General features: G+C 36.0%; 11 protein-coding genes and 1 pseudogene across 13 annotated transcripts in view; 7 read left to right on the forward strand and 5 right to left on the reverse strand.

The window, feature by feature from the left end:
- slc9a7 (solute carrier family 9 member 7) overlaps window positions 1-1747 on the reverse strand; it is a 42605-nt gene extending 40858 nt beyond the window's left edge. The window contains 2 exon segments of the mRNA XM_048199245.1: window positions 1445-1675; window positions 1678-1747. Of these exon segments, the coding sequence (XP_048055202.1) occupies window positions 1445-1675; window positions 1678-1732 (286 nt within the window). The 5' untranslated portion in view covers window positions 1733-1747.
- Window positions 1748-7699: 5952 nt separating this feature from the next.
- rp2 (RP2 activator of ARL3 GTPase) lies at window positions 7700-13755 on the forward strand. Its single transcript, XM_048199249.1, has 5 exons — window positions 7700-8025; window positions 9986-10654; window positions 11551-11665; window positions 11767-11852; window positions 12424-13755. Exons 1-5 carry the CDS (start codon window positions 7849-7851, stop codon window positions 12505-12507), a joined length of 1131 nt encoding a protein of 376 aa, XP_048055206.1. The 5' UTR covers window positions 7700-7848; the 3' UTR covers window positions 12508-13755.
- A 490-nt stretch (window positions 13756-14245) lies between these two features.
- jade3 (jade family PHD finger 3) lies at window positions 14246-33136 on the forward strand. The gene is made up of 12 exons (XM_048199248.1): window positions 14246-14473; window positions 21423-21482; window positions 22389-22448; window positions 22553-22632; window positions 22771-22928; window positions 25356-25546; window positions 25658-25869; window positions 27446-27613; window positions 27866-27982; window positions 28489-28947; window positions 29664-29781; window positions 31491-33136. Exons 3-12 carry the CDS (start codon window positions 22400-22402, stop codon window positions 32333-32335), a joined length of 2397 nt encoding a protein of 798 aa, XP_048055205.1. The 5' UTR covers window positions 14246-14473; window positions 21423-21482; window positions 22389-22399; the 3' UTR covers window positions 32336-33136.
- Window positions 33137-41898: 8762 nt separating this feature from the next.
- plcxd1 (phosphatidylinositol-specific phospholipase C, X domain containing 1) lies at window positions 41899-52138 on the forward strand. Its single transcript, XM_048199250.1, has 7 exons — window positions 41899-42442; window positions 42697-42817; window positions 43467-43609; window positions 48188-48316; window positions 48516-48671; window positions 50347-50527; window positions 50985-52138. Exons 2-7 carry the CDS (start codon window positions 42706-42708, stop codon window positions 51239-51241), a joined length of 978 nt encoding a protein of 325 aa, XP_048055207.1. The 5' UTR covers window positions 41899-42442; window positions 42697-42705; the 3' UTR covers window positions 51242-52138.
- Window positions 52139-53888: 1750 nt separating this feature from the next.
- On the forward strand, window positions 53889-57000 carry si:dkey-66a8.7 (PI-PLC X domain-containing protein 1). The gene is given in 7 exon segments (XM_048199254.1): window positions 53889-54661; window positions 55035-55171; window positions 55361-55489; window positions 55578-55733; window positions 56497-56605; window positions 56608-56679; window positions 56762-57000. Coding segments are annotated over 7 exon segments (954 nt in total). The 5' UTR covers window positions 53889-54543; the 3' UTR covers window positions 56995-57000.
- A 15-nt stretch (window positions 57001-57015) lies between these two features.
- gtpbp6 (GTP binding protein 6 (putative)) lies at window positions 57016-62069 on the reverse strand. 2 transcript variants are annotated; one of them, XM_048199252.1, is made up of 10 exons: window positions 61504-62068; window positions 61284-61421; window positions 61130-61200; window positions 60756-60886; window positions 60078-60148; window positions 59842-60000; window positions 59552-59760; window positions 58278-58426; window positions 57964-58116; window positions 57016-57883 (listed from the first exon to the last, which is right to left on the reverse strand). In XM_048199252.1, exons 1-10 carry the CDS (start codon window positions 61907-61909, stop codon window positions 57757-57759), a joined length of 1614 nt encoding a protein of 537 aa, XP_048055209.1. In that variant the 5' UTR covers window positions 61910-62068; the 3' UTR covers window positions 57016-57756. The 2 variants fall into 2 exon arrangements, with proteins under 2 accessions (XP_048055209.1, XP_048055210.1); XM_048199253.1 differs by lacking the exon at window positions 57016-57883 and having other exon boundaries at window positions 57976-58116; window positions 58307-58426; window positions 61504-62069.
- Window positions 62070-62259: 190 nt separating this feature from the next.
- Window positions 62260-66613, forward strand: nit2 (nitrilase family, member 2). Its single transcript, XM_048199255.1, has 10 exons — window positions 62260-62416; window positions 62851-62969; window positions 63094-63214; window positions 63294-63382; window positions 64290-64383; window positions 64915-64989; window positions 65083-65161; window positions 65243-65341; window positions 65426-65481; window positions 66286-66613. Exons 1-10 carry the CDS (start codon window positions 62389-62391, stop codon window positions 66378-66380), a joined length of 855 nt encoding a protein of 284 aa, XP_048055212.1. The 5' UTR covers window positions 62260-62388; the 3' UTR covers window positions 66381-66613.
- A 1686-nt stretch (window positions 66614-68299) lies between these two features.
- Window positions 68300-70758, reverse strand: LOC125273679 (annotated as a pseudogene).
- Window positions 70759-71066: 308 nt separating this feature from the next.
- On the forward strand, window positions 71067-78690 carry LOC125273677 (cystathionine gamma-lyase-like). Its single transcript, XM_048199256.1, has 12 exons — window positions 71067-71240; window positions 72223-72304; window positions 72390-72485; window positions 72589-72698; window positions 72931-73065; window positions 73259-73316; window positions 73395-73472; window positions 74654-74806; window positions 75503-75624; window positions 75733-75785; window positions 76362-76500; window positions 78063-78690. Exons 1-12 carry the CDS (start codon window positions 71067-71069, stop codon window positions 78075-78077), a joined length of 1215 nt encoding a protein of 404 aa, XP_048055213.1. The 3' UTR covers window positions 78078-78690.
- A 5218-nt stretch (window positions 78691-83908) lies between these two features.
- Window positions 83909-93221, forward strand: LOC125273678 (cystathionine gamma-lyase-like). The gene is made up of 12 exons (XM_048199257.1): window positions 83909-84215; window positions 86149-86230; window positions 86317-86412; window positions 86534-86643; window positions 86870-87004; window positions 87226-87283; window positions 87372-87449; window positions 88468-88620; window positions 89026-89147; window positions 89228-89280; window positions 89769-89907; window positions 92762-93221. Exons 1-12 carry the CDS (start codon window positions 84042-84044, stop codon window positions 92774-92776), a joined length of 1215 nt encoding a protein of 404 aa, XP_048055214.1. The 5' UTR covers window positions 83909-84041; the 3' UTR covers window positions 92777-93221.
- A 32225-nt stretch (window positions 93222-125446) lies between these two features.
- ptger3 (prostaglandin E receptor 3 (subtype EP3)) lies at window positions 125447-134640 on the reverse strand. Its single transcript, XM_048199258.1, has 2 exons — window positions 132902-134640; window positions 125447-131444 (listed from the first exon to the last, which is right to left on the reverse strand). Exons 1-2 carry the CDS (start codon window positions 133754-133756, stop codon window positions 131088-131090), a joined length of 1212 nt encoding a protein of 403 aa, XP_048055215.1. The 5' UTR covers window positions 133757-134640; the 3' UTR covers window positions 125447-131087.
- A 145-nt stretch (window positions 134641-134785) lies between these two features.
- zranb2 (zinc finger, RAN-binding domain containing 2) lies at window positions 134786-141215 on the reverse strand. Of its 2 annotated transcripts, XM_048199260.1 has the most exons (10): window positions 140925-141213; window positions 140323-140375; window positions 139550-139658; window positions 138148-138230; window positions 137955-138031; window positions 137662-137811; window positions 137275-137429; window positions 136664-136741; window positions 135973-136125; window positions 134786-135758 (listed from the first exon to the last, which is right to left on the reverse strand). In XM_048199260.1, exons 1-10 carry the CDS (start codon window positions 140978-140980, stop codon window positions 135704-135706), a joined length of 969 nt encoding a protein of 322 aa, XP_048055217.1. In that variant the 5' UTR covers window positions 140981-141213; the 3' UTR covers window positions 134786-135703. The 2 variants fall into 2 exon arrangements, with proteins under 2 accessions (XP_048055217.1, XP_048055216.1); XM_048199259.1 differs by having other exon boundaries at window positions 135666-136125; window positions 140925-141215.
- Between the last annotated feature and the right edge of the window lie 2964 nt (window positions 141216-144179).

Here is a 144179-nt window from a genome sequence, read left to right on the forward strand (position 1 = left end):
CATTCGGACTTCTGATAAATTCAGACTTTCCAATAAATGTGCAATAAATTAATGTTTGCGAATTTTAAGCAGCGACATGATATTGACAACCAACGATTGTCAACTTACAATATTTTTCACAGTCGATCAAAATAGGCAAGTATTGTTTTAATGGCATATTTACTTGTGAATGTCCACTGAATGTCCAATGTAGTGTGATTAACGAGGCTATTGAATACGGATGTCCGAATGTGCGAATATAAAACCAACTTTACCCAAGTTCTCTCATGCCCAAGCAACTCTTTTGTACTTCAGACTGATGAGAGATCTCATTTTCACTGAAGACAAGACACATTTGAAGACAGGCATTTGCCGACCTTGCTGAAGGCCTTTTATTTTTCACATTTGTCTTATTTGGATTAGTTCACCCCAAAAAAAAAAAAATAATAACATTGTGTCATCATTTAATCACCCTCGTATCATTCCAAACCCATATGATGTTCTTTCTTCTACAAACACAAAAGGAGATTTTGTCCATGCAATTACAATTAAAAAGGAAAGAGAAAGACATACAAGCTTCAAAAAGAATGTATAAGCAGCACCACAAAAATATCATACAAGTTTCACAAAAATTGTCTTGAGTGATAAATAGACTTTGTGCATTCCTAATCTTTCCCTATAACTAGCTTTTAAACACTGCAACTGGGTTTGTGTACTGGATAATCTCAAATTCTCATATGGCTTCAAAAGACCTAGAAGATAGTGAACGATTCGCATCGCTTTTTTACTGTCCTTTTTAAAGCTTCAGCTGCCATTTATTGCAAATTCATGGAAAAGCAACCATCACAATTCTTCAAAAATTCTCCTTGTGTGTTCCAGAAAAAAGGTTTAAAGCAACATGAAATAAATGCAATACAACCTGAAATACAATAGCTGTCACACCATTCAAAGCTAGTATGAGGAACTCAACAGGAGTTATGACAAACAAAATAAGAAACGAAACAGCGTCGTCAGAGACCATGAAAAGCGGGCTATACACATAAAATATTATGCAATATCAAAACTGTGGGTTGCATAAAGGCAAACACATGTGTCAGCTATTATGGTACATTCAACAACATTAACGAAACCAACAGGAGAACATGATACTTCAACACCACACTGAAATGACATGACATTAGATCCACACGGTTTGTTGTATTAGCACTCCCAGAGGCTAGCAGGCTACACGGGCTCATTCATTTGAGGCTTAGCTAAGGGGTTTACACGATGGCTGTGTTTCAAAACCTAGCGAGCTGCCTATCTTGACAAAAAATGCGCAAAAACACACGAACTAAAATGATTCAGCCATGATGACTCGGTACAATAACGGCCAAAAACGCTGTCGAGCTCGGCGGCTCATTCGGTTTTGAGACGCAGACGATGTCTAACGCCTTTCGCAATGTAAAAAAAGACTCATTCTCACCGTATATCATAGCCAGTCCGGTTTCGTGCAGGAAGCGCACTCTTCTGTGTTTGAAGAGCCATATTGTGAGGATAGTGAGTGTCAAAAGCAAAATAAATGTAAGTAAATTCACGCTGTCCTGCCTGTGACTTTCCTCTGCCTCTTTCTCCGTGGCAAGTTCCTCCATGCCGCCGTCATCTGCTCTTATCCGATAATAACATTGGCTTAAAATGAACATTAAAATAGGAAACGTGATCTGTGTCCTAAAGCATATAATGTCCATGGCTTTGGTGCTGTGACCGCCTCCATGGTGCAGGATGCTTGTGGCGGGTTCCCTCACTCACTGCCTCAGCTGCGTCAGGTAGAGTCAGAGGCAATAATGATGTATATCAGAGCAGACCGCAGCTCAAGCTCTTAAAGACACACGCACACAGCTACCCCACTCTTACTCTATTTCTGTACTTAGCACAAACATAATACAAAATTGGGCCTGAAAATGTTTTTCAACAGATGATCAGAAAAGGTTGTTCTTAATCTTCAGAAGATGTTGATTGTAATTTGTCAACCAAAGAGGTCAAATTAAGTATGATAGGCCTTATTTCAAGAGTTAGTTCACCCAAAAATAAAAATTCTGTCATTTATTACTCACCCTCATGTCGTTCCACACCCGTAAGACCTTCGTTCATTTTAAGAACACAAATTAAGATATTTTTGATGAAATCAGTGAGTTTTTGGCCTCCAATAGACTGCAAATTTATTACTACTTTCAAGGCCCAGAACGGTAGTAAAGACATTGACAACAGTGGTTCAACCTTAATGTTATGAAGCATCGAGAATACTTTTTGTGCGCAAAAAACAAACAAATATAACGACTTTATTACATATACGTTAACAGCGTAGGAGACTGACATGGAAGAGAAGAAATTGTTGAATAAAGTTGTTATTCACTTCATAACATTAAATGGTTAGTTCACCCAAAAATGAAAATTCTGTCATTTATTACTCAGCCTCATGCCGTTCCACACCCGTAAGACCTTCGTTAATCTTCGGAACACAAATTAAGATATTTTTGTTGAAATCCGATGGCTCAGTGAGGCCTGCATAGCCAGCAATGACATTTCCTCTCTCAAGATCCATTAATGCAGACATCCCAGTTGTTGTACCTCCCTGAAATGACTTTTTGCAGGTTGGGATGTCTGTTAATGTACTAAAAAAAACATATTTAAATCAGTTCATGTGAGTACAGTGGTGCAATATTAATATTATTAAGCGACGAGAATATTTTTGGTGTGCCAAAAAAACAAAATAACGACTTATTTAGTGATGGCCGATTTCAAAACACTGCTTCAGGAAGCTTCGGAGCGTTATGAATCAGCGTATCGAGTAATGATTCGGATCATGTGTCAAACCGCCAAACTGCTGAAATCACGTGACTTTGGTGCTCTGAACCGCTGATTCGACACGCTGATTCATTATGCGCTGAAGCTTCCTGAAGCAGTGTTTTGAAATTTTGTTTTCTTTGGCGCACCAAAAATATTCTCGTTGCTTTATAATATTAATATTGAACCACTGTACTCACATGAACTGATTTAAATATGATTTTAGTACATTAATGGATCTTGAGAGAGGAAATGTCATTGCTACCTATATGCAGACCTCACAGCGCCATCGGATTTCAACAAAAATATCTTAATTTGTGTTCTGAAGATGAACGAAGGTCTTACGGGTTAGGAACGACATGAGGGTAAGTAATAAATGACAGAATTTTCATTTTTGGGTGAACTAACCCTTTAAGGTTCACTGTAAGAAATGATTCTGTGGTCATGTAGATTTGAATTAATGTTTTTGGTTAAAATGTATTCAATATAATTGTGTTTATGATTTTGAGGCAAATATTTAATTAAATTTCAAATAAAAATGGTTGGAATAAAATCTACCCATTGTAGTTAAATAAAACATAAGCATTATATTTACCTAATCCCAAATGGAGAGAATATTGAGTGAATTCAAATTAATGTAATCAGGCAATTTTTAATTGAAAAGCACTTCCTGTCAAAGTGCGCCTTTTTTATGCAGCAGGCCTACAAGACATTTGAAGAGAGTAACATTAGGCTATAGACAGTGAATGTTCGTTTTCTTCTATATTGCTCATCTTGCAAAATTTAACTGGTTGACTTTAGGTAAGAAAACTTATTTTGTTATCACTGGGCTAGTAAGAAGAACGCATGCATTCTGTGTGCCACCAATCAAAATTCATCCATGGCTCCCATCATGCATTGCTGCATGAATAAATTATGAGCTGAATTGTCTTAGTAATTTCCTTTATTCTCATATTTTATTTTGTTCTGTTTATGCAACTTTTTAGTAGCTTGTTTTCTAATGTTCAGGGTTGATCTGTTGATCAGAATATGTTGCTTGTCACCGTCGTTGAGATTCACAGGCTGATTCTTGATGTCGCTTCAGTGTTCATGTAACACTCGTATTTTAATACTTTAACACTCTTGAGTATGGTCTCACATGTACTCCCAGGAGAGTTAATTTAACACTGCAGTTTTTGCTGTGTAAAGCACAAAAATGAATTGTTAATAAAATTCTTATTTGAGTAGAATGTAGAATTAAATTAATTTTTATTAGTACTATTTACACATTAGGGAGTTTATCTTTTTCAAATCAACTCAATATTTTTGTTTAGGTTCTAATTAATTCTGTACTGTTTTCTATTCAAATCTACTAATATTAAATGGATAACTATTAAGGGTCTCATTTAATTAATATTTACTCAATACCAAACCTTGTGAAATTTAATTAATAATATTGCTTGTAATCTGTTGCCTCATTTTTATTGAGTAGATATGGTGTATTTTTTCTTACAGTGTTGAACCTCCATGAACTACCATTTTAACAATATCTTTACTACATTTCTGGGCCTTGGAAGTGGTAATAATGTTTCAGTCTATTGGGACGCCAGAAAGCTCACGGATTTCATCAAAAATATCTTAATTTGTGTTCCAAAGATGAACGAAGGTCTTGCGGGTTTGGAACGACATGAGAGTGGGTAATTAATGACTGAATTTTCATTTTGGGGTGAACTAACCCTTTAATATGATAGGCTTAATAAGCTGTTTAGTTTCTATGTAGTTTATAAAAGCTTTGAATTGTTTGCAGTCCTGTCTAAATACCGTTTAAAACACAGATTTGTTCTGGTTTCACAGTTGTCTAGCAGTACACTTAAGCAAATAATGTGACATTATGTCACTTAGTATATGGGCTATAATCTGGTTTGTAGTTAATGATACGCTTCAATTAAATAAAAATATTTAATTTATAAATCTTTACAAAAACTTGGGTAACAGGGTTGAAGTTTGGGCTTGGTGATTGAGAACAGGCAATTTTAAGAGGTGATACAAATATTGTTTTAAGTTTCAGTGGAAGATACAAACATTTGAAGCAAAGTACTTTTTTCTAAATCACTAAAAATTGAGTGGTTTTGAAGAATGTAAAACTCTTAATATGACCTCCTGTCCTCTGAGGACTATAGCTGTCACAATGATTGAAACAACAGGAATTTTAGATTTCCTTTTTTCTCTTCTGTGTGCTATCACATTTCCTTTGCTATATGAAAAATGCAAAGTCATCATTTTCTTGTTCTGAGCACTCTGTTTAAAACTAACTTTGTAGTGTAGTGTAGTTTACACTTATGCAGAGTCCACAACTGACTTCACACCTATAGGTCAGCTCAGAAAAAGTTGCCAGAATTTGGTTACAATGCTGTAGACATCAACGTTTTGCTAGTCAGGTCTAAAAAACAAGTTCTTTCTGTGGTTCCTGAAAAATGTATTATTGGTAAAGACTAGTCTGTATTTTATTTTTATTAGTTGGTGTTTTTGATCACACAGATGAGTGCATGTAATTTACCAGAGAACATTTTATGGAAGTTGCTGAACAGCTGAACAGCCAAGTGCAATACTATTGTGTTTCCTGGATGTCATATATTTCATTCAAATGTGAGTGATGCGTCATATACAAAGAAAAAAAAATTACTTTGTGTTTAAAAATATACTTTCTTTTCTGATGCTATGTCCTGATTGGTGCACATTACTTAAAAAAACACATCATCACTTCCTCTACCGAGAAATCTTTTATTTTGAGCAGAGAGAGTTTTTGATTACATAGTGCAGAGTTTGTGTGTGTTAGGAGAGTTTCAATGTGTTAAGTATATTATAGACTGAGAGTATTTCATGTTTGTTTGAATTTGAATATTGTTTGTATCTGAGGAACTTTGTTGGTATATTTGACTCCTTTGCCTGTTTTCTGACGCTGATTTTGGATTGCCCTTTCAATTTTGTTTGCCTGGTTGTAAAAACTGTGCAACTGAGTGTTTGGGAAAGTAAGGAGTCTGACACCCCTTTTGTTTATTGTAAACTGTTTGATCTTTTTTTAATATATACAGTCCTGTGCAAAAGTCTTAGGCACGTCAGTATTTTCACCCCCCAAAAAAGGTTTTAAGCCAGTTATTTATATCTTTTGCTGTAGTGTGTCAATAGGAAATATCAGTTCAATCAATTTCCAAACATTCATTTTGCCATTAATTGTAATAATCCAGTGAGATTTTTGAATACACAAGGAGTCTAACAACAGCCGGTGCTCCACACGGAGATCTGATCTCACCATCATCGAATCCGTCTGTGATTACATGAAGAAACAGATGAAACTGAGACAAGCTAAATCCAGGAGAACTGTGGCCTTGATGCTTGAAGAAACCTGCCTGCAAAGATACAGTACTGTGAAGAGTTTTAGGCACTTGTGTAAAAATGCTGTAAAGTGAGGATGTTTTTAAAAAATACTGTTATAAATAGATTTTATTTATCAATGAACTTATATTAACTAAATCAAAACAATATTTTGTGTCACCACCCTTTGCATTTAAAACAGCTCTTGTCCAGGTACACTTGGGCATCATTTTTCAGGTAGCTTTGGAGGCAGGTTTCTTAAAATCTCTTAGAGACACGGCCACAGTTCTTCTGGATTTGGTTTGTCTCAGTTTCATATGTTTCTTCATGTAATCATAGACAGATTTGATGATGGTGAGCTCTGATCTCCATGTGGAGCACCGGCTGTTATCAGTCTTATTGTGTATTCAAAAATCTCACTGGATTATTACAATTAATGGCAAAATGAATGTTTGGAAATGTGAACGGATATTTCCTATTGACACACTACAGCAAAAGATATAAATAACCGGCTTAAAACCTTTTTTTTGGGGGGGGGGGGGTGAAAATACTGAAGTGCCTAAGACTTTCATGTTGCACTCTTTCCCCTAGATTGGGCGTGACACTTGCAAAAAAAGTATCAAAATAGCTTTCTTCAAGCATATGAAGTTCATGAAACCGAAACATTGTGCTGAAAAAAAGCTTCTCTTTTTTTTGCAAGTACTGATAGTGTGCGGGACTTTTTTTAAAAATTTTGATATTTTTTTTGGTCTTTTCTCCTACGCACCTATCTATTACCTGCGGGTATATGAGGGTAATTGTTAATTGACTGAAATCCTTATGAGTTCACATAAAAGTAAAAAACTGACATCTTTTTTGTTTTCTTGTTTCTTGAAATATTCTTCTAAAATTAGCATTTTTATCAAGCTCATGTTTAGGTTCAGTAATTTCACTAGAATGGCAATTAATAGGTCCTATTCATTGCCATTAAAGTGAAATAACTGAACCTAAACATAAGAGCTTGATAAAAAACAAAACAAAACAAAACAAAAAACACTAATTTTAGAAGAAAATTTCAGATGGCACTTGATGATACACGAGGCAACTTTTTGAGCAATGTTGCCGGGCAATTTTGCCGATTGATGTTGCTTGGGCACTTTCCCATTGAGAATAGGCAACAAATTTTGATCTAAAGTATCCAGATAGAAAATTGTTGCCTATTCTCAATGGGAAAGTGCAATGAAAATTGCCCGGCAACATTGCTTAAAAAGTTGCCCCGTGTATCATCACCTTTAAGTCTTCAAATATATATATAAAACCAGACAACCAAAAATGTAATCCATATGCACCAGTATGATTGACATTAATTATTGTGCAAAGATGAGTTTACACAACGCACGAACAAAAAGTTCCCTTTTGTACATAAATAAGGCCGTGGTCAAATATAGTTCATAACCCCCCACCCAACCCCTCCCCCCTTTCGCAGATACGGCTCAGCTTTGATTCGCTGTTACCTAGTAACGCGGTCCGCTGTAGTGATTGGCTCATTCGAGGGTCAAGGAAACGGGAAGCGCACAGGTTGCGTGTTCTTGACTACTTTCTGGGGAGGGAGAGTGAGACGGAGCGCTACTGCGACTGATCGAGAGTATTTCAGAAACGCGTGGCATTTACAACAGGAGGGGCGCACTGACATATCGCACGACTGATAGTCCATAAATGGGGTGCTTCTTCTCCAAAAAATCTAGGAGAAAATCTCCTAAAAAAGACTCTGCTTTGCCCACTGGAGACGAGAGCGCTACGGGCAATGACCTCCCCGAAACCAACAACACTGCGCTGGGCAGCAACAGCAACCAGGAGGCTCCAAAGCAATACAGCTGGGACAAACGAGAAAAGGTACGACGCTGCGTTATCATAATCTGTTTTTTGTTCACTAGAGTCTAGACTATACGCAGACAGGGTATATGTTGCATAATTTCTTTAGGAATCATACACAATGGAATTAAGGTCCGTCGGAAATGGCTATTATGATATGCGTTAGCTCAATTCTTCTTTTTAAAGCCCATTTTACGCCGTTCATTACATGCGTAATCACGCTAGCGACGGTTTGGCCCCTCTTGTTCAGTGTTTATGACTGCCACTGTTGCTTTCGATTGACCATCGATACGAGAGTCTCTCGGCGGTTATATGTTTTCACGTGCTATGGTAAATTATAGACAGAGCTTATTATCGGCTTAAAGTCGGGGCACGTAACTTGTTTGCCTGGCGCTTGCCCAGATAGCGTTGTGTTAGGGATTAGCACATAAGTGGTGTCGCCATCAACATGCATGACACTATATCAGAGGGAGGGTGGGAGTGTCCGTCTGACCTGGTCTGCCCCTTCCACCATAAAACCATACAAAGCTTTGAGAGCTTTTGAAGTATGATTCTGTTATGTTTTAATATTGCCCTGGTCGATGCACTCAAGTGTAGATTGAAAGGCAATAAATACAAGAGACGAGTCCAACAGTTTGTTAGTTTTCTCATATGGTCTGTCAATGGCAGTGTCTGATCTTATGGATTAGACCAGTAATTCACATATGGGGTCAAGGCCCACTAGAGGGCCTCAGCAAACTTCCAAGGGGCCCCACAAGATGTATTTATGTAAAGTATTTATATATAAGATAGCACTTTTCATTTTATAGTCCTAAATCTGGATGGGAACAATTTCAATCCTTTGGGATTTTCCTATGGATTTTTAGCTTGGCTATTTTAGAATTATGAGTAATGTCTGTGGTTAAAATCAGCATGAAATGAAAATTCACCCTATCTATTGTGTAAACGCATCTCATTGTGAATGATTCATGTACTATGTTCTTTCTTCTATTGTAATTTTTAATTAAAATGCTATACTCTAGTAGTGATGTTTGCAAGACTCATCAAATCAACTTAAACCCCACACCCACAATCAGCTGCAAGATCTCATTCATTTTTGAGTCCAACGACAACATCTCAAAATCCAACCAACAACCGATGCATAGAACTAAGCCCCGACTTTATATATTTTCTTTTTTTTATAATCTTTTACACTCGGATATATGTCACAGTATGGTAGAAAAGATCTTTTGCTCCATCATGACTTGAACATTACTTGGAGAGACTTTTGCAACATAAATTATTCACTGTCACAAGTTTTTTTTAAATACATAAACTGGTAGTATGTTGCTAATTAAGGATTAAATCTACAAAAAGATACAAGTTTACATACTCAATGAATCTGACCTGTAGTCCTCATATATCAATGGGTTAGCAACATGCTAAGTAGATGTTGTAAGTAAATATCTGGCCTAATAACACAAATATCTCAGGTTTGATCCCTGGTTGGCAGGGACAATCTATGAACTCAAGAGTACTATTTAGCAAGGGGTGTTGCTATGTGATTGTTAGGGTGTTCTGAGTGGTTGCTAGGTGGTTACTTACTGGACCAATTCAAAAGAGCTCTTAAAGTTTCTATGATGTTCTGGTCCCTAGATACGGCAAAGATTCTTCAGTTTAAATCTATGTTTTTTTCTCATTTTCTATTTTATCATCCACCAGACTAAAACTGGTTTGCACACTACCTCAAAAAGATGCATGATCTGAGGTGTCATTTGTGTCACAAACAATGCAGAATTAGTCAAATTTTAACCCTGTAAAGCCTGACGTATGAAAAATAACTTTAAAATAAAAAAACGTGTCTAACTTATAAACACACGTCCTGTTACATCCTGTTGTGAAGGGAACCAGAAAGCAAAGAGGAGATAATGGTTTTATCACCTTTTTTTTTTTTTTAAGTTCTCCTTCTATTGACCTTGACATGTTTGCACTTTTGTTTCAGGTTGATCCCAAAGACTTCATGCTGACAGGCCTCAAGAATGAGACTGTGGGTCGGTTGCCAGGCAAACTCAATGGCCAGCAGTTTGTCATTCAGGACTGTGAGAACTGTAACATCTACGTATTCGACCATTCAGCGACTATTACCATTGACGATTGTGTGAACTGCCGCATTATTTTAGGTCCGGTCAAAGGCAGTGTGTTCTTCAGAGACTGCAAAGATATCAAGTGTGTGGTGGCCTGCCAGCAGTTCCGCACCAGAGACTGCAAGAAAATGGACGTCTTTTTGTGCTGCGCCACCCAGCCAATCATCGAGTCTTCTACGGGCATGAAGTTTGGCTGCTACCAGTATTACTACCCTGAGCTGGCTTTCCACTTTAAAGATGCGGGCCTCAGCATCTTTAACAACAACTGGAGCAATATTCATGACTTCACACCTGTTTCTGGAGAGACCAATTGGAGTCTCCTACCGGAGGATACTGTTGTCCTGGAGCATGTGCCTCTACCAGATCCTGAGTCAGAATTCAAGTCTGTGAGAATCTCTTCTGAAGCAAGTCGGAGCATCGTGCCCCTGACCAAAGGAGGCCGGCGTACAGAAAGTGAAGAGTCCTGCCTGTTTGTCTTCTTTTCCGGGGACTACACAACTGCTAATGCCCGCAAGCTTATTGATGAGGTTAGAACTAGTTTGATGCTTTTGATTTTCATTTATGGTTGCGACAGTGGGCGGTCTACAAACTGACATCATGTGTAAATTCAAGCTGGAAGTTAATCAGAATGAATCAAAATTTCCTAATGTGGCATTTCTAAAGAAAAGCTTTGTGTTTATGCCCTCAGTTTAACGTCTAGTTGAAAAATAGTGAGTTCATAGCAAGTTTTTCATGTTAATTGGGAAATTAAATCATGCTATTCCTACTTCACTTATATTTGTAACTTTTATCCATCTTTGTCTGCTGGAGATGTTGCTTGCAAAAGTGTGTACAATTTAACAGGCTCCATATCAGTTCTAGTGTGCTTTTTAGTTTTATAATTGCATAAAGGAAATGACTGACTGTTTATTATTTATTATTAAAAGCATATTTATATACTAGTATTATCAAATATTTTTTTAAGAACAGAAAAACAGCACATTATAAAAAGTTAGTCATTCACATTAAGAATTAAATAGGGTTGATTTCATGCAGATATCAACTAGAGCGATATCGCAAATTCATGTAGTTTTCACTAAAAGTAACCTTGCACTCTGCATTAAAAGGATTTGTATTATTTAATCAAGCTGAAAAGAAATTCTCAGAATTAGCAGCAAACTTTTAGATATCATCTAGCTGTACTAAAGCGACTGTATGAGGAAGAGACAGAAATAGACTAAATATTTGCCATCATGTGACCTTTTTGTCACTGGCTTAATTTAGAAATCTACCACTTTATAGTAGTGATCATTTAGATTTATTTTTATGATTCTCAATACAAAAAAAACCAAATCCCAGCATGTCCACAAATGAATAATCAAGCTAATTTGCAAAAACCTTTAATTTTCTAACATAATTTTTCCCTGTATTCACATAAATGCAGGCGACCACCAAAGGCTTTGTCCTCATTCAGACCAAAGAGGTTTCCATGCGCCCTGAGGATGTGAACCGAGTGTTCCAGAATAATGCAGAGAGCCTCACTGAGTGGGTCACCAAAGGTGCCGTAACGTATTGTGTTATACCACAAAGGAACATGCACAGGAAAACATTGTCTTTTGCAAATATAAATGTTATAGCACAATCATCTGTGTTCCTGCAGGTCCAGTGGTAGCCCTTGAGCTGAACGGAGATGGCGTGGTGGAGGCGTGTCAATCCATTGCCAATGAAGTGTTTAACGGGACTAAGGTAAATAAGCTGTTACTTCTCATCAGTGTTGGGGGTAACGCATTACAAGTAACACTTAAGTTACGTAGTAAGTTAGTAATCAGATTACTTTTTTCAAGTAACTAGTAAAGTAACGCATTACATTTAAGCTTACAACAAAATATTTGAGCTACTATTTCAAATAGGAAATGCAAGTTACTTTGTTTACCGATTTACTGACTGACACCTCTCTTGTCCCCATAATTGGGAGTAAAGTGCAGAGGCATTGTGTGTACTGTATCGTCGAAGGATCATTTCACTTTTGGGGTGAAAAGGACCTTACATTTACCAAAAATAGAACTTTTATTTTGTTGCTGTTATTAAAAAAACAAGCAAGCCCAAGTGAGAAAAAGTAACGCAAAAGTAACCTAACACATTGCTTACCTTAAAAAGTAACTAAGTACCGCAATTAGTTACTTTTAGGGAGTAACACAAATATGTAACGCATTACTTTTAAAAGTAACTTTCCCCTAAACTACTTCTTATGTCCATTTATTGAGTATGTGCTCTGATCATCTAACATTTTTCATGCTATCTGCTACTTTTCTTGCAGGTGTTTGTTTCTGAGAGCAAACAAACATCCTCACGTGATGTCGACAACTTTTTCAACTTTGCTGACATGCAGATGGGACTGTGAAACTGGCACAGAGGGCCACCTTTCCTTAATGTGGGTTTATATTTGTTTGATTTTGTCATATTAGTGAATTGGAATTACTTATTGTGAAGCCACTGATATCTCAACATTTTGAGGGGTTTATAACCACTATTTATTCTTACTAGACCATTTTGCTCTGTGATCTGACAATTTTACATTTTCATGCCTATAAAACAGACAAATAGTCAGATTAGATAGTCAGGTTATTTGGATCCAATCAGGAAGGCAAGTGCCTTTAGATAGAGAAAAAAAATCAAAGAGAACTGGAACTTTAGTCTAATCAAACATTGCTGTGGACAATTATATCACGTATATGCTGAAAATAATGAATCTGATTATATAGATATTTATTTAACTTTTTTTCCATAAATGTATAGCTGGAAATTGTGTTTTATTCTCTTTTGCTTAGATACATATTTCCATTACATATTGTATAGTCATTTAATTTGTGTATACTGGATAGCTGTAAAAAAATTACTGTTAAAATATGTCGATTGCCAGAAAACATTAATTGTGTTGAATCAGGTTTTTTATACAACAGATATATACCATGTATTTTATTTCTTTTCCTATTAGCATGACTTTTGACTTGCCTCCAAATTATATTTTCTGGGGGTTCAGTATTTTTTTTTTTTTTTTATTATTATTATTATTATTGTAAACAAATGACATTCATCCTCCATGTAAGTTTTTAAGGTAACACTGTTCTGAAAAGAATGTAAAAATTCAAACTGATACTTTGAATGTACTACTAAAAGGAGTTTTTTCCTTCACACTGCTCTATTTTTATAGGAACGTTTTAGAGAGCACAACTTTCCTGTGACCAAAAAAAAAACAAAAACAATTGTACATGATAGAATCACAGTGTACCATTTTTTTTTTTTTTTAATTATTATTATTTTCAAAAGGTTCTTATTTGTATGAGACAGTTTTGTAGAACTGAATATAAGCTGTGATTTGTCAATACATTCATTTTGGTCTAAAGTTGTATCTCATCTCTTTTCATCAACAAATAGACACAAAGCTAAACTAGAATATATTAATACAAATATCAATTGGTGTAAATAGTTTTGTCAGGTTTACTCTAAAAATCTGATTCAGTATTGTTGCATAATGTCACAATAACAATTTGTAGGCCAACCTGGAAGGTTATGTGGACATTACTTGAAGAGAAATTAATGTTATGTTCTACAACATAATTAAGTTGCTAAATAAAAATTACAAAGGTTATCTGAATTGTCAAGCTCAAAACACACACACACATAAATACATATATAACACTACTGTTAAAATGTCTGGTGTCAGTAATATTTTTTGAAGAAACTTTTATTCAGCAAGGATGCATTATGTTGATCAAAAGTAACATTAAAGACATTTATACAAAAAAGTTGACCTATTCATCAAAAATTCAAGAAATAAATGTAACCACAAAAATGTTTTACACAAAAATATTAATTATATAAAATATTAGCAACTGTTTTCAACTGTGATAATACTATAGTAAGAAAGGTTATAAAGTTCAAGCAAACTGTTCATGCATGCAGACTACAGATATATACTATGATAACTGCTTATAAGTAGCTAAATTATTATTGCTACTTCATTTTGTTTTTCTAACTTTAACTACCTCACAGCCCTGCATTATGGCAACTATGGGACATTTAACTACCCCTGAAAAAGAATTTTGCATTTTGCACTGGCGCTCTCAGTCAGTAGGGCCATGAATTGGGCGGAGTTTAGGACCCAGCGGTCGGGTAGTACAATAGAGCTGTTGTGTCGTGGTGAGAGGGTGATTTCTGCTTTTGGGATATTGACAGTGGGACAAGAAAGAAAAAAATAAGGAAAATACGAGTATTTGCCGCACCTCTGGATTGCTGACTTGAATACAGCTTTGCGGAGTCTATCGCCGTGTGCGATCGTCCCGAAACACTGGATTTTTGGATGTGAGGTAAGGGTGCAGCATGAACAATACTGCTCGTGTCTTCACACAGGGTTCAGTGTGCCAGTTATCCAGGCAGCGGGGCCTGCTGCTTCCTACAAATCCTTCACGAGCATGGTTTTACGTCCACATTAGACAACTGGGACAGTGTTGATAGCAGCGATACCATTATGCTTCCGTTAAAGTTTGCGACCACGCGTTGAATGATGTTAAACACACACAGGAAGTGTTATTATGGCAGTAGAAGGGATTGTAGTGACTGGAGAGTGTTCGTCATGTAGGGCGGCTCGAGTTTGGCGCCAAGGCCGCCAGAAACCCTCGCGGGTACAGCAATGGTGGACGGCAGTACATAATGCTCCCACATAGACACTGTTTAGTGGGACTTTACAGTAAAGCATTTCTGTGTTTACCCTCCCATTGTTTATTTAGCTATGCGAACTTACATGGACATACTCCCAGCATGGACATAACTGAATATTAGTGACAAATAGTCATAACAACACAAGGGTTCGCTAAATATATTTCTCCTCGTTGCATCATGCTGGAGATTTACAAAGAGGTGTTTGAGTTGATTTAAGTCTCGTGCATTGTGTGAATGGACACTAGGTTTTTGCATAATTACTCTACTGTATTTTTCGCTGGAATTTTGTCGCCCACTTTTCATGTTCTGCATATAAATGGTGTAATCAGACAACTTTTGTTTTTATTTTGAAATGTAAGTTCTTTCTTTCTCGTTCGGTGCAGAACACTCTTGAAAATTCCAAATCATCAGCGCAATGAATTATTAAACCGATAAAACGAATAAATGTATAGAAATGACGTGCACCCTGTACATTTTAATTTAAAAAATGACATGAAATCAAAATTAAGTTTTAATTCTGAAGCGGTGCAACAAAGTTTGGAGCGGAAGTATCGTTGTTGGAATGCGGGAATACCCTCCTCGAGCTTCCGTTTCCCCCCACTGCTTCCCGCGAAATCCTATGCTTCTTGTCGAGTGTTAATTCAGCATTACATAATGAACTGTATGCATTTAAAATGCTTATTTACATTTTTGCTGAAAGTAAGTTAAGTGAGTAAGGTCAGTTTTATAGTACTTCTGATAGTCCGTAAACGAAGGTTTGTTGGTATACTAGTCTAGTGTGAGGTACGTGTTGAGGTGAAGTAGTCTGGGCACTAGGTGGAGGGAATTTGCTTTTAGTGAGTCGAATCTTCTGAATCATTTCACTAAAATATTTGTTCAATAGAGATTTGTTGTCATTTGTAGGGGGCATCTACAGCTGTCTTTATGCTGAAAGCCCCTACAAATGACAGCAAAGTTTTTTTCTCTCCATATTGCCAACTTTTGAGTTTGACTTTATCAAGTTATAGAAAAATGTAACAAAAATAAAAGCCTAAATAAATTGAGTTTAAGTAACATTCACTCTTAAAACTAAAGGTTCTATATTGACATCTGTGGTTCCATGAAGAAACTTTAACATCCATGGAACTTTTCCATTGCACAAAACGTTCTTTATACATTGTCTTTAGATTATTAAAATGTTCTCCAAACACTTAAAGGTGCAGTCACATTTACTGTTGTTCGGCCAGTTTTTGAAATCCAATCATTTCAATAGGAATCAACAATTTGTCGGAATGTGTTCTCTGGAATTTCGTGTGATGGTGGAAGAGCTCCCCACCATGGTTGCCAGGTTTTCACAACAAAACCCGCCCAATTGCTCCTCAAAACTAGCCTAAAGGCATTTCAGGGGAGTCCCACGGTAAAAATCGTGTTCAGGGGGTAAAATTTTTCTCATTTTTGGTGGGGCTCCCCTGGTAAAATTCGCATTCCAGCGACTATCACGTTATTTAGGGTCGATTCAACCCGCGGACATGGAAAAACAACCCGCAGCATCAGTGTAATTAAAAGTAGCCCAATTCCACGGGAAAACCGCAGACTTGGCAACACTGCTCCCCACACAGATTAAACAACAGATTCAATTTGGCCAACTGGATTTGCAGTGTTTTCTGTGTGCTTAATAAATCACTAATAGACAAAATTTCGCTTGTAACTAAACACCTTAAAAAAAAAAAAAAAAAGGTTCGCTAAAAGTTTTTTGGGGAACCCAAAATTCATGTATAAAGACCAAATTTATACGGTGAAAAATTAAATACATTTAAATATATGTAAAATAAATGTGAAAAGATTGTTTATATTGTTACAGCATTGAAAAATTCTACTCACTATAGCACTGTTTTTTTCTCCTTTATTTATTTATTTATTTATTTATTTTTACACATTTTCCTCTAAACTTTTCCACAGACACACTAGCACTCCCTTGTGGCCTCCTGTGGTTCCCCGGACCCCAGATTGAAAGCCCCTGTCCTTGTTAATTTCGTTAATTTTTCATTTAATGCTGCTTCCAGTGTCGTTCATACTCGTCGATTCGTTCAGTGAAGAGGTGTATGCTTTCAACAGGTCCACTAAATATTGCTCTGGCTGCACTTAAATACTTTTGGTCTACTATCTTTGAAAGCAGGAATTGGAGGAAAAATAGTGCATGGAAGTAAACAAGAACATTCTAAAGGATTTGTGCAAAACATTTTTACTAGCAAAACACCATTACTTAAATATAGTTCTTCTTAAGGGTCAGTTCAACACAAAAAATCAACAGCAAATTTAAAAAGATGCATAGGAGAGAGATTTAAATTTCAATTATCTTTTTTTAAAATGCATTTCTAAAAGAGCCAGTAAATGGGACAGTTTGTTGGCAGACTAGGTCAGTGTGAGGTTTCGTTTATTTTCTTTATTAAGCACTTTTTACACAACTGACCATTGACCCCAATCCTGTACAAATATGCAAACACAAAGACAATCACAACCATAAAACACAACAATAAAACCACAAATAAAATAACAGCGAAATAAATTCCTATACCCCATTAAATGCTAATGCGAGGAGGTATTCCTTAAGTTTGCGTTTAAAAACACTTAGTGTGGGGGTGAAGTAACTCAGTAGCCTCTGATCTGTTAGCGTTGGGGTGGTCTGTCTGGGCAGAGCATTGTGCTTTATCATGGTGCAGTAGGAGTGGGGGTTGGTTTTAGGACTGTGTCATTTTGTCTTGCCATTCTGAACTACAATGCAAGGCCACCCAGATTAGATAGCCTCCCCTTGCAACAAATTCGTGTTTGCCTTAAAACCTTGCAAATTTGAGAAATAATGTCAGTTTACCTTTCCTAATTGGTCTTGATTGACATTGACAACCCTCCTAATTGGTCTCGATTTGAATTGATCTTATTTACACAACTGCAGAAAACTGATAGAGCCGATAGATATGATCCAATTCCTAATTATCAATGTGGTGAGATAGTCACAGCCATTGTTTCTGCTTTTCATCATAGACTGTTTCAGTTTACCTCTCTCATTCCTTTTAAATGCAGAGCCACAGTTCTTCACCCATTCAGTCTCATTAGTGCTTCCTTTTTAAAACATTCGCACTGTGCAAATGGGGGAGTATGTGCGTCAGAAGCAGATGTTCTTCTCTGCGCTTGAAAACTGGTCTGTTACTGTCACAAATGTGGCTTTAGATCGACATCAAGTCCTTCATGGAGTAGTGAAGAGGTGCACAGAGTGCTTTTTCCATTTAATTAGTCTAGAGACATTGCAATATATGAGTGCAGTCTAAAATCTTATACATTTGTTCTAATTAATAAATGCTTGTTTAGTACAGTAGTAGCAACCCATACTAGCTTGATAATGATATTAATAAGGATCATGCTAGAATTTTGTTAAAGGGTTAGTTCACCAAAAAATGAAAATAATGTAATTTATTACTCGCCCTCATGCCTTTCCACACCCGTAAGATCTTCGTTAATCTCCGGAACGCAAATTAAGATATTTTTGTTGAAATCCGATGGCTCCGTGAGGCCTTTATAGCCAGCAATGACATTTCCTCTCTCAAGATCCATAAAGGTACTAAAAACATATTTAAATCAGTTCATGTGAGTACAGTGGTTCAATATGAATATTTTTGGTGTGCCAAAAAAACAAAATAACGACTTATATAGTGATGGCCGATTTCAAAACAATGCTTCATGAAGCTTCTGAGCGTTATGAATCAGCGTATCAAATCAGCGGTTCGGAACGCCAACGTCACGTGATTAATGATTTGACACGCTGATTCATAACGCTTCGCAACCTCTCCTCATGCAAGCCATTGGTTAAGTCAGAAGTTGTCTAGTAGTTGTCTCTTTATAGTAATTACACACATCAAGTTTATTGTTTGTTTATATAAGCAGCAAATATACTATTTTGCAAATGTTTGTGGTCGGCAAATTCAATGTATAATGAATATTCCATATATTGCAGAGTTTATTTGACCACACACTGACTTAAAGGTAGGTTAGGCAGTTTCGGAGAGGCTAGCAATAGCAAGCTGTTTTTTAAAGCATAATCTCATCCTCCCTTCAGAGCGTCTCCAAAGCCACGCCTCCTCCAAAACACATGAACGCACACAGCAAGATCAAAATCTGCAAAGCGTCACGAGAGATGCTGTTAAATTACCTCATGTCTTAAAGCACATAACATTCCAATAATATTGAACATTAACGATATAAAGAGCTCTGGCTTCCACAGAAGATATACATTTTTTTAATACTTTTAAACAACTTATATTATTGATTGCTATCAGGATGTGAAGAGAGTTTCAACAAAAAGTGTTTATGAAAAACATTTCCTAACCTACCTTTAACTGGGTGACAGTGAATGTTTTTCCTATAGACTACCATGTCAGAACAAACAGGACAACAGTAGTTTTGGTCACACACACCATAGTTACAACTTATTTTATATTTTATATTGTTCTATTATTGAGTATGTAAGTCATTGGGTGTACCTGTTCAAGCAGATCATTACACTCTGTTGCTCTATCTGAAGTTTCTAGACCAGTGGTTCTCAACCTTTTTTCCCAGTGGGCCGCACAATAGTCGAAGTGCAAGTCTCACAGGCCGCATAAAATTTACATATGACGTCACCAATGCAAACCAATCAGATTTAATGTTACGGAATTAGCAGATAATACTATTATTATACCTAGATGTTGCACACAATAAATAACAAATAAAAACTAACTTACTGACAGCTTTACAATAATTATCAGTAATGCTCAATGAACACACAAACTGTATTTACAATCACTTTAAGTTGCTATTTAATTCTGTATGACTTTATGACTCTCTTCAACAGCATCGCAATAGTCACCAAACAATCACATAAACGCCTTAATAAGCAAATGTTACTCAGCTCTTTTTACAAACAACACTGAGCGCACTGTTGGCTAAATACAATCTCTGACGATATCAAGCATTCTGTCATGTCTCAATCCCTCGCGCAGCAACGGATCCGCGAGCGCGCGGCCGAGTTGGGCTCATTCCAGCCGCGGGTGCGCGGATGCGGTTATTTTTACTGATTTAAAATACATCAAACAAACACATCGAATTCACAGTTCAGTAGGTTTTGCTTGTCAAGTACTTTACTACAGAGCAAACAGGAAGGCTGCCCATCTCGCTCATTAACAGCAAAATAACAATTCAATAACAAATTTGGCCATTTTGAGGCTTAAATTTACCAAATTAATGGCTACTGTTTGAATTCTTCCTAAGCGCGCACTTGTGTTTGTTTCGTTAGCTGAGTGATTGCGTCATTAGCCTACATTGCCTGATATCTGAAAATAATAAATGCTCACCAAAATTATTTTATTTGACAAATAAAGCATTATAGCTAATTTATATTTATTTAATTCACTTTAATTTAAAAAAAATAATTAAATTAAAAATTCAAAAATAAATTGTATGCTTGTACGCCTCAGGTTGAGAACCACTGCTCCACACCCATTCAAAAGTGTTGCGTCGCGCGACTCGCGCCCAATTATGTCAAAAGTATACACTCACTGGATGTCATGGCAACTGAATCACAGAGGAAAACTTTAAATATCTCGCCTTCGTTTTAATTTCGGACCATCTCCAAAAAAGACATAAAACACTAAACAAATTGTTTTGACATGCGTTTATCAAAGTAGGACATCCAGACTTTTAATCCCTTACACACAATTCCTGCGGACCGGAGTCCGGACTTTGAGAAGTGCTGTTCTAGACTGTAGGGGGTCTGGGCAGACAGCACTAGTACTCCATCCTGTATGCTAAAATGTTACATAACACAGTCACACAAATTCCCTCTCTTGTAGGTTTTCGGGTTGGTATGATGGTGAAATTACTTGAAATCTTGTAAATTCCTGTTGTTTTGTTTGTGCAGTGAATGATTTTATAGGATTGCCGAAATCGCACAGTCTGTAGCAGGCATCAGGGAGCACCATGGCTTTAATTCACAATATGCTGCTAAATATGCAGATTCCTTCTCGACTCTTCTCATCCTGTCTGTGGTATTTATAGTGTCCGCTCTGCCAGGCAACTGCCTCACCAACCACAGAAATAACCAACTCAAACGATAGCACAATGTTTTCAAAAATCGCTACACAATGGTCAGAGACGTCCGTCTACATTTTTATGACTATAGCAGTTTTTAAAATGCAACTTCTCCCAGAGGTTTACTATGCTAAGTGTCTGACAGCTAAAACTTTTTGAAAAATATCAAAACAATATGTCAGGAAAAAAAGTATATTAATCTAATCAAAAGAGTCAGTACTTTAAATAATTTGCCTTGCTTAATATAAGCTGTCCTTTCAAGGTGTGTCTGTACATAGTTTCAAACGTGTGGTTTGGCTGCAATTGCTCCTAGTGAACCAGGTTAATATTTATTTAAGGAGGCCCCTCAGTCAGGTATTGGAGACTAATAAATCACAGTACAGGCTGTGCTTTGCTGAGTGTCTATCAGTCCTGTTACCCTCCACTGCCTATTTTACCACTCCACATTTTCATTTAGACTGTAGTTTGTGTTCTCGCCTCATGTCTTATTCTCTTTTTCAGGCATGAGCGAGAGGCGGAAGCACAGCAGAGGAAAACAGTAGCATGCTCTTTGAATTTATGGTAAGTAAAAAAGCTCAAGGAAAGGAAAACCATTAAAGCTGCCCTCTATGGTTCTATCATTCGATGGGACAAATATATCATGGTACTGAATTATTACCATGTGCATGTGTCATTTATTTACATATATTTGGTACTTGGAATACCATGGTATTACCATCAGGGTTCTTACACAGTAATTCCCAGGTCTGGATCAGTATGGAAAAAAGAAAATGGAGTATGGAAAAATATTTGTGTTTTCAAACAATTACACCTATTCAGTTTTCTAAAATATAAAATTTGTAATTCTTATTTCTATTCTATTAATCAAAATTTAGTGATTGTCAAACACGATTGAATGAATTTAAGGCGCACATTTTCATTACGCAAAAATGCTGGTTATAAAGCAGTTTAGGTTTCTTGAATTCTTATCATGTAAGTGCATGTTATCACTTTGAGAAAATTAAAATATTTGCAGATGACTGTATTGTATATCAAATATAATGCTGAAAATAATGATGTATTAACCATTTGTTAAATATGGTCTAAAAAAGCCGAAGAGGTTTGGAAATTTGAGTCTGGAAAAGTGTGGAATTTTGAAATGGAAAATGTGTAGGAAACCTGTACCATGATAAATGTAAAAAATCCCCCCTCAAAATTAATAATCAAGTAATTAATTTCAACAACTATCAAAAAATAATAATAATCAGCATATTAGAATGATTTCTGAAGGATCATGTGACCCTAAAGATTGGAGTAATGGCTGCTGAAAATTCTACTTTGCCATCATAGAAATAAAAAATAATAAAAATACCAGTACTTGTAAAACATCTCTGTTGTCTCAGTGTAAGTGAAATCATTGTGCCTAAATGGTTAAGTGGAATGTGGTTGAACTGAAGATGTTTGAGCTGGACTTCTCTTTCATTGCAGGATACGTCAGGATGAAACGACTCAGGACTTCAAGCAGCAGTGACAGTTCAGACAATGAGAGTGAGTCAAAATGAGCTTTACAGAATTCGGAGTCTATGTGTAAGTTTTATAGAGAACAAAAATATATATTTATACTTGACTCACTCCGTTGTTGTATCGTAAAGGTCCCTCGACGTCCTTTTCCTCTAACAAGTATGGAAGCAAACCGGGCACCCCCGCCTCTGCTCAGAAGAAACCAGCAGAGGTAAAAACAGAAGAATAATATCTTAACCTGTTTTAAGAACCTTGATTTTTATCAGCAGACTTATGAATTAATTTTTTATAGTAAACCTGGGCATATCACTCATTCAGGTTGATATTTGGTCTTATTTCTCTCTTGTAGGTGTTCAGAAAAGACTTGATCAGTGCCATGAAGCTGCCGGACTCTCACCATATTTCTCCAGAGGATTATTACCTGTTGGCGGACACATGGAAGCAGGAATGGGAAAAAGGCGTCCAAGTACTGGCCAGTCCAGACACTATCCCTCAGCCCTCTGTGAGGTATGCCACTTTGAATAAAAGCCAGTAAAAACAGGTTTTTGGACATGTACCATCTTGCATGTGACTTAAAGGGATAGTTCACCCAAAAATGAAAATTCTGTCATCATTAACTAGCCCTGAAGTTGTTCCAAACCTTTATGAATTTCTTACTTCTGCTTAGGGATGTGCAACGATTAATCGCGATTAATCGCTTGCAAAATAAAAGTCTGTTTACGTAATATATGTGTATGTTCAGTGTATAATAATTTTGTATATATAAATACACACACATACATGTATACATTTAAGAAATATATGCATGTTTAAATAAATATATATTTTATATATATTTTATATTACATATAAATATAAATAATTTATATATAAATCTAACATTTTTCTTAAATATATACATGTATGTGTCTGTATTTATATATACATAATTATTATACACAGAACATGCACACATATTACGTAAACACAGACTTTTATTTTGCAAACGATTAATCGCGATTAATCGTTGCACATCCCTACTTCTGCTGAACCCAAAAAAAGAGATTTTGAAGAATGTCGGTAACCAAACAGTGTATGGACCTCAATAATATGGAAGTCAAAGGGGGCCCATCAATTGCTTGGTGACCCATATTCTTCAAAATGTCTTGTTTTGTGTTCAGCAGAAGAAAAAAATTTCCAGTAAAATTTTGCGGTTCTGGGTAGCAGAGCAAAAACGGTTAAATTAAGTACTCATCCCTGTCAGTTATCGCAGTTTCCTATTCAATCATGCATTTAGATATGGTTGTTCTTAGCAGCATGAAAAACTAAACTTGTATTCAGATTGTGAATGGATAATAAAAATTATTGTTACTTAATTTTTACTGTTATAATTAGGGGTGTGACGAGACGGGTATCTCACGAGACGAGACAAGATTTTTACACACTATTTTTAAGAAATCCTCAATGGTGAAATACATGACTAGAAAAAAATATTCTGCAGGTTTATTTGAAATGTTTTAACTAATCATCTTGTAATGAATGTCATTTCAGTTCTACTTTCTGAGTATGAATTATCATCTGCAGTAAAATACAACAATACTCAAGCACTGTAAAAGGTTTTGCCGATAACTCAACTGACTGACTTCTCTTCTGTATGATTTCAGTCTCTTCAGACCTCACTGTACATGATTTATGAGCTTCTACAACTTAACCAAAATCAACTAACAATGAGCAATATATTTGCTACAGTATTTATTAATCTTTATGTTAGTTAATAAAAAATAGTCATTCATTGTTAGTTCATGATAGTTCACAGTGCATTAACTAATGTTAACAAATGAAACCTTACTGTTTGTGCTTAATAAGATTAAGAGAAAACTGTTATTCATTTTTTATGGTAACACTTTACAATAAGTGCAACCGTAATCACACTCTCTTTATATTCAAAGTGCAAATAAGACCAAATTTTTCTTTGATACAGAGCTAAGAGATGGTTACAACTACACTGCCCAGCCTCAAATAGCTTTCATATTGAGAGATATTTGCATTCATCAGGGAGCCACTTTCAAAATGTGGGGTATTGAAATCACATTTGAATGGGCACTCGCGTTTACTTTCACTTTCACGATCGCGCTTAAAGGCCTTAGAGGACACAGGATGCGGTATGCGCTGTGCTATGAAACCCATTTGTTTCAATGGTTTGTGCCGCGCGAGGACTGTGTCGACCAAAGCGTACATACAGCTTGCGCACACACCACGGTCAAAGTTCAATAAAATACAAGTTCAAAATACAAAGCAAAACGATAGTGGAGGTGTAATGTAAACGAAGCGGTGACATATTCTTTCCTAATCATCCTAACCACTCTGTCATGGCAACATCACGAGACTACTTTTCGCCTCGACGAGAAATCTCGTCACATATTAGTCTCGTGAGATCTCGTGCCACGAGATCTCTTCACACCCCTAGTTATAATAATAATAATAAGGTGTCTTAACTATACAATGAATCTCTTATTTACATCATGTTTACACTTTGTTGGTTATAATGAAAGGATTCGTTGAACAAAACAAAACCTTGTGCATTTTCAACTTAATTAAGACTAGCACCTCTGATAGGCCATTGCATTCACAAGCTCAAGAGATATGATTGTGATTGGCTACAATGCTCGACAGCTGTAAAAACACACTGTAAATAGGAACCTATGACACTCAAACATGAACGAGAGCATTTGAAAGCAGCGTCTATCAGCGAGTACCGAATACACCCAGTACTCTGTACTACTGGTACTGCAGAAATGCTGGTACTGTCAACTTTTTTTGCTTTTTTTGTTTTACTACCGACTGGTACTGGTAGTACTGGTCATTTATAATAAGTAATTTATTATAAAAATGCAATATTCCATTTAAAAAAAAATTTCATGGTGGCTATGTTTTTGTGTGTGTGTGTATGTGTAGGATAATAGCAGAGAAGCCAAAGGAGGTCCTCTTCACAAAACCGAGGAAATATATTCAGTGCTGGAGTCAGGACTCTACGGAGACAGGTTATGTCAATATCAAGGAGCTGGCGGAGGCTATGTGCAGATATGACCTAGATGATATGGATCTATACTGGCTCCAGAAGCTTAATGCAGAGCTTGGGACGATGGGTAAGAGAGAGGATGCCTGTAAAAGCTAGGCCTGGTCTGGTGTCTTCCCTGTAAGATTTGGTGTCATGACTTTCTTCAAAGAATAAAGTACAATTTGCATGTTACATGTAGGTGACGGGCCGGTGGATGAGCTGACGATGGAGCGGGTGATGGAGGCACTGGAGAGGCAGTGCCACGACAACATGAACCACGCCATCGAGACGGAGGAAGGGTTGGGAATAGAGTACGATGAGGACGTCATCTGTGATGTATGTCGCTCACCTGACAGCGAGGAAGGGAATGACATGGTCTTTTGCGACAAGTGCAACATTTGTGTGCACCAGGTGAGACATTTGATATTATCAGTAAATTGCTAAGAATCTGCAGGATATTTTGTCAAGAAAGACAAAAAAAGTCTTTAAATTTTAACTTTACTGTTATTATTATTATTTTTTTCAAATGTATTTACATTTTTGTAATATTGCAGATATATAAACTACTTTCAAAAAGTTTGAGGTCAGAAAGATTTTTGCTGTTGTTGTTGAATGAAATTTGAATGGTTATAATGGTGTAAAAGGTTGATTTCAAATCAATCTTACTGTTGTTGTTGTTGTTGTTGTTGTTGTTGTTGTTTTTACTTTTTATTCATCAAAGAATCCTGAAAAAAAAAAAAACAGTTTTTAACATTATAATAAATGTTTCTTTAACACTAAATCAGCAAATTAGAATGATTTTTGAAAGATCATGTGACACTGAAGACTGGAGTAATGATGCTGAAAATTCAGCTTTACCAAAACAGGAATAAATTACATTTCAAAATATTTTAAAAAGGAATCAGAAAGCAGTAATAATATTTCAGAATATTATAGTTTTACTGTATAGCCTTAATAAGCAAAAAAAAATAAATCTGACTGACCCCAAACTTTTGAAGTAGTGTAGTTTTGGTTGTAATGTTGTAAAGTTTAATTGTATATTGTATTTTTTTTTGCTGTGAATATAGCCTTTGATGCTGATTAAAGGGATAGTTCACCCAAAAATGAAAATTTGATGTTTATCTGCTTACCCCCAGGGCATCCAAGATGTAGGTGACTTTGTTTCTTCAGTAGAACACAAATTATGATTTTTAACTACAACTGTTGCCGTCTGTCAGTCTTATAATGCGTGTCAATGGTAACACAAGTTATAAGAGTAAAAAAACATGCACAGACAAATCCAAATTAAACCCTGTGGCTCGTGACGACACATTGATGTCCTAAGACACGAAACGATCGGTTTGTGCAAGAAACCAAACAGTATTTATATCATTTTTTACCTCTAATACACCACTATGTCTAACTGTGTTCAGCATTCGCTTAGTGAGGTCTGATCGTGCTCTGACAGCGGCAGTGATGTCTAGCACTCATTGAAGTATAAGCTCGAGACATCACTGCCGTTGTCAGAGCGCGATCAGACCTCACTAAGCGAATGCTGAATGCAGTTGGACATAGTGGCGTATTAGAGGTAAAAAATTATATACATTCTGTTCGGTTTCTTGCACAAACCGATCGTTTCGTGTCTTAGGACATCATTGTGTCGTCACGAGCCACAGGGTTTAATTTGGATTTGTCTGTGCATGTTTTTTTACTCTTATAACTTGTGTTACCATTGACACGCATTATACAGCTGACAGATGGCAACGGTTGGAGTTAAAAATCATCATTTGTGTTCTACTGAAGAAACAAAGTCACCTACATCTTGGATGCCCTGGGGGTAAGCAGATAAACATCAAATTTTCATTTTTGGGTGAACTATCCCTTTTAATATAAGAAAAAAATAAATACATGTTTGTAATATTTCTATAGTATATGATTTTATTAAGTATTGTGAACTAGAAGAAGATAAGTTTATAGCAAAACTCATCATGCTTGTATTTTGTTGCAGGCCTGCTATGGCATTGTGAAAGTGCCAGATGGAAACTGGCTGTGCAGAACTTGTGTGCTTGGTATCAACCCTCAGTGCCTTCTGTGTCCCAAAAGAGGGGGTGCAATGAAGGCTACCAGGGCGGGCACTAAATGGGCTCATGTAAGCTGTGCCCTCTGGATACCGGAGGTAAGTTTTGTGTCACAAAAATGGAATTACACCTTCTTTATCATCATGCTTGTATGATCTTAATGTTGTTTCATAAATAATAATATTATGAAATTGAGCTTTCGCTCCTTGTCAGCATATTTGCTATTTGTTAGTTCACTTAAGTATATCGTATAGATAGTCTCGGAGTTAACAGACATAGGCAAAAAGCCACATAACTCCACTTTTGATCATCGTTAAAGAAAATAAGTATTAAGAATTTGTTTGTTTTAGGTGAGTATTGCATGCCCGGAGAGGATGGAACCCATCACCAAAGTGTCTCATATTCCCCCCAGTCGCTGGTCGCTCATCTGCAGTCTCTGTAAACTCAAGACTGGAGCCTGCATACAGGTAATGCTGTATAGGGCAAAGAAGTAATAAATTATATATAGTGAATTATTGCTTAGTTGGATATGTGAAATTAAGCACAGAAAACGTCCTTCAGTGATGTCATTTTTACAGTAGTGAAATCGAGTGCAATAGAATGAAATCATGGATGCAAAATGGTAGTCTAATTTTAATTGTATTTAATTTAAATTATTCAGCAAGTAATGATAATTTTATAAGAACAGTAATGTATTGTAAATAAAATTTAAATTATTAAAATATGTTTATATTGTACCATTAATGTACTTTTTAAGTGTACGCAATGTGTAGCATAAAATCTTTCATTTAGGTTTTTTTTTAATAGCCTTCAATTTGCATATTGTTTTTAAGAACATTGAGCAAGATTTTTTTTTTTTTCACATTTTTTAATTAATAGAAGAAATAATTTGTTTAACCAATTATTAAAATAATGGTTCTAGTTTTGTCTTCCAGGCTGTCCATGTTTTTTAACACTATCTCTTGTCTTCTAGTGTTCGGTTAAGAACTGCACCATCCCTTTCCATGTCACTTGTGCTTTTGAGCACAACCTGGAGATGAAGACCATCCTGGATGAAGGTGACGAGGTCAAGTTCAAATCCTACTGCCTGAAGCACAGCAAACCTAAAGCAGGCGAAGCGGGTTTGAGTCCAGCCCGTCATAAACCTCCGACTGAGACTGAGAAACTGGGCTTGAGGGCGCAGAAGCTTCAGGAGTTAGAGGAGGAGTTCTACACACTCGTTCATCCTGAGGAAGTGGCCCAAGACCTTGGACTGCCAATCCACCTGCTGGATTTCATCTTTCAGTACTGGAAAATAAAGAGGAAAAGCAACTTTAATAAGGCCCTGCTACCACCTAAAGAAGATGAAGAGAACCTGCTGCAGCAGCCACAGGAGGACAGCATCCACACACGAATGCGCATGTTCATGCACCTGCGGCAGGACCTGGAGAGGGTGGGTACTCCTGCCATAATGGATGAGATTTACTTTTTTATTTTTTATTTTAGGCATAGGTGTGGATGTGCAACAACTTGGTAGTCTTTTTCTTGCTGTGAGCAATTTTCCCATTATTATCCATGTTTCTTTCTTTCTTTCTTTCTTTCTTTCTTTCTTTCTTTACTTTTTGTGAAGACCTTTTAGCTTTGGTCTGCATTTAGTGTTCTTGAATTGCTTTTGATTGGTGTCTGATTGGGCTTCCTCAAAATCAAGTAGTTTTAAAGACAATCCATATCTTATTTTATTTGGTTCTCTCAAAATTAATAAATGCACAGTTCAGTTGGTTTATGTACACTACCATTCAAAAGTTTGGGGTTAATATGATTTTTGAAGTCTCTTACGCTTGCTAAGGCTGAAAAAAAAAAAAATCCTTTTCTTTCTTTTTGAATATATTTTAAATCAATGTTGAAAACAGATATAAGTTTCTTTGATAAATAGAAAGTTAAAAAAAACATTTATTTGAAATAAAAATCTTTTGTAAGATTTTAAATGTATTTACTGTTTACATTTGATCAATTTAATGCGTTCTTTCAGAAAAAAATTATAACTGATCATAAACTTTTGAATGGCAGTGTATATGCATGATTAAATCATCAGTATCATGTTGTGAATTTTTGACTTTACGATTCTTATATGTATATATGTGTGTGTGTGTGTGTGTGTCATTTTGTCAGGTGAGAAACTTGTGCTACATGGTGAGTCGAAGAGAGAAGCTGAAGCTGTCCCAGAGTAAAGCACAGGAGCAGATTTTCAATCTACATGTCAAGCTCATTAACCAAGAGCTAACTGCAGGTAATTTTAATTTTTTTTTTTTTTTTTTTTTTTTTTTTTTTTTTTTGAGTTAAAGGCACAATATGTAAGAATTTTGCAGTAAAATATCCAAAAACCACTAGGCCAGTGTTATATATTTTGTTCAGTTGAGTACTATCCCAAATGTTTCCAACTATTTGTAATTCGTGAGAAAATCGTGATTTTAACCAAGGATCTGGAACATGTCTGGGAGTTGCCTATCAATGGCGTCATACCAGCGTTACCCTCAGTTTCCAGTTTTATTTTGTAGAAACCATGGAAACACCAAAGACGCTTAAATATATTACATGTTTTATTAGACAGTGGAACAACTGTTTGGTTACATTTATTGACAGAAAACCAATTATTGTTATATAGCTCAACACGTTTAGTTTTATTGTTTAAATCTAGTTCTTTATTTTCCGAGCGTACAATTCTTTTACCATGCCTCAGAGAAAAACACTATTTTGTCAAGTAGCTAAGTAATACAGCATTTTCTTCATCATACAATACGTTTTAAAATTAATTGCATGCCATTTATCAACACTAGCCACCCAGCATTTATTATGATATTCTAAAATCGATCTAGCTTACTGCAGTGTGCAACAAGTGTCTCGCAGCAGCCGCCGAGTGAACACAGAGTAATGTTACAACATCATTTTCAACACACTCAAATGTATCTAATATGATAAACAGCGCGGTGTTACCTCATACACTTGACCGGAAGAAGCAGCGCCGGCGGCGACTGCAGCATAATAAAAGTTTCGCTGCTCTTGAGGCGTGTGTCGCGTTCGTCTCTCATTAGGAATCGCTCCAGTGGCTTCATTCAGCTCCAACATCACTCGGCCCTGCTCTGCTTCATACTACATTAACAATCTCATCCATGAACATGATTTCTGCTCGAGTCCCGGTCCCGCTCAAACTCTGCTTCATCAAGCTACACCTTTGTTTTGAATAGGCGACCTCTAGCAGTGAAAAAACTATATATTGTAGCTTTAAAATAAACTCATATTTTATTTTTAAAATTAAAATATATTGTTAATTATTTTATATTTCATAAATGGTTAAATAATTTGTTTACATGTTTATCCTTAGATTCTAGATTTAAATTCATGCAGCCATAAAGGTCCAGTGAATTAAAGGGTTAGTTCACCCAAAAATGAAAATACTGTCATTAATTACTCACCCTCATGTCGTTCCACACCCATAAGACCTTTTTTCATCCTCGGAACACAAATAACAAAAATAACGACTTGATTCAACAAATTCGTCTCTCAAGTGTCATTCTGCTACGCTGCAGAGCTCCAGCTCATTATTGGCCAATACTAAGCTGGTGTTCTGACATAGAACCTGGAAGTGCTGAAACATAAACAGTATATGACAGGGGAGAGATGAATTTGTTGAATAATGTCATTGTTTGTTTTGTTTTTGTGCACAAAATGTATTCTCGTCACTTCATAACATTAAGGTTGGACCACTGTAGCTTTCAATGGAGGATTAAAAAAACCTCTCTGATTTCGTCAAAATATCTTAATTTGTGTTCCGAAGATGAATGAAGGTCTTACAGGTGTAAAACGACATGAGGGTGAGTACTTAATGACAGAAATTAATTTTTGGGTGAACTAACCCTTTAAAGATAACCGTAATCTTGCGTAACCTGTCTTTTGACTATCCAGCACCACTGACTGACTGACTCCTACTTTTATTGACAGGGCTTCCAGTGTCCTCTTCTTTAGAGAACCTATTGTTCCACCCTCCTCCCAGGATAACCCTAAAACTCAAAATGCCCAAAGTGTCGCTTGGCAATGGCAAAACCAGTTCCAAATCTGGTAATGGACCCCTGTGCCCGGATAACAGCGGAAACGTATATGACAATAGTGAGGGAGGCATCGGACAGGGCAAACCGCAACTCCATCTCGGACGGGCACGGATAGAGGAGCGCGCCAACGGTCTCCTGCCTGCCTCCATCTACATACGGCGAGATGGTGGGACTCCCCCATTGGCCATAAAGCAATCGGGCAAACCCCTCGCGCTGCATGCTGCCCTCCACGGTCAATCGTCCAATGGGAAGAGCAAGATCGAACCGGAGAAAACCCGCCCATTGAAATCCAACGGCATTATGGACAAGCCCGTACTCCAAAGAGACACTTCCTGCCAGACGCCCACTGAGAAGGACACATGTAACAAGATTTCAGGGAAAGGTCAGTCAGGTGGATTCCACAAAACCTCTCTTGAGCACTTCAGTCGATCTCTCAAGGAGGCCACTGTTAGTTTAGTACGAACTGAGGACCTTCGGGCCTTTGAGAAGAACGCACGCAAGACTTCAGCATTCTCCAAACCGGTTTCCAATGAGCAGCCTCTAGGGGGCAGCAGAGCATGCCAGGAGAGCGATGGCTACTGCCCGGACGCAGAGCTCAGTGACTCTGAGTCCGAAGCTAAAGGGAAGTGCCGGAAGGGAGGGAGGGGGCAAAACCAGAGAGGTCCACCTGGGGACTATGTCAAGTCAGCCAGCCGAGCAAAACTGTCTTTTGGCACTAGGACGTCAGTGCAAAGGTGACAATCTTCAAAAGCATCTCAAACCCACTGCCACAAATTACCCTAGTTCTTCAGCGGTAATTAGAAGTGCCAGATTCTGTTTTCCTCTGTTGAGGATCAGCCGATTGGTTTTTAGTGCGGTGTGCCAAAATATCCTTGCTGGCTGATTGCAGAAGTGCAGATTGGTCTATTTTTGGGACTGATATATATCACTGTGTCTCTTTACCCAGCCATAGTGTTTCTGCTGCACTTGGACTCAGTACATGAGAGCATGTGTAAAGTAGGTTTTATGGGCCGTGAAGCAGTGTTTCTGTACATAAAGAAACCTCAGTTTTTTGACTGTACATAGTAGTTTGTGTTAAGATGTGGAGCACATTCTGATGCTTTCCACGTACTGAAACATTATCATACTTTCTTACTGATATGCTTATGCAAATAAATAAAGACTTAAGAACTCTAAGCTGACAAATCATGATTGTTCTGAGGATCTGTTTGTCTGGCCGGACTTTTTTTTTCTTCTTCTTCTTTTTTTTTGATGCCTTTTTCTGTTCTTTTTGGTCTCTCTTCCTCTTGCTTTTAGTTGTTTTCACTTCTTTGTTGATGTTAGAATAGCCATGCTTAAGTTAGAAAAGAAAGTGTTTGTGTGCAACTGAAATGGTTTTCTCTATCTTCAGAGTGTGTGTGAAAAGATGTCAAACCTTTAATGTTTATTCTTTTCTTTTTTTTCCTCATCCATTTTGTGTCACTTCTCACCACCAAACCCTTTCTTATGTTTGCAAAAGACCATAAAAATGGCCTGTAATAAAGTGAGAATGGATTTTTATGTGCTTGAGATGTATTGAGTGTTTTAGCACAAGAAAAATAACATGTTTTGGCATAAAAGCATTCATATGTGCATCCAAGTCAGTCAAATAAACTGGGCTCTCAGTATTAATTAGAAAAATGCAGAGATCTCCTGAGACTCAGGCACAGACTTTTGTCCTCTGTAGAGGACATACTTTAGCAAATTTCTCTGAGACCATACATGTGACAGTTTTAAGCCTGGATGTCCTGCACTTTCAGGTCTTTTCAGAGATACCAAATGTTTGGAGGTTTCACCATAACTCCTTCTCCTTTAAAATAAATGACTGACATTGACTGAATTATCAAATTTAGCACTTTTTGTAATTATCACTTAAATCAGACTAATTTTCAAATTGTCATAAACTTTAAACGTTATGGGATTTTAAATGAGAATATTAATTTTTTATGAAACAGGGCAGAGATTTCATACACGACCTCTCAGGATACCAGACTCGCAGCATGTTTATTAGGCATTTTGGGGAGACACAACAAGTGAATAGGGAAAGAAATTGTATATCAATATTCCTAGGAAATATGAGCCAAGTTATTTACTCTCATATTACACTTCTTTTTCATTACATGTTGCCCCAAGAACACATTAATATGCAAATTAAATATAATGTATAGATACATTGTATAGAATGGAACTACCCATTTATGGCAATGTTTACACATATTGTATAAAGTAAAATAGTGTATGAAATCTTTCTGTTATATTTCATAACATAGTTGAAAATCATCTTTATACAAAGTTTGATTAAAAATTAGCCTGAAACCTAAAAATTGATTGGTAAATGGAAAAAAAACAGTTTTTGCTTATACATGTCTTTGCATTTTCTTTATAACTTAGTCCTGGTGTCCTCTACAGAGGACTAAGCATAAAATATAAATAAAATAACTTTTTTCAAAAAAAAAAAAAAAAAAACAATTTGTTTCTTATGCTTGAAACAATGTATTGACAAAAAAACTAAATTCATAAAAAAAAAAAAAATCTGGTTCTCCAGAGGTTATATAAATGTTTTGAAAGACTTTTATTCAGCAAGGACTGATTAAATTGATCAAAAGTGACAGTAACGCTATTTATAATGTTACAAAAGATTTCAAATAAATCCTGTTTTATTTGAACTTTCTACTCATCAAAGAATCCTAAAATAAATTATCACGGTTTCCACAAGAATATTAAGCTGCACAACTCTTGTTGATGATAAAGAGAGAATATAATGTTGATAATAATGTTTCTTGAAAAGCATTATTATCAGCATATTAGAATGACACTGAAGACAGGAGTAATGGCTGCTGAAAATAATGCATTGCCGTTGCAAGAATAAATTACATTTAAAATATATGAATATTGAAAACAGTTATTTTAAAGTTGTAGTAATATTTCACTGTATTTTGTATTTTTGATCAAATAAATGCAGCGTTTGTGAGCATAAGAGATTTTGCGACACCAAATATTAAACAGTAGTGTGCATCCGCCACTTCAAATTGTGAAGTTACAAGTCATGTTGATGTAAAGGTCTAAAGCAGTAATTAGTCTGTCATTTTCCTTCAACCTCATTCTTCTTGAGGAGCCCTCTGGCTAGTCCAAATGGAAGTGTTCTCCACAGTTTTAATAATTTTCTTCGCTCCAGAAACCACAGTTTCTGCACTCTGATGATTCCTCAGGCTGTACCTGCCTCCTGCTGTCATCTAACACAATGAGGGAACACAGTAATGAGTGAATCGTTTACATTCTGAAGGGGTTTAGTCATATAAGATGTGCTTTCTGGTGATCTGATGAATGCAGAACAGTTAAGAGACATTTCCATTTCGCTTAAATATTGATATGGATCAATAATGATGAGCTCCACTGTCATCTGATGTTCTTTTCAAGCTTAACCAGGTTATCTTAAGACTCAACTGATTATTTTGGTTGAGCGGCTGCTGTGTTAGCTGCTACAGCAGGACTTTAATGCTGCCTAAGGCTTATTGATCATTTGAAGAAAAAGCTGAGTTTGACTCCAGTGTTAAACCAGCACAGCACTCGCTCTGTTGAGAAAGAAATATAAATCATAGCAAGTAAAAGAAACACAGTTCTGCAGCTTTTACTGGTAAGGGATAACAAACAGTCAGATTTATCGTGGAAATAAAAAACACTGGACCTCAGTGTTAAGAGAGAGCTGTAAAGGATTTTAAAGGATTAGTTCACTTTGAAATGAAAATTACCCCAAGATTTACTCACTCTCAAGTACGGAAGAGGATTAGGGTCAAGCAATAATAAAAAAATAAAACCATCTCGAGATTAAAGTTGTTAAATTTCAAGAAAATACTCGTTAAATTTCGAGAAAAAGGTCGAAATAAAATGTTGAGAATAAACTCGTTAAATTACGAGAAAAAACTCGTAAAATTTCGAGTAAAAGGTCAAGATAAAATGTTGAGAATAAACTCATTAAATTACGAGAAAAAACTTGTAAAATTTCGAGTAAAAGGGTCAAGATAAAATGTTGAGAATAAACTCGTTAAATTACGAGAAAAAACTCGTTAAATTTCGAGAAAAGGGTCAAGATAAAATGTTGAGAATAAACTCATTAAATTACGAGAAAAAACTCGTTAAATTTCGAGAAAAAGGTCGAGATAAAATGTTGAGAATAAACTCGTTAAATTACGAGAAAAAACTCGTTAAATTTCAAGAAAAAAGTCGAGATAAAATGTTGAGAATAAACTCGTTAAATTACGAGAAAAAACTTGTTAAATTTCGAGAAAAAGGTCGAGATAAAATGTTGAGAATAAACTCGTTAAATTACGAGAAAAACTTGTTAAATTTCGAGAACAAGGTCGAGATAAAATGTTGAGAATAAACTCATTAAATTACGAGGAAAAAACTCATTAAATTACGAGAAAAAAATCGTTAAATTTCGAGAAAAAAACTCGTTAAATTTCGACAAAAAAGTCGAGATAAAATGTTGAGAATAAAGTCATTAAATTACGAGAAAAAAGTCGTTAAATTACGAGAACAAATTCGTTAAATTATGAGAAAAATGTCGTTAAATTTTGAGAAAAAAGTTGAGATAAAATGTTGAGAATAAACTCGTTAAATTATGAGAAAAAAGTTGTTAAATTTCGAGAAAAAAGTTGAGATAAAATGTTGAGAATAAAGTCATTAAATTACGAGAAAAAACTTGATAAATTACGAGAACAAATTCTCATAATTTAACGACTTTTTTCTCGAAATTTAACGATTTTTTTCTCGTAATTTAATGAGTTTATTCTCGACATTTTATTTCGACTTTTTTCTCGAAATTTAACAAGTTTTTTCTCGAAATTTAGTCTCGAGATGGTTTTATTTTTTTATTATTGCTTGGCCCTAATCCTCTTCCATACTCAAGCCATCCTAGGTGCATATGACTTTCTTCTTTCTGATGAAGACAATCGGAGTTAGATTAATAAATATCCTGACGGATCCAAGCTTTATAATGGCAGTTAACGGGACCAATGAGTATGAAGCTCAAGAAAGTGCATCCATCCATCATAAACATACTCCACACGGCTCTGGGGGATTAATAAAGGCCTTCTGAAGCAAAGACCACCTTCCAGAATCAAATTATGAAAACTTTTTCCGTAAGTTGAATACGGAAGGCATAGGACATATAGTGTAAGCGTTTTGAACTGCAAGAGGCTTTACACTTTCTTCGTAAGTTGAATACGGAAGGCTGTCTGGCAGAAGCTATATATTTTACTTTATAACTTGTTAAATATGGATATTTTTCTCACACAAATGCATCGCTATGCTTCAGAAGGCCTTTATTAACCCCCCGGAGCCATGTGGAGTACGTTTATGATGGATGGATGCACTTTCTTGAGCTTCATACTCGTTGGTCACGTTCACTGCCATTATAAAGCTTGGATGTGTCAGGATATTTATTAATATAACTCCGATTGTGTTCATCAGAAAGAAGAAAGTCATATACACCTAGGATGGTTTGAGGATGAGTAAATCTTGGGTAATTTTCATTTTAAATTGAACTAATCCTTTCATTTAGTTCTGAGCATTATTTATTATTTAGAAATTCTATTTGCAAATGTATTTCCATGACTGATGTTACTGTAAATTACAGTATAATGTTAATTGTCAGTGCAATTATAAGTATGCACTGGGTACTCCAAAACAAGCGTAAAATTTTATATCACCTTGTAATATTATTATCTAGATAACAATATTGATGTGTACTTTGTTCAACATCGACATTGCGAAGTATAAATCAATTTTAGCATTGCAGAAAATTGAGTACTCCTTTTATAAAGCACCAAGTAACGTTTTTAGTCTTGGTTTAACAGTAGCAAAGAACTAGATCAGGATTCCAAACTGCAGATATGACCAACCTGCTCTAAAACACCTGTGTGTAATTTGAGTGAACTCTGTCCTTGATTGGCTGGATCAGACAGGTGTTTGACTAGAGCTGGATCTAAAATGCAAACTAGATCACCATGAACAAGGTTGGACACTCCTTATCTAGATGAACCTGTATGTCCACATGAGAATAGAAAAACGAACAGGAGAAACTGAGCTTGAAATCAGGTCATGAACAAGAAGTATTTACATTTTTAAACTTGCAACACATATCAATGTATTAAGCATCTTATGACACATTTTTACAATGCACAGTGCTTTGAATATAAAAGTAGCCTACACTACCATTCAAACGTTTGGTGTCAGTAAGATTTTTTTAAAGAAATTAATACTTTAATCGGCAAGGATGAATTAAATTGATCAAAAATGACAGTAAAGACTGATGTAGGGGAATGTTACAGTTAAAGACCCAAAAGACCAGATATGATGAATAAAGACCCGGAGTCAATAAATTGAAGAAAATTTTACTGAAGAATAGTTTGCAGTTTCATCAGAAGAAGCCAGCTTCAAGTCTCGCAAGGTGTTTGTAGGCCACTCTGGGTACATTCATATTTTCACAACAATTATACTCTAACAGAGTCAACTAACTACGTCATTACTTCAGGTTGAATGATTCTGATTGGCTAAGAAAAATAGACAAATTTGGTAATCTTCCACACATGGACAGATAGTCAGAGGCCATATCTCCATTCATCAGGATGCTGACGAGGGAACCCTGGATTTAGTTACTGGATGTCCTTTTGGGGTCATGACATGGCGTCTGCTGGTCTTAAGCAGAGTGCCAGTTGTCCACCAGTACGAAGGACCTGCACAAAACACTTAGTGCACATACACAGATACACATGATTCGTAACTTCGTCAAGGTCAAGTTTATCTGAGCTCGGCTCTGAGCAGGAAACTTTCCCAAAACATACTGATAACATGTTCTTTTCTCTCAGTGAGAGGTACAGACAATATTCAAAATTATTTTCTAGTGTTTGAAAAAGAAAATAAATGCTTTAACATATGTTGAAGAAGTCATTCAAATAATTTAACAGAAATATAAATGTTGATTAATAACTTAAAGGATATATATTGAAGTGGCATTTGTTTCCAGAATCCACCGCCTTCAATGATGTGGTGATTAATTAAAGGGTTAATTCACCCAAAAATGAAAATGATGTCATTAATGACTCACCCTCATGTCATTCCAAACCCGTAAGACCTTCGTTAATCTTCGGAACACAGTTTAAGATATTTTAGATTTAGTCCGAGAGCTTTCTGTCCCTCCATTGAAAGTGTTTGTACGGTAGACTGTCCATGTCCAGAAAGGTAATAAAAACATCATCAAAATAGTCCATGTGACATCAGTGGGTTAGTTAGAAGTTTTTGAAGCATCGAAAATACATTTTGGTCCAAAAATAATAAAAACTATGACTTTATTCAGCATTGTCTTCTCTTCTGGGTCTGTTGTATATCCGCTTTCACTCCACAGTGACGCTGCTTCTTCTTCTTCTTTCCTGTTTTACGGTGGTTGGCATCCAGCTTATTGGTGCATTACCGCCCCCTTCTGCTCCGGACAGTGACGCTGATGATGTGTTATCTAGTGCGCCAGAGCTTAGTTTACAGTCTGAGGGAGACGCTCACTGTATTCAAGCTATTCTACATTGTTTGTATTTTGGTATTGCTATATTTTTTAAAATGGTGAGTAGGTGTGCATGTCGCGGATGTCCTAATCACGTCACTGTCCGGAGCAGAAGGGGGCGGTAATGCACCAATAAGCTGGATGCCAACCGCCGTAAAACAGGAAAGAAGAAGAAGAAGCAGCGTCACTGTGGAGCAGTGCCCAAGGAAGTCGACCGGAAGTTGAAGTCGGCCGCGTGCCGCCATCTTGTAGCAGAACTTCACTTGCGTTAGCCATCCCATTGACTCCCATTCATTTTGCGTCACTTTGACAGCAAATAACTTACATCTGAGGCGTTTAAAGACTCAATTTGTCCATTATTTATTTCTAAGATACACGACAATGTATAAAGGGCTCCATTACCTTCTATGTTACATTATGGTTTTTGTAAAAATAGGCTAACGATTGCGTCATAACCACTCGACTCTCTGTCGCACAGTAGAGAAATTACCGTACAGACAGGAGGAGAAGCTCGCAGGCAATAGTATGCATTAACTTAATATGGCGTACTGGCGTTACATTTTAAAATACTATACAAAATAATTAATCAGAATACTTACTCCTGCTCACTCACGCCAAAGAACTCCCCGCTCAAGCTCGCCGTCTCTGCAAGATTAACGATGGCAGTTTGCACGCACAGCTACTAGAAGATTTACATCTGTCAGACAGGTTGCTGACGTCATCAAGCTTAGTTTGAGTCTGCGCGTCAGAAACGGAAGTGCTAAAAATCGCTAAAAATGGGCTTCACTTGTCTCAATTGAGTTCCAATGGGGTCGCTGTGTCCATTTCTTTTACTGTCTATGCTGTGGAGTGAAAGCGGATATACAACAGACCCAGAAGAGAGGACAATGCTGAATAAAGTCATAGTTTTTATTATTTTTGGACCAAAATGTATTTTAGATGCTTCAGAAACTTCTAACTAACCCACTGATGTCACATGGACTACTTTGATGATGTTTTTATTACCTTTCTGGACATGGACAGTGCACCGCACATACATTTTCAATGGAGGGACAGAAAGCTCTCGGACTAAATCTAAAGTATCTTAAACTGTGTTCCGAAGATGAACGAAGGTCTTACAGGTTTGGAACGACATGAGGGTGAGTCATTAATGACACAATTTTCATTTTTGGGTGAACTAACCCTTTAAAGAAATTATCACCAAAAGATAATTTGAAGTCATTATTGTGTAAAGCATCAAATAGACATTATAAAAAGCAGCTTCAGAAAGAAATATTTTATTTGATTCAACACAGAATTTGATGATGACTGAATTTTAATTTTTGAAATGTTAAAATAGAAAACAGTTATTTTAAATTGTAATAATATTTCACAATATTACTGTTTATATTGCTTTATCCCATTCAATGTCTATATATATATATATATATATATATATATATATATATATATATATATGAAAAACACTATTTGCCAATCCTTCAAATCATATTATTACAGGGGAAAGAGAAACATAGAGCAGTAATGCTTTATTCACTGATGGAATGTGTATTTTTCCAAAGTAGCTACTAGAAATCTGATTCTGTAGGCTACCAAAATGTTTTCACCAAAAACTGTAATTTATTTTATTTTTTTTATTATAAGAAAGAGATTTGTCTGATGGACAGTAATGTGACAAAAAAAAAATTAAAAAAAATGCATCGATTAGGATCCTTCTATCACCAAGTGTGCAATCTAACTAGAGCCATTGAAAAATTGCAGCTTGGAGCACAAAGACTGAATACCATTCTGTATGTTATGAACATTTAACTATTCTTATCACTGTTCAACAATTTGCATAATGCGTAAAAGCCCTATTGTGCTATGGCTGAAGTACTATATTGTCTTATTTTTCAAACTTTGTCTTTAAAAGGGGTTTTGTGACATAATACAAGACAAAGAAGCCCTTGGAGCCACCCCATGCTGTTCTTATGGAATTCCAATGAAGTAAAAAGAAGGTCAGCTGGAGTCACTGCGCCAATAGTGAACTGGATTAAGTTGGCTTTGTTAAATTGAAAACAATGGAACTGCACAGCTGGGATGATTAGGTTCCATTACTTCTTTATTTTCACAGTTGTTTTTCTGAAGATGTTAGGTAAATGTAACTGATCAAATTAATCTGCATAATAGTGCAATTATAGAGATTCTCTTCTGTGTAGTATTGAGTGATGCTGTGAGGTATTAGAGAAAAGTCCCGTGTCATCGCGAAACACTGTTTCTCTTACAACACTGAGGTCAGCAGTTTAGCATTCACAGCAGCAGAGAGGAGCTGCATCACCAGTCCCATCTAGAGAAAACTATAAATTAAACTTGTCCAACCAGATGTATTCTATAATAAATACTGACTGCGTGTTGACACACTCATTTATCGTTTGAAGCGCTGTCTCGTTATAAAGTATAGAAGCATATGCCTAAAAATTAACATGACAAAATACAAATCCTACTATGGGAAAGGTTTATGAATATTAATGTACAAGGCTGATGACGCTTCCTTGCGTCTAGCCAATTGCCCTAATTAATATTCATGAGCGAAATTTTTCATTCGTAAATTTGTTAGCTGTCTCTCCAACGTCTGCCTTTCAGCGAATCATTTCGCCCTACGTCTTGTTACGTCATTGATATTCATAAGTCAAGCTCAGCAAATCATGTCGTCCTTCTGGCCGAGCGTCTCGTCACGTAATTAATATTCATGACACAAGCCTTCACCGTAGTACGTGTCTGAAACTGTCAGACCGGCCGGGTGGAGAATGCAGCGGACAAGTGCGCCGTTTTTATCACCATTTCTGTTCTCGAATATCTCTTCAATGGACAGATTATCGAAACGTCCGGTAGTACGAAGATTCGTTTGACGATTGAAATGAAAGGAAAACTCTGAAACAAGTTTAATTTCATCATTACACGGTGAAGAAGAGATAGTTTCTTCCGGACTATTTCGGTTTTCAACGCGGGATTTTGTTGTGGATACCCAGCCTTGTTCAACCTTGTGCCGCCAATGACAAGTTCATCACCGCGAAACATCCACCTCACTTTTACACGACCACTATGGTGCTTTGGGAATCAATGAAGTGGACGAATATATATGACATTTCCTTGCAGCATCTGAGTCCTTCAGCATTAGAATCTGTTGAAGCCGGTTTAACCTGTTCTCACGTGTCAAGTCTACCGAATAAAATTACTTTAAACATCATTGCTGAAATATTCTCCCTGGACTAAGAAACAACATTTAAAGCCTGGTAAATCCTGATATTTTATAACTCATTACAGTGCATATTTCATTTGAATGAAATCCTGTATTTGCATAGCCACTAGTCTTTTCCATGCTAAACAAACCACAATGAATTTTTCCATTGCTGGTTTGTTGTTGGTCTTGATGGTGGACCAGCCACATGAAGCTGCTTGAATATTGCTTATTTTGGATATTTATCAAGTTTAAGATGAAGTTGAATGAAATACAGTACACATTCTCTCAACTTTTACATTTTGACAGTAATCCAAGATGACATCAGCAATCAGCCAAGTGTCACTGAGTGAGCTGCCCATGGATAACTGGATGGCCAATCTACCCAGTGCACTGTGGGATACCCCTCTCTGTTACATGGCTATTCCAGGTATTTAACCTTTAATTTTCATTTATATGTTTACTAACCGAATGCAACATCTTTTACTTAATATGCACTTCTGAGTACTGAAAAAATAATATTTTTGAGGGAATTTGAACTTTTTTTTTTTTAATGTTTTCATTAAGTGCCTGCAATGACAAACTTTTTATTTTATCTAAATCCTCTATGTATTGAAAGTGTGGATATTGTTATTTTTGGAGGGTACCATTACTTGATGAGAGTGACCTCAGTTCCAATTTCTGATTAACTGCATACCCTTTTTTTACAGTCTGCTTATATTTGCTTAGACAGTATAGTTCAGTACCATTAAAGGGATAGTTCACACAAAAATGAAAATTCTGTTATCCTTTACTCACCCTCAAGTAGTTCCAAACATGTGTAAGTAACCAAACAGATCTTGCCCCCCATTGACTACCATAATATTTTTATTTTTCCTACTATGGTAGTAAATGGGGGGCGAGATCTGTTTGGTTACTGACATTCTTCCAAATCTTCCTTTGTGTTCAACTGAACAAAGAAATTCATACAGGTTTGGAACTACTTGTGGGTTAGTAAATGATGACAGAGTTTTCATTTTGGGGTGAACTATCCCTTTAATACTCCTGGTCATTGTGTCATTGTTTAAATGGCTTTGTAGGGAGCCATAATGCCATAACCTACTGCCTGGATAAGAATGACCGCTCCCCAGTGGACCCTACTCAACCAGATATGTTGCAAAAGCTGGACAAGTACATGAAACCCATCATAAGGCCATTCGTATACAAATGGGCAATAGCACAGGTACGTAGTTGTCTTTAGGCCTTTCGAAATTGTGGTTTTCGATCTAATTGCAGTTATTTGAGATAACTGCAATAATTGTGAAGTTTAAATTTTAATCAAGTTTTGTGATTGGTCTTTTTATTTTTTAAGGAATTAAAGGGAATAAAGAAAAAGAAATAAGACTGTAAAAACGTTATAGGTCTAATTGTAGTTGTGAAGTAAACTATTTGTAATATTTTATTTTAAAATATCCACACATTCACTCTTATTTGTAAGTCTAATATGTCGAACATGCAAAATGTTTCTTGTCTCATCACATTCAGTTATGAATTACATGAATCATGTCAGTGATAGAATATTTTCAGTTCAAAACAGCGAAATTTGATAAAAAAATTAGTAGTTTGCATCATTGGATCGCTTATCTCAAAAAGGATATTAATTCTCTAACACATTTTCTTTGTGTTCTGAGTATTTTAACACGTGTCATTTTGTGTTAAAGATGCAATAGGACATTTTCGGAGAGGCTAGCAATAGCAAGCTAGCTTTCAAATCATAACATCCCACCCTCCATTCAGAGCGCTCTCCAAAGCCATGCCTCCTCCAAAACACATGAATGCGCACACACACAGCTGCTCTTGGCAAAGCGCCACAAGAGATGGCGTTAAACTACCTCATGTCTCAAAGCACATAAACTTACAATAATAATGATCATAAACAACTTAGAGAGCTTGTACCTGACTGCTGCCAGGGGCGCGGGAAGATGTTTTAGGTTGGGGGTGCTGTGCGTGAGTGCATACGTAAGTATATCTTATATACTTAATAAAAAGAAGCATTTATTAAGTATATAAAATGCGTAAAAACTCCAGGAAACAACAAGCATATTGCTGAGAAAAAAAATTAAAAAATACATAAGTCCACACACCAGGACATTTGACTGCACACGGCAAATATATAGCCTCAGCGTTTAACAAATAAAAAGTATAAAACTTTTTTTTTTTTTTTTTATCAGTATATCCGAGATTTCCATGTCCCACTTTTAAGTTACATGTCGCCTAGCCCTATCCACAACCTACAGGTCCCAGCATAAACTGTGATACATTATAATATTTGTTATTAAAGTATCAACAACATTCAGAAACATAAAAGCAAGAAGGCAGTGCTGTGTGCATGATCTGGCATGCATTCCAGAAATCAACAGATATGTCTGTGATTGGCTACATTGCTCAATGCTGCAAAACATGTTATTGAAAACTCTGCCTATGCTTGAGCCCGTAAAGCATTTTTATTGGATCTTAGTTGTTCTTTAAAAAAAAGAAAAGAAAAAAAAACATTTTATAGCCCATTTAAAGTGTTTGTTATAAACAAATTATTAAATGATAAAAATGAATAACAGTAACTGAAAACCTCCAGCACCCCCACTTCCTGTGCCTATGACTGCTGCAGATTCATTTCAGTGTTGATTCTGTTGACATGGATACGCATAATTCTGAGTGAGGTTATAATGTCACGGGTTACCATCTCTTAATTATGTTATTAAGTTATGGCATGAACACAGCATAAGCTTGTTGCTTTGATTCGGTAGGAACTATAAAAGGTGGCTGCTGTTTGTTTGCAATTCTCCATGACAACGTCTGTCTACAGAAACTCTGCATAGCATGCAAAGCGCTGATGACTGCGTGAACAGGGTGCATGAGGGTATGTGAAAACATACGTTGACAGGCAGGTACATCGTATTCGGACCGAATAACCTTTAACATAGTGATTTCTATTAGGATATGAGACTTTTAGCCAGTATAACAAAAAATGTTTCTGGAGAGAGAGAGAGAGAGAGAGAGAGAGAGAAAGAATCATCTATTGCACCTGTGTGTTAAAAACAAAGACCAAGGCCATGTTCACACTGTCAGTTTTTGGGATTGACAACCGCATTTAGTTACAGGTTTGAGTCTCGAAATGTCCTGTTCACACAGCAACTTACAGTAGCGACTGGAACACTGTCTGTCTGAACGTGCAATGAGAGTCAAGCCTGTATTCTCTTACTAGTAACCATAACAACAGTGACCAACGTAATATTAAAGATGGCGACATCCATAAAACTGAAAAGTCTCATCACTTTTGACATGACAAGAGACCAATTGAACTGCTCATATCTCTGTCGCTGTAAGTTACCAAAAGTGAAACCACACACAAAACACCGGCTCTCTTGCACTGTATGATGTGACATTAGTTGTCCAGTCCTGTTCCGTTCACACAGCGCAAAAATTCAGAGAATGCGGTTGTGAGTCCTGAAAATTTACGGGTGTGAGTTTGGTTATAAAATGCGGTTGTCACTCCTGTAAATAACCGTACTGTGTGTGAACGTAACCGTATTAAGGACTCAAATACAGGACTGACAACCGTATTCTGCTGCTGTGTTAACCTGGCCAAAATGCAACAGTGTGTTAATTATCATCCAATCACATTGCTGCTTGCGTCACCTCTTGAGCCATTATTTATTGTTCTTACAAGCAAGTCTCCTCGTGCTTCAGCTTTTCATCATTGGTGGATATATCTTCGATGTGTGGAGGTAAGAAAAAAGTCTGTATTTGGTATTAGAGGCTTTCAGAGTGTCTTTTGTGATAATTTGTTGACGGTCGAGGCTCGAGGGGCATTTTACACATATACGCGGTAGCCGGAAAACTGCTTCACGAATGGCGATGTGAGCTGCGCCAACGCTAACGTTACATGATTTCGGTGGTGGGAACTTATATTAATGAGCTTTATTTATTTATTTATTTATTTTTTTTTTTCTATTTATTGTGAGTTGAATCACTTGTAAGTAATTAATGACACATTGTAGCCATGCCGTGATTCGCACAAGGGAATTTCACGGTGCCGTTTTCTGCATCTCTCTTGAAAATGAACGGTTGCTGCCACATATTGTGTAAAATGCCAACCGCCCTAAGAAGTTAACATAATCTCTGCCGCTTACTATAGCTTACTATATTCTTTATGTGAACAGATAACGAACGAGTCTTTATTTGCACTCTTGCAGCTTCGAATGAAAGACGCCCCTGAAGCACTTGTGGCAGTTTTTGACGGTGACAGGCAGATATGCGAGGCTTCATCTCACCGACCTTCACCATCACTTGTATGCTCTGCACTCGATCAAATACGTAAATAAAAATGATTAAAGTTTAATATGCTGTCAAATACCACTTTTTTTTTTTTTAAATTTAAACTTTATTAACCATTAACTCTTCAGGAACTTTTCACTCAAGCAACACTGTTAATGTTTAAATGGCTATTTTGATTGTCTTTTTTGAATTGTTTCTTTTTTATGTAACGTTAAATGTAGCGGGATTAATAAATTCTATATAAACTACATGAGTTTGTTGTGTTTTTATTGCATACAAGTTTTGTTCAATTGGATCAAAAATAACACATTGACACATTGTGTAACTGTATAACACATCAGTGTGTAAAAAAATATAAACCGTTTTTGTGTTAAGAGGAATAACACATTGGTTGAGTTAAAAATAACAAAATGTGTTGTCCTTATCTAGACACAAAAGTGTGTTAAGAAACAATACAGGTTGTGTTTTCAACACATCATTTTTAAGAGTGCTCTGTTAAAACTGAAGTGTTACATTGGAAATCACACTCATCTTCTGTGAACAGTTCTTTTGATTGATTGGCCATCTCCATCATTTGACATTGATGAGCGTTTTTAAACTAATGAGGCACACCAGTTTAAAGTGTAACTTTTAAAAATTATGTCATCCTAATATCAAACAGAGCAGTGTGTAATACAGTCTATGGTGGTTACAGCTCTGACTATTAATTGCATTTTTTTTTTTTTTTTTTGACAGTTAATTGTTAGTACAAAATTCATAATCATGACAGGCTTAGTTTGTCATCACTGACGTTTTCGGAAGGTGCATTTGCATTTTTTTGATTAGTCATAATTTCATAGCCATCACCATTATATGTTTCTATATTTTCCATTGGATTACTTGTAACCATTTTGGACAATGGTTGCACAGTTCACATTTTCAGTTACATGAACAAATAGTAAACTGTCTGGGTTCATTGAAAGCCTTGGTGTTCTTCATATGTTGAAATACAAAATCATTAATACTAAATCAGAGAAGGCATGATCAAATTCTTTATATCCAACAATTTTGACTGTCACATTTGAAAAAATTCAGTAATGGCTAAACACGTAAAAGCTGAAATAAATGGCTATGCGGGTATGGTATCAAATCTCTCATGAGGTTATAGACCAATTTATGTCAGCATGCATCAGCAGATTCCTGTAGAGGACGAGTCTCTAAAATCTATCAGCATGAGAGGCAATAAATTGCAGTCTGTTGTCGTGGAGAAATCAATTAAACACTCAGTGGCTTTGCTACTGTGAAAGCTTTGAAAGCACAATTAGATGGGATAGTTATGACAAAAGTAACATTGACAGATGAACATTGTCCCAAATCTATAGGACAGATACAGTGTTATGTTTTTAGAGATGTTTGTGACTTTCATTGGTTTCACTCACACTGTTTGTCTCCACTATCTTTATGCACCTGCATTGTTAATGAATGTGCTTTACATTATTTACCATAGGAGTCTTGCATTAGGGAGCAGTTAGATTGTGGAGTGCGATACTGTGACCTGAGGATAGCACATCGGCCTAATGACAGCTCAAATGATCTCTACTTCTACCATGGTGTTTATACCACTATAACAGTGGAGGTAAGACAATGAAAACAATTGATCAAACATTTTAGACTGCCAAGGCCTTTAATGATTTCAAATATAGCATAACATTCCCCAGTATCAGTTTGTTGTGTAACTTGATATGTGCAGTAGTTCTAATTTGTCAGTTTGATGTTTGAAGAATAGAAATGCATGCTTTTTAATTGAATTGAACTAATTTATTGTGTTATTTCAGATAGTATTAAAAGAGATCAGAGAGTGGTTGGATGTTCATCCAAAGGAGGTAGTCATCCTCTCATTTAGCCACTTCCTTGGCCTCAGTCAAGAGCTTCACACACTGCTTGTCTCAACTATAAAGAGTGTTTTTGATTCCAAACTCTGTCCCAAAATGGTATGAATCAATTTTTCTTGTTTAATTTTGGAAATAGATGACGGGAACAATATACAGGTCCTTCTCAAAAAATTAGCATATTGTGATAAAGTTCATTATTTTCCATAATGTAATGATAAAAATTAAACTTTCATATATTTTAGATTCATTGCACACCAACTGAAATATTTCAGGTCTTTTATTGTTTTAATACTGATGATTTTGGCATACAGCTCATGAAAACCCAAAATTCCTATCTCAAAAATTTAGCATATTTCATCCGACCAATAAAAGAAAAGTGTTTTTAATACAAAAAAAGTCAACCTTCAAATAATTATGTTCAGTTATGCACTCAATACTTGGTCGGGAATCCTTTTGCAGAAATGACTGCTTCAGTGCGGCGTGGCATGGAGGCAATCAGCCTGTGGCACTGCTGAGGTGTTATGGTGGCCCAGGATGCTTTGATAGCGGCCTTAAGCTCATCCAGAGTGTTGGGTCTTGCGTCTCTCAACTTTCTCTTCACAATATCCCACAGATTCTCTATGGGGTTCAGGTCAGGAGAGTTGGCAGGCCAATTGAGCACAGTAATACCATGGTCAGTAAACCATTTACCAGTGGTTTTGGCACTGTGAGCAGGTGCCAGGTCGTGCTGAAAAAACGAAATCTTCATCTCCATAAAGCTTTTCAGCAGATGGAAGCATGAAGTGCTCCAAAATCTCCTGATAGCTAGCTGCACTGACCCTGCCCTTGATAAAACACAGTGGACCAACACCAGCAGCTGACATGGCACCCCAAACCATCACTGACTGTGGGTACTTGACACTGGACTTCAGGCATTTTGGCATTTCCTTCTCCCCAGTCTTCCTCCAGACTCTGGCACCTTGATTTCCAAATGACATGCATAATTTGCTTTCATCCGAAAAAAGTACTTTGGACCACTGAGCAACAGTCCAGTGCTGCTTCTCTGTAGCCCAGGTCAGGCACTTCTGCCGCTGTTTCTGGTTAAAAAGTGGCTTGACCTGGGGAATGCGGCACCTGTCCACCTGTCTGACTCAGTCCACTGCTTCCGCAGGTCCCCCAAGGTCTGAAATCGGTCCTTCTCCAAAATCTTCCTCAGGGTCCGGTCACCTCTTCTCGTTGTGCAGCGTTTTTTGCCACACTTTTTCCTTCCCACAGACGTCCCACTGAGGTGCCTTGATACAGCACTCTGGGAACAGCCTATTCGTTCAGAAATTTCTTTCTGTGTCTTACCCTCTCGCTTGAGGGTGTCAATGATGGCCTTCTGGTCGGCAGTCTTACCCATGATTGCGGTTTTGAGTAATGAACCAGGCTGGGAGTTTTTAAAAGCCTCAGGAATCTTTTGCAGGTGTTTAGAGTTAATTAGTTGATTCAGATGATTAGGTTAATAGCTCATTTAGAGAACCTTTTCATGATATGCTAATTTTTTGAGATAGGAATTTTGGGTTTTCATGAGCTGTATGCCAAAATCATCAGTATTAAAACAATAAAAGACCTGAAATATTTCAGTTGGTGTGCAATGAATCTAAAATATATGAAAGTTTAATTTTTATCATTACATTATGGAAAATAATGAACTTTATCACAATATGCTAATTTTTTGAGAAGGACCTGTACAATATAAGTAGCAATATATTTCCAGTGCTTTATGAAATGATACGTTTGATTTTTCTGTCAGGATCGTGTGACATTACGGACATTATGGAGCCAGGGTCATCAAGTTATCATTTCATATGAGCACAATATTGCCAATTGCCACAGAGAATTGTGGTTCCATATACCTTATTGGTGGGCCAACAAGTGCAAGGCTGAATCGCTGATCGAGGAATTTGAACGTAGAAAACAAAACGGCCGACCAGGTAATCCTTAATGATATGCTGTTAATTAAATAATTAAGTAATTAATTTATTCCCTTGATAAAAATATCATCTTGGAAAAGTAAAAATGTTTCCTCTAATAATAATTTATAAGCTATTTTATTAATTTTTCGCTTGATAAAACTATCATCTTTGGAAAAGTGAAATGTTTCCTGTTACAGTAACTCAGAAGCTTTTATTTTATTTTTATTTTATTGATAAAACAATCATCCTTAGAAATGTGAAAATGTTTCCTGTAATTATAATTCATAAGCTATTGTTTTAGTAATTATTCTCTTGATAATCTTTGGAAAAATGAAATGTTTCCTGTAACTCTTGATAAAACTATCATCCTTGAAAATTGAAATGTTTCTTGTAACAGTAACTCATAAACGTTTATTTTATTTTCTTGGGAAAAGTGAAATTAAACATCAGTTTTCATGTACACCATTTTCCACAGGCGGCTTTTTTGTGACTGGCATCAATCTTACTGAAGATCTGAAGTACATATGCTCCCATCCCACAGAATCACTTAAGGATATGGTGATGTCTACATATCCCACATTACTTAGCTGGGTCAAGCAACAGAAGCCTGGCTCTAACACTGGCTCCCTCAACATCATAGCTGGTGACTTTGTGACAGAGAGCCAGTTTATACCAACTGTTATTGCACTGAATGAAAATCTGCTCAACAGGACCATAATACCAGAGCCTTGACCCTCTTATAATCTGCACAATGTATTTAGCATTTAAAGAAAGAAGTGTTTGATGTTCTTGTGATGTTTTTATACTAGTCAACTTTGCACTTTTTTTTATAAGGGTGCTTACACACTAGAGTTTATGCTGCGTCAGCTCCATTCATTTCAATAGTGATGGTGCATTGCAAGGTCTTTCCATTCCCTCAAAATGGATGCTGTCCATCAAACGCTCTTTCATAGAGCTGTATCCAGTGTGTAAGCACCCTGAGCTGAGGGTGATAGATAATTTTGAGTTATGGGTAGAATAATGTAATGCACTGACTATTATGACTTGAATTTACTGTCTTAAGCTTATTTATGCAGTCTCCAATATATACCTCTGATTTTGCAAAAATGTTGATCATTTTTAAAGGACCTAGTTCCAAGTGGATGTCATTATCAAGTTCCGAGTTACCACATCTTTACATACAGTACAGCAGCAATCACAAGGACATTACAGGACACAATAAGTTCACCGGGAGGATGAGAGTTTCACAGTTTGCATGAGAATTGCTGAAGACTACTCAATGCAAACCTGCACAAATAGGATTATAAAACACTCAGGATTGTTCATTCTTTATTATCTATACTCGTTTTCAACTTTATACTGTGTGGAATGGCTATGGAAATATGATTCAAATAATCACACGTCTGCATGGTGCACACAATCAAAAGCATGAAGAGACACTGGAATATTTCTGTGGTTGCACATATTATGTTCTCTGCCATAGTAGCATGCAATAAGATATCAGTTTGCATTACAAACAATTATGCTTATACTAACACAATATCAGCAACTGAATGGAATATAAAATATTCATATTTAATATTTGAAAATTTCCAATAAATAAAACATATCTAACTATATTTATTCAGTTATTTGTTTTTGTTTTTATTAGCTATGTTTTCACGAGTCATTTGAACGTCAGTGTCAATTTTTGTTTGCATTTCCTTTATATCCACTAAATTTGGCATAGTCCTTCAGGGGGTATTCCACAAAGCAAAATTAACTTAACGTCACATATACCCTGAACTCGGTTGATTAACCCAAACCAAAAACGTGTCCGACCAACTAATGTTCCCGGTTAACACACAAAACATTCTCAATAGAGCGACGAATCGATGATTCACCATGAAAAAGCGTGCCATTCTACTTCCTTCTTCTTCTTTTGTTTAATGCGATTTACCCACATGAAAAAATACTATAGTAATTTACAGTAAATACTATAGTGTTTTTGAACCATACTATAGTAAAGGACTTGAATTAATTTGTTGTGGTAATATAGCTAAACAAATTACTTTACCCAGTACTATACTAAGTTTTCTACAACTATAAGGTATATTATAGGCTACTACAATATAGTTTACTGTAGTAAAAACTAAAGTATACTACAGTATTTATTATTTTATCAGTCACTATAGTTAATACTACAGTATGCTGTAGCATTCATTAATAAAGTGTTATGTGTTACAGTAAATACTGTAATATAGGCTATAGCCTATACTACAATTCACTATAGTATGGTTCAAAAACATTATAGTATTTACTATTCATTTTAGTAGAAATTTGTATTTTTTCATGTGGGTACATAGCCTACTTAGTGCATATCACCACCTATTTGGTGGTTGTGCAATCATTTTTTTCAATATTTATTCACTGAGATTCAGAATTATATTGTTTGTTTGTATCTAATTATTTAATAAGATATCACATATGTATTTTATTATAGAAATACATTATAGCAAAGAAAATGTTACAAAAAGGGGAAATAAATGCAGATTCATGTATGAGATGAGATATAAGATAAATTACAAATATATTAGAATTGAACATTTAACATTTAAATATTATCTTGTTCACAAATATATATCACACATCTGAATACATCTTAACCCAAACTAACCCAGAGAATAAGTTGCTATGGCTACTTGCATATACCCCTGAAAGTTACATCCGTTTTTGAAACCCAAAGTAAAAGTTATCCGCTTACTTACTCTTAAACACTCCCAGGTATGTCACATAACCTGCTTTCTGGAATACCCCCCAGGCTGTTCTGGTTTAATGTTTGTTGTTATTGATGGGTTGAATCTATTTCTGGTTTTGGAAAAGTTATTTTAGCTTTGACACTAGCCCTTATTTATTTAAAGAAGCAATTATTTCTTAAGATGCAAATAAATACCTAATATTATTTATAGTAATATTTATGCTAAGTTTCAGTGTAACATTAAAAACAACAGGTGAGTTATTAATACTGAAGGATTCTCTGATTCTATCAACACACAAACAGAAGCAAGAGAGAGCAAGAATTAGCTGACATGGAAAGTGGCATTTAACTATGCTTTGTTCTATTGATTATGGACTCTGCTGAAAGCCTTTAGTCAAAGTTAACCTTTGATAATGGGGCTTTGTACCTCTCACCTCAAAGATGATGAAAATGATGAAAGGTCACCAGATTTCCAAACCACAGTTTGGAATAACATGTTGACAAATTTGAGAGAGAGAAAAAGAAAGGAAAACTAAACTGAATGAATTGTATTGCCATAGTATGTCTAAAGTGAATATAAGACTTTATGCTCAGGCAAAACTTGATTATGGTAAAAATAAATTAAGTAACAGGATGGTAAAAAGAGCTTAGTCAGTGATCAGTGGTGAGAACGATAGGCTAGCTTTAATGTTGATTAGAGAAATACAAAATAAACACATCCAATATGCTTAATACTAGTGCTAGTATGCTAGGTTTTTATGTTAAAAATGAGTGATGTATCTGGGAATAAAGTTGAGATTCACCCCTTTTTTTTGTAATATTGTCATAAAAGATGAAATAATTTTTTTTTTTTTTTTTTTTATGTTTTGTGAATGTAATATTTTATCCAAAATATCTAGACTTAGGATATATGAAGGGGAAATGAAAATGTACTGCAGAACAGGAATGACCAAGATGTCTATCAAGTATAGGAAAATACATTTTTGGGCGCTTTTAACAACTCATGAACGAAACAGCTGTACAGCGCGAGAGACTGAAGCCGCAGGGAACAAGGAAATACTGAGCTAGCGCGTCAAGAGTCTACATGTCCACGTATAATCGTAACACGTCCAAAAGACTTTTGTTTTCGTAGAAAAAGGAGTTCACTAACCTATGAAGTTATGCGGTTACATTTAAAAAGCGTTGGGCTTTGAGCCTCGTTATTGATAGCGTGTTATCTGTTGTTTCGCTGAAACACGGACGGTTTCAGCGGATCAACTCATTTTGTTAGACGCATTTGTAAAGAGGTACTGATTTTATGCACTCCGGTAAACTGATGGATAACGTTAAAGAGGCTGAAATTAATAACGAGGAATGGATGTCATGTTTGCCAGAGAAACTGTGGGATGTCCCTTTAACGAATCTCTCAATACCAGGTGAGCCCATGAGGAAGGACAACGAAAGTGACAATTAGGCTACATTGTTTTTTTTAACTAGAGGTAACCGGTTTTATTTATGAAACGTTATTATTTAATGTGTTATTTAATTTTATAGTATTTTACCAAAATAATATAATTACTGCATAATATATTGTGCTTTACTTTCCAAATTGTCATTCTGAAAAAATACATTCAAATACATTTCTATCTTACACCCCAGTTTTCTGTTAATATAGATTTCTAAATCTCTCCAAAGTAATCTTGAGAAGACAGTGATTAAACAGATGCAAAATAGTTTCTTTTTATGTCCACAAAATTCACAGGAATATGAAATGTTGAGTTTAAATCTATCCAAAACATTTGTTTTCAGGTAGCCATGATGCAATGAGCTACTGTCTGGATATCACTTCTCCTCTGATCCGGTCTGAGTCAGACACCTTCAGGTTGCTGGATGGAGTTTTCTGCTGTTTCACTCGGCCAGCTATTTACAGATGGGCCACTACTCAGGCAGGCATATACCTCAAATTTGTTGATTATTTTGACTGCTTAAAATGCCTAATATTTCATAGAAGAGATACAAGTGTTTCTCCCATTGCTCTCATAGTGTCAGTATATTTGATGTGCAAATTCAGGCATTTTTACATGATAAGTGTATTTGTAACACCATGTCAAAGTCCCTTATTGTGTTGCGAGCAGGTGCAAGACATAGTAGAGCAACTCACAGCAGGCATTCGATACTTTGATCTTCGAATTGCCCATAAACCGTATGATTCTTCAAACGAGCTTTACTTCACTCATGTAATTTACACACATGCGACCGTCATTGTAAGTATGCATGTTGAGATGGATTAGCTATTTAAGTTTGCCATTTTATTCTTTATTTTGTGCTTAATAGACATGTTTTGTTTTCTAGAAAACTCTACAGACAGTTGCTTCGTGGCTTGAATCTCATCCCAAAGAAATCATCATTCTTGCTTGTAGTCATTTCGAAGGGCTGGATCATAAACTGCATGAGGAATTCATATATTCTCTGAAGAAAATCTTTGGCTCTAAGCTATGCCCTCGCAATGTAAGAAACCATTTGGAATTTCAGACACAACATTTTTCTTTAATATCATTCTGATTAGTATGTTTAATACACTACAGGTCAAAAATTTAGAATATTTAAGATCTTTAATGGGTTTGAAAGAGTCTGTTATGCTCACCAAGGCTGTATTTTTTGATCAGTAAAATCAGTGAAGCTGATTTAGTGTTTAAGAAACATATCTTCTTATTATTGTCAATGTTGTGCTGCTTAATATTTTTGTGAAAACAGTGATACATTAGCATTCACAAGTTTGAGGTAAACAAGCACAGATTAAATTGATCAAAAGTGACAGTAAAGACTTTTATAATATTACACAAGATTTGTATTTCAAATAAATGCTGTTCTTTTGAACCTTTTATTCAAATAATTCTGAAAAAAGCATTACGGTTTCAACAAAAAATTAAAGAACAAAAGCTATTTTTAACATTAATAATTGATAATAAATTTGCACCAATAATAAATGAGCACCAAATCAGCATATTAGAAAGATTCTGAAAAACACTGAAGACTGGAGTAATGATGCTGAAAATTCAGCTTTGCCATCACAGAAATACATTACTTTTTAAAATATATTAAAATAAAATAAAAAGCACAGATATTAAAATATTACTGTATTTTTTATCAAATAAACACCAACAGTGTATATAAAAACATTTTGGAGTTGGCACTCATTTGTACTAACACTTAAAACAGCAACAGGCTCAAAATAGGTTACTAATTTGTTTTGTGTCACATATTTTTAAAGGCGGTCCTACTAACCTTGCGGAGCCTGTGGACATCAGGCTATCAAGTGGTTCTATCATATGAGGACCAGTCAGCAGCACGTCATGTGGACTTGTGGCCTGCTATCCCATACCTTGGGCCAATAAGCCTAATGCAGAAGAGCTGCTCCAGTATCTTGAATGGCAGAAACAGCTTGGTCGACCTGGTGAGAGAAGCTTTTGGTTGATTGTAATTGGAACAAAATGATGGTTCCACTGGTCTCTAATCAGAATATTTCTTTTGCCCAGAGGGTTTTTTCGTAGCAGGACTGAATTTGACAACAGATCGATGCTTCATCACCTCGCACCCTCGGGAATCTCTCCAAACTCTGACCATGGAGAATTGGAACTGTGTGAGGAAATGGCTAGAAGATCAGAAACCAGGAGCTGAACCCACAAGTCTAAACATAATAGCAGGCGACTTCATTGGACCTGTCCCATTATGCTCTATTGTTATTGCACTCAACAAAAAACTGCTGTAATCAAGGAGCTGTTGAACCACAATGACTTTAGATGTAAGGTCTCGTCCGGAGTTTTATATCATAAATCTGTGACACGCACAGTGACGTGAACTGCATTTACATGTGGGATAGAAATGGTAGCTAGCAAACAATCATTCAACAATTCTCTTGTAAAGAAAACTGGAAAAAACGAAGACTTGTGTGTGGACCAAGTGGTGGTTTGTTGTTGTCTCACTAATTGCGTCAGATTCTGCACTCCTATTGGTTTTTGACTTGATGGTTGTCGGAGGAGAAATCACACTACAGGACTGTGCGTCAAATCTGACACTGCCAGAGGCAATAGTCATTAATTGGCTGTCGGTGAACATGTCAAACTAAGAATCAAAGATTTTGGCCTAGGATCTGAGGAATCTTTTAGGATTCGCAAAATTTGTCTTAAGACGGCCAAAATCGAACAGTGTGAACCCTGCTTAAAAGTGTGTGCAGGTTGACTCCTAAATGCAATATTTTATCCTCAGTGTGTTTACTTGTGCCTTTTACAGTATCTGTATGCTGCTTAATGAACATTTTTTGATAGACAGCATACATGAATTTTATAACAATATTGTTTATATTAACACAAATCAACTTTGCTTCCTAATGTCCGATTTTATTGTAGTAAAATATAGTTTTGAGATATTTTAAGTACACTGTTTATAAAGCAAATAAATATATACACATAACTATTGTGTGAATTTTTTTTGGATGATGTCATCCTGGCCGTGAAACAGGGGCCGGCTGTTACTAGGTGACCTGAAACAGCTTCCTGTAGCGGCCATATGCAGCTTGGCTAATGATGACTTTGACATTGGCGGTGCAGTCATCTCCAACATCATCTACCGCCTGAACTGTCGCCTCCTTATACAGCCAACTGTGAAGGGAAAAGGGCACCACATTAGCAAGTCTGTGGATAAAATCATTGATTCTCTTGTTCATTTTGAATTAACTTACGCTAATTGAGGGGTGTTGAGCTGCACTTTGAGGGTCATAGTTTGTTTTCCAGTATACTTAACAACAGCTTCTTCAATCTTTTCTTTTAATACCTCCAGTCCATGTTGTTTTAGAGCTGATATAGGGGTAACCTCAGGATTGCTGGCCTCATATCTGTAAAATGTATATAGAATATATTTATATTTATTAAATAAAAAAAAGTTACATGATTTGAGGCATCATTCACGTCTGCAGCATAAAATTCAAGGTAAGTAATCTTTGGAAGTTTAATACTTAGGGCTATTCGTTAATAAAAAACTGACTATGACTCTCACCCTTCAATGAGGTCAATCTTATTGTGCACCTCTATTATGGAGTTGAGTAGTCTTTCTGGAATCTGAAGATTCTTTAAGACGTTCAGAACATTGACCTTTTGATTGACAGTTTCTGGATGACTGATGTCTCTCACATGAATTATGAGGTCCTGCAAAAGGAGAGGGTGTTAAAACTTCTGTAACTTGGCTAACACTTTACTAAAGGCTTTATATATAATGCATTATAGAAATATTTTTAATGCATTAAATATGTCTTGTAATGCACCCTATAATCAATGCATTATAATACTTATCTATTCTATTGAATGCACCTTCAGAAAGTAAAATGCATTAAAACACACGAGAAACAATGAATTTCAGATGTAACAAGTAATGTGCACATAATAATGCATTTTAACTTTGGTTACAATTATTTATGAAAAGATATAATGCATTCACTGATCTATATACATTTATATAATTTGGGAATGCATTATAATGTACATTATGAACAGTGTTGAGGAAAGTTACTTTTAAAAGTAATGCATTACAATATTACGTTACTCCCTCTAAAAGTATCTAATTGCGTTACTTACTTTTTATGAAAAGTAATGCATTACATTACTTTTGCGTAACTTTTTCTCACCTGGCCTGGGTCTGCTTGTTTGTTTTTTATTAACAACAAAAAAAGTTCTATTTTTGGCAAATGTTAAGGCTCTTTCACACCAAAAGTGAAATGAATAAGCCTAATGTAATTTTTGCTAATTAGTATGGTTGAATTAGATCGTTGAAGGTCAGCAGCAAAGACATTGGTTAATAAAGTGAGATTAAATACATAATGTATATTTGTGTAATTTAATATAGTTAATTACAGGTTTGCGTAAAATTCTGAAATTGCATTTCACTGTTTTTATTCATTTTTAGGAATAATGAATGTTTTCGTGCAAGCGAGATGACTAAGTGCATGTTCACATTTAGTCTAGAACGACAATAACCGTCATATAACTACATCAATGCACACAACACGTCTGCACTTTATTTCTCTCAGCATGGGGACAGGAGAGCTGTGACTCAATAATTGTGAAAAAGTAACTAGCATTACTTATTTAAAAAAGTAACAGATATTTTGTTGTGAACTGAAAAAGTAACGTGTTACTAAAAAGTAATCTGTTTACATAACTCGAGTTACTTGTATTGTGTTACCCCCAACACTGATTATGAATACCTTTATCATCATGCATTATACATAAATCTATATCTAAACCTATAACAAATGTTGTGTTTTAGGTACATACAGAATGTGTCACATCCTCCAGTGTGGCAGAGAAAGAGTCAATAAGCTGGTGAGGGAGCTGGGACAAAAAGCCAATGGTGTCTACATACAGTACAGTCATGTGACTTGGCAGCTGTCCTGCATGTACTGTAACATCCAGGGTGGCAAAGAGCTGGTCTTTAGGCTGAAGACCAGCATCTCCAGTCAGTGCTTTAATCAGAGTTGTTTTACCTTCAGAAACAAACAGTTTCAAACAGTTAATGTGTTTCTTAAAATCTCAATAAAACATGTTAATATTTATTCAAACCTCACCACAGTTGGTGTAGCCCATGACAGAGATGATAGGAAAGTCTTTGTGTTTGCGCTGGGAGCGCAGCAGGTGCCTCTTCTTCCTAAGTCGCTCCAGGGCCGATCGGATCTTCAGCTCTCGCTCTTTCAACAATCGCTGCTGCACTTCATACAAGGTTTCACCTGCAGACAACATTTTAGTTTCAGTTAAATACATTAACCTGGGATTAAAAATGCACTTGGATTAAAAGTTTCCTTACCTGAGCCCATAATGTACCTTGAGCCACCACCTTGCTGGTCTAAGTTTGCTACTTCATTTCTCAGGCGTGATCTTATGTGTTCAAAAAACAAAAATATGTTAAATCTGTGTTACTTATTATTGTGATATAAAAATGATTATACCAGACTAATAATCAGCAAACTGGACAAAATAAAAATCACCAGGGCTTCCTTATGTCACAAGGTACACTACTGTTCAAAAGTTTGGGGTTAGTAAAGAATTTTTTTTTTTCTTTTATTCAGCAAGGATGCATTAAATTGGTCTAAATGCTCTTTTGAACTTTCTACTCATCAAAGAATTCTGAAAAATGTATCACAGTTTCCTCAAAAATATTAATTATTAAAAAATGTTTCTTGAGCAGCAAATCAGCATGTTATAAATCTGAAGGATCATGTGACACTGATAACTGGAGTAATGGCTGCTGAAAATTCAGCTTTACCATCACGGGAATAAATTACATTTTCAAAACATATTAAAAAACAGAAAACAGTCAATTGAAATAATCCTTCACAATATTGCAGTTTTTACTGTATTCTGATTGAAATAAATGCAGCCTTGGTGAGCATAAGAATCTTAATTCAAAAACAAAGTATAGGAAATGATTCTTGATTTCATCAGGAAACAATATAGATAAGAAAAAGAAAAACAAACAATTTACCTGAGCAAGGGAATCTCTGCTAAAGAGATCTGCAGTTTGGCCTCTTTTGTTTTAGCGTTACATCGGAAAATATGCAGAACAAGTGAGTATCTATCAAGAACTTTTACTCCCCAGGCTTCCTGCAGTTCTTTCTGAAACACAAGTATAAAACATTGCATGTTTCTAAGAAGAAATGACTGACATTTCAATTTACAACTGTGTTCAAAGTAGAACTTATTATGATTATATTACAGCCATAGAGAATCTAGAAGAGTTTTATTGTAATTATATACATCATGCATCATAATAGTTAAAATATATACATTATGCACAGGTTTTACAAGCCTTTGAAGTGAACATTTATGCAACCACAGTATCATGCTCTGAATACTCACTTCCGAGGAAGGTGAAAGACGCTCCACATTCACAAAGACAGCTGTGACCCCAGGTGTAGCTTTGATCTTTTCTTAGCAATGTATCAGCACATAAAAAAAGATGTCAATTTGTGTCTAAAATATATGATTTATTCAAAACCGGTAAGCTATATACCTGTAAGAGTCTGGAAGTTTCCCTTGCCGAAAATTCTTTTATTTTCTGGTGTCTTCGTGGAAAGGATGAGCTTGTCAACGACGCTCCATTTGTGTAAAGTGTTCACCAGCCCAACAGCCTCTTCCATCTGAAGTGCCGCTGTTAAAGGGAACAAAACAGTATTCTGCAATATGTCACATTTATACACTAACTGAAATCAGTGCAAGTAGTACACTTTTACCTGTGGTCAGATACTGCTTTCTGCTGCCCCATTTCACATCAGGATGAACAATGAAGATCCTGTGGTCTTCTTTACCAATACCTGTGGGGATCTGCTGCTGGAACAGCTCCTCTATTTCAGCTTCATCAATTTCATCTTCTTCTTCCTCTAGGTTGTTATCTGTGCTGTGAGTTTTGCTCTTGAACGTGCAAGCTGTCAAAGACAAAGCTCTTGCTGGTAGGACTGGAACTGCAACCCCAGTCTTTAAACTTTGTCTTGAGCATGGTATGATGGTAGCAGCTAATTTTGAAGTACACTGAGGAAATCTGATTGGTTTACATTTAGCAAAGTTCATGTACCACCTACTTAAGACATGTTTGCATAGAAACACATGCTTGTTCAAGACACTGATCTTGTTAAGATTCATCTGCTCAGGTTCAAGTTACAAAATAATCAACGCGTCCAAATCAAACAAGCGATCTAGAACGAAATCAGCAAGAAAGCCATTTATTTTACAGTACAACTAACTCTGCATATGTTTCACCATGCATGTTTTGGTACGTCTTCTTCTCTTGTGTTTAACACCGGCGATTGTTCAACTGCGCCATCCGTAGGATATATGCGGTATTAAATAAAACCATTTTTTATTTTATAATACGCGGTTATTTCAACTTCCTGCATTTTAATAAATTAGAAATAAACTGAGAAGAAATGTAAGTGTTTATTCTTTGTTGAATAGTTAAACATAATCCATCCACACGAAGAAAAATATGACCTCCGACCGATGACTTTTATTTTGAATGTGTTTTAGTGGGCGTAAAGTGTCCTGCAATGCATGACTGTCCATAGATATGTGTATATATAGTTATGTGACTGTACTGTATCTGTTACTAGCAGTAACCTGTAATGTCTGGTATCTTTAAGGCAATGTCGAGTGAGTAGATATATTTTTTATATTCACATATATTGTTATGTCTTCGGATTATACTATTTCATATATTTTAGTTGCTAATTATCCTAGCGTTGCATCCATTTCACTTTGCATTTAGCAGTTCACACTCTCAAGTTTTGGACTGATTAAATGTGCAGATGTTTGAACCTAAACAGAAAAAAAATGTTTATGTTTTGTCTACAGGTGTGCTTCACATAGATCATGTTTTGACTGTGCTTTTAACTTCAATCACACAAAACTACAAAGAAACTAAAAACATGTTTTTTGTTTTGGCTGGATCTGCTTTGACAAAGTTCAAAAGTGCAGAGTCCCAAAACAAAATCCAACACATGAGACAGCTGGTTGAAAAATGGTAAGAGTTGTGAATCATTCATCCTGGAGCAGCTAATAAACAAACTTGATCTTCTGTCCTCTAGAGTTTCGTCTGGCTGTGGTGCAGTTACATGTGTCAAAGATTAAGGCTGACAATTTAGGAAGAGCACAAAAACTTGTGAAGGAGGCTGCAGGCCAAGGTGCAAAAGTTGTGGTCTTACCTGTGAGTATTACATTGTCTATGTTAGATTATATATTACTCGCCACTGTTGCATAATGCATGTGTTTGATTGCTTGGTTTATAGAACAATATGACATTTAATAATCCGTTATCCATGTTTTTGCAGGAGTGCTTCAACTCCCCTTATGGAACCGGGTTCTTTGCTGAGTATGCTGAGAAGATCCCAGGAGAGTCCACAGAGGTGTTGTCAGAGGCAGCCAAGGAGTGTGGGGTCTATTTAGTGGGAGGTGAGACCCTCAGACACAGACCAGCACATGTATGTGTGGTTGATGCCGTGGCCCTTACATGATTGTGTCTATGTTGCAGGTTCCATTCCTGAGGAGGATGGAGGGAAGCTCTATAACACCTGCTCAGTTTTTGGACCTGATGGAAAGCTGCTTGTGAAACACAGGAAAGTGAGTGACAGTAAAGCCATTTTTAATGTTACAAAAGACCTCTGCTTCAAATAAAAAATGCTGTTCCTTTGAACTTTCTATTCATTAAAGAATTCTGAAAAATGTATCTTGGTTTCCACAAACATATTAAGCAGCACAACTGTTTTCATTATTGATAATAATAAGAAATGGTTCTTAAACTCCAAATCAGCATATTAGAATGATTTGATATTAGAATGAACTCTGAAGACTAGAGTAATGGCTGCTAAAAATATAAGGTGCGTCCCAATTTGCGTACTTATGCACTATTCTATGATGTTTTTAAGTATAAATAGTGCAGTAGTGCGTTCACACTGAAAATTCCAAAAAGAAAAAGTGCACTTTAAATACCCGGATGATGCACTAAATTAACGGAAAAAACGAAGTGTGAAATATTGGACACTTCATGCACTCAACTGTCGCAGCTTTAATTACGTAGTGGAGGGGAAGGGGGTATCAGACTCTGATGTGTAATGACAAAATAACCTTATATAATTCACGCACTACATGGATGAGTACATAGTGTATAAGTGCATAGTGTATAGTGTACCATTTGGGACGCAACTTCAGTTTTCCTTCACAGTAATAAATTACATAAAATATATACAATAATAAATGTATATAAAAAAATATATTCAAACAGAAAACTGTTGTTTTAACTAAGTTGTAATTATATTTCACAATTGTAGTGTTTTTGCTATATTTTTGATTGAATTTCTTTGAAAAACATTAAATGTTACCAACCCCACACTTTTGAACGGTATTGTATGTATATAAAATATTTCATGATGTATTCAAATTATAAGTCTTTAGGTTAACAATTTGGCTAACGTGAAACATGTTATTAAAATGACTCAAATTCCGCATTTATACTTTTATTTCCATTCAGATTCATCTCTTTGACATTGATGTACCTGGGAAAATACGGTTTCAGGAGTCTGAAACACTAAGTCCAGGAAACAGTTTATCCATGTTTGAAACCCGTGAGTGTGTATTATAGAAATCTTGACCATGTTACCTAGGGATAGATTGGTACTATATTGCTTATAGGCCATGAGTTTATTTATTTATTTATTTTTATCAGTGTTGGGTATATATCTGCAGATACTGGGTATTTGTGCTTGCTTATTTCCCCAATTTTTTACATATAGTTAATCTGTAAAAAATAAAAAAATAAAAATGAATATATATATATATATGTATATAACACTGTTAAATGTAATATTTCAAAATCAAAAAATCTCAATCTGAATATCAATTTTCCGTACTGTACATTATAATGTCGTGATGCCTAAATTCACTTATAGCCTTTAAAAAAAATTGATTTCAGTTTTTAGTGTTTCATTTTAAATGTGTCTAGAAAAAAATTGTTTATAATTTTAACATTGGTCATTTATCATTTCTCAATTTTTGCCCATCAGTATTGGGTAGAATATATTGGTGCATCCCTTATATTACCTTTATATTTTTGTTCTCCTCAGATTTGAAGTCACAGTTTATGTCTTTCTTTGCAGCATTTTGTAAAGTAGGTGTTGGAATATGTTATGACATCAGGTTTGCAGAGCTTGCACAGATCTATGCCAAGAAAGGTGAGAATTCTTAAAATGGCAAATGTGAACAATTTGGATGAAATATAATTTAGGTATGCTGGAAGTGATTTCCCCATACCTCTGTCTATGTAGGTTGCCAGCTTTTGGTATATCCTGGCGCCTTCAATATGACCACAGGACCAGCTCACTGGGAGCTTCTGCAGAGGGGGAGGTCAGTATCCCAGAACACCCAGAGTTACTGAACTATTCAGTTCCCCATTCCCCTGTAAGGCAGTTTGTGTCCTTTTCGCAGGGCAGTAGATAATCAGGTATATGTGGCCACTGCTTCACCAGCAAGAGATGAGACCGCCAGCTATGTGGCCTGGGGTCACAGCTCTGTAGTTAACCCTTGGTAAGTGCTTTCTGTCTTATTTGCTACAGGTTATGCATAAGTTAGTATAGATTACTATGGTACCTGTGCCTTCTTTCCTTACAGGGGGGAGGTAATTACCAAAGCTGGGTCAGAGGAATCTGTTGTATATGCTGACATAGGTGAGTTTCAGTGTTTTACATTTATTTAAAGGGTTGGTTCACCCACAAATGAAATTTGTTGTTAAGTACTCGCCCCCATGTCGTTCCAAACCCATAAAACCTTCATTCATCTTCAGAACACAAATTAAGATATTTTTGATGAAATATGAGGTTTTTTTATCTCCCATAGAAAGCAACACAATTCAAGGCCCAGAAAGGTAATAAAGACATAATTAAAATAGTCAACTTGACTAAAGTGCTTCAACCTTAATGTTATGAAGCGACAAGAATACTTTTTGTGCGCAAAAACAAAACAAAAATAATGACTTTATTCAACAATTTCTTCTCTACCCTGTCAGTCTCCTACGCAGTTGATGCAGTGAATGCTTCCGTGTTTACTTCCGAACGCCGGCAATGTGTCTTCAACGTAAACTGCGTTGGAGAATGAAAGGGTAGAGAGGAAATTGTTGAATAAATTCTTTATTTTTGTTTTGTTTTTGTTCACAAAAAGTATTCTCGTTGCTTCATAACATTAAGGTTGAAGCACTGTAGTCATGTTGACTATTTTAACGATGTCTTTACTTCTTTTCTGGACCTTGAATGTGGTAATTTCTTTGCTTTCTATGGGAGATTAAAAAAAAAAACTAGGATTTCATCAAAAATGTCTTAATTTGTGTTCTGAAGATGAACAAAGGTTTGAAATGACATGATGGTGAGTACTTAATGACAGAATTTAAATTTTTGGCTGAACTAACCCTTTAAATTGTGAGCTATATAGAGCCAGTTGAGCATAATGCAATCATATTCTTCCTCTTCTGCTTGCAGACCTGCAGTATTTGGCTGATGTGCGTCAGCAGATCCCAATCACTACACAGCGACGGAATGATCTATACAGTGTTAACAGTGCTCAGGAGGGCTGAACACTCGTACAGACGAAGCACTGCAGTGGACATTAAGTCTTGATTCATGGCAGACTTAGTCAGCATTTTGTCAGGTGTTAGAGAGAAGCCTTCATCAGTAGAATGTGGGGAATCGCACAACAAAGATGTTTTAATTATTGTGATCAACAAGTGCCTCATAATTTGCACACTTGCTGATGCTCTTACAATGAAAAATAATATTTGGAATAAAATTTAAATTATTAAAATCTTAATATTGTGGTTAAAACATTGGGCAATTATTCCTGGACAGGTAAAATGGTGAATATTAAGCATTATATTATTAAGATAAGCGATTTTTTTAATTAAAAATAATTTCCTTTTATATTGGCACTGTATTAAATACGGAAGAGGATTAGGGCCAAGCAATAATGAAAAAATAAAACCATCTTGAGATTAAAGTTGTTAAATTACGAGAAAAAACTCGTTAAATTTCAAGAAAAAAGTCAAGATAAAATGTTGAGAATAAACTCGTTAAATTACGAGAAAAAACTCGTTAAATTTCGAGAAAAAGTTCGAGATAAAATGTTGAGAATAAACTCATTAAATTACGAGAAAAAGTCGTTAAATTACGAGAAAAAAGTCGTTAAATTATGAGAACAAATTTGTAATTTAACGAATTTGTTCTCGTAATTTAACGACTTTTTTCTCATAATTTAATGAGTTTATTCTCAACATTTTATATCGACTTTTTTCTCGAAATTTAACATTTTTCTCATAATTTAACGAATTTGTTCTCATAATTTAACGACTTTTTTCTTGTAATTTAATGACTTTATTCTCAACATTTTATCTCGACTTTTTTCTTGAACTTTAACGAGTTTTTTTCTCGTAATGACTTCATTCTCAACATTTTATCTAAACTTTTTTCTTGAAATTCAACAAGTTTTTTTTTCTCGTAATGACTTCATTCTCAACATTTTATCTCGACTTTTTTCTTTAAATTTAACGAGTTTTTTCTTGTAATTTAATGAGTTTATTCTCAACATTTTATTTCGACTTTTTTCTCGAAATTTAACGAGTTTTTTCTCGAAATTTAACAACTTTAATCTCGAGATGGTTTAATTTTTTTATTATTGCTTGGCCCAAATCCTCTTCCGTAATTAAAGCTAAAATAACTGATTAAAATATTATTTGGAAATATTTACTTTACATAAGTTTCATCTTTCTTTTTTTTTTTTACCGACTATTGGAGTAAATAATTGTTACAAGGCTAGTTTATGTTCTGTGCAGTATAACATAAGTCGGACTGTAAGGAGCATTCAGTAATAAAATAATTTATTAAAAATATTGCTCCAGGATTGGAAAGGCAAACAATTCTGGAATTCTAGTGCTTATATATAGTTTAATCCATAAAAATTAGAAACTTGGTGTCAAAAGATTGGAAGGGGAGCTTTTTTTTTCTTTTCTTTTCCAAAGATGTGTTTTCTGGCTCAGTGACCAATTATGTGCAATGTTGTATGGGTTGGCATGGTAACTGTGCCCTCTTTTCATGCAGGGGTGAAGTTGACAAAAGCTGGGTCAGAGGAGGCTTTTGTATAATTGCTGACATAGGTGTGTTTGATAACTGTTGCATTTAGATAATTTAAAGTAAGGGATTTAGGGGTTATTTAAAACTGTTATTTACAAAAAGCTATTCAGTTCCCAATATGACGTGGTCATCTTTCTTGATTTAATGTATTTTCTCAGTACATTGACTTATTGTACATATAAATGAACAATGGCAGAAGAGATCCATGTTCATGTAACCTCAAACAAGATAAACACAATAACCAAACTGTAATACCATCCATTCAGCATGTTGAAATAGTTAAAAAGCTAAAATGCCCAATATGTACCTTCACTCATGTTCTTGTGCTTTTAAAAGTCATTGTCGGGGTAACTAAAATAATTAATGTGGGTTACAACAGAGCAAAAACATTTTAATTATTGACAAGAACAAGTACATCAGTTTGTACTTTGTTATTAGTTCTGTTATAAACAATTAAAATTCCATTTACAATACAGTCATACATTTTGTCTTCCTGGGGCCTTCCATTTACACTGACTTTAATACAATTGTTAAAATATTACACAGTGATTACAAGGCATATACCTTTTATATATGAAAATGTGGTTCTAAAATGGTCCTACTGCCACATTCAGCACTGCTAAATATTTAAATTTTATTTAGTAACAACACCCCATAATAGATATCAGCGAGAATAACATGACAGTGGAACATTTGACTAATACAGTAACTCATATGCATTTCTGCTCAAGCCTGTCTAACCACTTCAGGAAAAACAGGTAAAGTTATGAAAGTTGTTTTGAGCTCTTTCCCAACAACATAGCATGTTGTATATCTGTAAAAATCTGAAATTGAAATGTTTCATCCAAATATCTTAAAAAGGTACAGCAAGAATGTATGCGTATCATGTCTAGATACTTAATCAGAAAAAAGTGTTTGAGCTGTATATTGAATATAGATAAATTCATATTCTTAGCTTTACATGTTTTATTATATTGTACTCATTTGAAGGTCTTTTGTTTAGCTGTTTGTATGGAAGAAAAAGAGGATATTCAGTGAAAGAAAAGCATAAACCAGTGGCCTTGAATGAAGTTTGTACCATCTCAAGCTAATTCATCCCCTGAATCAGAGTATGAAATGAAACTGAATCATCTCCAGTGTGAATAAGCATTATGTAAGTTAATGGTATCAACCTAGAATGCCTTTCCAAACCATGTTACACATCTGTCTCTGGAAGGGAAGCCCATTGCTCCAAATCGAACACAATCATGCCAGTGCCCTCGCTAGATGAATCATCTGCAACACAAAAATATGACTGTCATGTAACAAATCCACATAGTTAGACAATCACATAAATAGGTCTTTGGTACCTCGACATCTGTGTTTCTTTCTTTTTCTATCTCTGTCCCATTTCTTCTGGAAACCCAGAGACACAGCCACCAGCACGAATACAACCACACACAGAGCAGCACTGAATGCCCACATGTGCTCTGACAGCCGTACCACTGATGTATTTGACCGAACGCCAACTGATCACACACAAAACTCATATAGTAATCATATTTTTAATTGGTGTATGGTTGTGTTTATTGTACATCTCAGCCTGACTACCGTATTGTTCATGTTACAAGACATCCACTTGTTTTACATATTATCTGGTGTATGCAAAAAAAGCCCACAACCGTTACGGAAACTGTCAAGGTACTTACAGCTCGTTGCTGTTAAAGTTTCATTCAGCAGGTCGTTTTCTATGACACAGGTTACAGCAGTGTCTGCTGATATGTTGATGGATAGGATACTTGTGATGTTGTAGAGTTTAGACTGTGGTAGAGTATTTCTAAAAGTTGTGACTAATGTTTCTGGAGGACGCTGTGTGTGGTTGACAAGCCAGTAGATGGATGGAGCAGGAAATCCTCCTCTAGAGTTGCAAAACAATCTGGATTTGCCACCATCCACTCCATTCTCTCTCAATAAAGTAGGATGGCTGAAATGACCTGCAGATAAAACTGTAATTATGTGTATCTGATAAATGTATATCGTTTAACTCCATGGAGAAATCTCCAGTTTTGGGGGCTAAAGATGACACTGTAGTCCGGATACTGTTGGATACATTTTGATTGGCCACTTGTCCCTCTATCCAGACTGCAGTGTGCACTGTTTCCATTCCTCTTCTCCATTCAGATGAGATGTGGAAGGAGGTCAATTTTTTTACCCCACTATAAACACAGGGAAGGAGGACACGCTCCCCAATCACTCCCACTATGCATTCATCAGCTAGACAGTAGATATGAGTTAAAATGTAATTCTTGAATCTAAAGTAACCCTATAGCCTACAATGTAAACAATATAACTAATGTATCAAGACAGAATCAACAGAGTCGATTTAGCTGGAACTATTCAAACACACCCACAGGACTCACCTTGTACTGACGTAACACTTGTCACGCTAAGCAGCAAAGCACCAAACCAGGTCTCTGTCATCGCTTAAAGATAATCATGGGCTTTTTGTCAAAAGCGCACCTTCAAGGAGACGGGTGCAGCGAACTACCATCAAACTGCTGCCAAACTGCTATAAAACTGCTGTCACTTAAAGTTGTTGTTATGTCATACTTTTGGGCTGTACCCAAAACCAAAGTGACATGCCACACACCCTGCATATACCTGTCTAGTTTACTCTGGCTATAGCGCGAGTAATCAAATGAATGGAACTTAATTTCAAAAAGTGTAAGGAAATGCACTTGCCATATGCTATATGTAATCAAGCAAGTAAGTATATAAATACATGAATTAATACATTTCAACGTTAAAATAATTTATAAAATAAATATTTGACTAGTGTTGTTAAATGTTCTGTCAAAGTCTCAGATAGATAGATAGATGGATAGATAGATAGGTCATTTTTTGAGATGTAAATGTTGCATCATCAGATCACTATCATTGCGCTGAACCCTAACACTGATCACGTGACCCAGCACGCCCCTGCGTAATCGCCAATCCCCTCTATGTCCTACACTACACATGTAGTGATTGGCGTAGAAAGGTTTTGTTGCTACAACCCTCCCGTTTACTGTAAACCATTTACAGTAGGTAAGAGAGAGCTGTTCACTCTGTGATCTCAGGGACCCGGTATCTCATCGTCAGCCATATCCTGAGTACGCATGGCTTCACACACGCAGAACGACAGCTCAGCAGGCTTCCAGCCGGTCTTTAAATCGTTCGCCACAGATGCGATTCATGTTGGTTCAGAACCGGAGCAGTGGAACTCTATGGCCGTAGTGCCTCCTATTTCATTGTCTACCACCTTTAAACAGCATGGACCGGGAAAACACGCGGTAAGTTGTAACGGTTTGATATTAAGAATATATTAAGTGATGTTTTGTATTAGTCTGGTATTTGATTATGTATATTGTCATATGTTGTTATGAACGCAGTCGATACGTGTGCTGATCGAGTGACAATAGAGCACGCGACTGTTTCCATCTAAATGGGTTTGATGTGACATTTACAATGGCAGGACTTTTAGTGTGAAAGAAAAGTATGATTTTTTTTAAATTATAAATTTATTTATAAATATAAAATAATATACCATGGGTAACTACATAAATGTTCAGGTTGTTAATCATTAAATATAAGTAGGTGTATTTGTCACAATGACTAAGCACAAAGTTTCTCACATCATGCTGAAAAACCAGCCAAAACCGGCTTCCTGGTTTTAGATGATCTCTAGGCTGGTTTGCTGACTGGTTTTTGGAAAGGCTTTTCAGCTCGCCTTTACTTTAAAGGAAGATCCTAACCACAAGCAAGGGCTATTTATGTTAACTTTTGATACATTAAAAAGTGAACTTGACACTTAAACAACACCACAGCTTGAGGTCATTAAGCTTAAAAAAAAAAAACTAATTAATTAAAAAAGTTTAATTTGCTGGTTTAAGATACTCTTAGATGATTTAAACTAGTATCCTAGTCCCAAACCCCTCTAGAGCCAGTCAACAGATAATAAAGGATACGTATTCGTAAGGGTGGTTACAGATTACATCAGCAAAAGATGCTGCAAGTTGACTGAATATTTACTCAACCACCACATGAGTCATGTGAACAGCCAGGTAGTTAGAGTAAAGCACATGTTTGCTTGTGAGCTGTTTTTCTTTGTAAGAAGTTAAACCACAACATAACGGTATCAACTGGAGGCTGCATTTCACATTTTTAACTTTTCTATGAATTTACAGGGTTTCTTTATTGATCACTCACAGATTTGACACTTTATTTGCACAATTCAAACTTGTGTTTGCTTACTATTTTGATTTTATCCACCAGGGTTTTGAGTACAGCAGGAGTGGAAATCCCACAAGAAACTGTCTTGAGAGAGCAGTTGCTGCTTTGGATGGTGCGCAATACTGTGAGTCCATCGCCAACACAAAATCATGAATAAAATATTTACAAATGACATTGCCATAAACCTAAAGGTCTGACTTTCCTAATAGGTCTCGCTCTTGCCTCTGGATTGGCTGCAACTTTGACCATTACGCATCTTTTTAAGGCCGGAGATGGAATTTTGTGCATGAATGATGTTTATGGAGGTAAGTTACTGCTAAACTATTGCACTTGATAGAAAGAAGAGTAAAAAACAGAGATTGAGCTGGGAGAGATGCTGAGTGTGTCACATGTCCCCTTCCCCACCAGGAACTAACCGATATTTCAGGAAAATAGCTGCAGAAGTTGGCCTTGATGTCTCTTTTGCTGACCTCACGAAGCTAGAGGAGCTGAAAGCAGCTCTTAAACCAAATACAAAGGTACACCTGGCAGAGAAAGCAGATTTTGTTTTTAAGAATGTGATCAAGTTTCGAAATCTTCCTTTCCCCCCCCCCCTTGGCAGTATATAGCTCCGCCTCTGACAAAATTACTGTGTGAAAGAGGGTGGATGGAGAAATATTTGGTTACACAATTAAACCTGACAGCATGTTAATGGGAAGTACTACTTCCCATAGAAATAAAATAGGGTAATAAATATTCCCGTTTCTACAGATGATATGGATTGAAACGCCCACAAACCCTACTATGAAGGTAGTGGACATTCAGGGCTGTGCAGATATTGTCCATGAGCACAATAAGGACACAATTGTTGTTGTGGACAACACTTTCATGTCAGCCTATTTCCAGGTATACACATTTATTTTTCTCAGCTGGTGTTCTTTTAATGACTTACTAAGGACATGAAAGACAATTAAAAAATGAGTTAACTATGTAAAAATGAATTTTATTAAGCTTTGTACAATACTCCAGTGTAAGGATTACAAAGTTTCCTTCTACAGTTCATTTAAATATTTCACCATTTTTCTCATCCCTGGAAAAGCGCCCCCTTGCACTTGGAGCAGACATCTGCATGTACTCTGCAACAAAATATATGAATGGTAAATACAACTAAAAATTATAATTTTTATAATTGAAAACGTGGTTGATCCAAGTTAAAATTATCAATATAATTCCAGGACACAGTGATGTTGTCATGGGCTTGATGTCTCTCAACCGTGAGGACCTCTATGAGCGGCTGAAGTTTTTGCAAAATGGTAAGGCTACCAAAAGTTGTGACAGTCTTTTCTTCACTCTTGTGACGTATATCCGAGTGAAACGGCTTCTTGAAGAAGAAAAAAATGTATGGCAGGACTTGATTTTGTCCATCGAGAATTGCCTGGATTTTTGAATGGTTGTGGTTTGTTGCTGCTGTGATCTCATGTGAGTGACAGGTTGTCCCGCCCTCACGCCAATAAACACATCATCAGAAAAGTCAGAGATTGCAAAAGGGAGGGGGAAGTTATTTTGCTAAAAGATTACGAGGACACATTCATTTTTTATTAAAATAATTATTTGGATGAATAAATCATTTATAATAAATACTGCAATATCTCATAAAAAAATAAGATTTCATGGGGATAATCTGTCTGATTACATCCTTATTTTCTGTAAACGGCTCTTCTCTTTATGGCATGACTTTTACTCAAGATCAAAAGGGCTGTAGTGTGGTGTATTTCACAAGCAGTTTATAGCATGCTATTTAATAAAAGAAGTTTATTAGCCTTTGAAATAAAGCCAAATTACTGGACCGTATTAACAATAGAGAACAAATGACTTGCAATATATAATAATTAAATATAGGCCCAATGCACTTTTGTAAAAGATGAGTGGTGCATACTCATTTGGTACAATAATTTTTTTATTTGGACAGGAATCTTTGAGGAAACCATAATGTGCACAAAAAAACTTTTGTTTATGAAGTGCTAAACCTGATTGCTGTTGTACTATCAGCTTTTTTTTTAAATGATGTAATCTCAAGGCCACTGAGCTTATCACCAAAGAGTGTTAAAGGTTCAGTTCAATGTTATAATGTAAATAATATGCAGAAGTTGTTGTGTTTTAACATGCTAGAGAGAGGTACCGGGTGCAATCTTCAAATATAACTCTGCGAACAAGGAATTCTAGCAAGAATGAAGTTCTTTTATCAACCCTATTGGGGGTCTTTTGTAAGGGGCAAGAAAAATGCCTTTCATTCACTTCAAAAGAAAGTAAAATAATATCCTGTTTTAATATCTGCCGGTGATATTTCCCTTTTGTTATAACCTGTAGTCTTATTGCTAAGCAATTTTGTAAAATGTAAATTTTCTTTTCATTGCCTGACTGTAACACAGCTTGAGTCAGTAAAAGTAAGAAAAAGGTTTATTGTTATCTCTCTCTTCCTCTATCTTTAATTCAGCACTTGGTGCCGTTCCCTCTCCATTTGACTGTTATATGTGCAACCGGGGTCTGAAGACACTGCACCTGAGAATGAAGCAGCACTTCAAGAACGCACTGGCTGCGGCACAGTTTCTAGAGGCCGACCCAAGAGTGGACAGTGTCATCTTCCCAGGTGTCTGTTTTTATTGTCACATTACATTGAAGTGTATGTTGGGTGAATTTGACATGGAGTCAAACCAAAATTTATTATTAGTCAAGTTTTAAATAGGAAAAATATTGAAACTCTTTGGTTATTTTTGAGCAAGATACTGTTGGTCTCATCAGATTCAATGAATTGTGCTAAGTTATGCTAAAAGTGGTACCGGCAGACCCGGAGATCGGCTGAATGGATTCGAAAACGGTAAAACTCAAATGTTTAACTCTAGGGGAGTTGGAAAATGAGCCTATTTTCAAAAAAAAAGTGGAGTGTTCCTTTAAACTGTGTCAGAAAAAAATTATCTTGATTTATGTCAGATAACACGTGAGCAAAACATGGTCAGGTCAAAGTGTCTGAATAATTTTTGGTTCCAAATTTTTTATCAATTTTATTGGTAAAGAATTTTTGGGTATAATGAGTCGCAGTTTACTTTATTTTGCTATCCTCACTTACATAAATGAAATATGGTGTCCTGCACCCACTAGTAAAAATATATAAAAATATAAAAAATGTCTGAATAATTTTTGGTTTGACTGTATGTTGGTAATTCATTGGTTTTATACCACCTGCGGGCAACATTGAACTGTATTGTTCAAAATAAACTGATATTGTTCAAAATCAGATGATTGACTCTTGATCATCTTTTATTTTTTTTTTTTTTTTTTACTTCAGGTCTTCCATCTCACCCTCAGTATGAGCTGACAAAGAAACAGTGCACAGGCTGTCCTGGGATGATTACTTTCTACATTAAAGGAAAACTGGAGCATGCCTCAACTTTCCTCAGCAGTCTGAAGGTGCTTTGAAGCTATATATAATATATATATATATATATATATATATATATACATATATAAAATCTTTATTGTTTTTATTATAAATCTTTGTTGTTTTTTGCATTTCAGTTGTTTGCACTTGCTGAAAGTCTTGGTGGTTATGAGAGTTTAGCAGAGCACCCGTAAGTACTGAGCACACTACTAGCCAAATTCACTGACTGAGGGAAAAGATTTTATTTAAAACCAGTGCATATAGGGGATTTTTTTTTGTTTGTTTATGAAACGCATATACCAAGTATGCTTGGTTGTAACAAATGTGTAAACCCTAAAAAATCGTTTAAGTGGGCTTATTTTGGATGGCCACAAGGGGGCACTTTAATGTTGTACTAAAAGGAAATTGTGCTTTTGTTGTCTGAACAGTTTGTCATTGTAGAACATTATTCAGCAGGAGCTAATGGAACATTTCTTTAGGCTATTCTGCAGTCAGCTTTAAATATAAAAACAGAGTTCATGTTAATCACCAGATGGCTTTGAAACATCATTGTGACAGATTAATGATACTTACGGTTCGCAAGTAATCCACTAGAATGCAAGTGATAACGTCATTGAATTATGTCTTGATAAATCTTTCTTGATATCACACCTGCACCAATATTACCGTGATTTATCCTGGAAAAAAGATTCAGATCAATCAAAAACTCATTTTGAGGGGACATTTCATCCACCTCCATTTCCCTTAGTGCACTTTTCTTTTCCAGAGCGATTATGACTCATGCTTCAGTACCTGAGAATGAGAGGAAAGAACTGGGCATCAGTGATACACTCATTCGTCTGTCAGTGGGCCTGGAGGATGAGGAGGATATTATTGCAGACCTAGACCAAGCCCTCGCTGCTGCAGTGAGTGTTTCACAACACATAATTTTTTAAGAAATTATTATTTTTATTCAGCATGAAAATAAATGGTAAATACTGTTCTTTTGAAATTTCTATTCATTAAAGAATATATATATATATATATATATATATATATATATATATATATATATATATATACCAGTAATTTGTGGTTAGTAAGCTTAGCATTTAGCCAATTTGTCCCAATATTTTATTTTATTTTATTTTATTTTATTTTGCCAACAAGTGTATATATGTAATATATACTCAGTGGCCAAAAAAAAAAAAAAAAAAAAAAAATTGGGACAAATTGGCTAAACGCTAAGCTTACTAACCACAAATTACTGGTTAATTAGCAAGAATTAAGCAAATGTACTCCCTTTAAATGCCATTGCTGTCTCAGAAAAACATCAAAGACAGAATTAAGTTTTTGGCAGAATATGGGAAGAGTGATTCAGAGTGGTTCAGCAGATTTGATGAATCACGATAAAACAAGTTGCATGGAGATGCACCATAGTGGTGTCTTTGAAGATCTGGTGCGAAATACAATAATGAATGCAATGCATCTCTACCACAGTGCAGCGTGGAGAACAATGTGTCATAATGTGGGCAGCCTTTTTAGATGCTGGTATTGGTGAGCTGCTTCACTGTGAAAACACATTTAATGCTTTGGAGCACAGGAGAATAGTGCAGAATGGCTTGCTTCCCACAATTGAAAAGTGCTTATCTAAAGGGGAATGATCAGATGTTGTATTTCAACATTTTTCAATTGCTCATGAACTGTTTGAAGCAATTAACATTGAGTGGAACAACAAAAAGCTGTCTGCAAGTTTACCCACATAGCTTAAACATTTAAAGAAAAAAAGGGAAGGCTATCCCATACTAAATTACTTTATCTATAGTATTTGTGCAATTTTTGACCATTGATTTGTGGTTAAAATTGTAAAATGTGTACCATTAAAAGCCAAATATTTAGCCATTTTTGGCTAGGCCCATTTTGTGTGTAAAAAACAGTCCAAACAAACACTTTCAGCCTCACTGGTCCCAAATATAGATGGCTAGTGCATTATGTGTATAGGATGTTATTATCACCATGCTAAAGGCATTATACGTAATCGTGTGCATTTCTATTTGTAGAGCCTCATTTTCAGGTGCTTTCATGTGTTTAATGGTGCATCCTCATGTAAATTGATTTTATTCCCTAAAATATGGTGTCAACACCAAGATCATAATAAAATGATTTCTGAAGGATCATGTGATACTGAAGACTGGAGTAATGGCTACTGAAAATTCATTTATTCATTAAAATAGAAAACAGTTATTTTAAATTGTTAAATACATTTAATTATAGTACTGTTTCACAATATTATATTTTTTTTATTTGTTTTTGTGTAGACTTTTTTCATATATTTTATTTAAATACATAGAAACATTATTAATACAAATAAATCTTATAAAACCAAATACTAATTTAATTGTCATGTTAAAGCCAAGATAATTTTCTGTTCAATATCAATTAATCTAATGTCATACAACCTGTTTTTTTTTTTTTTTTTTTTAAACAGCATTCAAAAAAGTAAGAGGCTGATGAAGATCGATCAGGAACAGCAGTGATGCCACATGTGGATGAGACAAGGACACTTTTTTTATGGCACATTTATAAATTACTTGGAATAAGACTGTTGTGCTTGAACAAAATAAACTGTATTTGTCAGGGAACAAATTAACCTCAAGAAACTCATCTTTTCATTCAAAGAACAGGAGATTTGCTGCTTTTGTGTTTCTATTTTTGGTAATTGATTTATGAGATAGTGGGGCTAACAAAACAGACTCCACTATTAAAGTTTTAATACAGGAAAACACCAGGACTGCAAGGGAAGTCTGATGTGATGCAAATGAAGATTTGTGTCTTTTTTATATAGACTGTTAAAGTGAGTGATTCAAGTTAATCAAGAATTACAAAAAAAGAGACGCCCTCTGTGTTCTCAAGTAATGCACAAGCGCACTATCAGTCTTTATTTTCTGCATCAAAGATGCAAAGCCACCTCATAATGTTTCAAATCACCTTTCTTTGATCAGTTTTGTATTTTAAATTCTAGATATTGGCTAGATGCTTTAGTGTTTTTGATTCTGAAGGATCACATCTGATCTTTGTCTGTGCTGCCAGACCCATTAAAAGCCATTTGTAGTCTCTCCCTCTCTGTTTTGTCTTCTTCCTGAACATCTTTGATGGTGGTACACCATAAGAAATCACTTTGAAGTCAACAAGCACCACACATGTAATTGGAAGATAAATAGTAAAAGACATAACTAATGAGCCGATCTAACAACACCAACAATAATGCTACAAGGACAGCTTGAACTGAGAAGTAATTATTTCTATATAGTATTTATCAGGCATAAATGTATTTCAACATTGGGCATGATGTGATAATTACATTACTAGTCCTGACAAGGCTAATTCGCTGTCTCTTAATTTGCAATGTATTGCAATTTTTAGGGAATACTGAATGAAACTGAATAATGGAGAAAATATTAAGTAAAAAATATTTATATCAGGATGGCAAATATTTCTAATTGACAGGAAATTTAGCCTTTTTATATACACAGTTTTACTGATAAATGACATTCAATGGGAGTCAAGTCAAGCTGGTTGAGGCATAAAACTGTCAGAAAGCATATCAATAACTTTTTGTTTGTCACTATATTTCAATGCCTGTTTTCCACAATCTTTCCACAAGGTATATTCTGTAATGAAAAGCACCTCAATTATGTTATTTACTGACTCAAAGGATGGCCATTTAGCACAGGAAGCACAACACCATTAACCCAATTCTGTGATGAAGGTTGTGCTCAGAGCTATTAACTCTACATATTACTGTCCATATATCTCAAGTATAGGAACCTCTGACATTTCCATTTAAGCTAGACATTGTGCATGCAAAATGTCATCCCTAATCTCTTAAATGGTCATGGGTGTAAAGTTCATTCTATAATGCTTGTATATAAATACTGTTTAATGTTCATAATATTTAATGTTCAAAAACATGAGCAAAGCTGAGGTTGCACCTTGATTTTGCAGGATTTTACCATTAACATAAAATGCTAAATATTTGGTGGTGTGGCATTGAATCCTCCTAATTCTTCTCCTGACCAGAGATTTTACAAATAGCATGTACTTATTTTCTTTTCAGCCCACAGTTTCATGAATATATGTAATATATATGTAATTTCATAACCGTGACTAAGTGAACATCTTATGCTAGTCTAAATGGAACAGACCAACGTTAGCTGCCACTGTTAGCCACTATGCTAGTAACAATCGTTGTGGTCCTAAGTTGATCATAAGGATCATAAAAATTACATTTAGTTGTTATTTAGTACTCTCCTGAAAAGATGTTTACATATAGCCCACAAGATAAAATAATAACTGAATTAACCACTTGATTCTTAATGTGTTGTTATTTGGATGATCATCAACTGTTTTTATGTTTGGTGATAGTTGATCATGAGTCCAATGTTTGCCTGAGCAGTTAAACTGTCCTTTTCACAATAAGGAAGAAAAGATTTGTTGCTATTTCAGTTGTCAGAACTACGATAAAATACTCAGGTACTGCACATTATTTGGTTTTCCTATATGCTGTGTCGTGCCACAGGCTGGTAAACATTAAAATGCTTTATAAAAGCTACGTACCTGTATAAAAAGTGGAAACTGAAATTTCAGTTCTTACCTAACCATCACATAGCCCCCAAAAAAGGCTTAAAAGCTTACCTTTGAACAATTTAATAAAATGATGGCTATGAACTATGAGTCATGCTATTACAGGACAGACTAAATGTTGTGATAATGAATAGCCATTTCATTCTCAGAGATTTATTTTGCTTTCATACTTTGATTTAAAGTTTCTTTAAATACTTTTTCACTAAAATGGGTAATAACAGTCTCTTCCCATTCATAGGCGCAGGTACAAAATGTACAAAATAATGAAAAGTGACTTTGGTCAGTATGCATCACATTAGAAATGTTATAGGTGTAATTACTGGATGATGACACATTTCGTCCCTCATGTCTTTGTGAAGACGTGCCAGTTCATATGCAGCCAGATAGATAAAGTGGAAAATGACTCCGTTAAACTTTGAGCCATCCATTTGGTTTAAGAAAGCAGTTGGATTTAGAGATTAGACATCTTAAAAAAGTTTAAATGGTAAATGATTGTAATTATGGTTATGTAGGACAAAAGGTATGATTTGTGAATGTTTGTTGTTGGTTATTTACACACACTGTACGAGTAATTTTTCTCTTTCCCATGATCCTCTCTTTGTAATCTATTATGCAGTGCAGCTTTGTTCATTCTAATAACCTCTTAAAGATGCTGTTTTTATCTTGGACTTTGCCCAAAGCCATTGGTAACCATACAAACCAGGGGCTTGAGTGCCGTTTTTTGTTCTTGCTGTTTTCGTCTTGTCAATGTTAATGCTAATCTTTTCTACTTTTATTAAACTTCTAGAACTCAAATCATATAGTGTTCAAGAGCATGTCTGCTCATGCTAAACTATATTTCCAATGGACAAAAGCAGAAAACAAAAACAGCTCAGAGCTTCAGAATCAATAAGGTCCTGTTGTGTTCATGGAACCTCTCATCATCGGGTTTTCTTTCATTTGTGCTGGTGCCACTGCACATAATAGACTCGTGTCATGTATCAATCTTTCAGCAAGACAATCAAGGTAATTGTTTTGGTTGTTATCTTTGCAAAGTAGAAATGATTCCACTGCTGCTTGTTCATTCTAAATATATGGGATGCATAATCTGCGTTATTTCTACTAAATTAAATTGGATGTCTTACGAGACCGTATACAGAGTAACCTTGGAAATCCTTCTTTATTCCTTGCAATGAAGAGATGGGAAGTGAGAACTGCTGAAGTGCTAACATTTCCTTTTATTTCCTCAATTATGTCTGTTAAAATAATAAAATAATTTTGGCTCTCCAGCAGGTTCAGCTCTGTAATGAGTGAAATCAGTCGCATGCATCACAGTGTACAGAAGCATCTGTTGAGTCAGAGACAGAAGGTACATCAAGGTAACACTCAGTTCTGACAGGAACAAGATTCACTCCTACAGTGTTTTACTCTGATGCACACTAGAATGAAGATTACTTGTGATTCAGCGGAACACAATGCTGAATTACTTTATTTTCCTGTGTGAGGGACGGTATTGTCAAATGCATCAGTGCACAGAGACGGACCACTTTCCTGTACACTAAAAGCTGAACTTTATCATAGTGTAATAACACTCTTTGAGTTTCAGGCATGAAGAGGATGCATTTTGTCATTTTCTTCCTTACTGGGATAAATTATACTCTTTTAAGAAGCAAAAACAAGACATTTTCTTTTCTATAGTATTGTGTTACAGAATTATCAATAAGAAATGTATGACATCACATTTCTGCATCACAAAGTATGCTAATAATTAAATTCAAGTCTAATTTCTTTTATTTAGCTAGTTTTGAAATTTCTTATTTCTGGTGAAATTTGTTTATTAATGGACCCTCTTATAGGTCCTCAGACATACACTGGTCTACTGTCTGCCCATGCATGTACAAGCTGACACTAACTTTCAGATAAATCAGTCAGAGAGAGAGAGAGAAAAAAAAAATTGACATCCTGATAACTGCATGACCAAAACACACAGTGCAGCAAAAAGCAAAGTTCAGGCCATCTCAATTTGGAATGAACTTTGACCTCCATCTGATAAGAGAAGCCTCCCTTTGAAAGCAGTAATAGGATCCTCTCCTCCTGCTGTGATGTAATTGCAAACCCACTCCACTCATTAAGTCGAGGATGTCTTTCACAATCTCATGGTGTGTTTCATGAATAGAACAATTAATTAATTGGATGACAATTCAAACTCCAGTCTTCTTGAAATTACAGGCCTTTGTACATATGTATAAAATGTATAAAATATAGGCTATACAGGCAGTCAAAAGTTTGGAATAATTATTTTTTGAAAAAGAAGTCTCGATTTCCATATATCTGTAATTATGCAGGAAATCTGGGATTATTAGTAGAAATTGATTTGAATATACAATAAATATTACAATACAATAAGTCCTTATTAGGCAATTATATTGCACTAGGACCTAATGTATTAAATTCCAAGGTGTACCATGCTTCATCTTGTTTGTAGCGACAGTATAAATGCTTGGAAATACACCAATCAGGTATTATGAACACCTTCCTAATATGGTGTTGGTTCCCCTTTGCTGTCAAAACAGCTCTGACCTGTCGAGGCATGAACTCTATACCAAGATAGATACCAAGATATTAGCAGCAGATCCTTTAAGTCCTGTAAGTTGCGAGGTGGGTCCTCCATGGATCGGACTTGTTTGTTCAGCACATCCCACAGATGTTTGATTGGATTGAGATCTGGGGAATTTAAAGGCCAAGTCAACACCTCAAACTCATTGTACTCCTCAAACCATTCCTGAACCATTTTTGCTTTGTGGCAGGGTGCCTTATCCTGCTGAAAGAGGCCACAGCCACCAGGAAAGGGTATACATGGTCTGGAACAATACTTTGGTAGGTGATACGTGTTAAAGTACCATCCACATGGATGGCAGGACCCAAGGTTTCCCAGCAGAACATTGCCCAAAGCTTCACACTGCCTTCGCCGGCTAGCCTTCTTCCCATAGTTCATCCTGGTGCCATGTGTTACCCAGGTTAGTGAAGCACACGCACCCGGCCATCCACGTGATGTAAAAGACCTCTGACCGGGTTGTCTAGCCATCACAATTTTGCCCTTGTCAAACTCACTCAAATCCTTACGCTTGTCCATTTTTCCTGCTTCTACCACATCAACTTTGAGGACAAAATGTTCACTTGCTGCCTAATATATCCCACCCACTAACAGGTGCCGTGATGAAGAGATTAAAAGTGTTCTTCACGTCACCTGTCAGTGGTCATAATGTTATGCCTGATCGGTGTAAAGCTTCATGTCTTTAAATACATACACAGCATTATTTGAACAAGTTGTGAAGCAGGATATTATTTCCTGATGTCTTTTTGTTGACCAGACTCTTGGAGATATTGGAAAGTGTTAAAAAGCTACAGTTCAGACAGGTCAGCTCAAATTTTATGGGCTTTTTTTTTTTTACTGGCATTAAAGCTTTCATAGGCTATCAATTAAGTGTTATTTATTGTTGAGCTAATTATTAGGCTAATTTAACCAACGTTTATCATTACTAATTCGAAATACGTGTTGTTAATAAAAACACTGCTGAATCATTTGCAGCACTCTGCGAATAAAAAAATAAAATTATATAACAAATTAATTACATAACAAAAGTGAATAAATAAACTGGTCACGTAGCCCAACACGCCCCTGCCTAATCGCCAATCCACTCCATGCTTACTTACACGGACACAGTGATTGGCGTAGAAAGGTTTTGTTGCTATAACCCAAATGGTTGTCAGTAAGAGAGAGCTGTTCACTCTTCTGTAATCTTGGAGACGCGGTATCTCATCGTCAGTCAAATCCTGAGTACGCATGGCTTCACACAAGCAGAACGACAGCTCAGCAGGCTTCCAGCCGGCCTTTAAATCATTCGCCACAGATGCGATTCATGTTGGTTCAGAGCCGGAGCAGTGGAACTCTATGGCCGTAGTGCCTCCTATTTCATTGTCCACCACCTTTAAACAGCATAGTCCGGGAAAACACGCTGTAAGTTGTAAGGATTTGACATTAAGAATATTTTAAGTGCTGTTTCGTATTAGTCCGACATTTGAGTATGTATATTGTGATGTTGTTATGAACATAACGGTGCGTGTATCGACTGACTGATTTGCACTATTTCCATTTAAATGGATATGATGTGAAATAAACAATGACATGACTTTGTGTGTAAGAAAAGTACTCAAGTACCAGTCTAAACTGGCTTACTGCTTTTAGATGGTCTTCCAGGCTGGTTTGCTGGCAGGTTTAGAGTGGCTTGGCACTTTTCAGCTCGTCCAGACTCGAAGACCAACAAACTTTAGGCTGGCATAAGTTTTTGTTTTTGCAAAGAAAATAGAACCTGTTGGCTGAAAGATCTTAATTACAAGCCCAGGCTATTTGTGTAAACTGGATGATTTGACATATAACAACAATATAGGTTGAGGTCAAATACGTCATTATTATGCTTAGTTCTTCCTCTGAAAAAAAAACTTAAAGGATTAGTTTACTTTCAAATTAAAATTTCCTGATAATTTACTCACCCCCATGTCATACAAGATGTTCATGTCTTTCTTTCTTCAGTCGAAAAGAAATTAAGGTTTTTGATGAAAACATTCCAGGATTTTTCTCCATATAGTGGACTTTAATGGAGCCCAAATGGTTGAAGGTCAAAATTGCAGTTTACAGTGATCCCAGACGAGAAATAAGCGTCTTATCTAGAGAAACCATTGCTCGTTTTCTAAATTTTCTTTTTTAAATTTTATACGTTTTAACCATAAATGCTCATCTTGAACTAGCTCTCTTCTTTCTTCTCTATACTGCCCGCAACAGGTCAAAGTTTGAACTAAATTGTCATATACAATATACTAGTGCAAGTATATAATAATTATTTCAAACTTTAACCTGTGGAGGGCAGTAATACACTTAGCAGTGTCTACACTGCCGGAATTCAAATAGAGAAGAAGAAGAGAGCTAGCTCAAGATGAGCATTTATGGTTAAAACGTATATAATTTTTAAATTTTTTAGAAAATGAGCGATGGTTTCTTTAGATAAGACCCTTATTCCTCGTCAGGGATTGTGTAGAACGTTTTGAAGCTGCAATGAAACTGTAATTTTGAACTTCAACCGTTTGGGCTCCATTGAAGTCCACTATATGGAGAAAAATCCTGGAATGTTTTCATCAAAAACCTTCATTTCTTTTCGACTGAAGAAAGAAAGACATGAACATCTTGGATGACATGGGGGTGAGTAAATTATCAGGAAATTTTAATTTGAAAGTGAACTAATCCTTTAACTATCTGGTTTAAAATGGTCTTAGCTTATTTAAACTGGACTCCCAGCCCCAAACCTCTCAATCAGTCAACAGATAATATTATTTAGGATACTTATTAATAAGGTTGGTTACTGATTACATCAGCAAAGATGCTTCAAGTTGACTGAATATTTACTCAACCACATGATTCATGAGAACAGCCAGGTCAGTAGGGTTGAAGTAAAAGCACATGTTTGTCTCTTCATAAAGACACCACAAACAAAGTAAAGCCAACAGGTTCTATTTTCTTTACTAAAACAAAAACTTAAGCCAGCCTAAGGTTTGTTGGTCTTCGAGTCTGGACGAGCTAAAAAGTGCCAAGCCCCTCTAAACCTGCCAGCAAACCAGCCTGGAAGACCATCTTAAAGCAGTAAGCCAGTTTAGACTGGTACTTGAGTACTTTTCTTACACACAAAAATCCTGCCATTGTTTATTGTACCAACTGTACTTGACAGTTTTAACCCATGAATATGATATCTATGTAAATGCACATCTTAAATGTAATATTTTATTTTATTTTCTTTATTGCTCACTCACAGATTTGACATTTTATTTGCACAATTCAAATCACTTTTGTATGCATAGTATTTTGAATTCAGCATTTTTTTTTCTAATGTTTTATCTGCCAGGGTTTTGAGTACAGCAGGTGTAGAAATCCCACAAGAAAATGTCTTGAGAGAGCAGTTGCTGCTTTGGATCGTGCACAATACTGTGAGTCCATCGCCAACACAAAATCATGAATATTATATTTACAAATGACATTGCCATAAACCTAAAACTCTCACTTTTCCTAATAGGTCTCGCTCTTGCCTCTGGATCTGCTGCAACTTTTACCATTACGCATCTTTTTAAGGCTGGAGATGGAATTTTGTGCATGAATGATGTTTATGGAGGTAAGTTACTGCTCCTAATAATAAATAATACAATTAAACTATTGCACTTGATAGAAAAGAGAGTAAAAATCTGAGATTTAGCTGTGAGAGATACTGAGTCTGTCACTTTTTTCCCCACCAGGAACTAACCAATATTTCAGAAAAATAGCTACGGAATATGGTCTTGATGTCACTTTTGTTGACCTCACGAAGCTAGAGGAGCTGAAAGCAGCTCTAAAACCAAATACAAAGGTACCTAGTTATGAAAGCAGATTTTTTTTAAAGAATGTGATCAGGTTTTAAAATGTTTCTTTTGTTTTTTTGCCAGTAGCTCCACCTCTGACAAAATTATTGTGGAAAAGAGGGTGGATCGGGAAATATTTGCTCACACTATTAAACCTGACAGCATATATGTTAATTAGCTCTGGGAAGTACTACTCTAACTAAAATTGGGTAGTAAATATTCCCATTTCTACAGATGCTATGGATTGAAACGCCCACAAACCCCACTATGAAGGTTGTGGACATTCAGGGCTGTGCAGATATTGTCCATGAGCACAACAAGGACACAATTGTTGTTGTGGACAACACTTTCATGTCAGCCTATTTCCAGGTATACACATTTATTTTGATGGTCTTTTAATGATTTGAAGCAGAAAATTAAGGATTTGAAAAACAATTTAAAGGTGAGTTATCTATGTTAAAAGTACATTTTATTAAGCAGTGCATGCAATACTTGTTTCATTAAAAAAATAAGTCAGTGCAAGGATTTCCATTATACAGAAACTAAGTGTTCTTTTAAATATTTCACCATTTTTCTCATCCCTGGAATAGCGCCCCCTTGCTCTTGGAGCAGACATCTGCATGTACTCTGCAACAAAATACATGAATGGTAAAAACAAATATAAAAATAGATATAAACCTTTTATACAATTGAAAAATTAGGTTGATCAAAGTTAGAATTTTCTGTACAATTCCAGGACACACTGATGTTGTCATGGGCTTGATTTCTCTCAACCGTGGAGACATCTATGAACGGCTGAAGTTTTTGCAGAGTGGTAAGGCTCTACCTAATCTAAGCAGAAACCTTTAAAGTTTATAATCTGTCTGATGACATCCTTATTTTCTGCAAACGGCTCTTCTCTTTATGGCATGACTTTGTGACTCAAGATCAAAAGGGCTGTAGTGTGGTGTATTTCACAAGCAGTTTATAGCGTATTATTTAATAAAATAAGTTTATTACTGGTTGAAATAAAGCCAAATTATTGGACATTACTAACAATAGAGAACAAATGGCTTGCATTATATAAAGAAATAAAATATATAGGCCCAATGCATATTTTGCAATAGATAATTGGTGTATACTCATTAATTTGGACAGATGAAGCTTATCACCAAAGAGTGTTAAAGTTCAGTTCAATGTCATTATGTAAATAAATATGCAGAAGTTGTTGTGTTTTAACATGATAGATAGAGGTGTGTAATCTTCAAATATAACTCTGCGAACAAGGAATTCTAGCAAGAATGAAGTTCTTTTATCAACCCTATTGGGGGTCTTTTGTAGGGAAAAAGAAAAATGCCTTTCATTCACTTCAAAAGAAAGTTACTTGTTTTCAGGTGGAGGTAATATTCTGTTTTATTATCTGCTGGTGATATTTCCCTTTTGTTATTGCCTGTAGTCTTATTGCTAAGCAATTTTGTAAAATGTAATTTATGCAAATTTCCTTGCACTCCCTCTTGGTTTTGAAGTACATAGCTCAGAGTAGGTGTCAGGAAAAAACTTCTGTTCTTTGTATATTGTTGCTACGTCCTTGTTTTAAAGTCATTTTTAAATCCTTGTCTTAGCCTTGTATGTATAAATTGAGCAAGCTGTAATTATATCAACTTCATCACACACCTCCCAACTGTTACACTTCTGATGCGATGATTAACCTTGTGCTTTCCTTCAGGTACTTTATAGCAATATATCACATTGCAGATTCGTCCCTGACTGTAACACTGAAAATGAGCTTGAGTCATTTGCATAGCAGAAGTAGAAGGTTAATTTTCATCTCTGTTCCCCTATCTTCAATTCAGAGCTTGGTGCCGTTCCCTCTCCATTTGACTGTTATATGTGCAGCCGGGGTCTGAAGACACTGCACCTGAGAATGAAGCAGCACTTCAAGAACGCACTGGCTGTGGCACAGTTTCTAGAGGCCGACCCAAGAGTGGAAAGAGTCGTCTTCCCAGGTGTTTATGACATTATCGTCACATTATATAGAAGTGTATTTTGGGCAAATTTGACACATGTTGAGAATTACTCAAATAACCCATAAGATTTAGTTGAGTTTATAATACATGGGTGTAATAAAATGAATATTCTAATATGCTGATTTGGTGCTCAAGTAACATTTCTTATTATCATCACTGTTGTATCACAGTTTCCACAAAAACATTAATTACTTTACTATCACTTTTAATTAGTTTAATCTGTCCTTATCTTACTGATCCCAAACATTTGATTGGTAGTATAGGGAACTCTTTGGTATTATAACGCCTGTTGGCAACCTTGAATTTTATTGCTCAAAATCAGGTGATATTGAGAGATTCCAGTCAGACTTGATTGACTCTCGATCATATTTTTTTTTACTTCAGGTCTTCCATCTCACCCTCAGTATGAGCTGACAAAGAAACAGTGCACAGGCTGTCCTGGGATGATTACTTTCTACATTAAAGGAAAACTGGAGCACGCCTCAACTTTCCTCAGCAGTCTGAAGGTGCTTTGAAACTTCATATTGTTTGAAAATATTCTACATCTTAAATTTTTAAAGAAACTATTTTGTAATTTGCATTTCAGTTGTTTGCACTTGCTGAAAGTCTTGGTGGTTTTGAGAGTCTAGCAGAGCACCCGTAAGTACTGAGCACACTACTAGAGTATAATCATTTTTTACATTTTTTTGTTTGTTTATTGATTTTTTGTTTTTGTTTGTTTGTTTATGAAAGGAATACTAAGTTTGATTTTTTTTTTTTTTTTTTTAAATCGTTTAATAGGGCTTATTTTGGATGGCCACAAGGGGGCGCAAGCACTTTAATGTTGTACTAAAAGGAAATTGTGCTTTTGTTGTCTGAACAGTTTGTGTCATTGTAGAACATTATTCAGCAGGAGCTAATGGAACATTTCTTTAGGCTATTCTGCAGTCAGCTTTAAATATAAAAACAGAGTTCATTTTAATCACCAGATGGCTTTGAAACATCATTGTGACAGATTAATGATACTTACGGTTCGCAAGTAATCCACTAGAATGCAAGTGATAACGTCATTGAATTATCTTTTGATAAAAATTTTCAGGAAACAATTTATCAGCCTCCGTTTCCCATAGTGCACTTTTCTTTTCCAGAGCGATTATGACTCATGCTTCAGTACCTGAAAATGAGAGGAAAGAACTGGGCATCAGTGATACACTCATTCGTCTGTCAGTGGGCCTGGAGGATGAGGAGGATATTATTGCAGACCTAGACCAAGCCCTCGCTGCTGCAGTTAGTGTTTCACAACACATTTGTATACATACACACACACAGACACACATATACACATACATACAGACATACATACACACACACACACACATATATATATATATATATATATATATATATATATATATATATATATATATATATATATATATATATATATATATATATATATATATATATATATATATATATATATATATATATATATATATATATATATATATATATATATATATATATATATATATATATATATATATACATATGTATGTGTATGTACTGTATGTATATGTCCTTTCAGTCTCACTGGTCCCAAATAGATCTACAGATGGCCAGTGCATTATGGTATTGGTGTTATTATCTTCATGCTAAAGGCATTATACGTAATTGCATTTCCATTTGTAGAGCTTCATTTTCTTTTCTGACCAAAGGTGCTTTCACGTGTTTAATGGTGCATCCCTTTATGTAAATTGATTTTATTCCTTAAAATATGGCATTTAAGCGTGTGTCAACAGCGAGATCATTTCAGCCCATAAAGTTCAGCGAGCCATCTCTGAGCGCACAGGCCATTTCCCCTCTCTCTAAAGTGCACAGAAAAATAAGGTTCCAGGAAATAAAGACAAATCAACTCGGGTCAGAGTCTGAGAATTATTCCCATAGAAACATATTTGTGAGGAGAAAGCTAGGAGTTTGTGGGCTCTGCGTTGGCTTTGCTCTGTGCAGTCTCTCTGGAAGCCTGTTCGCTGTGTTGGACTCGTTTTTTAAGCGTGATATCGCAGCGTTGCAGACGTGTGAGCGGATGCTTATTAGAAAGCAAAGGTGCAGCAGTATAGGTTGCTCAGATTTGTACTCCGGTACACCATGCACCCTGTTGTTGTAAAAGCCCAATGATTGTGTCTCAGAGGCTCTTTTCTTCTGTCAGAAATTCAATGCCAGCCCTGCAGTTCCATATGCTTTGCTGCTCATCTGAAGAGAATGGAAATGAAATCATGACTTGTATCCAACTGATATCCGAAATCCCTCTGAGATTATTACAATAGGAGCTTTTGTGATTTGCGGTGAGTTTTAAATTGATGACACATGTTCTGATGGGGTGAATTCCATTAGGTCTTGGCACACAGTTTTCCTTTGAGAGTTATAGATCTTCAGTCTCCTCCATTCTTTCTGAAAACCGTAGGTTAATTATCTGCAATTATACGAGGTTAAGAGCTGTCATTTTTTTTTTTTTTAAGATTAAATATGCTAATGTTCACAGCATTTATTGAACCACTCTCTGTGGTGGGCCTCAAATTGCTGCCTCTGTGGCCGGGTGCTGTTTCAACCAGTTGGCAGAAACTGTGGGGCTCTCCGTATCAGCTAGATAGTGAACTAAGTACAAACCTTATTGAGGGTATGCATCGACGTCACATTCCCGCCGAAAACGCGCTCCCTCAGCTGGACTGAGTGGCAAAAGAACCTGCTGCGTAACTGGATTAATAGGAGAAACGGCGAAAACGCGAGTAAAACTAACAAATTACCCTAAAGGTTGGACTCGAAAGTGTTTCTTACAACTTGTCAAATAAACCTAATCCATGGATATTGACATGCAGCCAGGAGTCGTGTTTCCTGACATTTATATGTGCCTGATTTGACGTCTGGGAATTACATAAAGCAAATCTGGCTGTGAATATTTAGTAAATATACTACAATATCGGTAGGTTTAAATCTGCTTAATCACTTATATCAATGTTATATCGTCATATTGTCCAGCCCTAAAACATATATAGTTTTATAGTATAGTTTTTGACAGTGTTGTTTATTTAAAAACACCCAATTATGCATAATATAAGATGGTAAATATATAATTGATGAGTCGTCAACATAATATATAGGCTAACAATACAATATATAAGGTATGATTTTACCTCAAAATCCAACAATTCGACACAAAATGACAACTGCAAATCCATGTTTCTTTTCCTGGAGTCCAGCTGTTTCTGTGAATTGCAGTGATCCATTTGCTTCTTTTTCTGTTGCTTTCTCTAGTTTTTAAATATATACCTCAGGGTTTGTGTCAAATCTATTTGTACAGTCAGCCGCAAAGCTCTTTCCCATTTTGAATGTGTTTTGTGTGTTTTTCGCGACATTCACGCTGAAAACCAATGCTGCTGTTTAGTCTTTTGCCACTCAGCGTGCGTAACCGCAGTCCTAACGGTCGACGGTGACGTCACGTGCATACCCTCTATAGGGTGATATAATCAGTTATATTGATTATATCAGGTGTGCCCAATCTTGTTCCTGGAGATCTACCTTCCTGCAATGTTCAGCTCTAACTCGGATCAAACATTGTTGCAGACCAAATACACCCTTTGTGACAATGGTGATCCCTGGTGGAAGTGACCTCTTTCAGCAGGTTAATGCACCCTGCCACACTGCACCCATTGTTCAGGAATGGTTTGAGGAACATGATGAAGAGTTCAAGGTGTTGCAATGGCCTCCAAAGACCCCAGATCTCAATCCAGTTGAGCATCTGTGCCTGTGGGATGTGCTGGACCAACAAGTTCGATCCACAGCAGCACACCTTGCAACCTACAGGACCTGAAGGATCTGCTGCTATACAGTCTATATAAGACTGTATAATAATTCAAATCAAATAAATGCAGCATTGCTGAGCATAAGAGACTTCTTCAGAAACATTAAAAAATCTTACCAACCCCAAACTTTTAAATAGTAGTGTAGTATAGTGTTTTTTTCATATTTATATTTTATACATCTTTAAACCCTATTATTTGATTGCCATGTTAAAACAAAGATATTTTTCTTTTCAGTATTTAATAAATCTAATGTCATGCAACCTGTTTCTTTTTTAAAACAGCATCCAAAAAAGTAAGAGGCTGATCAAGATCAATCAGGAACAGCAGTGATGCCACTTGTGGATGACAAGGACACTTTTTTGTGGCACATTAATAATTTACTTGGTATATGACAGTTATGCTAAAAAACATTAATTGCCATATTTTCATTCAAAGAATAGGATATTTGCTGCTTTTGTGTTTCTACTTTTTGTAATTATAGTTTGAGGTAGTGGGGCTAAAAAAAGACACAAAACTCTCAAAAAACACCCTCTGTGTTCTCAAGTAAAGCACACAATCAGTCTTTATTTTCTGCATCAATGTTGCAAAGCCACCTCATAATGTTTCAAATCACCTTTCATTGATCAGTTTTGTATTTTAAATACTAGATATTGGCTAGATGCTTTAGTGTTTTTGATTCTGAAGGATCACATCTGATCTTTGTCTGTACTGCCAGACCCATTAAAAGCCATTTGTAGTCTCTCCCTCTCTGTTTTGTCTTCTTCCTGAACATCTTTGATGGTGGTACACCATAAGAAATCACTTTGATGTCAACAAGCACCACACATGTAATTGGAAGATAAATAGTAAAAGACGTAACTAATGAGCCGATCTAACAACACCATCAATAATGCTACAAGGACAGCTTGAACTGAGAAGTAATTATTTCTGTACAGTATTTATCAGGCTTAAATTTATTTCAACGGAGGGCATGATGTGATGATTACATTACATTAGTCCTGACAAGGCTAATTCGCTGTCTCTTAATTTGCAATGTAAGATTTTTAGGGAATACTGAAAGAAACTGAATAATGAAGAAAATATTAAGTGAAAAAATATTTACACCAAACTTCTTGATGGCAATTTTGCTTTTTTATATGGACAGTTTTACTGATAAATTCAGTGGGAGTCAAGTCAAGGCATAAAACTGTCAGAAAGCATATTAATGCCTTTTTGTTTGTCACTATATTTCAATGGCTTTTTTTTCACAATCTTCCAAGGCAAATATTCTGTATCAAATGAAAGCACCTCAACTACTTTATTTACTGACTCAAAGGAAGTCCATTTAGCAAAATGTACACACAGGAAGCACAACACCATTAACCCAGGTATTCTGTGACGCAGGTTGTGCTCAGAGCTATTAACTACATATTACTGTCCATATATCTAAAGTATAGGAACCACTGACATTTCCATTTAAGCTAGACATTGTGCATGCAAAATGTCATCCCTAATCTCTTAAAGGGTCAGGGGTGTAAAGTTCATTCTATAATGTTTATTTATAATGCTATTTATTGCTCATATAGTTTGGGAGCTGTATGTGTTATAGGCTAGTAATAGAATGATGAGCAAAGCTGAGGTTGCACCTCTTGTGTGACCTAATGTTCTTTTCCTTCATCAGCATTCATGTTTGATCTTGCCAGGCTCCTTTCATGCTCTGCTTTCCAATTTTCACATATCTAAAAGAGAAGATTGTTTGATTCGCACCAACAAGCCTATCGCAACGATGATGGCTGATCATTGACAATGTCATGATGATTTTAGCAGGATTTTTCCATTAAAATAAAATGCTAAATATTTTTAGTCAGTTATTGGTTGCACGATCAACTTCTAAAGTATTTTGCAACTACTTTGCAACATTTTCACAGTAAGGCTGGTGACGAATCCTCCTAATTCTTCTCCTGACCTGAGATGATAAAATTAGCAATTCCCACAGTTTCATTAATATATATAATTTCAGAACTATGACTAGTAAGTGAACTGTTTAAGCAGACAACATCAAGTCAAGTCAAGTCACCTTTATTTATATAACGCTTTTTACAATGTAGATTGTGTCAAAGCAGCTTTACAGTGATAACTGGTAGATATTTTTGGCTGCACAGCAGCTCTTAAAGAATAGTGTCAATGCAGGCAGATCAAAGCACTGTTGAATATCAAATGTCAAGTGTTACATCGTATGTTAGTCTAAATGGACCAGATCAGTGTTAGCTGGCACTGGTAGTCACTAGTAACAATCGATTGAGGTCATAACTTTATTTTAATGATCACAAAAAAATATATTTTGTTTTTTTTATTTAGTACTGTCCTGAAGAGATGTTTACATATAGTCCACAAGACAAAATAATAACACAGATTTTACACAAATGGACCAGTTCAAAAGTTCACATACGCTTGATTCTTAATACAATGTCATTACCTGGATGATCATCAGCTGTTTTGTTCATGTTTGTTCTGAGCGGTTAAACTGCCCACCGCCTTTAAGTCAACGTGAAATAGAAATGTACCCTGTCTATTTTCTAAATTCATCTTATTGATTTTATTGTTTTTTTTTTTGAGCTGGTAATTTTCAAAATGTCATAACTCAATCTTCCCCTTGCCCTTTCTTACAATTAACCACAATCTGCCTCCGTCCAATCAATCCGATCGAACAAAGTCCCCTGGTTGCTACTCCTGTTATGTCACAACTATAAGAAAAATAGGTACTGCACATTATTTGGTTTTCCCATGACTTCAATTTTACGTGCTGTGCCACAGGTTAGTAAACATTCAAATGCTTTATATATGCAATGTACCTGTATGAAAAGTGGAATCTGAAATTTCATTTACACATTCTAACCATCACAGAGCCAAAAACCTGCTTAAAAGCTTACCTTTGAGCAAAGATTTATTGTGCTTTCATATTTTGATTTACAAAGTTTCTTTCAATAATTGTCTTATTTCACTTAAATCAGTAATAACAATCTCTTATCATTCATGGGTGCAGGTACAAAATAATGAAAAGTGACTTTGGCGAGTATTATGCATCACATTGAAATTTTATAGGTGTTATTACTGGATGATGACACATTTCGTTCCTCAGAGTGTTTTTGTGAAGATGTGCCAGCTTTGGCCATGTAGGGTCATTCAGATAGATCAAGTGGAAAATGACTCCGTTAAACTTTGAGCCAGTCATTTGGTTTAAGAAAGCAGTTGGCTTTAGAGAATAGACATCCTCAAATAGTCTAAATAGTAAATGATTGTGGTCATGATTTGTGAATGTTTGTTGTATTCACACACAATGTATGAGTAATTTTTCTCTTTCCTTTGACCCTCTTTTTGTAATCCATTACGCAGTGCAGACTAACACAGTGTAGCTATAAAAAAAGGTTTGTTTATTCTAATAACCTCTTAAAGGTTCTGTTTTTATCTTGGACTTTGCCCAAAGCCATTGGTAACACAATCAAACCAGGGGCTTTGGTGCCATTTTTTGTTTGTTTGTTTTTGATTGCGGTTTTCATCATTGTCAATGCTAATCTTTTCTCTTTTTATTAAAATTTTAGTGCACCAATCATAATAGTGTTCAAGAGCATGTCTGCCAAATCATGCTAAACTATATTTCCAATGGACAAAAGCAGAAAACAAAAACAGCTCAGAGCTTCAGAATCAATAAGGTCCTGTTGTGTTGATGGACCCTCTCGTCATCAGTTTTTCTTTCATTAGTGCTGGTGCCACTGCACATAATAGACTCGTGTCATGTATCAATCTTTCAGCAAGACAATCAAGGTAATTGTTTGACTGTTTTGGTTGTTATATCTTTGCTAACTGGAAATTATTCCTCTGCTGCTTGTTCATGTACTTCTAGATATCAGGGATGCAAACTGTTATTTGTACTAAATTAATGTCTTATGAAACCATAAGAATAACCATGGAAATCCTTCTTTATTCCTTGCAAATAAGACTGCTGAAGTGCTTACATTTCCTCAATTATGTCTGTTCAAATAATAAAATAAACTCTCCAGCAGGTTCAGCTCCGTAATGAGTGAAATCAGTCGCATGCATCACAGTGTACAGAAGCATCTGTTGAGTCAGAGACAGAAGGTACATCAAGGTAACACTCAGTTCTGACAGGAACAAGATTCACTCCTACAGTGTTTTACTCTGATGCACACTAGAATGAAGATTACTTGTGATTCAGCGGAACACAATGCTGAATTACTTTATATTCCTGTGTGAGGGACGGTATTGTCAAATGCATCAGTGCACAGAGACGGACCACTTTCCTGTACACTAAAAGCTGAACTTTATCATAACTCTCAGGCTTTGAGTTTCAGACATGAAGAGGATGCTTTTTGTTATTTTCTTCCTTACTGGGATGCATTATTTTATTATGCAATAATTATTATGGCAATATAGGCCTACATATGTACTTGAATATTATCTGTGCCTAGACTGGGTAAACCCAGCCTGATCTGCCGGCGATTTGATTTCGCCCGGAAACTCAGTCTGGAAGCCCGTACATTCATTTCTACTGCTTCTGTTACACTTTTGCCGGAACCAATCACAGACTGGCTTATCCACCTTGCTCGCTATTGGCGGGTATAACATGATGACAATAGAGAAGCGACGGCACGCACGACCATCAATCCAATTCCTTTTAACCTCTCGACAATGCTGAATGACTTCTTTAGTTTAGCAAACAAATCACTCGAGTGGGTGTAAATACCTAGCCTGGTAATACCAGACTCTACTACTTCACTTTGCTTCGTAGACAGAGTCTGGAATGGCATAATAGAGAAGTGTTTTCTCTCTCGCTAGGGGACGCTTGTCTGAAGTTTAAAATCATTGGTTACCCGTAAGCCAATCAGATACGTTTAGTTATGACGTATGTTATCCGCCTGTACAGCCGCATCGAAGCACAGACATCATGCATCGAACTCAAATCTATGATTGAACTTCCACTGTAAACCTGTTGTAAACACATGATGATGTGAGCGAAATACCGGAGTGAACATGGCTGTAAACGACTTTTGCAGATTATGCGAAGTTAATGCATCCCGAAGTTTGCATCCCGTGTCTCGTTTCCCATTTCCGTGGTCGTTTCGGTTTTCGATTTCTCTAACCTACAATGTAAAACTCGGCGCTTAGCATCTACGTCACGGCTCTCAGCCCGCCCTCTGTTCGTTGATTGGCCCGGCTGTTTCCAGACCGGTGGCAAACACAAAGCTCTGACGCTGTATCAGACTGAGTACAGAAGCGAAATGAAATTGAGCGGAAGTAGGAAGTCTGACGTAGTCAGGCTAGTAAATACCACTCACTTTCCTGTTTTTTTGCACAACCTGCAAAAATCGCTCGATGCCATTGCTGCTTCTGCAAACCACTGATCAACACTACAAACCAATACAAACTAAACCTGTCTGGAGTTTTCGCGTCACTTTGCAAAGTACGTCACCCGGATCGTTGATCTGATTGGTTGAAGGACTATCCAATTGCGTGAATAATGCTCGTTGATCACGCCTCTTGTGCAGTAGAAAATACATACAGACTCTCCAGACCAATGTTCAATTTTAAATTGAGCTTGGTCTGGTGATGGCCAGACAAATCTGTGCCTGCTATAGTAACTAGAATTTGAAGTATAGTTTCTATTAATTAGTCTAGTCTATTTATTTCCTTGGTGCCTTCTGTTGAAATTTGTTTAGTTGGGAATTTATGGAGGGAGCCTCTTTTAGTTCTTTAGACAGGCACTGGTTTATTGTCTGCCCATCTACAAGATGGCACTGACTTTCAGATGAATCAGTTAGAGAACATAACAAACTTCTAGGGCTTTTTGGAACATGGAGTTCCCTCATATATATATATGCAAAAGCAAGAAAAACATCAAAGTTTCCTAAAAATAGCATGACCAAAACACACTGTGCAGCACAAAGCAGAGCTTGGGTCAGCGCAATTTAGAATGAACTTTAACCTCCATCTGAGAAAAGCCTCTTTTTGAAAGCCCTAATAGGATATTATCTTGTTTTCCTGCTGAGATGCAATTTCAAACCCACTTCACTCATGATGTTAACACTCAATTATCCGAGGATGTCTTTTACAAACTCATGGTGTGTTTTCATTCATTCCATGACAAATCAAACCCCAGTCTTTTTGAAATGGCAGGCCTTTGTGTGCATGTATGTATATATATATATACAGTATATAGTGTTAGTCTCTGTAATTACAGTAAGTGCATTGTACCTAACCATTTTTTTTAATGCAAGTACATTAGTAGTTAAAGACACCTAATATAAAATGTAACAAAAATTAAAAATGATAGTTTAATATTACAGTACAAGGTATTGCAACACATATAATTTAATTTCATTTTTGTTTACTTGTTTAGTTAGTATTATCAGTGTGTTTCCTTGCTTAGGAGGTTTTGAGAACATTTTTTTAGTTCATTAAACCATTAAAATCTTTTGAAAAGATCGATTAAGGGAAATCCAATTTTTCATAATATGACCCCTCTAAGAAAGAGTGTACAGTATAATTTACTTGTGTAGGCTATAATACATTTGTGGAACAGAGGGTAGAATTTCTGTCTCTCTCTATACAAGATTCAGTGATACGATTATTGTAGATATAGCTCTAGAATGAGTTAATAGGTTTTCCCCAAGACTCAGTATCCTGGGAAAGCCATAAGCAGCACTTTCAGTGCACGGTCATAAATCAAAAAGCTGCACCACAGCACCATACAATGGCAGCTCTTATCCATAGACTTTGACTCAGCAACATGCTCTGAATTTGCCTGAGCAAAGGACCGTCCATCCTGAATTATAGGGTCTTCACTCATTTAGACAGACCTCCACAGGTCAGGCAGAAATGTACTTGAGTAGCTCAACATAAACCATCTTCCTCTTTTCTTCTTTCTTTCTTAGTATACAGAAGAAAAAAAAAAAAAACACTTTTCAGTCCTCAAAATCATTTTTCAGACTTTTTTCATTAGCTTATGTGAACCATTTCATCACTCTAGCTTGATTGTGATTGAAAAAAATGTTGGCCTTGCCAATACAACAATTATAAATGAACAAACATGATCAACCATCAAACCTTGAAAAACTTTTAAAAAACATATTAAAGTCTAAAAAAAAGGTGAAAAAATAGTTTTCTGTAAAATTACTGTATGTTTGTTTTAAAATTGTTTTAAGAGAATATAGTCCACCAATCAATGTAGAACTGATTATGGAGAGGAGGTGTGTCCGTTTGCACTGATCGATGTGAAAAAGGAATGATGATAAACGACTCTCAGATCCATGTTTGAAAGGTTTACAGATGTACACTTCAAACTGAATTTGAACATACTTAAAGTCCTATAAATTACTGCAACATTAGCATCCTTTTATACTGCTTTATGTATTCCCATATTGTCAGTTTTATGTGCAATCTGATATTTATTATTAGCTGCTACTTTAGAATACAGACCACTTAATAATTATGCGAAGCACTAAACATACAACCTAATCAATTCTGAATATGCTTTTAGAGCAGTATTCTGGCCAACACAGCCAGTTATTTAAAGCCCTTATAAAATATAGATTTAATGTACCATACTCTACAGCTGCATCTGCAGGAATGCTTTGCTCTCTGCTGTGGTTATTCAGCCTATATTTCACCTCTGCAGAGGTCAGACCAAACCGCAGTAGCTGAAAATGTGAGGTGTTTACAAAACACTATAATACAGGTGTCTTATCTTAGCAGACAGAGGGGAGAAAATGTATAGATTTATAACTCTTAATGCAGGCAACATAAACTATGAAATAAATGCTCTGCTGCACATAGAGTTAGAACTTGTCTTTTATTCGCCTTTCAAACAATTACTGTGTGATTTATGCACTAGTAGTGTCACTGAAGGGAATTGCTAAATTGCTAAACAGGTATTCCAAACACTCTTCTCTCTGCTTTCAGTCAAACAAACAGCTCCTCCCCAAACTCACACCATTGATTTAGCCATGGTTGAAATTCAGATTGAAATGAGTCTGTATCATTAAGCCTATGGAGTAAAAGTTAGATAAACATTGTGCAATTGTGAGACCAAAATTAACACTAGTGACATATAAAGTTGCAATTCAGAGATATACAATTGCAATTACCTTTTATATATTTCTTTTTTTTACTCAGAGGCAGAAAATCCTAACGCATACTCATTAGTTTATACGTTAAACTTTGTCTTCACTGTTTTAAGCAGTCCTATATTAAAATAAAATGACTCCTGACAGAGTTAAATGGCAAAGTCAATCGAGAGACCATCTGACAGTTTACATTCTCATTTATCAACTAGCTGACCAGCACTTGCTCTAGGGATCAAGATCTCTATGACACAAAATCAATGTCTGTGGTACTCTTTCTTCCTCAAAAAAGACCAAAGCTAAAAGAAATAATTATTCTATTGAGTGCACAGCGTGATAATAGAAATTAAGATTTTTTTTACACAAGAAAGAAAGCACATTTCATAACAATTCTCACATAGTTTTGAAAGGACTTCATATTGCATCTGTGCTGGATTCTAATGTGAATTTCCCAAGTGTTCCAGCTTTTGAAGCACATTTCCAATTTTTTGGAGTACATGCTGAGGAACTAATTTGCCATGGAAACAACCCCAACCTTTGAAGAGCTGGGTGCTATGATGTGCAAATGAAAAGAGTCATGATTTACACGAATGCCAATTTGTAGTAATTGCTTACACTGTGTAATTATTCCTAGAAAGGATCAGAAATAGCCTCACCTCAAGGAGCCAATGAGACCCAAAGGTGAAGAGTCTTTCTATGAAGTTATTTTCTCAGCTCTTCTGAAACACTTTAATACTCCTTGGATACATTTAGAATAACAATGATGTTATTTACGCTCCCAGGATCCTTTATTTCCTCATGGTTTGCAGCATGATAAAACAAGAATTTAGTATGTATACTAAAACGCATGCAGACATATGTATTCATATATTGAACATGCCCCATGAGCATGAACAGATTCATGTTTACATAAGCTCCAGCTATTGTAATTTCATTATATACAGCCTTTTATCCCATACAAAAGATGATAGCCACACGTCACAGCAGTTTAAAGTGAGCACACTTATTTGACTACTATGTATTTTTCTTATTTCTCACTAAAAGAGTGCTGATTGATATAGGTAAAATGAGAGAATGCCTAGTCCCAAAGGACACTGCATATTTATAATGTTTATAATATAAAGTGAACATATAAATATTAATGATGAACATTCATTCAGCTTTCCACTGCAGAGTGAGAAATAAAAGGACCTGATGAAATACATAAAAAGGAATGTCAGCTTTGCAGAAATTTTACGAGTTATACCATCACTCAATAGCTCAGTCTTGAGGCCATGTGGTGTAATTCAGTAGTGCTAACTATTGCAAAGGAGATTTCAATAATGCTGTATTTTAAGTGCCATTCTAGGATAGTACATGTTTAATACAATGATGGATTTGCTTTCACTGTGACCCAGAATTTTTTTATGATATAGTTTTATGAATAGTTTTATGATACTTTTAGTTGCTTTTACCTCATTTTGGAACTTGAAAGCCTCACTCCACATCCACTTTCATTATAAAGAAATAATATATGATATTCACCTTTGGTGAAAGTCACACAGGTTTGAAATTACATCAGATAGGGGTTATGCGCAATCTAACTTCCGTATTCTGTAAAACAGATCAGATTGCTTCCAGTTTTGGTCTTTTGTATGTGCTTCATGAAAATTTTTTGCTGTTTTATTCAAGATAACTTAAAAGGAGTGAGCAAAGATGAGCATAACTGATGTCCCCCGCATATGCAGATTGATATTTAAAAGTTTTTTTTATTTTTCTTCTTCACACTAACATTTAGATATTTAAAGGTCCCATTTTTCGTGGTTTTTTGAAGCTTTGATTGTGTTTATAGTGTGCAGTATAACATGTGTTCATGTTTCGCGTGTAAAGAACCACAGTATTTTTCACATAATTTACTTATCTGTATACCGCTGTTTCCACTGTCATAAAAACGGGCTGATGACTTCCTTGTTCTATGAAGTCCCTCCTTCAGAAATACGTAATAAGTTCTGATTGTGCCAGCGGTTCCTGTGTTGTGATTCGACAACAGCTTAGCGAACCTTGCCCAGAAAGGTCACGCCTCTTACCATAACGTGGAGATGCACGCGCTCAGTGTTATTGTAAACATGTCTTTAATTTTACCCTATCAATTTGAGCCGGAATCAGACCCGGTGATTGGACTGCGGGATGAAAATAACAGCGTTTCGACGACATGGTGACAAACACACTCTACAAACGCAACTCTTGTGTATTCCTGTGGGCGGAGGTTAGTCAAAAAACTGTTTTAGTGACGTCATTAAAGAAGGAAGTAGAGGGATGTAGTCCAAACTGGCCGTTCGATGTAGGCGACTTCTGTTAAATAAAATATCTCGCTTGGCATTGAACTTTGAGCTTTAAAATGTTACAGATTTTATTTATACTCTAACAACATCATTACACACTAACTAAAGTTTGAAACATGGGATCACGAAGAACGGGACCTTTAATAGAATAAAACACCTATAACTATGTGAACTAGATAGTTTCGCTGATTACCTTAAAAGTCCATAGATATGCCGTCAGTTCATACTGCTGTTAACACTCTCTCTGACAAGCGGATGCAATGAGACCAGTTTTCCGGTTTGGTTATGTGACGTACAACATACACTATATTGCCAAAAGTATTGGGACTGCCTTTACGTGCACATGAACTTTAATGACATCCCATTCTTAATCCGTAGGGTTTTGGAGTTGGCCCACCCTTTTCAGCTATAACAGCCTCAACTCTTCTGGGAAGGCTTTCCACAAGGTTTAGGAGTGTGTTTATGGGAATTTTTTTTGAAATTGTCCAAAATGTCTTGGTATGCACTGCATCTGATGCTTTGCATTGCACTTGGTGAATGCTCGGCCATGGAAACCCATTCTATGCACTGTTCTTGAGCTAATCTGAAGGCCACATGAAGTTTGGAGGTCTGTAGCTATTGACTCTGCAGAAAGTTGGCGACTTCTGCGCTCTGTGCGCCTCAGCATGCGCTGACCCCGCTCTGTGATTTTACGTGGCCGACCACTTCCTGGCTGAGTTGCTGTTGTTCCCAATTGCTTCCACTTTGTTATGATACCACTAACAGTTGACCGTGGAATATTTAGTAGTGAGGAAATTTCACAAATGGACTTATTGCACAGATGGCAACCTATCACGAATTCACTGAGCTCCTGAGAGTGACCCATTCTTTCACAAATGTTTGTAGAAGCAGTCTGCATGCCTAGGTGTTTGATTTTATACACCTGTGGCCATGGAAGTGATTGGAACACCTGAATTCAATGATTTGTAGGGGTGTTCCAATACTTTTGGCAATATAGTGTATGTCAGATTGATAAGGGGCTATGTAGAATTCAGAAAGTCTTGTTATTAGTGACACCAGTGGCCATTAAGTGAACTGCAGTCAGCAAATTATTGCTTGTGCTCGAAAATGAACAAAAGTCTTATGGATGTGGAATGACATGAGGGTGAGTAATTAATAGCAGAATTTTCATTCTATGGTGAACTAACCCTTTAAATTATCAAAGCTTTTATCAGGATTGCTTCTTATAAGGTTTTTGAGATTGCTGCAGTTGATATACCCAGTAATGCTGTATCTTTCCAGACAGAACAGTAAAGTATAATCGACCAACAGCTAATGGCATTACTCTGTGACCTTTGTCACATTTAAAAACTAACACTGATATTGGCATTCAGGTTTTGGAGGATGGGCTAATATAGTGATCCAGAAAATCCATTCAATTAATGCTTCACACACTCAAGCTCATAACCAGCGACGCGAGCTCATCCATCAAATCTCAATTATCAGACGACGACTCTGCACCACAAAACCGATGGGAGCAGCTCTGAACAGCGATTGAGTGTAAAGGATGACACAGTTCATATAGCCTAATTTGTCTCTGACCCTGTAAGTTACCAAACTTGTTTCGTTCCGTTGACACAGCACATGGTTTACCAAAAATGTGGTTGTGAGTTCTGAGAATTTAATAACGTCAGTTCCCTTTTAAAATGCGGTTGTCATGCTCATTAATAATTAACTGTGTGTGAACGTAACCTTATAGCACTTTAAAACACGACTGACAGTTTATATTTGTCTGGCTATCACCAGACCAAGCTCAATTTAAAATTGAACATTGGTCTGGGGAGTCTGTATGTATTTTCTACTGCACAAGAGGCGTGATCAACGAGCATTATTCACGCAATTGGATAGTCCTTCAACCAATCAGATCAACGATTCGGGTGACGTACTTTGCAAAGCGACGTGAAAACTCCAGACAGGTTATGTAGCATTGATCAGTGGTTTGCAGAAGCAGCAATGGCATTGAGCAATTTTTGCAGGTTGTGCAAAAAAGACACTTTGACACTTCAAAAAGTTCATAAAGAGATTGTAAAACTAATCCATATGAATTGAGCGGTTTATTCCAAATTTTATGAAGAGACATGATCGTTTTATATGATGAACAGATTGAATTTAGGCTTTTATTCCGATATAAACATTCATCAACTCACACATCATCTGTGGTTACCGGAAGCTCAAGCATGTTTGCTTGGTGTGTGCAAGAACCAATGATGTTCATTCTCGTGTTACGCAGAACGTTTGAGCTTCTGCAAGAGGTTTGTTCTTGCGCGTCAAGCATGTTCGGTTGGGCTTCTGTTTATGTTCGCTGGTAAATGTTTATGAATAAAAGCCTATTAAATTTGTTCATCGTATGAAGCGATTGTGTTTCTTCAGAAAATTTGGACTAAACCACTCAATTCATATGGATTAGTTGTACAATCTCTTTATGAATTTTTTGAAGAATCAAAGTGTCAGTTGCGTAGCTGTCAATGGAGGAACCGAAAGCTCTCAGATTTCATCCAAAAAATCTTCATTTGTGTTCTGAAGATGAACGAAAGTCTTATGGGTTTGGGACAACATGAGGGTGAGTAAATGATGACAGAATTGTTTAGGTGAACTATCCCTTTAATAAAACTGGTTGTGAATACTAATCTAGACATCAGTGCTTTGACAGGATTATAAGAGAAATCTGAATGAGACAAATGCAGCTAACAAAATACTTATTGTGTCTAGATATCGCCCTATGAATCAACCACTCTGTGGGATATAAATAGATGACAGTGCGAGTTAACAGAGCCAGAGTATTCTGTCACAGAAAGTTTTTGCCGTCCAAATATGGTAACAGTGAAGGCGTTAAATAACAGCACATTTTTACTCTTTTGTTTCATAATTGTTTCACAACATTTCCCAAAAATTCTACAATATATACAAATAAAATGTCATATATAAGTTATATAAACACTGTAATCGACTGTTTGAGCTAAAGAATAAACACAGATAATCAAGCTGTCATAAAGTTATTTCTAGATGATTTCTCTAAGGGAGTGGACTACATTAGAGTACATAATCTTCAACTGAGGGACCCTTAGAATTGCGGTTGCCTCGAATCGAGCTTATGTCTCTCAATCTAGATCTCAATAGATTAATTTGTGCTGAATATCTTACTGAATTATTTATGAAGTCAGCAGACTGGATCTAAACAGCTCGATAGCATACAGCGCAAGCAGCTCACTGCAATCCTTCATCATATTGGACTACTGTTTGTTTGATTGTGATTATGTTTGATTCAATTATGGCTAGCACTATATTTTCTGCCCATTATACATTGACCTTTTCTGACACAAGGCGTTCTATCTCCTAATTAGCTTATGATGTTTAAGATATTTAAAATGGTGCTTTGACTAATAATGCTGACAGCGTATAGCTATTGGACGCTTACGTATTGTTAGAAATGTGACTATTTATCCTATTAGCCTGCTGAATATCATTCCTGCTGCACTCAAGTTCAACATTATTCCAGCCATCTGTTGTGTTCCTGGCTCATCCTGCTACTAGAACATTTATATAAATTATTCTATGATGGTTTCTGTTGCAGTGAAGGCCGTGGATGGTATGTCCTGAAGGTCTCCTCAAGCACTAATTTATTTACACAGGGCTCTGAGCTCCTGGTAACATCAGCTCCATCTGTCTCTAGAGCTGGAGAGGAAGTATAATAACCTTCTGGATTTTGTTAAATGCAGATATGGTCTGAATAATCAACAATTAACAAACCATATGGTATTTTTAAGTGACAGTTATTGTGACAGTATTTATGTATAATTCAGCTGACACAAAACCACTACCCGTTCATCTAGTCTGCATGCTTAATCAGTATGCAGTTGATGTTTGGCTCTTAGATGCAAATGACAGAGCTCCACCTCTATTATAGTAATATCAGGATTTGATGCAAGTTAGTTTGGCAAGAAGTTCTTTCATTTAGACCCTGGAGGACCTAAGCCATCAATCCAATGAGTTTTTCCTGGTAATGCTCTGGACATTCAGTTGCATATGATGAGTACATCTAAGTGCTGACTCATTTGGATTCACTTCCAAGGGTCTATACAATGGACTTCTTTGAAGACAGTGTATTTGACATCTGAAGAGACATGTATTGCTTTTTCTGCTCTGTAATGCATCGTGCATCATCCTGCATCTGTTGGATTTACTGGGGGCATAACCAACAAATGATTTTAGTTTAACTTTTGACCTCAGTGCTTTGTTGTGTTCAAACTTGTGACGTATTGTACTATTACATTTGAAAAACGTCAGAGCAATTATTGATCATTTCAGGTCCACAAACCATTAAAATCAAAACCTTTTCAAAAATAAAATGGCTTTGAGAATTTTCATTGGCATGTATACAGCTTTTGGCTAGATGATTTTAAAAGGCATTGTACGTGAAAGTAATCTGAAAGTGGTGGTATATTTCGTGATATTGATTGAATTTAAAGATGTGAACAGATCCTATAGATTTTAGATCCAGCTTATATTAGATTCATGGATCTTTTCATTCGAGTTGAAATTCACATATGGGCCCTAAATTGATTTTGAACAGATCTGACAGGCTAATTAAATAGCTACGGCTGGTTCATTGTTCTGCTTCTGATATGACATAAGGAAAGCTTGGTTCTGGTTACTCTGGTTGCCACATGACACATGGATACATGATGCTATGGACAGGTATTATATTTTTAATATTGCTTAAAAAAAATCAATGTACATGTAAGTGGTAGAATAATAGACTCTCTTGATTATTTGTTGCAAATTGGAATGCCATATTTTCACAGATATTTGGTATCTTGAAGTGGATGTTGCTTTATTTTAGAGGGAACTATGATGTTCTAGTTTTCCTCAAAAAAGATGCTAAGTGTTTTGTACCAGTAAAATCTATTAAAATATTTGATAACACTTTATTTTACAGTGCCGTAGTTAAATGTTACTACATGTACTTACTATAGTAATAACAGTAAATTATGCATAATTACAAGTAACTAACCCTAAACCAAACCCTAACCCTAACTGTAACTCTATAGTAAGTACATGTAGTTAATTAAGAGTACTCAGTACTTATTACAATGTAACTACGGCAATGAAATAAAGTGTAACCAAATATTCCTCATTGTATATGAACTAACATTGCATTGCAGAACTAACATCCTGCTTTATTTTCAACATTGGATTGTATTTCACATCCTTGTTTGAACACTATTGCAACTCTGTATTGTAGGGCTGCTCTAATGCACTTACATTTATCATTCAGACAGTCTGACATGAATCACTGTTACAAAGGTTAAATTAACTATTAATAATTAATTTATGGTTTCTACACTTTATTTTGTGCCTTTTAATGACTTTCCGTAGTATTTTTTTTATAGATAGATATAAGAACATCATTAAATATATCAATATTATATAGGTATTCCAGATGTTAAAGGGTTAGTTCACCCAAAAATTAAAATTCTGTCATTTATTACTCACCCTCATGCCGTTCCACACCCGTAAGACCTGATTGATGACACTTCCTCTCTCAAGATCCATAAAGGTGCTAAAAACATATCTAAATCAGGTCATGTGAGTACAGTGGTTCAATATTAATATTATAAAGCAACAAGAATATTTTTGGTACGCCAAAAAAAACAAAATAATGACTTATTTAGTGATGGCCAATTTCAAAACACTGCTTCAGGAAGCTTCGGAGCACAATGAATCAGCATTGTGATGGTTTGACACGTGGTCCGAATCATGATTCGATACGCTTATTCATAACGCTCCGAAGCTTCCTGAAGCAGTGTTTTGAAATCGGCCATCACTAAATAAGTTGTTATTTTGTATTTTTGGTGCACCAAAAATATTCTCGTATAATATTATAATATTAATATTGAACCACTGTACTCACATGAACTGATTTAAATATGTTTTACTACATTAATGGATCTTGAGAGAGGAAGTGTCATTGCTCCCTATGGAGGCCTCACTGAGCCATCGGATTTCAATAAAATGATCTTAATTTGTGTTCCGAAGATTAACGAAGGTCTTACGGATGTGGAATGGCATGAGGGTGAGTAATAAATGACAGAATTTTCATTTTTGGGTGAACTAACCCTTTAAGATTGTTCCCCCCCCCCCAGTTTCTACTTTCAAAGCACACAATAAGCCAATTCAGAGCAAGATATTTTCTCAGCAATGTAACCATAGCAACAGAGGAACATCTGGTTATATGTGGCACTAATGGCCACAGGAAATGAATGAATGAACAAGTGAACAAACAAATGAATAAATAATTGTAGCCAAATAGTTTTTTTTGGGGGGGGGGGGGGTATATATGTAAATATAAAAATACAACCCATTCAAACAATATTGTGCTTCTCAAAAGCGATAAAATCCCTACTGTTCCTTTATGCAGTGTTTATTTTTTCCTACTTTTTTCATTTACTTTTTCAGCAGTGGTTTGTTTTGAACATCTCTCTAGAGACCTGCAGTGGATCTGTTAAATAAATAATATGACCTCAATGACAGTAAATGGACACTTTGAGAAAATCCATCTGCCATGATTAGTCATGAATTAAGGATGTATAATTTACAGGGTTTGACATCGGAAAGTGGAACTATCCAAATGTAGAGCCTTGTAAAGTTTATGAAGTGTTTTTTGCATTTACATGTAAATACAGCATTTTTAATTACAACGTTAATCAGATATACCTTGTTTACTGTTGTCTTGGCATGTGGTTATTATGAAATTTAACATACAGTTAAAGTTATATTGTATTTTTAATTGTTTGTTTTGTCAAGTCAGTGAGGTGGCAGTTGGCCACTGAAGTAAAAGGTTTCATTACATTTGCTCAATCTTCCCCTGGCACACTAACAATGCCCAGACATTTGCCAGGTGTTGATAAACTGGCCTCTGCGGTGCAGTGGAGTTGTCCAGGAAACACCTCCTCATCTCAGCAAACAACAGACACTCTTAACTGCGTAAACAGACGGAGAGGACTAAACGTGACATGTTGTATAACAAACTCAGAACTCGTGTTTTTAAATGAAATCCTAGTTATTACTGTACACTTGACATACAAAAACATTGTTTACTTGCTTCTAAATCCTCTGGTTTATTTGGAAAGACGGATTTGATGAAACTGCGTTGACATCAATATTCAGGACAGCAGACATGCATTCAGCTGTGTTTTTCTGAGGTAGCAATTGTGTACAAATGCATTTGATGAATTTTAACAATCATCCCAAGCCTTCCAGCAAACAGACTCTTTGGTTTGCTTAGAATACAACAGGCACCAGCGAAGGTCAGGTGAATGTTGTTTGTCAGATAAAGGTCTGTGAGGGCTTGAGTTTAATGTCTCTGGATGGTGTTTCGGTCACGGTCCTGTGTGACAGCTATTTGGCCAGTGCGTATGACTAGTGAGGGAGAATGAGATTAGAGAAACATATTAAGGTGATACACAGGGCAACTTTTTGAGCAATGTAGCTGGGCACTGTCGCCGAGCGATGATGCTTGGGCACTTTCCCATTGAGAATGGGTGAAAAATTTTGATCTAAAGTATCCAGATAGAAATTTGTTGCCCATTCTCAATGGGAAAGTGCCCAAGCATCATCACTCGGCGACATTGCTCAAAAAGTTTTGCCCCGTATATCATCTCCTTTACAGGCTCTACTGTGAATAAGAGCAAATGTGACACCCAGAGACTGCTATCTCACTGCGGTCACATGTCCAGAAAGCGTCTCTGACAAAATGGGTTTTACAGTTCATTACTTTGTGAATTGCTCACCAGGTTGGTGCATCTGCTTGATTTAACTGGTGAGTGATTGCTTTACATGTACAGATTGGCTATATTGGAGCCTTGAGCTTTCTTTCTCTGTGAAAGAGACTTTATGAACCCAAGAGACCGAGAGGTGTAATTTGGGAAGACAGAGTAGGAGGGGTGCACCATGTTTAACATTATACAAAAAGGGACATTTCAAATGATACTGAGGAAGAGAAGCAAAACATATATTATATAAATTGAGGTTCTTACAATCTAGTGGTGGACTTTAAGATGCATTTTGGAAATAGGATGATATGAACCATAAATCACGTACAAACCCATTCCACCAAGTATTTCAGAAGGCCTGTTCTCTCATCCCTCAAAAAGCCCAGCGGGACAACACATCAAACTCTCTACACTGAAGACATTTATATTCATAAACATCTGGTGTGTATTAGGGAACAATTAAATAATGGTGAAAATTTGCATTTGTGGAAGGAAAGTGTGTTATGAGAATCATGGGACTGAAGCATTCTGTCTGATCATTTATTGTCATAAAAACATTACGATGCATGAAAATTCCTCTAATTGCTATGACATTATTAAGTCTCTGTGATAAAAGAGTAAATAGTTCCAACTCTCTAGAGGGGGTAATGAGTTTGACTAATCCCAAATTGTCTTTAAATATAAGGGGTAATGTAGAGGTTAATTACTCAAGTATTCATTTACTGATAAAAACAAAGAAATAGATAATGTGCCAATTGTGTACAGATGAAATAACACATGTAATGTTTTTTAAATTACAAAATAATCTCATTGTAAACTGTAAAGTGAATTTAACCAAATGTTCAATTAAAGTGGGTACAATTAAGATATTTTTAAAAGCTGGAAATAAAGTTTAAACCTCAAGATGACTAAAGCTTGAAATTAAAGCTCCAAGGTTTATGACAATTCCTGCAGTGGCATATATATATAAAAAATGTATTAGGAATTAGGACATTAATTGGTCCTAAATGATCATTATGAGCTTGATCTACTTTTAGATGACAAGTTAACAAGCCTCTTCTGCCTATATTATGTAAATAATTCTGAGAAATTTTACATTTATTAACTAATAAAACAAATACTGTTAATCCAAAAAAGAAAACTGATGCATTTACTGACTTGAGGCATAAACATTACATGGTGGAAACAGCATTAGATGAATAACAGCTTCCATGTATGACATTATTAGTATGCTCTGCTATAATAGCTTTACTAAACAAGGTTAAATATCAGTCACATGAATACTGATCATCCTTAGATGCTTGTTAATGAGTATTCTGGAGTTGTGCTATGCCTTGGAGGATACTAATGTAGGCTAATAGAGGTAGAAACGATATATTTTGTAAACACGTTATTGGAAGTACTGTAGCAGAGTAATGAGCTAAAGTTATTCACTATAACAAACATGCATGTAAACTGGCCCCTAATAAAGCTTAATGAGGTTTAATTGACTGAGATTAGCGCTGCCCCCTGCAGACTTGATAACTGTGCTCAAGAACCTCAAGCAATAAGAAACAATCAGTATAATAATAAGCTTGACAGAGAGATTGCAACTTTAAATGAGCAGCCATTTGTTGTTAAGAATGAATACTGAGATGTTTGTATTCAGAGGCAAGAGTGGGACTTTCTGGCAAAGCATATCTGATTTTTTGCAAATCTCAAAGATCTATTTTTATCTGTTTTCAACAGATAATTAAATTGCATGTCACATGTGGGAAAATCAGGATTTTGTTTTGAATTCATTTACAGTGATTTAATAAATGAGCCTATAGTTGATGACTAATGATCCTATTCTTTAGAAAATACTGCCAGATTCAAATTTGCCAAAAGATCTTTATTACCTAGGATGTTAGGTCAAGCATTTGGCTGACTTTAAAATTGAGATCGATCATTTCAACATTAGCTAAATTGCTTGGAGCAGACACAAAACTGTCCAAAAAAAACCTTAACGTGGTCAGTAATACTAATATCGATTTCCCGAAAAAGAGTGCCTCTACATAAAAATCAAACAAGATTTAAAAAAATAGAAAAGTTCAAAACAGAATTACAAAAGTCTCTTTGTTTTGTTGTATTGCTTTTGTGGCGACACAATGTCTGTTGTTTTTTGCTACTAAAGGCTTTTACTACTAAAGGCTACTAATATATGCTCATTCTCTCAAGACAGATAGTAAGAATGGAAATTCTTTTGGACTAATTTGTATTTTAAGCATTTATTTCAAAGTGATAAACTGACATTGAGTCTATTTCTGACATTGATTATTCTTGCAGAGATCAGGAGACTAAAGTGCTTCATTAACAAACTCCCTTAGCTTGTCACTGAAAGAAACTGCAATGATTTTATAGTATATACATAAATTCAGTAAAATATACAGTGGGTACGGAAAGTATTCAGACCCCCTAAAATTTTTCACTCTTTGTTATATTGCAGCCATTTGCTAAAATCATTTAAGTTCATTTTTTTTCCTCATTAATGTACACACAGCACCCCATATTGACAGAAAAACACAGAATTATTGACATTTTGGCAGATTTATTAAAAAAGAAAAACTGAAATATCACATGGTCCTAAGTATTCAGACCCTTTGCTGTGACACTCATATATTTAACTCAGGTGCTGTCCATTTCTTCTGATCATCCTTGAGATGGTTCTACACCTTCATTTGAGTCCAGCTGTGTTTGATTATACTGATTGGACTTGATTAGGAAAGCCACACACCTGTCTATATAAGACCTTACAGCTCACAGTGCATGTCAGAGCAAATGAGAATCATGAGGTCAAAGGAACAGCCTGAAGAGCTCAGAGACAGAATTGTGGCAAGGCACAGATCTGGCCAAGGTTACAAAAAAAAATTCTGCTGCACTTAAGGTTCATAAGAGCACAGTGGCCTCCATAATCCTTAAATGGAAGACGTTTGGGACGACCAGAACCCTTCCTAGAGCTGGCCGTCCGACCAAACTGAGCTATCGGGGAGAAGAGCCTTGGTGAGAGAGGTAAAGAAGAACCCAAAGATCACTGTGGCTGAGCTCCAGAGATGCAGTCGGGAGATGGGAGAAAGTTGTAGAAAGTCAACCATCACTGCAGCCCTCCACCAGTCAGGGCTTTATGGCAAAGTGGCCCGACGGAAGCCTCTCCTCAGTGCAAGACGCATGAAAGCCCGCAGGGAGTTTGCTAAAAAACACCTGAAGGACTCCAAGATGGTGAGAAATAAGATTCTCTGGTCTGATGAGACCAAGATAGAACTTTTTGGCCTTAATTCTAAGCGGTATGTGTGGAGAAAACCAGGCACTGCTCATCACCTGCCCAATACAGTCCCAACAGTGAAGCATGGTGGTGGCAGCATCATGCTGTGGGGGTGTTTTTCAGCTGCAGGGACAGGACGACTGGTTGCAATCGAGGGAAAGATGAATGCGGCCAAGTACAGGGATATTCTGGACGAAAACCTTCTCCAGAGTGCTCAGGACCTCAGACTGGGCCGAAGGTTTACCTTCCAACAAGACAATGACCCTAAGCACACAGCTAAAATAATGAAGGAGTGGCTTCACAAAAACTCCATGACTGTTCTTGAATGGCCCAGCCAGAGCCCTGACTTAAACCCAATTGAGCATCTCTGGAGAGACCTAAAAATGGCTGTCCACCAACGTTTACCATCCAACATGACAGAACTGGAGAGGATCTGCAAGGAGGAATGGCAGAGGATCCCCAAATCCAGGTGTGAAAAACTTGTTGCATCTTTCCCAAAAAGACTCATGGCTGTATTAGATCAAAAGGGTGCTTCTACTAAATACTGAGCAAAGGGTCTGAATACTTAGGACCATGTGATATTTCAGTTTTTCTTTTTTAATAAATCTGCAAAAATGTCAACAATTCTGTGTTTTTCTGTCAGTATGGGGTGCTGTGTGTACATTAATGAGGAAAAAAAATGAACTTAAATGATTTTAGCAAATGGCTGCAATATAACAAAGAGTGAAAAATTTAAGGGGGTCTGAATACTTTCCGTACCCACTGTATATATATTTTTAATCATCTGGAATGTCATAAACAGAATCCATAGTGAATTTAATGGGGAAAAAAACAGAACATCTGTCCATACACCAAAACAATTTATATTCTGAACAACGTCCTTACTAACTTACCAAGAAGAATAGAGCGACGTCTTCAACCAAGGTTATAACAGGACAGAAATGGAATGCAAATGGAAGATCAGTCCCAAAAACCACTGAAAAACTGGCTGAACATTCTGACTAATTTCAGACAGCGACCTCAAATGCTTCCCCTGGAATTCACATAGAGTTAAATCTGTTATCAAGTTTCTTCACTTGTACTCGTTTTAGACGTTTCACCCAATCGGTGGTCAGGAAACCGACATTTAGTGAAGGTCAGCATTCTCATACACACCCACTCAAAAGTCACAATTTAGACATTGAGTTTTAATGGCTTCGTTGTTCCTGGAAGTTTTAAATATTTATAAAAGAGATGCGAAAAGTTTTGTGAAAAATGTTTTCATCATCTCAGAACTGCATGTTTAAGTAACAAATTCCATTTGGGAATCTAAGAAGCAACGGAAGGCTGCTGGTCTGTAATCTATGACATCATCTTTTATAATCTTTATCACATCATAAAACAGATGCCCAGCCATTAAGTATGACATTGTTTTTTAAGATGTCTGTTTATACATGTTGCCAGCCACTGCAAAAAGGCATTTATTAATGTCAAGGTATAGGTTTTTTTTATTTATTTTTCCAAGAGTGGTTAGTGAAACTTGAAATACACAACAGTAAATTATTAATCATGGTGGCTATAGCAATGTTCATCCTTGAACAATTCCATTTCTGCTTTCGAGCAACATTAATATGTGCGTAACACACACAGACACAAAGACAGACAACAGCAAAAAAAAAAAAAATGCTGTCCGTTTCCCTGATTTTAAGAGTTATCATAAGAGTGTAAAATTCGTTCATCTTTCTTTTAACGTTTTATTAGTTAATTTTGTTTGTGCACTGAAATAACAGAAAGACCATGTAGAGTCTGGTGTAAAAGCAACGGTTTGCTGAATTCACACTATTCCAGTCCTAAATCACACCTTCCAGTGTTCCTTGCCTCCTGACTGATCTGAAGAAGCTGCATGTGTGTCCCAGTAGTCCACACCTAATTGCTTGCAGGCCTCTCAGCAGCCTGGTATTAATTCTTTCTGACCCCATGAGCTATTGATTCCACTCCATTTGTTCTTCTCCTTCTCATTAGTGTTAGTTTCTAATTATGTAAGACTTACTGACAACTAAATGGCTTTTAGTCCCTCCAGAGAACCCTCCAACAAAACATGAGTTTAGCAAATAGGCTCTCAGGATGTCTGGGGAGGCATAGTAACACACAATGCTGAATTATGAACACTTGGCAAAAATTGACCATATGCTCACATACGTGTGCAAACGTGGACCGACCTCACAGCTGCAAGCAACGAGAGCAGGAGAGAGCTGTCCGTAAGGTCTGATTTACAAGGTCTACTGCCTGTGCCTCCAGTGCTTCCAGTGTGATGGAAAATTGAATAGCGAGATCAACAAATTATGCACTTTGGACAACAATTTTAAAAGCTCTTTTCAGTTTTTATTATTTCCTTGATTAAAATCGAGGAGGCAATTTTAACAGCAGCATTCATGTGTGGACTCTTGGCAGTTCAGTATTACAGTTTAAGTATGCAATTTATCAACCATTTATTTTTTAACAACAAACTAATTTTTTTTGGACAATGACACGTATATTAAATGAAGGGTAGGCAATTTTCGAAGAGGCTAGCAATAGCAAGCTAGCTTTGAAAACATAAGATCCCACCCTCCCGCCAGAGCATTTCCAAAGCCCAAACACATGAACACATACAGCAGGCGTTAAACTACCTCATGTTTCAAAGCAAGCCTGATCACACGAAAATGCGTATCAATAGTACGAGTTTGTAATCTCGTAGAATATATACGCCAAAATGAGTTTTGGCGTGCTTATGGTACGCAGTTTATCGCGTGCATATGATACACACTTTATGGCGTACTATACGTACGAAACCCCCACTCCCCCACCCCCATCCTACCCAAGAGCGTATCATATACACGCCATAAAGTGCGTATCATATGCACGCGAAAAACCGCGTACCATAAGCACGCCAAAACTCATTTTGGCGTATATATTCTACGAGATTACAAACTCGTACTATTGATACGCGTTCTCATGTGATCGTGTTGTTCAAAGCACATAACATTACAATAATAATGAACGTAAACAACCAGCACTGACCTGTACCACATGACTGCTGCATATTCATTTTGGCGTTGATAGTGTTGCCATTGAGAGTGACAAACCACTCTGAGTATATGTCACAGGTTTCCTTCTTTTTCAAATTATGGTAGTTATGGCATGAATGCAGCATAAGCTCATTGTTTTGGTTCAGGAGGAAATGTAAAAGATGGCTGCTGTTTTGGTTGTGGTGCTCGGTGACTGACGTCTGTCTAACTCTGCATAGCATGAAACGCACTGATGATGTGTAATGTCTGTATAAGCAGGAAAATACACACATTGACAGGCAGGCAGGACATCGTATCCCAGTATTCAGACTGAATGCAATGATTGGATGAACATTACAACTTAACTTAGTGATTGCTATCAGGATGTCGCAATTACCTTTAGTATTTTTTAATTTCATGACGCAAACAAACTTCCATAAGTCATTAGCCTACTGCCAGTTGTATGGATGATCGATCAAATAGTGTAGAACTTACCTTTAAACAAATTTTACCAAGACATTGCTAGTAAATTCCACAAATATGTACAAAGAAATGGTAAGTAACACATTAAATGTGACATTTTAAGTAGAATGACCAATCAGAATTGAGTATTCCATAGTGTCATATAACAATCAAAATGCTTATGCTATTATAGCTGGCATTTTGATATACAGTAGAAACCACCAGTGAGCAATTGAATTAAAGTGATGCATGGGCTGTTCACAGCTCAGTTGCGCTGAGTCTCATGGCACATGAATCTAATGGCTTTATATTACTTTCATTACTCATGCTTGAACATTGGGCACACATCTTTCAGGTTGTAATCAGACACACTATACTTGAATGCATGATGAAACACATTATTTTTTTGTTTTTCTTTTCAAAAGACAATTCTTGCATTGCATAGAAATTGAAATGCTAAGCCAGACCAGCATTTAAGCAGACAAAAGAGTAATAATGATATTCCAAACCATGGCTATGAATTCAGAGAAATGGCAATGTGATTAGTTTGTGGTTATATCAGTCAAATGGACATTATGAAGATGGAGAAAACAGCATTTATGAATCAATGGCTCATTTTGTGCTCGTTCCTTCCCCACAATTACCGTGCAGAATTCATTTGCAAATAGACGTAAGCAAAACATGCTGAAAAGAAGGACATGTTATAATCTAGACTAGAGTGAAAGTAATTAATACAGAGTTGCATTGCCGCAACTGCTGCAAGCATCATTTAAGGATACATTTGTTTGATTATTATATCAAATTCTTTTGAGATTTAATATTTTGTTTAATTAAGAACTGCCTTGTCTTTTTATCACTGTCTGTTTAATGAAGAGGCAAAAGAGCGAAATGAAAAATATTAGTGTTTAACTATCATGCTAGCACTATTTAGACTACTTAGTGTCAAATCTTGTGTAGTCATGGGAAACCATTTGAAAAATAAGCTTTGCTGTGGAAAAGTTGCTCAGTAACCACAGAGAGCTCCACAGGATCTGCTGTTATATAACAGATTGTTTTGCAGCGTCTGACAGCGTTTGGAAAAATAAGTCCACCTAGTGTTGAAATCTTGATTGCTTAAGTTGAAGAATCAGTGCCCTGTGGTCTTCATGTCTCCATTCTGTAAGTAATATTTGTACCACAAACAGCAGAAGGAAAATATTTGAATATTACTTTACAGCTGTTCTACAATAGAACTATTGATCTCCAGAAATTGGGATTTTTGTTTTGACTCAAAATATGCATACAATTAGGGACAATTTCTGAATTCTACAAACATGTAATTGTCTTTTTAACACTTTCAAGTGTTCATAACATTAAGTTTGAACCACTGTAGTCACATGGACTAATTTAAAGGATTAGTTCACTTTTAAATAAACTTTTGCTGATAATTTACTCACCCCCATGTCATCCAAGATGTCCATGTCTTTCTTTCTTCAGTCTAAAAGAAATGAAGGTTTTTGATGTAAACATTCTAGGATTTTTCTCCATATCATTCATTTCAATGGGCACCAAACGGCTGAAGGTCCAAATGGCAGCTTCAGTGCAGCTTCAAAGGGCTTTAAACGACACCAGACGATACCAGACGATGAATAAGGGTCTTATCTAGCGAAACGATCGGTCATTAAAAAATAAATAAATAAATAAAAAGTTTAAGTTTTATAAGCACAAATGCTGGCTTTGCTCTTTTCTCCGATGCGCGTTCGTGACGTCACGTAATACGCAATTACGTTGAAAAGGTCACAGTTGACGTAAGCGTAGCAACCACAGTTTCATTCGCTCAGGATTGTGTATAGGAAATCTATGAAAAGTCACAAATTTCTGTCCTGACAAAAAAATTATTTTAGGCTTTCTAATATTAAAACACCCAGGATATGCACACCTTTCAAGCGTGAGTTTAAAATATTCTAACTGACCGCCAGAGTGAGTTTTTTTTTTTAAGGCGACCCTTATTTTAGAACGTTTGCCCTTATTGTTTCCATGGCGACGCGTGCGCGTCACGAGCGCTGAATGTAGCCACAATAACACTGTATGAGAGATGGATCACTATTATTTTGTTTTTCCTTTTTTATTTAAAATATTCGCAAACTTGCTTACATGTCTTCAACTATATGATATTCCGATTCTCAAATATGTGTGAGTGAGCGTGTTTTGTCGTTTAAAACCCTTTATAAATGATCTTTATCTTGATCTATAATGCGAGATGGGCGCCGCCATCTTAGTTTGCACTGCAGTTCACAGAGTTCTGTCAGTCTGATTTACAGCAGGTGAATACATCAGTTTCTCCTGAAATATATGCAAGTAAGTGGCTGGTGAACTGGAAGAATAAGAGAGTAAACTTTATAGTTACTTAGACCCATTATGTGTGTCTGATATGAATAAATGTCGGCAAATTATATTTGAATTCACTGTTTATTGATGCTTCCACTGACGTCTGACATCAGTGTGTATTTTATAAACTCCAAATGTATTGTTTAATGGTGCTTATGCGTATTTAAGTGTCTGAAACCTTAAAAGAAACATTATGTGGCTGAAAACATTGCATAGCTGTGATGACAAGAGAGCGCGCGTCCGTCTCGCAGCCAGAGCGCGAAAGCACAGTTTGAATCTAGCAGTTATGTGACGTCGCTGAACATTCTAAATCCCATATGTGGAACCGTACGCCCAGGGGTACAGAAATAAACATCCCATATGTGGGAACGTACCGCTCAAAGGGTTAAACAATAAACTGACAAAGACATTTGAATATGTGTATACGATCCTCCTTCCGCACATTTGTAATATAAACACTGACTCCATACTTCCGCCTACGTCAACCGTGACCTTTTCAACGTAATTGCGTATTACGTGACGTCATGAACGCGCATCGGAGAAAAGAGCAAGGCCAGCATTTGTGCTTATAAAACTTAAACTTAAACTTAAAACTTTTTTTTAATTTTTTTTTTTAAATGACCAATCGTTTCGCTAGATAAGACCCTTATTCATCGTCTGGTGTCGTTTAAAGCCCTTTGAAGCTGCACTGAAACTGCCATTTGGACCTTCAACCGTTTGGTGCCCATTGAAATGAATGATATGGAGAAAAATCCTAGAATGTTTACATCAAAAACCTTCATTTCTTTTCGACTGAAGAAAGAAAGACATGGACATCTTGGATGACATAGGGGTGAGTAAATTATCAGCAAAAGTTTATTTAAAAGTGGAGTAATCCTTTAACCCTTTTGGGACTTGAAAGGTGGAATGAGGTTGCTGCATGTGTGGTTCAGACAGGGGCGTAGTTTGTGGGGGGGGGTGGGGGGAGGTAACCCCCCCAATATTCAAAGCCATCAGTTACAACCCCCCAATACAATACAACCATACCAACGTTCAACCCCCCCAAAGTTGAAACCAAATCTACGCCCTTGGGTTCAGAAACCATCTGATTTCATCAAAATATCTTAATTTGTGTTCCAAAGATGAATGAAGGCCTTATGGGTTTGGAATGACATGTGGGTGAGTATTTAACAGAAAATTCATAACCCTTTAAGGGAAAAGAGGCAAGTAGAATCTCTACTCTTAATCAGCGACCAGTGATGTTACCATGACAATCGATGAAGCTGCAGCGAATGTAGCTGAAGGCTGCTGTTTTCTTAGGCTACCAAAGAAGGAAAATATTGACTTTTTGTAAATTCAATCAGTCCATTCTCTCACTAACTGCATGATGATGACCAAGACTTTTAAATTAATTTAACCATTTTAATTTTTTTGCTTGTTTTGTTATGATATGTTAGAGGGCTAGGTATAAGCCAAAACGTTTTAGGCCATGTGATCATTAATAACAACCACCAATAACAATTTTGAAGAAGTTTTATATATATATATATATATATATATATATATATATATATATATATATATATATATATATATATATATATATATGTGTGTGTATATATATATATATATATATATATATATATATATATATATATAGTATAATATGTGTGAAATCTTATCACTTATTAGTCCACAATGGTAAAAAAATGAATGTAAGGTTACACTTTATTTTGATGGTCCCCTTTAAACATTCTGTTGACTATTGCACATATACATGTCATCTAACACTCATTATAGTATTAGTTGAGTATTAGTAGACTGTTAGGGGTAAGATTAGGGATGGTAGGATAAGTTGACATGTTCTTGCAAAGTTACTTGTCAGTGGAATGTCTGTTGGGGGACACCAAAATAAAGTGTTAGCAGATATTAAGCAGACAGTCTAATACTCTAATGAGAGTTAGTTGAAGTGTAACTGCTGTAAGTGCTGCAATAGGCGCACAACGTTGGAGAATAAACAGAAAGTTTTTATTTAACAATCTAACAATGAACACTCAGGAGAATCATGGAAAAACACAACCACTTCCAACATGACGTAAACGAGACCGGACAAATTAACTAAAGAAACTCAGGGCTTGAATACTTGGAGGATGATTAGTGTGAACACGTGCAAACTCACTGAATAACCGTGGAAACAAACTAGCAAAGGGAACACAGACAAAACATGAAGAGACCACAGAAAACGAAACCAAAATAGAACTACACCTGATAACATGTACAGTAGGTGCAAAGTGCTTGTAGTCAACAGAACAGTCTAAAGGAACCATCAAAATAAAGTGTTACCGAATGTGATTATAAAACTGACTACGTTTTTAAATAAACTCTTTGTATAAACAAATATTTGTACGATCACCATAGCAACAGCATGCCACAGAGTCACAATGGACAAAAACAAGCTATTGAGGAAAGCATATTAAAGACTATCAAGTAGTGGCAAACTCAGGCGATGATGGACATGGTAACCTTCAAAGAGTTTTGCTAAACAATGTTATCCAGATGAGGAAATATAACCAAACAATCAAAGTAAAGGGTTATTTCACCCCAAAATGAAAATGTTGTCATTAATTACTCTCCTTCATGTCATTCCAAACCTGCAAGACTTTTGTTTATCTTCGGAACACAAATGAAGATTCATCAACTCACACATCAGTTGTGGTGAACAGATGCTCAAGCATGTTTGCTTGACATGCAAGAACCATTGATGTTCAGTCAGTCTTGTGTTACGCAGCATTTTTGTGCTTCCAGAAGATGTTTGTTGGCGTGCGTCAAGCAGGTTCGGTTGAGCTTCTGTTTATGTTCCTGTGAATAAAAGCCTGTTAAATCTGTTCATCATATAAAGTGATCGAATCTCTTCAGAAATTTTGGACTGTACCACTCAATTCATATGGATTAGTTTCACGATCTCTTTATGAACTTTTTGAAGCTTCAAAGTTTCAATTGTGTAGGCAGTCAATGGATGGACAGACATCTCTCAGATTTCATCAAAACGATCTTCATTTATATTCCAAAAATGAACGGAAGTCTTACAGGTTTGGAACGGCATGAGGGTGAGTAATTAATGACAGAGTTTTAATTTTTGGGGAACTAACCCTTTAACATTTAAGTTAACCTTTTTATAGTCACCCACTGAACAAATAATGAATACATTTTTACATCTTTGCATCCTGAAATATCTGAGATCAATCAGAATCATCATCACAAATATACTTTTTTTTTTTTGAAAAATATATTAATCTCTACTTTTTTACATTAACAAAATTCTAGATGTACTTTATCAATTCTGATGAGTTATGCCACTCATGTTGTGTTCTTTATTTTTTATTTTATCTTGTAATTTTTCCATATATCAATAGGGACAGTGTTTTTCAATGTTAATATATACTGTAGATGGATAGAAAATGTCAAAGCCATTTCCCCTTTAGCCAAATAACAAAAATGAATCAGCAACTGGTTATATACTAGATGTATTATGAGAATAGAATGGTTTGAACCTGAACAAGTTCCTGAACAAAATATTCATTTGAAATAGTTCCTCAGCAGCACAATTGATGGAGAACATTTCAACCATTTCAAACCACTTCTGGCTATTGTACAAAATGTGGGTGGGGGTGCTTACTATTACAGAAGCACTTTGGTATATCCCAACCTCCTTCCTGATTAAATTATGATAATAGCATAATAAAGTGTTACCGAATGTAATTATAAAACTGACTATATTTTTAACCCTTTGATGCACAACATGGGTCAAAAATGACCCTGCTGAGTTTTTATTTTACAAAATTTTTGCAAAAAATTAATTTCATCATTCAGTATTCCAGGTATTCCTCAATTAACTTGTTTTTAATCATCACAAATCCTCATTTTTATTTTTTCTTTCTTACTTTTTGAATAAAAATCATTTTTCTATCACTACCCTTCTAATGCGCAACATGGGTCAAAAATGACCCGTCTTCATTTCCTATGTAATTTCAGTCGTGGTTGAGTGTTTCTTTGCTGAATCTTTCAAAGAAATGTATTTTATCATTCATTTATTCCAGGTATTCCTTAAATATCTTGTTTTTGATTGTCAAAAATCATTATGATGATTTTTTTCTTTTTTACATTATAAACAAACACAGTTTTTATCAATTTTACACACATGGGTCAAAAGTGACCCATATTCATTTCCTATGTTATTTCAATCATGACTGAGTGTTTCTTCGCTGAATCTTTGAATGAAATGTATTTTGTCATTTATTTATTCCAGGTATTCATTAAATATCTTGTTTTTGATTTTCTACAAATAATTGTTTATTTTTTCTTTCTTACTTTATAAACAAACACAGTTTCTACATTAATTTTACACACATGGGTCAAAAATTACCCATATAGAAATCTTTAATATTTGCACATTTTTGCAAGTAGGAACATATTTACTGCAGACAACTGTTCATCATAATTTTTTATTTTTTGTCATAAATCAATGAAATTGGTCACCCTTTAAGTCTGTCAGTGTCCCTGAAAAGTAACAGTTTTGGACATATACAACATGGGTCTAAAGTGACCTGAATGAGTTATTTTCTATATTGCATATATTACAATAAATTAATTTCATCATTCATTATTCCAGGTATTACTCAATAAACAAATCCTTATTTTAATTTTTCCTTTCTTTTTTAATGAAATTTTTTTTGTGTCATTATCTTTCTAAAGGCCAAAGTATACTTCACTTTTTATGCGTACGTGAGGGTCAGCATACAGATTTTTGTAACTTTTTATAATTTCCGCCGGATTTCTGTAACTGTGTATGTGCAACCTGCACATACACATTTAAATTGTGTTTGACTGTGCGCAAAGTATACTTTCAGCTTTTTTTACAGTGATGTCATCATCCACCTCAGTTCTGCTGAGGACCAGCCGCTAACACTCTAGATAAAGAAAATCAAAAGCACAAGAATATTCAAATATTCAAATTCAAATACACTTATTATATATTTTCACACTGTTGGACAGAAACCTTGTTTAAAACTGTTACTTTTTAGGAACACTGATAGATGTAAAAGGTGACCAGTAGCATTGGTCAAAAAATAAAAATTATGAAATATAATATATAGCCTATTATATGAAATATAATATGACTTTCAACTATAAAATATACAAAAGCAGCCATGTTGAGATGTGAAATGTGTGGCGGATGAATAGTTGTCTGTAGTAAATATGTTCCTACTTGCAAAAATTTGCAAAGGTTTCTAATATGGGTCATTTTTGACCCATGTGTGTAAAATTTATGTAGATACAAAAGCTATGATTTGTGAAAATCAAAAACAAGATATTTAATGAATACCTGGAGTAAATAAATGACAAAATACATTTCTTTCAAAGATTCAGCGAAGAAACACTCAGTCATGATTGAAATAACATAGGAAATGAATACGGGTCATTTTTGACCCATGTGTGTAAAATTGATGTAGACATACAAAAACTGTGTTTGTTTATAAAGTAAGAAAGAAAAAATGAACATGATTTTTGACGATCAAAAACAAGATATATAAGGAATACCTGGAATAAATGAATGATAAAATACATTTCTTTCAAAGATTCAGCAAAGAAACACTCAACCATGATTGAAATTACATAGGAAATGAATACGGGTCATTTTTGACCCATGTTGCGCATTAGAAGGGGTTTTCATAGCTTGTGCATCAAATAAACTCTTTATGAATTTTTGTATAAACAAATATCATTTATATTCCAAAAATGAATGGAAGTCTTACAGGTTTGGAATGGGATGAAGGTGAGTAATTGATGACAGAGTTTTAATTTGGGGTTAACATTTAAGTTAACGTTTTTATAGTCACCCACTGAACAAATAATGAATACATTTTTACGTCTTTGCATCCTGAAACATCTGTGATCATCATTTTTTTGGGAAAAATGTATTAATCTCATACTTTTTTCATTAACAAAAATGGAATAAGAAATTCTGGATGTATTTTGATGCAATAATGAAAACGTGTATGAGTTTTATTTGAACATCTGATAACAACTCTCAATACTTTAATATGAAAATTGAAGAATCTTAGAATGTCTTCGCTATTGATTCCTGCCAGACATCTTGGCACATGTACAACTGCAGAGAACAAGACTGCCAGATAGCCATTATGCACATTAGTTGTGCAGTATTGAAAGAGATCTTTAGTATAGCCACTAATGGATTGAACAGCCTCTTGGTCTGTTATCTTGTGACGCATTTTTGTTTCCTTTTCAAAAGGATCATATAATGTTCCTATGATACATGTAGAGATGTATCTCTCTGCATTAAATTAAAATTACAAAATGATCAACAAATAATGTGAACATTTTTGAAAAGAATTCAACATTTTGATTTTTTATACTACATCCAAATATTTCAGCTACACTGCTTTTAGAGACAAGATTAATGATAATTACTCAAATGATGTAATTATTTATGAAAACAACCCATGTGATCCCCTTTAATCTCATTAAATCTCATTTAATTTTAGATTGCAGTGAACTGATTAAATAATTGCAGTTGATTTGTAGACGGTCAGAGGGGATACTGTCATGTCTTGTTTTTTTTTGTTTTTTTGCAATGGCAAACTCATTAACACTGAGACAAAAGACAACAATTCTGATAACAATGCTGATAACAATTCTGTAATTAATGGAAAATGCTCTCAGCACAAATGTAAACAGTTACAAAGAAAAACCCCAGAAAGAACAAAGCATAAATAGTACATACATATGTGTGTGAACTCTTAGTCACAACACAAAAATTGTTAGCACATGCAAGACATTGTTACATAAATAGTGGTCATCACATGATCAACAAGTCTTGTCTGATTGTGAACCTCTGGGAACAAAATGTCAAGGAGTTTTTTGACCTCTTTAAAACTCCAATGGACTTGAATCCAGTTTCAAGAAAGACTTAAATATAAGATTTAAATATAAACATAACTTTCACATAAACCTTTATAAAAGAGTTCTTGTTGAATTTGCAATGTCAATTTAAAGCAATATCCACCTAAAAAAAAAGAAAGAAAAGAAAATCCTGTCATTATTTACTTGCCCTCATGCCTTTTGAAACCCGTATGACTTCCTTTCTTGCGTGAAACACCAAAAGTACATTCTAGCAAATGTCAAGAAAGACATGAGGGTGAGTAAACGATGACAGAATGTTCAGTTTTGGTCCTTTTAAATGAACTGTCATGAATACAACAAATCAAGGAGAATAAGGGCCGGTTCTTAGACCGCTCGTTCAGCGTCTCGTGCAAGAGAGCAGCATTTTGAAAACTTTTACAAGCACATCTTGAAACCCTGCCCTCTTTCCCATTCATCAGCACTATGTACAAAGTTGTATACTATTGTGCGGCGTCTCGCTTTTTAATGCAAAAACACATTCTCTGTGAACGGCCCCAAATAAGACATGCAAATATCAGTTCTGATGAGTTATGCTACTCATGTTGTGTTCTTTATTTTTTGTTTTATCTCGTCATTTTTCCATATATCAATAGGGACAGCGTTTTTCAATGTTAATATATAGATGGACAGAAAATGTCAAAGTCATTTCCCCTTTAGCCAAATAACAACAATGAATCAGCGACTGGTTATATACTAGATGTATTATGAGAATAATGGTTTGAACAAGTTCCTGAACAAAATATTCATTTGAAATCGTTCCTCAGCAGCACAATTGATGGAGAACATTTCAACCATTTCAAACCACTTCTGGCTATTGTGCAAAATGTGGGTGGGGGTGCTTACTATTACAGAAGCACTTTGGTATACCCCAACCTCCTTCCCGATTAAATTATGATAATGGCATGAAACGCAGTCCATCCCGGTGAATGGAAAACACAGGCAGCACAGAATCAAATAATGATACACTTTAGAGGCACAGAGCAGAACATCAGAGCAGTTAGCAGACATGTCAAACAGTTGCAAGCATATGCAAACATTTCTTATCAAAAACAAACAAGCAGCACCACGACCATCTGTTGATACAAGCTTAGCGTGTACAGCTCTGGGACTCCGTTCACAGCCAGAGCTGTCACTGTCTTACAACATAAATAAATGTAAAACTTGTAATACATTCATGAAACCCTGTTGTTTTTAATGCAGACTTCCCACACTTCGTGGCATTTGTGATTTGGCATCTGGCATGAGGACATTCACAGGTGGGTTATGATTCAAAATGATTTGCTGGTGGCTTAACATGCAAACAAACCTGGCAGCTCTTATTGCCTGCACATTTACAATGAATTATAAATACAGATAAATCAATGGTTCATCTTGTGTTCTGTACTTCCACTCACAAGAACTATTGATACTCAATCACACTTTGAAAACTGTACATGGCTTTGCATTAGATAATAAAATAACGGAACAATTCCAAATTCACAGGACTTTCTTTCTCACTTATGGGTGCATTTTTTTCTCATCTCTACAAAGATGGATCTTTTCCCCCTCATGCAATAACAAAGAAGAGGGATTTGAAAGCATCATGAAAGTAGTCCATACAATTTTTGCATTAATTATATATTTCTTCTGAAGACATACATTAGCTTTCTGTGATGAACAGATGTGTGTGTGTTTTTTTTTTTTTTTTTTTACTTATCCAACCTTAAAAGCTCTCCAGAAATAAATGGGTTTGTATAGGGTGATAAAATAAATAAACCTTTCTATATGAAAGAAACTCAGATATTATGCCTTTGGCAACATAAATACAATGTTCTGAACAGCTTTGATGTTAGATTTAACAGTTACATTCATATGCAGAAAGCACTTGAATGGTCACAAGTCAGACCTTGTTTATCACCTCAATGCACATGTGAGCTGATCACAGACCCGCTTTGTACTCATGATGCACCGGGACTTCTAATTTAGCTATGAAATATTATACAATCATACAATTTTCCATTGCCCTATTCAGCAGCCACCCAAGTGCACAACGGCAAGTTAATCACGACTAGGCGTCTGACAGTGCAGCCCGAGCCACGTTCATTTCACTATTAATTAGGTCCCATGTCAGATTCATTAATTGTACTCTGTAATCACTGCTTGAGAGCATATGTCAAATGTTCAATCCATTTACAAAAGTATTCCAGCTTCCACTGACAACTATTGACTCTTGCAAATACCATAAAATTTCCAGAGCAGAAATCAGGGTTTTCTCTGAGGTTATTACTTGGATTTGCCAAAAGCTCTTTTTGGTGGATACAGAATACTAGTAATTTCTTGCAATCTTCCAAATGTATTTACTGGTCACACCACCTCTTCACATTGACTGATTTCATGGAGCTCTGACCTCTAAAAAATACATTATTGCCTTTCCCCTTTTCCCAGAAACTGCTTTGACACCTTCCTCGCTCAATTTTTTTTAATCGGAAGGGTGTAAATTCATGTTCTATGGATTTACGCTGGTTTCAAAGAATTTGAAGCACAAAGGCACACATATTTTGTAAGGACAGGGCTTTTTTTTTTTTGACAATAAATTCCTTTAACAAATTACTAATCGTATAAAACATCACAAATGTATTTGCAGAGTCCTATGAATATAACCTGCTGTTTAGCATAACTGATGAACCATGGGTCCTCTAAAACAATAACCAACTGCACAGCGCAAACATATAATATGCTTAGATGATGTTCAGTCACACTCAGTACGATGCATGATTACATATGTGCAACTGAAGGGCCCAATTAGCTTTTATCATCCTTGTCAATAATTTATGTATGTTTAATTAAAATTCAACAAACAAAAATGACTGCATGCTATCTTAGCAGCCAATAGAAATATAAAACAGCTGCACAATGTTTTTCACAAAGTCAACCTATACCTCAAATGTTACATAATGTACCACTAAAAGGATGCAGAATAAGGAAAGGACAAAGCTTTAATGGCCTCCTTACAACAACAGTTTCCATGAATGACTCAACATAATATGCTGAAATTGCTTTCCATTTGAATTTTAAAGGCTTTTGGTTTATTATCACAACTGATGTTATCAAGAATATTGCGCATAAAAGATGCAGCATCTTGAGGCACTTGTGCATCAAAAAATGAGAACTGGCTATTAAAATTAACATTCTGAAAGGAGCTGTTCCAAGGCCAGAAGCATCTCAACATACTATTGAATTAGAGCCATTCACTTTTGCATTAACTTCGCTCAGGAATCCAACTGAAAAACTCCAGCATGGAATTCAATTAAACATAATCACACGGTTATAGCTATCAGCCTCAAAAAGAGCTTGGCACTGAGAAATGCACACATTAAAATGAAATAAAAGTTTAGAGTTTTTATGAGACTTCAAAATGTGTGAAAATATTCAAAGTGAGAGGTATTTGAGACCATTCAGTGCTTTACTGCAAAATAAACAGCTCTGAAATGTTACATAATAGATCATAAATTAATGTCAAGAAATATTCCTTCAATTTTTTGTCTTGCAGTTGGCATGTGAATAAAAGGGTTTTTCTATATAGTACCAATACTGAATGTAGTTTAAAATAACCAGTCTCCATGGGAGCTGGCAAACATCAGTTTATGATTTCGGTGTCATTTAATCAAATCTAATTTGCTAATATTGCTGTTGTATATGCAGGATTCCCACATCTTTTGAACAATTTGTTACCATTACATTTTTAATCAAAATATTTTCGGAATAATTTGGAGCTGGACATAAATGGGTATGTACCACTAAATAATTTCTAACCTTACCTAGTTTTTTTGTTTTTTTTTATCTTGCATGATATTTTTAAGTTATTCCATGTCAGTGGGAACCCTGTATATTCTCATTTTAAAGGGATAGTTTACCCAAAAATGAAAATTCTGACTGCATTCTCTATGGAGGAGTCAGATACCTCTCTGATTCCATCAAAAATATTTTAATTTGTGTTCTGAAGATGAGTAATTTAGTAATTAATGACAGATTTTTCATTTTTGGATGAACTCTTTAAGGTCTTGCCATTTTGTTTCACTTGCTGAGTAACTCTAAACAAAATCCCTTTGAATGTGTTGACTGTGACAGTGACACAAAAGTGATGCGTTTGTGTGGTAGAGTGCTGACATCACCCTACACCGATGCAACAATCCATAGAAAGTTTGAATCTCATTATTTTTCTGATCGTGGGTGATTATACCCTTTGTCATTTTATTCCTATTCAGTTTTTGTACCACTGTCAAGTCACTGTTCCACTTGGCCCCCATTCAAGTTACTGTTGTCCACGTTCAGGGACTTTTTGTGAACATTATCATTCTGAGCGGCCTTTTTATTTAGGACATCGAGATGACACCGAGTTTCCTTCTGTGTGTCCAGTGAGCACCTGGATACTGCGCTGGCCACCTGGCAGAACTTCCTCAGGAGAATCTCTCTCAGGAGCAGGTAAACCCACGGGTCTAGAATCTGATTGAGCGAGGCCAGACGTATGGCTGTGAGAAAGAAATTACAGTCCATCTGTAAGTCCTGGGCTGAGAGAGATACAGCAGCAGAATTGCATTGATGGGAGGATGTGTGGGTCGAGATCATCTTCAACATAAGGACCTGCAGAAAGGAAGGAGACACACCAAAATCGGCATATTATATGAATGATAAAAAAAGTCTTACTCTACATATTTTTTTAATTCAGAATTAAAGGATTAGTTCACTTCAGAATTCAAATTTCCTGATCATTTACTCACCCCCATGTCTTCCAAGATGTTTATGTCTTTCTTTCTTCAGTCGGTTTTAGAGGAAAACATTCCAGGATTTTTCTCCATATAGTGGACTTCAACAGCTACTTACAGGTTGAAGGTCCAAATTGCAGTTTCAATGCTGCTTCAAAGGGCTGTACGCGACCCTAGACGAGGAATAATGGTCTTATCTAGTGAAACAATCAGTCATGATCTATAAAAATAAAAAAATAAAAAATGTATATACTTTTTAACCACAAATGCTCCTCTTGGACTATCTCTGCGATACGCCACGCATTACGCAATCATGTTAGAAAGGTCACGTGTGACGTAGGCGGAATGTTTTCCTCGAAAACCTTATTTCTTTTCGACTGAAGAAAGAAAGACATAAACATCTTGGATGACATGGGGGTGAGTAAATTATCAGGACATTTTAATTCTGAACTGAACTAATCCTTTAAGAAAAATTCTTATGTTTGTGCTTATAGACTTCCAAAGACTGCTCAGATTCACAAAGTTTTATACCCCTGCAGGGTTGTTTATTAAATATTTTGTCTAATTTTATAATGTTTTCAGTTAACAATAAAAGTTTAGTATTCTTGTTTTATATTTATTATTTTTAAAATAATATAATTTTAATATATTGCTGTATTGACTAAAATAATTGTGCTGTAATCTATTTCCCCTAATTTTACATTTATATTACCTTTGGCGTCATACAACGCTCGCTTAAGTTAATATTTAAAAACACTTATAATTCAGAAACACTGTTAAATGTAATGATGTCAAAATACTGCATATAATAACATTGTGATGCCCAAACTCACATGAAGCATTTGCAATGGTTAATTTTAGTTTTCGGGGTGTTATTTATTTAGGGAACATTGTATAGAATTTAAATATCTGCAATTTATCATCATCAGTCTTAACATAAAGCTTCACCCCATTCTACAAAATATGAATTTGCATATTCTGTGTGGGTTTATGAAATTACGTAACAAGGAAAAACTGACATTTTTGCAGAATGTCAAATCATAACAGCAGCTCTTTGACAAAAGAGTCTTTTGAATAGATCTTAAAGTCACAGGAATCATTAACTAATTTCAAATGAATGCTTAAAAACATAATGGCAACAAGTAGCCCTCCAACATGTGCAGTATAGTAAAACAGCTGGCCTATTGAGCTCACCCTAACATAGAAATTCATATATTCTGTTTTTTTTCTTTTCTAAAATAAATAGAGGCTTTCTGTAGCTGGGCACATTTAGGTTCGAACTTCCATCTGATATCTACAGTAAGCGTGTCTGGCAAAAGCTGATAGGATACATACCAATAGAGGTGACCAGCATGTCAACAGCACACACATAATGCCCATCAACTGAATAACAGTCTCTGTTGTTAACCTCTCCCATTGCTTGGATGACTGGGTCGAGCTTGGCTTCGTTTTGCAACGTGTAACCAACGCACGGATGGTCACAACATTACAAGACAAAGTAACCAGTAAAGAAAATATCCCCAATGCTGCAAAGGTCGTGGCAAAAAACGTATTTCCCGTCACGTCCTTGTCACCTGTACTTATGAAGCACCAAGTGCCTGGCCACTGCAAAGTGTACTTCCCAACCCCAGCAATGGGCAATAAGGCAAAAATCAAAACTAGACACCAAATGATGACCAGAACCTGCTTGGTCACGCTGGTTTTCATGTAATGTGAGTACCAGTGAGGAGCAGTGATGGCCAAGGCCCTCTCAATGGCCATGACACTGGCTAAAAAGAGAGGACACAAGCCAAAAGTGGTCATGCACACCCCGAAGAACGCGCAGAGCGTTCCCGATGGGTCCACGCGCTTCCATTTCAGATCAGCTCTGTACACCGAAATGACAATCGGACTTGTAAGCAGTTGGCCGAAAAGATCAGTTAACGCCAACGAGCCGATGCAAAGCAAAAAGGATTTCTTCCTTTTGTTTTCCTTTTTTCTATATGCACTAGAAACTAGCAACATCGCGAGAGAGTTTCCGACCATTCCAGTGATCATCATAGTGATGGGGAAAAAGACGGACACGGAGCCACAGCTGGCGTTGTTGCCCGTGCTGTCCTGCGAAGATTTGGAGAGGTTCTTCTCCCACATCATGGTTCCAGCAGTCAGGTTCTGTGGCAAAACATCTGCAGACTGACATTTGGATGTCATCCTTTTTCAGGGAGCGTGTTCATGGCCACAGTAGCCCTTTGAAACAGGTTGAGTCCGCAGTGAAGTCTGCCTCACTTCTGTCTCACTTTGTGCGCTCTGCTGTCCGAGCGCGCGCTATAAACACAGAGGCGGGACCCTTATGGAAATATGAAACATGCTGAGAAAGACAACAGACAAATAGTGCAATATTTTTAAAAATATATATTTTATTAATCAAAAATATTGTTTTAATATTTATAGATAGGCTACACGTGCTAGGCTACTCAGTTCATTTTTTTGTTTCTGCTGTTCGGTTTGGGTATTTCAAAAAACAAATAATAAAAAAAGAACAGGAAATTTTACCTTCAACTTAGGGTGAGGGAACACATTCTTTCTTTTTGACCGGAGGAATTTTTAAAAGGCTCGTCTCACCAAATGTAGTTAGACAAGCGTTGTAGAAGGTGAACTTTTCGAAATTTCTCAAGGAGATTTTAGGTTTAACGATCGCTTAACTTTTAAAAGCAACACAAAAATAACTTTAATGATAGACAAATCTCTAAACAAGAGACAAATATTCATTATTAAATGTCTTATTAGACGATGATCCCCTTGAACCAGCAGCTCACAGACGGTTTTGAACGCAACAAGTGCCACCTAGCGCACGAGAAACGATTCTCAGCTAATCATCAGTCACCGCAGTGAAGGTGTATTTTTGCTTGTTAACAAAAATTCATACGGACTCATAATACAAATATTCTATAAAATAGACAAGCCAAGGACGTGAATTAAAAATCTTGAGTATGTTATTTCACAATCACTAAAATTCACCACAAGTAGCAGCGTTGTATGTTTAAAACATCGGCCTTTATAGGTTGCGATTAGTTAAAAATGACTCAGTAAATAAATAGATACATAAAAGACAAGAAAATGAGGCAGAAATAGTCCTATAACATAAGGAGCACATAGGCCTATTAGGAAGAGAACATTTCCTCATCACAACATCTGCCAATACAATAAATATGGAAAGACAAAAACAGTGCCAACAAAAGGTTCAGATTAACAAGTGTTTATTCATGTTGATTACACTGTCAAGTCATGTTAATGAACAGTAAACATTTTCATATTTCATACGTCAGAAGGGGCTGAATATTTCAGATTACATGTTCCAAATTTTACCACAGAAAAAAAAAAAGAAAATCAGGAATTTACGTTATCGGTAATTTGAGTTTGTCCACTTAAAACGTTTCTTAATTCCACAAGTGATGAATCATAAAATTAACAAAAAGGACAAAAAAAAAAGAAAAGAAAAAGTTTTTCACATTTCATCTGTCTTACCAGAAGAAAACAAAACTCTACAAAGTATAAAAAACCCATACTTACCTTTAACGCACAATTAGTTAAGGCAATGTTATGCCTCAGAGGAAAATCTCTATAACTTTCAGATGCTGGCATTGCTGATGTGGTTAAATAATGGTTAAATAATGTTTAAGCCATCAACATTTCTTGTGTTTCACATCACAAAAGAACTGTAAAACCAGCATCCAAGGAGTATTTTTTTTTTTTTTTTTTTAAATCAACAAATGTTCTGTTAATAAACTTTTTTGGACTACAGTAATGTCTGACAATGGATGGATAAAAATATTTCTGCAATATAATTCACATAAATTGAAGTCTAGGAGATATGTGCCATTTATACAGTCACAGACTTAAAGTTGTTTCTCTGTAAACCCACTTACACTATAGACACCTTGAGTTATACTGTTGAAAGATTTGGCTAGATGTAAAAAAAAAAAAAAAAAAGAAGAAAATAAAACTTTTGAGAAGTTGTTAAGTGAACATGTGTGCAAGGTTTTTTTTTTTCATGGAAATTAATGTGAATTCAAACAGTTGGGTTGTTGCAATAGCACAAAAAAACTGGAGTTGGAAAAAACAACATGCAGTTTTAGAAAGATTTGTTTCTTGTGTTAATCATTTCTGTTTTGAGCTTGAGCCAGAGTGGGATGATCCGGATGAGCCTCTGCGCCTAAAGAGAGATAGAAGAAAGAGACAAGGAGAAAGACATGCCTGATTAAGTGATTTGGTTCTTGATATCAAAACAAAGAATAAACAAAGATTTGTACAGAGAAAAGCATATTTGTGTCACATTTGTGTTTCAATAATGTACTGTATTAGCACTGAGCCCTGTGTATAATGCAGAAGGACGCCTGGTATCCAGGACACCATGTGTTACACCAAACCTTTCAGACGAGTGCGATCGTGCGCGTCTTTTTTTGCGGCCCGCAGAGGAGGACCTGGAACGACTCCTCTTCTGGCCTCCCTCAGGCGATGATGAAGGGGAACGAGACCTCTTCTTTGAGGAAGCCGAGCCTTTTCCTGATCTGGAACTGGATCTTTCAAAGGGGATAAATAAGCATTCACATGAGGTCAACAAATATCGCTAGACAGATTACAATAATAACACTACCAAAGGGACTGAAATGGTAGGAAAACATCCATCCGCAGCCCTCTAAATACTACAGTAAATACTACAACTTCTTAAAGACCAAAGCTGCGGGTCTGACCAGCTGAACTTTTCAAAAGAACAAAGCTGAACCTGTCAAGAGTTTCAGTACAACTTGAAGCTCTAATTGCCTGTCAGATGTCACAGTGTTATCGGATAAATTGAGACCTGTGACACTGAATATTCAACAGCTCCAAACAAGCACATCTTAAAAAAGCACAAGCTTTTGACACCTATGCAGAGAACAAAAAGTCGAAAAATCCTGTTCAAACATTCCTCTGACAGCACTCTCTGATTATTATTATTATTTTTTAAACAGTGATCTAAAGTCGAATTCTGTTCGGACTCAGAAGGACAAAAAGTTCACTACAGCCACTGGCTGTTCACACACACGCTCTCTCCTGGAGAGTGCATGTGACCTCATTCACCTGGATTTGGACCTGGAGCGAGAGCGAGAGCGAGAGCGAGATCGAGATCGGGAACTGGATGAGCTCCTGGACCGGGATCTGCAAAACACCGGCATCAACAAAAAAAACACCACTAATTTCCAATTTTTCTGAGAAAGTTAAAGACCCTCTGATAAAAAACCCAAGAACAGAATCTTTATCAAATGACAAGTGTTAAAAAGAAAGATCAGCTTTGACATTTTTCAGAAAAATAACTACTTAATCATCATCATTGAGGGTTGCATAAAAGGTCTTTTTGTGCATAAAGACATCTTGTTTCATTTAATATTGCCAAAACAATTTCTATGGCTTTTAGACCCTTTAAGTAGTGTTAATAGCATGAATTACTTATAAATTGCATAGCGTTGAATTTACATGATTGCTTTCGTCAAAGAGCAAGTTTTATGCTAATCATGTCAGAATCAAAAATGCAGTTGAAAAAGACAAAATATCTTTAAAAATACTAAAAGAAAACAAAAAGGGAAAGAAAAAGAAATTAAACATTAAAACAGATTAACATGATACGATTTGAATAAAGATTTGAGCTGATACTGACATTTGCCTGGAGTTACCCTTGACCTGTACCCTTTTACCTGGACCTAGACCGGGAACTTGAACTGGAAGAGCGAGAAGATGAGCGTGAGGAGCCAGAGGGACTCCCTTTCTTCTCATCGCTAGCATCCAAATCGTACTTGGACAAATCTGCATCATCTTCGTCTTCTTCTTCTTCATCATCATCATCATCATCCTAATAGGGTAAAAATAAAAAGCACATCAAAAACTATGACAGTGGGTTCATAAATCTGCTAAAGCTCAGAGGATTTGTTCACACTGCATTCTTTTACAATTTTTTTTCCAAATTCAATTTTTATGACTGCAGTCATTTAACAAGTAATTAAATTTATAGTGTGATCAATATCTAATAAAATCAACAAATTATCGGACCACTAACACAGATCTACAGAAGAAAAATCTCTTACATCAAGTTTGTATTTTGAAAGATCTCCATCTTCATCGTCGTCATCCTCGTCATCTTCACCTTCGTCATTTTTCTCTTCTTTTTTTGGTTCCTCTTTCTTTTCAACGTCCTTCTTACTTTTCCCACGATACTTCTTTTTTATGCGCCCAAACTGTCCAGAAGGCCAACAAAATGTTTAAAATTCAAGTTCATTTATCATTTAGTAAATGACATGTATTGTGCTATACAAATGACACAAATCTGTTCTTTATTATTAATAACAAGAACTCATGAAATATAAAAATCTCCACTGACCTCATCGTACTCGCCATCGGATTCCTCTCGCTCATTGTAGACTAAATTCTCTCTCTCGTTGAATCCTCCACCGTATCCTGTTAGACATGCATCAAGCATATGGCATAAACCAAAATGATGGCAAAACATTGCCATCAATATGCAAAAAAACAAACAAACACAAAACACTAGCATTCTATTTGAACAGACAAACCTGTCCTTTCCTCCAGTTTGGCATATTTAGGAGTGTTACACATGTTGCACTCTGATCTTCTGGCCCAGTTTACATTGCCACACCTAGATTTAAAGAAACAAGAACAAGTTCAGAAATTAATAACTTTGGTGAATTACAAGGGTTGCAAACCCATTAACAAGACAATCAGAATATGGCCCTTTGGTTATTTACAAGACCTGGATGTCCTTTCAGAAAGAAAAGGGGTGCATTATGAAGAAAATAAGGGGTGGGGGTCTATTCTTGTCTCAAATAGCTTATAGTCCAATATGGGTTGGATTTGGGAATGTAAGCCTACGATTTCTGATCCTGGAGGGCCATTGTCATGCAGAGTTTAGCTCCATGCCAAATCATACACACCTGCCTGTGATTTTTAAGTAATCCTGAGGACTTTGGCCCAGTTTACACCTGGTATTAAGATGCGTTTTGGTCGAGCGGATCACAAGTATATGAAGGAGACACATTCCCGTTTATACCTCGTGTCTCTTTTGTCCACTTTCAACCACTTTTGACCTGACTTCTTCGAGGGGAGAGGGATCTAATGAATGAAATAAGCTCGCAAAATTTACACATGAACGTGACCAGAGAAAACATATGATGATCAGCAGCTTTCGTTTCTGCTCTGATAGCTGCAAGACCACGCTAAATGCTTTGAGTGCGTGTTAGAAATCAGGAATAGAGAACATTGTGATATTTACAAGTGGGAAACTTGGAATTCTAGATGATGCACAAGTTGTTGAGTTGTGATGTTGAAAGGGACGTGTCGATTTGAAACATTGCAGAAACACTGATCTATAATACATCTATATTCTATATATAGAGATCAGTTAGCTGAAAGCAAGTCTGTAGCAAATGGTGTAAAGTTAATCACTCAACTTTCACAGTTTGCTTTATCTAACAACACATTTAGATGTGATACCATGTATCATGTAATAAGTGACAGATGAATATTTATATTTTGAACTTTGATGCAGATATCTGGCTTTATTTCTCAATATAATTCTTTTGTTTAGGCTATTTCCATGTTGTTTCCAAATTGAATACATGATGCTTGACTCAGAGGTATGAGTTTCCAAGGTGCACTTGAAGGCAACATAAAATTGGTCCAGGATTACAACAAAAAATCTTTTCTGAGGGACACAAAATTGACATGTTCAGTTATTTTTTACCTGACCTTTTTCAAATGAACTGACCTCATTCATTCACTGTTCTTCATGGCAAGATATCATTACACTGTACATTCATTCTGCTCCATTAGGTAGATGAACAGTGTGCGGTTCAAATGAGAAGTAAATTATGGAGGAGTCAGAAGGAATGGTTTACTTGAACGTCACATTTAAAATGCACGTTGGACGTGTAATTAAGACATTAGCTCAATACTCACGTTTTGCACTGCCAGTCGTTTGCACTGAAGAGACCTCTGCTCTTCTCAGCGAGGGTCTTTCCAATCTCTGTACCCCCTGCTTTCATCATCTTTGCTTCAGTTGTCTTTTCTGTTTAAAGAGTATAAGTTTACAAATTAGTGTAATCATGTTAAAAGGACAGTTCACTCAAAAATGAAAATTCTGTTATCAATTCCTCAATCTCATGTCATTCCAAATCCAGACTTTCATTCATTTCCAAAACACAAATTTAGATATTTTTAAATGAAATCAAATATTTATGTCCCGCCATTGAAAGTCTACTCACCCATAACCCTGACAGTTCAAAATGTTTATAAGATGATCATAAAATAAATTCCTATGAAGTGAGCAATTTAACCCAAGTTTTCTAACGAGACATGATGGCTTTATATGACAAAGAGATTTTAAGACTTTTATTCACACATAAACATTGATTTTGGATTCCTTTTACAATCTCTTTATGAATTCCTTGAACCATCAGAGTTTAGGGAGAATAGACTTGCAGGAAATGCAAGAACAGAAATCTCTCAGATTTCATTACAAATAACTTCTAAATATGAACAGATGAACAGAAGTCTTAAGGATTTGGAACAACATAAGGGTAAGTAATTCATGACAGAATTTTAATTTTTGGGTGAACTAAGCCTTTAAGAAAGAACTGTAAGCATTTAAACACAGTGTATTGATACTCCTTGTTATGACGCATCTAATATACAAAACGTAATGACTATCCACGGAAGTATAACTCACTCACCCCTGCCACATCTGTTACAGCTCGTTCTTCTAGCAAAGTTGACATTTCCACACCTTAGATGTTACAAAGATAAAACATGTTAGGTCTCAAGACATTATAAACATCATTTCACATTCATTCACGCAATGAACAGGCCACCTCAGACACTTTCAAGCAATCGTGAGACGCTTCAGTGGTGCACACAGACAAATTGATTTTTTTTTTAAAGAAACATTTCACAAAAATAGCCCAAGGGCACTGCAGTTTCTAATGTAGACGATATAATGGCAGTTAGCAGACTCGCGCAAACATCTGTTGTGCTGACTAGCTATATGTTTAATCAAAGAATAATGAGCGTGCAACTCTCAAAAGTATTTGATTGGCAGTGTTTTAGAGGCAAGAAATGAGTTTAACATTTAAATGTGCGAAATGACGCTTTTAATGGCGTTTACAGGCCCCATTCACACACTACAAACGCACGCTGAAGCTAACAAATGCTATGCTAACAGTAGCATGTGGGCTTCTCTCATCCAACATTGATTTTCCACAAGTTTTGGCTTTAAAGAACTGCAAATATATTCATAATTAGGCTTTTTAATAAATCACTATAGATCAAGTCTTACTTTTTATCGGGACAGATCCAGTCCCCGTCGCTAACGCGAAAACTCTTTCCCGACATGTTCGTCCTCTCAGCTGCCCGCCACAATCCGCCAGAGAAATGGAGAACACCTTATGAGTATTAATATGCGTTTAATACACCAACACTATCGAGTTTCAACATTAAACGTAAGGCAAAAACAACACTTTTCAGAGTGTGAAAGAGCGTATGCGGGAAGAACGTTTGCTACACCGAAAGACAACCATGGGTTGCGTATCAAAATCTAATTGGCTGCCTCCCTGGGCAATTTCTGCACACGATAGGCGGATTTCAGACGCCAAGTGATGCTGCCTTCGTAGGCGACTCGCTAGGTTTTGAGCCACAGCCACAAACTTGACGTGCAGCGGCACGACCTCTATTAGCATTACATACGTGCAATGAAGTCTAATTAGATCTAATTCTAAGACAATTTAATTTGTCTAAACTAGCCTACGTGAGACGCATCAAACATGCCAAAAATAGACCCTACACATTCAAAGCATATTTAATTATGAGCCCTTAATTTTTGTAGAGCCTCATAAATAATAATAGAATTAGAATACAAATATAATAACAAACAAGATAAAATATTTTGCTCAAGTGCAATATTAGTGCAATATATTATTCGGTATTCAGTAGCCTAAACACGACTGATAATTAGAACCACGACATAATAGTTTAAAAACAAACTAAAACCATAAATAAATTAGCGATTAGTTATTTAGACATTATTCTTTGATTCAATGCCACAGAAATGTTATTCACACCATTAGCTGTCAGAAAAAATTGGCCTAGCCAAGTGAGACCACTTGTTTTCCTAATACATAATTGCATATAATGATTGTTCTTTTGCTACTTTCCTAAATGTCATTTTAAAAAAGGACATCAAATACACAAAACTAACAGTTTTGTTAATATAGATTTCTAAATGCTTCCAAAATGATCTTGAGTAAATACAACGATAAAACAAATGCAAAAACCTTCACAGGTAGCTATATGAAATTGTTTAGGTTACATCTTTCCAAAGCATGCATAAATTTAGACATTATTTAATCCATTCATTATGTTTTCACTTTCGCACTTGTGGTTTAAATGTGTCCACTAGATGGCAGATTGTGTTCACCACACAACAGCCTGGAGAATTATTACATTTGGCAGCAACTATGTCTGTACTCAGTACAGGCTTGTTCCCATGTTAACATTTACACATGCATCACAGAAAAGTGTAAAAATCACAGACCTACATGCCATTGCCATATGCGAGGAGGAACATGCAGATATCCACAGACATATGGTGACATATCTCTGAATCTTTCCTTTTCAAATGTAAGCAATGCCCCTCACGTTGTGCCAGCATTTTGCAGACCTTGGTTCGGTTCGGCATGAAGGCACACACATTGCTGGGCCAGATGGAGTTGAGACATTCCTCCCACTGCGAGTTCTCAGTCCTGCAGGGACTTAGATAGGACCCATCCTTGCTGGTGCTCACCAAGCTAAGCCTGTCCTCCATTCTCTGCCAAACTCACGCTGTTTCAGAGGTCTCTCACACAGCTGGTGCATTGCTTATGAGTCAGAGTGCCCACATTGTTTTTCAAGGAGTGTTTAAAAATATCTGATGCCCACATTTTGCCATGGCCATTTACACAAACACATTTTCGGATGGACGTTTTTTTTGATAAATGTTACATATAAAAGTAAATGAATGCAAACTGATGTAAATGACAACGACTTAATGATTTTATTTAGCATTTACGCTTTTTAGCTCGCACCCTTGTATCAAATTGGCTGATAAAACAGTTGCAGCCAAGAAAGGATATGTAAATATATTAAGATTAGCCTTCCCTTCTACCATGTTTATATGAGTGCATAGAAAATACAAATACACATTTCAGCAGGAGCTCATTGAAATGAAAACAAGAACTTGGATTATGAATAATGCATTTCTTTATCAGTAGAATCATAAGAAAGAACACTCTCTTCTGTGAGTGGATTTTTATTTATTTATTTATTTATTTTTTGTACTATTTAAAAGCTCAAAATAGACCTGCAACACTTTTCGGCATCATCACGCCTCCTTTCACCTCGCGCTTATGAACAATCAATGATACAACTAATAGCCATAATCGATCATGGGCGCAAATGAGTTTTTGGGCTTGCAAATGTCACCGTCCAGTCTAGTGCTTGGTCATCCTTGGGATGTTCCACTCAGGTGCTTTTTTGACAGTGAAGGGCAACCAACAGAGGTTTGAATCCCTTTATGAAGCCACCTGGGAGTTCCGGGTCTGACAGATGGTGGAAGCTTTTCCTGATAGGAAGAGAGTTGTGTTACTTTGACACTTTGGTTTAACATCATCATAATGAGCTAATAACGGAAGCTTGTATTCCCAAATGCACTGATACAGTGATTTCCTTCCTTGCGCAAGGAAGTTGTACTTGCAGCTGCTCTTGTCGAATCAAAGACGAGAACAGCAACAGAGATCTTTTGGTTTGCATGAGTGCATGGTGAGGTGCTGTCAGCTTGCTGTGCTCTTATGTAAGAGGTGAGGAGTAGCTCAGGAAAGCTGGCTGCCAGCTGTGCTGGTATTTGGATGAGAGCTCCTGCCTTGTCACCTCATTGTAATCTCTCTAATGCATATTCATTGTCAATGCATGGGAGCACTTCTCATTCAGAAGGTCATCCGCAGTGGGGCCCCATTGCAATGGATTTTTGTACGTTGAATAAGTCGGAGGGAGGACAGCGACACTGGATAAATATTCTCATCTAGATGAGTGCTATCATGTCTTCATTTCTCTTCTCAGAGGTGACCTCATGCTTGAAAGCTGAACGGATAATAATGTTATGTACAGTGCAACTTAATGTGACATCACATAACATAAGGCATCCTGCTTTAACGTAATGCTTGTGAGGTGAGAAAATTGCATGTCCCGTGTCATAACAGTAAATCATAGTAAAAAAAGGTGAGATACTATTTCTTAAAGGATTAGTTCACTTTTGAATTAAAATTTCCCCAAGATTTACACACCCTCAAGCCATCCTTGGTGTATATGACTTTCTTCTTTCTGATGAACACAATCAGAGTTATATTAGTAAATATCCTGATGCATCCAAGCTTTATAATGGCAGTGAACGGGACCAAAAAGTATGAAGCTGAAGAAAGTGGATCCATCCATTATATACACACATCACACAGAAACAAGCTTTTTTTTCAACTTAGGAAAAACTTCTTAATTATTGCCCTGA

Source organism: Megalobrama amblycephala, linkage group LG8 (assembly GCF_018812025.1).
Source record: "Megalobrama amblycephala isolate DHTTF-2021 linkage group LG8, ASM1881202v1, whole genome shotgun sequence".
Lineage (NCBI taxonomy): Eukaryota > Metazoa > Chordata > Actinopteri > Cypriniformes > Xenocyprididae > Megalobrama > Megalobrama amblycephala.

What these genes read in the sequence shown, in the direction of transcription:
- rp2 (XM_048199249.1), top strand. Translation starts at nt 7,849, where the DNA reads ATGGGGTGCTTCTTCTCCAAAAAATCTAGGAGAAAATCTCCTAAAAAA. An exon ending in CACTGAGTGGGTCACCAAAG is followed by an intron (nt 11,666 to 11,766) that starts GTGCCGTAACGT and finishes GTGTTCCTGCAG; the next exon opens with GTCCAGTGGTAGCCCTTGAG. An exon ending in AAGTGTTTAACGGGACTAAG is followed by an intron (nt 11,853 to 12,423) that starts GTAAATAAGCTG and finishes CTTTTCTTGCAG; the next exon opens with GTGTTTGTTTCTGAGAGCAA.
- jade3 (XM_048199248.1), top strand. Translation starts at nt 22,400, where the DNA reads ATGAAACGACTCAGGACTTCAAGCAGCAGTGACAGTTCAGACAATGAG. An exon ending in TGCAGAGCTTGGGACGATGG is followed by an intron (nt 25,547 to 25,657) that starts GTAAGAGAGAGG and finishes TGTTACATGTAG; the next exon opens with GTGACGGGCCGGTGGATGAG. An exon ending in GTGCCCTCTGGATACCGGAG is followed by an intron (nt 27,614 to 27,865) that starts GTAAGTTTTGTG and finishes TGTTTGTTTTAG; the next exon opens with GTGAGTATTGCATGCCCGGA.
- plcxd1 (XM_048199250.1), top strand. Translation starts at nt 42,706, where the DNA reads ATGACATCAGCAATCAGCCAAGTGTCACTGAGTGAGCTGCCCATGGAT. An exon ending in ATACCACTATAACAGTGGAG is followed by an intron (nt 48,317 to 48,515) that starts GTAAGACAATGA and finishes GTGTTATTTCAG; the next exon opens with ATAGTATTAAAAGAGATCAG. An exon ending in CCAAACTCTGTCCCAAAATG is followed by an intron (nt 48,672 to 50,346) that starts GTATGAATCAAT and finishes TTTTTCTGTCAG; the next exon opens with GATCGTGTGACATTACGGAC.
- gtpbp6 (XM_048199252.1), bottom strand. Translation starts at nt 61,909, where the DNA reads ATGAATCTTAACAAGATCAGTGTCTTGAACAAGCATGTGTTTCTATGC. An exon ending in AAACTTCCAGACTCTTACAG is followed by an intron (nt 61,201 to 61,283) that starts GTATATAGCTTA and finishes TACATTGCTAAG; the next exon opens with AAAAGATCAAAGCTACACCT. An exon ending in AAGATTGACCTCATTGAAGG is followed by an intron (nt 58,117 to 58,277) that starts GTGAGAGTCATA and finishes TACATTTTACAG; the next exon opens with ATATGAGGCCAGCAATCCTG.
- nit2 (XM_048199255.1), top strand. Translation starts at nt 62,389, where the DNA reads ATGTCTGGTATCTTTAAGGCAATGTCGA. An exon ending in AGCTCTGTAGTTAACCCTTG is followed by an intron (nt 65,342 to 65,425) that starts GTAAGTGCTTTC and finishes CTTTCCTTACAG; the next exon opens with GGGGGAGGTAATTACCAAAG. An exon ending in TGTTGTATATGCTGACATAG is followed by an intron (nt 65,482 to 66,285) that starts GTGAGTTTCAGT and finishes TTCTGCTTGCAG; the next exon opens with ACCTGCAGTATTTGGCTGAT.
- LOC125273677 (XM_048199256.1), top strand. Translation starts at nt 71,067, where the DNA reads ATGGCTTCACACACGCAGAACGACAGCTCAGCAGGCTTCCAGCCGGTC. An exon ending in TGCAACAAAATATATGAATG is followed by an intron (nt 73,317 to 73,394) that starts GTAAATACAACT and finishes ATATAATTCCAG; the next exon opens with GACACAGTGATGTTGTCATG. An exon ending in CTTTCCTCAGCAGTCTGAAG is followed by an intron (nt 75,625 to 75,732) that starts GTGCTTTGAAGC and finishes TTTGCATTTCAG; the next exon opens with TTGTTTGCACTTGCTGAAAG.
- LOC125273678 (XM_048199257.1), top strand. Translation starts at nt 84,042, where the DNA reads ATGGCTTCACACAAGCAGAACGACAGCTCAGCAGGCTTCCAGCCGGCC. An exon ending in CATGAATGATGTTTATGGAG is followed by an intron (nt 86,413 to 86,533) that starts GTAAGTTACTGC and finishes TTTCCCCACCAG; the next exon opens with GAACTAACCAATATTTCAGA. An exon ending in GCTGAAGTTTTTGCAGAGTG is followed by an intron (nt 87,450 to 88,467) that starts GTAAGGCTCTAC and finishes TCTTCAATTCAG; the next exon opens with AGCTTGGTGCCGTTCCCTCT.
- ptger3 (XM_048199258.1), bottom strand. Translation starts at nt 133,756, where the DNA reads ATGACATCCAAATGTCAGTCTGCAGATGTTTTGCCACAGAACCTGACT. An exon ending in CATGCTGGTCACCTCTATTG is followed by an intron (nt 131,445 to 132,901) that starts GTATGTATCCTA and finishes TCCTTTCTGCAG; the next exon opens with GTCCTTATGTTGAAGATGAT.
- zranb2 (XM_048199259.1), bottom strand. Translation starts at nt 140,980, where the DNA reads ATGTCGGGAAAGAGTTTTCGCGTTAGCGACGGGGACTGGATCTGTCCC. An exon ending in TTTCAAAATACAAACTTGAT is followed by an intron (nt 137,430 to 137,661) that starts GTAAGAGATTTT and finishes TTACCCTATTAG; the next exon opens with GATGATGATGATGATGATGA. An exon ending in AGTTCCCGGTCTAGGTCCAG is followed by an intron (nt 136,742 to 137,274) that starts GTAAAAGGGTAC and finishes GGTGTTTTGCAG; the next exon opens with ATCCCGGTCCAGGAGCTCAT.